Here is a 143,516-nt window from a genome sequence, read left to right on the forward strand (position 1 = left end):
TGTGTTCTCTGGGATCTTGGTGTATGAGAGAGGGAGAGAGAGAGAGAGAGAGAGAGAGAGAGAGAGAGGATGTAGCCTGTACGTGAGAAAGATTGCCACTACACTTCTGGTTCCCTGGGAGACTGGCATGGTCAGCAGCCCCCTCCCCCCTCCTCCCTCATCCTCCCCTCATCCTCTTGCCGTTTCTCCCCTTGTTTGTGAAGGAGGCGTGTGAGCAAGGAAGAGGCAGGGCACGTTAGCTGAAGCTGGGGGAGTGGAACTCAGACAGCAGGCAAAGCATACAAGCAGACACACACATTCACACACATTCACACACACACACACACACACACACATGCTCAGTCAGCGTAAGTGACACAAGTGCTGGCTCCGTTCAGCACTGAGTTGACTGACTCACAGCTATCCATTAGCCAGCATGCCGCAGAGAAAGAGGAGTTTCACTTTTGGAGCCTATGGAGGGTAAGAATGAAAATCCTAATAATTTGTAGAACTAAACCTCCTCATAAAAGACTGTTCACATATCTATGATAGGGAGTACGTGTGTTTGTTTATCTGTGTCTGTCTCCTCGTTTGATGACTGTGCAGATTTTGTGTCTGTATTTGTGTCTGCATGTTTGTGTCATCTGCACTGGAATGCTATATTCATTAAGATCTTATTCTGCATTTTTGTTGCTTTTCATTATGCTGTGAATGATACGTGATAATGCTGCTGTTGCTGCGTAATGATGAATCATTAAGGGTTATATTTTGTAATTCTGAGGTACCAAGAAGTAGAAGCTTAAACAAGATTACAGGGAGGTATTAGTGGGTTACTAACATGGGACACTAGAAACATTTACATCTATGTTTTTCTCATATGTATACGAAAAACACACAAAAATGCCATTTCATGGTTTGTTTAGGTGTGTGTTTGTGTGAGTGCATGTGTGTGTAGGCTATGCATTGATGTGCATTCTGATTTTAAATGCTCCCCTTGTGATAGAAAATCATTATTTGAACAAAAAAAAAGTACTGTGTCAGTGTGTGGGCACTCTTGTCCCCAGTATATTTACTTTATAGATTGACAGGAGACGTACAGTCAACAGAGTTTTTAATGGTCAAAAGGTGAACAGGTGCTTTAATGCATCTGCATGCCTTTCTGCCTTTACTGTAGGATGCTGTTTTCCCTGTTTTTTCACAACTTTTAGGGAGTTTTTCCTTTTTCGAATGAAGAGTTTTAGAGTAGACGATGTTGTATTGCTGTACCATTACTTCAAAACTAGTAATGACAGCTAGGTTGAACTTTGCCGCAGTATTTACATAGTGCCCACATTTGGAATTGCAGGTCAGACAAATAAATCATTTTGGCTTCAAACTAAACATCAATTGTAATACGAACAGCGGTAAAACTATGAAAAACTAAATATTTCTGTTAACTAACATGCTCACAATGACAAGCAAACACAGTAGTCACTGAAGTTATTACTCAATCTGAGGAGACCATAAATATCTGTATCAAATTTCATGGTGTAGCAAGAGGTGTAGCAAGAGGCAAAGTCAGATGGGAACAATTCATGTTTACAAAATTTGCTGTTGAACCATGCACTGTAGATGTTGAGATATTTCACTGGTTCCGGGCCATTAAGATATCTGCATCACATTTCATGGCAATCTATCCAATAGTTGCTGCAATATTTTACCATTCCTAGAACCACACAGCTATTGTTGCTAAAAGTTAACATCTCACACAATCAAAAACCAAGATTTTCATAACTTAACTATTAGGTCCAATGCATATTTAGATATTATTTTCTACCAATGTGTGTTGGATGCTGATCACATGGAATCAGAAAGACTCCAATATGGTAGAAAGTGCATACAGAAGCAAGAGAACTTCATTAACTCTTTAATTCATAGGTCTGCAATTACCTGATAATTTCATTGAAAGTTTCCTGCAAAGAATATGTAACGTGGTACTAATTACAGGGGTTTAATTGCTACACTTATTCATACATTTCAATGAATTGCTCCTCGAGAGTCTTTAAATACAAATATATACTTAAAATGTTGATTAATGTAGCTTTTCATTAAAGGAACTTCTTATTTTCTATGCACCAAAAATAGTAATTTTGATTAAAGCCAAAACTTTGGAGCATTTCTATTAATGTGTAACAAATGGGCCGCCATGTTTATATCAATCATCCATCCATCGCTTATTTATCCATTTAGTGGAGCCATTGAACAGCTGAGAGTTGAAGACTTTTGGGGGGAAGCGGACCAGCTCTATATACAACTTCTGTTTTCTATTTAGCAGCACCCTTGAATGCCATTGCACATTTCGATAGGTCACTCTAATTGCTCACATCAGCGGGTGATCTCTAATACACTCTGCCCCCCGCATCCCATTGGCATTCACTGAAGGGAACGCAGCCCCTCTGTTCTCTGCAGACTGGTCTTTGACGCAGCATGCTCTATAATTTTGACATCAAATATTAGTGGAGTGTTAGGTTTTTGTTTTACATTCGATAGATGTGGCCCTTCCTTTTTCTTATAAAACTTTTGCTTTTACTGGATACTATAATTTGGTAGCAGAATTGTTCCCATGTTTAGTTTGAGGTCCACCATGATGTTGCAACTCGTAGCTTTCATATCCTCTTATTATCAAGTCTCCAAGCATTCCTTCTATTGTTAAGTTTTATATTTCTTTCTGATCTTAGGAGCCTGTTGTGTGTCACATGAGACTGCAACTACTACAGTACATGTGCTGTATCTCCGTTTATCTGTTGTCTACTCATAAACTCTTATGAAATAAACATAGAGCTATAACCGTGGTCCTAAATTAACTGTACACTCTCCCAGTTGGTTCTGGGACATGGCCTTCGGGCAACATGAACAATGATGCTGTATGTTGTAATGTCTGGACGAAAGAGTGGGAGAATGCATGTCTATCCTGTTCAAAAACAACCAAGAAGAAAGGGCCATATTGTTTGGAAATCTGAGTAAGACTGAATTGTAGTTTGTATTCTCTAGTCAGCTGATCTGAAAATGTCATTTCAATGAGTCTTAGTGGAAAAGGTGTTTCGTAGTGTTAAACGGAGTACCTGGTTTATAATAACATGTCAACATGGTTAAGCTCTCTCAACTTCATGAAGAATCACCAGTAATTTATTTTCACATTGGTTGTGTAGTTCCTGGCTCCAAATAAAAGGCATATGAGCTGTGATTTTTTAAGATTTACAGACTGTGTACTTTGATGAAAACCTTTGTTTATTTTTACACCTAGTGCTGTTTGGAAAAAGAAAGGTTTCTGTCTCAGTTCAATTTTTGATGAGCTAGTGTCAGAGACTTATTGTACTGAATATTGTATCACAGACAACAAGAAGACAACACAGAGAGGGTCTTTTTGTTTGACAGAAGCAAATGTTTGCATGACAAAAGATGATTAGCTTGCAAGACAGCCTTACTTGTGAACAGGAAGCCATTCAAGTACCTTTCCAAGGGCAGTGGCAAAACAAACAGGAGATGTAGGGCAACTAGAGGGCTCTTCATTGCCTACTCAGTCAGTCCACCTTGCATATTTACTTTGACATTCACATTCATATTCACAAGCCATCCGCGGAGGAGAATGGGGAGGGGTAGGCATCGGGTGAGCTGCAGTAACTATCTAATGCTCACCAGGTTATTTATTTTTGCTCTGATAAGAATTTAAAGATGAGGGACTTTTTGTTATGGCTTTGTTGTTTCTCTGTGCCCCCATTAGACCAGATGGGCCTGTTTCAAACAGGTGTACTGCAGGACTTGAAACAATAACAATAATAAATAACTGAATGCAAAACAACACCAAAAATAGAGCAATAGATGTTTATCGGTATACACCTACAGAGCCATGGTGGAAGAAGTTCCCAGGTCCTTTACTCATGATTAAAAGCACCAATGCAACAATGCAAACATATTATATTACAAGTAAAAGTCCTGCAGTCAAAATCATCAAAAAATTATACATAATTCAAGCATACAAAGGCGACGCGCATCTCCCACGGGCTATGTGGACGCTCTGATGTGTTAAGATGGGCACCGAAATAAATACAAGAGGTTCTACAATGCACACACACACCGCTGTTGCTTCCTGTGTGTCATGGGGCTTAAGGTGAACATCTTAAAAACCAGGAGTTTTATATTTGGTTCCAGCTGTGCTGTAAGGACAGATCAGGACCTGTGCATCTCTTTGCAATGGGTAGCTCTGGAGCAGCAAGTGTCCAACTTGTTGGGAGTCACATTAGGTGGGAATACGTTGATGGTCAAATCACATTATTAATGAATGACATTTCCATCACCAGACGATGCGAATACTTTTTTAACAGAGATAACAACTGAACAAGTTACACACTCTTTAGTCTTATCCCACCTCAGTTACTGCCCAGCAATCTGGTCTAGTGCTTCAAAACAAGAGCTTAATGAGCTCCATCCAGCCCTCTCAAAACAGAGCTGCCCGCCTTGCTCTTCACTGCTCAATGAGGGACAGTGTGGAAGGGATGCATGACAGGCTGTCATCGATGAGAGGGGAAGACAGACTAGCTTACAGCCTGGTCGAGTATATAAGAAATACTTATATTCACAATGAATATGGCATTATTATGACACCAGACATGCCTTCACAGGACACTTTATGTTTTTTTTAATCTAAAACCAATGCTTTTAAAGAAAACTGTAGGCCGATGTCAAAGTGGAACAAACTACCAACACATTTAACCCAGATTATCAGAAGGTTGTATTTGTAGGTTCATTATATTTTGTGTTGCTAACTTAGGTAATGCTTCACTGTGCACTAGTAGTATTTTATACATTAGCTAACTGACTCTATTATTTGCTCTAATCATTTTCTGAGAACTATTTATTTTCTCTTATTCATATTTCATTTTGTTTTGATGATATTGCGGTAATGTGTCCATAATAGTGTTTGAATGTCTTCCTGGAAGAATAGTTGTTACCATGGTAATAACTCATGATAAAAAGTTTACTATAAATCTAGTGAAATCTCGCTTGTAACTGTAGCTGTTATATATCATGTAGAAGAATAAACAGTACAATATTTCCCTCTCCAACATAGAACAGTAGCAGTATAGAGTTTAATTGAAACCTCACAATTTTACATAATCACAGTACTTGGGTGTGAATATTCTTAGTTATTCTCCAGAGTCCTTACAGTGCGTATTTTCAACCTGTTGCTCTAATGTATCTAATCAGTCCACCTGTGATATTTCTTCCATCCCTCCATTTTTATACTAACCATCCATCCATCCATCTTCTTGCCGCTTATTTTATTTTATACTAACCATTTCCCAAAAATATTTATATCTTCACATTATCCGCCAGATCACAAGCAAGCAGGTCACAATGAGTCACTAAACTCACAATGTGAACAGTTCCTGAAGATACATTACAGACAAAGCCCTCCACAGGGTGGCTGGTGAAAATCTTTTAATGTGATGCAGCTGAACAATGCAGCAGATCATCTGTTGGATGAAAGTAATAACAGGAACCAAGAAATGAAACTCCAAAGACTTCAAATACTCACCAAACTTTCACAATGAGAAGCTACATCTGATATCTGAACAAGTATTTTGAAAGCGGCGCCTCCATGGCCATGTTCAGTTTACCGTGATGTTCACATGAGGGTCATATCTTAAAATCAAATGAGATAGTCACACCACACCACATGCTGCTAAACAGTGTGTGATAACATTACAGCTCAAAATGACAAAGATCTGTAGACATATAAACAAAGGGGAAAAAATGAAATTATTAACTGATTGAATGAAACTATGTTAGTTATGCGCTGTCATGAGACAAAAAGACAAAAAACATGTCATGTGTCTCTTTTTTTAATCGATGTAATTGACATTGAAGTGCCTACTAACACTCAGCATAACTGTGGTACCAGTGTGTGTGTGTGTGTGTGTGTGTGTGTGTGTGTGTGTGTGTGTGTGTGTGTGTGTGTGTGTGTGTGTGTGTGTGTTTCACATACACTGTGTGCTACTGTACTGTAGCTAAATGAGAACATTCAGCCACTTCACGCCCACATCTCAGTCAATGGGCTCATTCAGTCTGTGCCGGGGAGAGATACAGTATACAGTCTAGATTTGGTCACTTTCTGTATTGTTTGTCAATGTGTGTCTCTTTGTGTATCTATTTTTGACTGTTTCTATTCTCACACGGTCTGAATGACGAACTGCAGAGTCAAAAGCAAGAAAATGTACGTGTGTAGGTGTTATTGTGAGAAAGGCCTAATTCAGGACAAACTGAATAGGCTCACATGTTTTCAATCTAGATATCCAACCTTCCTAGAGTTTGCTGAACACTTACTGTGAACATGTCACAACTACACAACATATCCTAACTAAAAACTTAATATCCAAAAGCATTTGCATGGTTGAGCTTTAGCGCTTTAGTCTAAATTTAGCTTTCTCACTCAGGCTGTTTGTCCACAAGATGAACTTTGGGAACTTAACTGTGGCTTTGATGTTATAGTCTATTTTTACTTACAACTATAGCTGAGTATGTGCAAATCAAGGCTATATTCATAATGAAAATGTATTGTACACGTTGATTAAGAGTGTCTTGTATCTGGACCTCACATTGTAGCAAGTTTGGAACACAGGTAGCCTATGTGACCTTTTCACTCCTGTTCTGGGTCTGGAGTATTAAGCTTTAATCCTTACATACTGCTCAGGGTCTAATTTCACCAATTTTTTTTTAATTGAAGAGAAAGAAGAAAAAAAAGTTTCTTTAAGCCAGAAATTTGGCGACTTATCTTCATGTGACCCAGAATATACAAAAATGGAAATATTTTACAACTTTCTAAAAATGTTATAGTGTAGCTCACAAAATTACACACACAATTATGTATAGAGACTAATTATGAAGGGATATTGAGAAAAGCCTGAATATGAACAGTATGTAAGGGTTAAAGTGAACTTTTGACATCAGGTTTTCACCAGCGTGTTCTGAACTTCTGCTGGGTGAGCTGGAAGAAGTTATGTTACTGATTTATTGTCACTGTAGGGAAGAGGAATAATTGTCTTTACATTACTTCAGTGTTTTATGGATGACAAATTATCCAGCGCAAAAGCAAACATTTGAAAAGTGAAATACTTAAAGGCTATTGAATGACTTGTCTGAGTGATCGCCAGACCTCTTAAAATGATTTGGTTAGACATGTGTTTGTCTCCATGAGGATTATCCTAAATATTGAGTTCTTCTTATATTACAGATATAGAATTAGCCCGCAAGAACATGTTGCCGCAGCAGATTGGTTGCTGAACAACAAACTTGTTTGCTTTAAGCTGGATTTCCTCCGAGTTGACTCTTCAGGCTTGTCTGGTGACCTACTTGCCATAAGCAGTGTTGCTTTGCTGACTTGATATAACGCAGGCCTCAGCTAATTTATGAGGTAAAAAATGTTCAAAAGTTTAGCAGGAAAGAAGAAAATTAAGAGCTGCACTTACAGTCAGATTAAGTTGAATGAACCAATTGTCAAGTGTCACGGCTGCTGACACCATGTTGGTGCACGGTTTCTGAGACCTGCCTTGAGCCCGCTTATCCCTCGCTGATGTTTGTTTCCATGGGAACCAGCTTGTGGTTTATACCAGGATGAGAGCGTGGAGGAAGCATGAAAAACAATTTGCCAGCATTTGGCTAGCACCTGCTGAGCCTGAGCTGTAATTCCTCTCTGTGCCATGTTGGGTTCCTAAATGCATTGCTTCACCTAGTCTTTTTTTGTTTGTTTTTAAAATAAAAACGAAGCAGTGAGACTTGAATGTGCAAATATGACTCATAGCCCACAAATGCATTAGCACAGGCAAATATTTTATAGCCTATTTGTCCACTCCAACCATTGTTGTCTCGGAGAGGGACAGAATAGTCTTTGTCCTCCTATTAGGCTAAAGAGTTTCGCGTCTTGCTTCGTCAGCTCTTCCGCTTCTTCGTTATCTGCCGACCTACTCAGTCCAGGTTTGCTTTGCTTTTCTTATGAAATGTATCTCTCATGGATGAGTTATGTTCTTCTTTGATGGGGAAATTGCTATCTGATTGATTCTTAATTGAATTTTCTTAATTCTTTTGATTCATTATATTTTCCGTAAAGAGGAAACAAACATCTTGATCTGATCTCTTTTTTAATATCTTCTTACATAAATTCTTTAATAAATCATCATTCTGCACTTCAAGCAAATCCCCAACTGACACACTTCTTCACAAGATGTTCTGATAAATTGGGGAATGTAAAGTGACTGACAGGAATGAAGACAAGCAGCTTTTCCTCCAGCTTCTTCTTTAGCTTATGGCATGGTGTCAGACAAGTAAAATATTTGTATGTAGGCACATGTTTTTAGCAGCTTAACACAAGGAGAGAACATGTTCATTTCTTAATATAAACAAGCGTTTGACAGATTTATCCCTCCTCTGTCCCAGTATGTTGATGAGAGACCTCAGCGCTTGGGTGTCATGTTCTGTTTTGTAGCTAAGGGAATTTTATTGCAAATTTCCTGTATTGCTTTTGGTATTTCAGTTTGGAGCCTTTATCCAATAATCTGGACACACCCTGGTTGATTTCATTTTATGGGAACTCCATGAAACCTGAGTATGGGTGAGCAACACAGGATGAGGTTTAGAAAATGTTATTCTTAGTGATGCAGCACATATGAAAACAGCTTTCCACTCATCACACTCCGCTTCACAACAGCACAGCCGACAGCCCATAAGTATTTGGGCGCCCTCCCAAGGACCAGTATGCATTCCACTTAAGATGGATCACTGATTTATCAGCACACACGTGTCTGTGAGGCTCTGTGAAATCAACACTGATGATAGATTTGAGCTAGAACAGCACCATAAAAAAACATGTCATAGTAGTGTAGTGTCATAACATGTCACATGAAGACCTGGCATTGAAAATGAGTGATCTCACTGGGATGATTCAGACAACCTACTGTAATAACATGAGTTTGTTGATTCTTGACTCCACAGTACAGTGAGCAAACAAACTTCTCAGGGCCTGTTTCCTCTCACTAACACAGTTTTCTCAGAAATAGGAAGCTTCAAGCTTTCATTTATCTTTTGAGTTTTTCTCACAACAAAAGAAGAAGTGCAAACTTTTGACTGTTGGTCCTAACGTTACCCCTTTGGCCATTTCTCATCAATGAAACTTACATATCTTTATGAATGAAAACAGCAGTTCCTTCCTCCTATAGCCTGACTCATGAGCACGTTTGTCTTTTATACCCATGTTTCTGATTCAGATAGAGTTACTTCTCTTTCCAGAATCATTAGTTAGATCCTTTGGGTTTTGCTGTGTCATGCAAACTAATCCGGTCCAGGAAAAGATGAGAAGAGGTCTGAACTCTGGTGGCTCTACTGAGAGACACGTAGTGGGTAGCAATTAGAGACCCAGCTGTAGCTTTAAGGATGAAGCCGATCATACAGTCATAGGGGACAGAGTCAACAAAAAGAGGAGAAACCCAACATTAAATCAACCTTACAGCTTGGGGACATTTGATTAGTGTATTTCCTTTTCTGTTGTTGGATTGTGTATCATCCTGAGAATTTCTGAGGGGTCGATAAACGGCACCGAAGGCAACTGCGGGAGACCTGACAAACATACTAAACATTCCATTTTCCCTCTGTCACCACCACCAGCTATCACAAGAGACAGGCCTGCAGTCATGAGTCATTCACTGTGCCATAGTGCACAATGTTATCAGTAAAAGGCATCCTCCTGGTTGCCAGTATTCTCACATAAAGTGCTGCATCCCAAGAGAAGGTGTGTTTATGATTGTGATATATTCTGATTAGAAGCAGAGCCAGATGCAGTCTATGAAAAAAAAGGTTTATGAGGATAGATATCATGATATATTGAGTTTCCGTTGATGAGTAAAGTGTGAGCCAAGTTTTTCACCTGTGAGGCTGCTGTTTCTTCTTTACACACAGTGCCATCTATTGGCAGAGAGCGGACTTTCATCTGACTTCTCATCTGAGGAGTACTAAGCGCTGTATCCGCTTGTTATTGTTTCCAGTTATTACTGCTCAAATCTGCTTATCCACAGAGACTTAAGGACAGATGATAGTTTATTCTTTACTGGCAGTGAGTAATGAGCCTCGTAGTGTGGATTCAAACCAGGACAAGATTCATTTTGTCTCAGGAAACACTAGGGTAGTAATCATCCTTTCATCTTTGGGACTGCTACTTCAACAGATGGCAGGAGTTATTTCAGGGTAACCCTGCCCACGACATATCCAACCTCTTTCAGTTCAGTGGAGTTTTTTAAAGTGGAAAAGACTGTCCTCTATTCATCTGCACTTTTCCCCACACTTAAATTAGTCAGCTTAAATTTGCAAGATATTATTACTGAGAGTAAGATTCAGTCATATGGCACCTGATGCTCATGTATTACAATTTTTCAGGAATTTCTTGTATTATATGAATATTTATAATATTATATTGTATTTTTTTTGTAATCTTAGGATTTAGCTGATGTTGTATCCCCTGCTTTCATAAACTTTGAAGCAGATTTTTGACAATTTTCTCTTAGATGTAGTTGTTTCTGACAGATATGAACAATATCCTAAGACAATCGGAGTATTATAAAATCACTGTTAACTTCTAGGTAAAAAATATTCAGTTAGTGCTATTTTTAATTACTATACTGTTGTGTACTTTTTTTCAGAGTGGATAAGACTTTCTCCAAGGCAAGAAGCATTTGGTGAGTTGCTCTGCTTTTATTTCTCTTTTTGTCATTAAAACAAGTAAATGATGACATTACATCATTTTAAGGGAAATGACAATGAATAATCTGATAAATTGGTCATTTTATCAGTTTTTCCATCACATTATGTAAAGCTTGTAACTCTCTAGAGTGCTGTTCAATGCCACTGAGTCAGGCTGGCCTTGTAGGTTTTAAATGTGTGAATCAGTCCACTGAGTAGAGCATAAGTAAGATGAATGAAGCAGTAAAAGGTAGAGCAGATGGGCTGCAGTGGAGAAACAGATACCCGGTCTGGTCTTATTGCCTGCCTCTCTGCAGTGCTGGCAAGGTTGGAGTGCTGCTGTGTGTGTGGCATGTGTAGGCAGGCAGGGAGATGAGCATACACACCTCCTGCCACTGCGGATAGACCACTCCATTTCCGAAATCCTTAGGTGTGGTGGCACGCATGTTTGACCCTCAACACCCTCAGTCTGACTGCAGCAGGTTAAACTGTGCCTCGCCGCAGTATCATCACTCCTTCCCTCTGGAATACAAATACAGGAGGATCTCTCTTACCAGCTAGGCCTGCATTACTCAGCCTATTTGCAGAGACTGCAGTGTGGCCATTCGGTTAGCACTGCATGAGACTCACAGAGGGACTGCACCACACGGCACAGAAGAGGAGGAGAGGAACTGGAGCAAAATAAAAATGAAGAGGAGAATCAATTAACAAGACAAGACACAAAAGACTTGTGGACGTGAAGAGGAGGAAGAAGGAAAAAGGAAGTGAGTGGATGAGATGACGTGACAGGAAGAAAAAGAAGAGAACAGTAAAATGACAGTAAAAGCTCTTTCCACAACAACAAAGAAACATTAAGCAGACTTGGTCCTGTCAACCATATTCGTTTGGCAGAGTTATGGAGGAATTCAACAAACTCTGCTTGTTACATTTGGAGGATCCTTCCCACTGTGTTAATAGGACTTGAATTATTATACATAACCATCAGTGTTCATGCCCAGCAGGACACATCAATTTCTGCACAACAAAACCTGTCGATGAAGTAACAGTGAAACTGGCATCAGATATGCCACAAACAGCTGCTTTTAGGGAAGATATTCACTTTTACCCTGTTAATGCTGTGTTAAGCCTAAGGACAAAGGTTAGATAAAAGATAGGAAAAAACCTTGAACAAACTGGGGGAGCCAAAGTCAAAATCTTCCTCCAGGTAATGTATGTTACACAGGATGTGACTGGAAATTAGAGCAGTGAGCTGAATCCTCTGGCAGAAAAACTTTAATAGCATAACCCTGCAAAATGCCATGCTCACCTTTTCGAATTGGAAGGCCAAGGAAATTCTGGTGAGTTTCTTTTTAACCTGCCTGGAGATTGTTTTGATAATAACTGCATGACTGAATACCCAATCAACTGGTAAATAAGACTTCATTTTACCTGAGTGATGCATGTGTTCCTCTAAAGCGTTTGTGTCATGCCAGCCTTCAAAAAACTAATCAGTGAAATTGACGTGTGTCTTTATGAAGGCAGTAACATACTAATAATCACCTGGGTAACAGGTGATTGATTGATATTCTCCCTTATCATATAGAGGTAATATGTTCCCAGAACAATGTGTTTGTACTCAGTAAGTGATGATGCCTAATCTGTTATGTATTTAATGTCAGGAAATGTTTGGTTTTGATCCATTCGACTCTTTTAGTTGATTAAACGTTAAATGACCATCTTCCATCTGGTCATTGTGGGTCATACACAATAAACAGATGATCCTCAAGCCCCGTCTCTAGTCTCTCCGGGGGAGGCCTGTAATTGGTTGTAATCCTGTCTTGCTAAGCTCCCCTGATGGGAGGAAATGGGAGAGGAGGGTTAGTGTGGATAATGGCTATACTGAGATGTTGTATAAGAGCCTTTCTCTTTCTCTCTTACACACACACACACACACACACACACACACACACACACATACACACACACTTATACATACATACATCCAGACACAAAGTGCACTCTGCCTCTCTGTCCCTTGAGCATGATGGATTATTGGAGCAGGCGGTCCATTGTATAACTCCCTACCCATTCTTTAAAACAACTTGGCTACTGATCCCACTGTCTTATCCGTGCCTCAGCTCACCTGACCTTCGTGCAGGACAGATCTGCACTTTTTATCTATCCATGGGGGTTACCTTTGCTAGCAAGGAAGATTTCAAGCTTGACGTTAAAGACCTTGACATCGGTTGCAGATTCTGTATTTTAAATGCAGTAAAAAACAAAAATTCTGATAACCTTTTCTCTAAGACATTAGACATTTATCGCTTTCTAAATATGCAGTGTATCCTCGAGCTGTGATTACTACTGTGTTGGCCTTGTGTGTTGTGTTTGCTGCACCACTGGGAACACAGGACTTTTAAATTTGGTTATGTTGCTTTAATTAATTTTCTTTACTTGTATACACTTATGAAATGGCCCCGCACACATCTTCCACACTTGCACATCACACTACTGATTATACTGACATCTGCAACCCATATTATAAATATTTAGCCCATGTGGTTTAAGCCAATTAATGATATTTTGTTACTCCTGTAACATTGTGTCTCTCCAAAGAGCTGAGTCATAACACACCAAAGACTTAAATCTGAGCAGCATAGTACAGTAATCTTATGGTTGAGTAGGTTAATGTTGCCCTGACCTCTGCCCTCTAGTGGTAAAAAGTTGAGATAGTATAGTGCATAGTGCAAATTGATTCTGCAAAAGCAACATTTATTAATACAAATAATCATAACACTACTAATAATAACAGTGTCCCCAAGTTGGATAAGATGGCATTGTCAGAGTTTCTAGAAATGTTTCCTCAAGTGTTAGATTTAACACAATCAAATCAAATATCTATTGTTTTGCTCTCAGTGGGAAATGGCATCCCAAAAAACTGATTATTTTAACACTGCCAAATGACCTTGCTATTTATTCCACATTGTGTGATGTGATTCCTCATTCTATTTTTATGATGCTTTATAAATTCTGGGTCTTTTTTATTGTTCTTGTCCTCTTTCCGCCCATAAACACCTAAGAGGTGTCACAGCAAACACTCCTCTGTTTGTGTTCACTGATTTCCCATGAGATGTCACTCTGCATCATCCTCCGTCTGTCTTCCTTGCACATGCGCTCACCGCAGCGCTGGTGCACTGCGAAGCCAGGCCGGGTGTCAGTTTGCTTGTGCACGCTCATCTGTGTATGTCAAGCTGAGTTGTATGGAACGGCGGACATAGTGGGAGAGCGAACTGTCAAGCCCGATCAGACTAGACTGTCTTTCTGTGAGTCTCCTGCTGTCTGACCAAATATAGCACCAAAGTGACAAGCTCGCCTCTGGTTCTACCCGACTCCATAATCCAAATCCTAGCATGTCATCCACCACCCGGCACCAGCACAAGATGTCTTAAGAAAAAAAAACCACACACACACATAAAGCTCAGATGACAACAAGCTGTTGAAGGTTAAAACGGGCACCAGGAAACTTAGACAGGACATTTCCCTTTCACTTTATTTGATCCTTGGGGGCTTTTCAGTGGCAAACTTGTTCAACTTTTTAAGCGTTTAGGTCTTTTCAGTTCAACTGTGGTGTCTCCTGTTTTTGAAGACAATGATTCAGGTGTTGGAGTCTTTCTATCATGTGTTTGTAGATGGGTTTATCCTGAGTGTATGAGGAGGTGGTATTATCCTTCGTGCTGCCTGTTTATTGACACTTCTCATGCAGAGGATGCTGTAGTAAGCCAGCGGGAATAATAGGCTCAGTCCAGGACTTTGTATTTCCCTGCTTTCCTCTTGTTTTTTCTCACTCACAGGGGAGAAAATTCATGCAAGATCAAAATATTTGCACAAATCAGCTGAGATCTTTTTGCTGTGGTTGTTCTTGTTTTGATTGCTACATCAATCTGAATGAGGTATCATACAACTGAATACAGTAGTAGCTCTTATATCAAACACAAAAGAGCACAAAATGATACCACGGTGACCTGCTGTTGAAAAGGCACATCTGCATGACAGTGATTTCCCCCGAGGGGGTGTTTCCAAGGAAATCTGGACAGTGACATGGTGAGAGATAAGCAAGCTGTAAATCAGTACCTATTGGTAGAATGGACATGCTTTATTCAAAAACACCTGCTGTACCTGGCCTTAATGCATACTGAATGTGACCAGCTGTTGGGGGAGGTGTGGGCTCAAGACAATCCATCAAGGTGTCTCCTCACACATCAGATCCCACCAAGATTTTTATTATTTATCATTTCTAGCATGTAGCAATAAATCATACAGCCATTTTGTTCAACTATTTTTCTATTCTTGCTATGAATACAGTAGTGCAGCATTAAAAATGTGTTTCTGTTCTACTTTCTTGATAAGAACCAAACAGGATTTCGATATCTGACTGTTTGTATAAAAGGTCTTTCAGAAGTACAGTTCCCAGGGGAACAAACTAATTCTCAGACTTATTGAATTTGGTCCAATATTTGCTTTAGTCAGATTGCTGCAGATATAACTCTTACAGTTATAGGACAAGTGGACCTCTGGAGATTGTGCATTTTCCAAAACAGAGTTGGGGAAAGTCACAAGGTATGTCTTTGTTACTTCCTTCTTTTATGTAAAGCTGACTCTGAAGCTGAATATCATGTCAAATTAGATTATAAATTACACATATTTATATTGCTGGACTCCCACCACAATTAAACCTTTTCATCGTATCTGTAAAGATTGCCTCTGAGGTTCAAAGTGCAGCCAAATACACAGAAGACACAAGTAACAGAAGCAAGCTTTGCTCAGAGAAATGGTTTCACACAAGGGACAATCATGCTCCCATTTGTTTGAGTGCTTGTCTGAGTGCTTCAGGTCAGGGTGAGGGGGTTGGGAAGGATGGCCTTGAAAACAGGGCAATTCCAGGGTCTATTTGTGTGGTAATTCATAGCACGTGTCCCTTATACCCCTGGCTGTTGGAGGACTGATGGTGGGCAAAGCAGCAGGTGTTGCTATTTCATGATGAATTTGGAAAAATCTACAAGGGTGGCCGGCTCCTAATATCAGAGCACTTCAGTGTCATCATCGTAATATATGATGACACAGGGGAAACAAGATCACTGGGCAGAACAGCTGAATGTGTTGTTGTCTGAATACAACTGATTTTGGTGATATCCTGAGTTTTCCTGATTGACTTGTGCCACCAATCTGACATTATTTTGGCTTTTAGTGAGCTGGTTCAATACAACCATTAGATGGATTGTCATGAAATCATTTTTCCCTGCAGGATGAACTAATGACCTCAGTCATCTACTGACTTTTAATCCTCAATAACTGCAAAATAATGACATTACAGCCTCAGCTGTACTTTGTTTTTAGAGCTAATAACCAAATATTAGCATGCTCACCTGCTAAATTAACATGATGACCATCCCACCTGCTAAACAGGATGAGGTTAGTATTTACCTCAAAGCACCACCATGCCTAAACGCAACATTACAGAGCTGCTAAGATGGCTGCAGACTCAGTAAATTATGGCTACTATGCTGGTTATCACAGCCCTGAATCATTGACTCTCAGGCCTGGTAGTGGCTTTGTGCACTAAGCCCGGTAAAGATCAGGGCAGGAAAAGCAAATGAAACATGAACATGCCGACCGTTCATATCTGTTTTAAGGTACTGCGACCCATTACCCAGTTCAGAACCAGGCATTTAAAATAATTCAGCATGATTATTGAACCAGTCACAATCACTGTCACAGTGGGGCTCAGGTGTACCGCAGAGAAATCATGGTGGGGATGTAAAGTTTTTTCAAAATTTGGGATGCAGTCGGCACTCCTACTTTGCCTTGCAAACAAACCAGGGCCTTGATTAAACACAGCTGATTTGTTTAGAGTGACTGGAGGTGAGTTTTAGCAAATCTAAAACCAGCATGAGAACCTGCAGACCTCCTACATCCACAATTTTGCTGCAGGAAGAGTAAGATTGACTTGTGTCTTTCTTCATAGATTATAACACAAGGTAGTTTCTCTCAAGATATTTTTAGTACTCTATCCATAAATGTGAATACAGAGAAAACAAAGAGAAAGGCACAGTTGTGATATTTGGGAAAAACTTCTGTATTTGTAAGAAGTGACAGAGGAAATACCTCAGATAACCTTGGATTAAAATAATATTTCTACAATTATGACTTCTTTCTTGTGGCAAAATTTGCTGCAGTAATGCCTTTGTGTTCCGTCATTAGATAGATCATGATTTCAATGCTGCTTTGTAGCCGACTTTTGCGGCTCAGTGCTGTTTTCACTCACCCACCCCCATCCCGTTCTCCCCCTTGAGGTCGACCAACACTAATTAAATCTCAACCTGTGGGAGACACTCAGTGGTTATGCATAAATAACCATTCATTCATATTTCAGAGCAGCAGCCACACTGCCTGCTATTGACGTCTGACGTGTTGCTGGTGTATAATGTGTCTGTGACGAGGAGACCTAAACCTTTAACTGTCTTTGTAGGTCACTGGCTGGTCACATACACGGCCTGCTACACACACATTATACAGATTACATAGCTTGTCTTTTGTCAAGCATAGCAATATGAGTTTGAATCAAATGTATTAATGAACCTTTACAAACATACAGACATAGTTGCTGATTCTTGATTGGGCTCTGCCTTTTTGGGGGGGGGGGGGGGATTATAGGATCACGCAAGCTTCAGCCATTATTTGAGCTGGTGTCTCAAAGGATATTGTTATCCAACTCACTTGACTTGGCTGAGAAATTGCTAAAAAGAAGAGAGTGGGGAAAAACTGAAAGTGAGAGAGGCTGACAGAGGGTGGGAGGAGATTTCAGGACACAATTCCCTGAGGATCAGGGAAGGGGGCAGGAGAGGGGAGTGACCACAGGCCATTTCACCAGGCTAATGGGATGGGAATCCCTGGCAGTGGGGCCAGTCGGAAGGGATTTAGTGTGTGATTCTGCAGAGGACCTTGGAGCTGGGTGGATACTATCAATTTAAACCCGAATATCTTCCTCTGTATCAGATAAAAATAAATCTCTGTGTGGCTCAGGATTTTCTTTTTTGTTGTGCGATTATTATTTCGCCATACAAGAGTACTGAGTTCTCAGTGAGGCCCCATGCTGTCATTCTAAATGCATTCTGCTTTGATTTGATAGACACCAGCTGCAATGATCCGTGTTAAAACGCCACTCGGTGCTAATCAGATTTTAAGCATGACATTTAAGCAAAATCTGCTTGCTTTTTTTTATCTGGTAATGTGTTTTTATCTATAAGCACCACTGACAAAGTCCTCACAGACAACGTTTTCAATTTTTAACCGAAAACCTCATTTCTGGATGCTGAAGTTTTCCAAAAATAAAAAATAATATATCAAATCTGCTCAGGTGTTTATGAAAGAGAAATAGAGATTATTATCCCACAACAGCAGGACATCTCAACAAATTATTGCTAATCTGGACATTGTTCAAATTTTGCTCAATGATATAATACAGTTTTTTTTTTACTGGTAAGCTTTGGACAGTGAGAGGATTATTTCTTTTGTTTATTACAATACACAGCTGTTAAGTATGAGGACTGCGCTGTAATCCCTTGTTATCTCTTCATGTGTGACACTTTCAGCACAAATAAAACAATATTCACACACACATTCATGGATACTCACCTATACTTTGCTCTTGGGGTCCTTACTTGGTCATTGAGAAGTTTTCTCAAGAAAGGAAAGATGACTTTAGAGTTTCATTACATTAGCGTATATTTACCGGGAACTTAGCAGGAAAAGGCACTGTTGCTGACATTAGTCACAGGTCTGCTGGGAACTACGGAGGGCAGCTTAGTGGAGGAAACACACATGTTCAGTGGGGATTGAATGAGACTCATTACAGTAATTAAAAACCTTTCCACACATGCCATCTCATCCTGCACAATGAGCATTAAGGAGGCTGCAATGCCTGCTCACGTTTGGGAGCTTCATGTTGGACATAATCACCTTGTAGCTAAGTCATATCATTATGAACATGAATGTGTATGTGGGTGTTTTTTTCACATGTGGCTGATGTGGTTGCCACAGCAACAGCCCTAGCTGGCTTAGGAGGCACTGTGGGTACCCCTTTACCCTAATAGGGGGAAGGGGGAGGCTACTTCACCCTTCACATCATTAGTACCCCACACTGGGCAGCTCCAACCAAAATAGCAGTGCTGCCAGATCCAAGGCTTTAATTTCAAATAAATTAAGAAACCTAAAGTAAGATTTATGTTCACAAACATCTTTATTATTATAACAATAAAAAGTGGTTCACATCAATAGTCTATGTCATGCAAGTTAATATCAGTCTTGAAACCTTAATAAAATCGTTTAGCTGGTGCATGAAACCCTCAGCATATGTTGTATTAAACTTTATTAACGTGGGTCAACAGATTTTCTTGCCAGGTTGCTAAGGAGCCCCTCTTGGCTCAAGATGATGCAAACCGCACATGCCTGACTATTTGTTTACATGAGGTGTTTTTGAGCCGGAGACATGCAGGCGTATCATTTCTCACAGGCTACATTCTTTTTAGGAAATATAAAAGACTGAAATGAAAGTCAGACCAATTTAAGCACAAAATCTTTATTTTAAAAACAAGTCTCTGAGGGCTTTCCGGTGGATAAAGAAGGTGATGGTGGTTAGAGTTGTAACAGATCATGCGAGTGCGCCGGGGAGCAGACAAAGAGGGTGGAGATGGAGGAAGTGACAACTGAAGTGTGTGTGTGTGTGAGTGAGTGGGAGGAGAGAGAGAGAGAGAGAAAGAGAGAGAGAGAGAGAGAGAGGGAGGAGAATCAGCGGCAGAGAGGATGCTCAGTCTATCGGGAGTGTGCGACAGTCTTTAAGGGGTGAGAGTGAGTTGTGGCCAGCAGGTGAACAACTGATGTAAATCAGCAAGTGAGCTGAGTGGAGCTGGAGAGAGAGAAGAGTCAACAGAGAGAGAGAGAGAGAGAGAGAGAGAGAGAGAGAGAGAGAGAGAGAGAGAGAGAGCTGTGTGTGTGTTTGTAGAGAGAGAGAGAGAGGGAGAGAGGGAGGGAGAGGGAGTGAGAGTGAGACGCTTAACTGGAGGAGAAGCATAGACAGTGAGTCATCTGCCCGGGTGCTGGTCGCTGTCCGGACTTCCCAGGCAGCGCCCAGCTTACAGCTGCCACCGTGTGAGTAAGTTTGCTGCTCCGCTCTGCGCAGGACATCAGGTCGTCCAGATGACATGCTGTGACTCCTTCACACGGCTGATTTCTCCGGTGCACCGCACCAGCTGGGCTTTGTTATGTAATTTGTTGTGGTGTTGGGATGAAGCGTGGCTTAGTGCTGCAAACTGATCTGTAGGAGGACTTACGTAGTAACGCTACACAGAGTGGGGCAGGTGTGTGTGAACGGCTTTGTAATGCGTGCGGACTAACATGCTTGATTTGTATGGTTTCTAATACAATGGACGGAGCGTTTTGTCTGTAACTTGTACCCTTATATTTTCATTTATACTTATGCTAGTGTAAACTATAAATGGATTGTCTAGTCACAAATGAATGACCAGTATAGGCTACTTGCACATATTTAGACTTTAGACAGATAGGTGCAAAGTTGTGGTCAACAAAATAGATGTGTGTATATATAGGCTAGTATACTTTCACAGCATCTGTTACAAATGAAACCAAATGTGTGAAGAAATGTGTGTGTGTGTGTGTGTGTGTGTGTGTGTGTGTGTGTGTGTGTGTGTGTGTGTGTGTGTGTGTGTGCCCTGTATCCATCTATTGTGCATCAATTCTAATTAAGAGTTCAGGACAGCTGATGCCATAACATATCCTGCTCTCTTATGGGAGAGCTGCTGGAGCTGCTCAGCTCACCTCGTTCATGTTTATTGAGCTCAGTCTAGCTAAGAAAAAAAGCTCCTGCTCAGTTTTGTTCTCATATTCATTTGAATGATTCAGGACTTTCCTTGATTATGGATTCACTCGTTGTGTAATAGCAGGAGATGCTGTATGTTAATGATTCATATTGTCTTTTCTTCACATACTTTTGATTCTCACTATGCTTTGTGAATGTGAAAATAGATTTCTAGCTTGGTCACTGTTCCTCTTGAGGAGCTGCTCTTCTTATCTACATCCTCAGCGCCAGATCCACAGAGCTCCATAGATTCTGTAATTTAACTAAATACTGTCAGCTCACCCTGCTGCAGTATCTACTTGAAAAATGATAACTTTTGAGTTGTCCATTTTATCATATGAGGTATTGAATGCATTGAATATGTCTCTGCATGTGGAGCTGTTAGAGTAGACATCACCTTGTAGATACAAATAAATGATATACTGCATATTTCATTGTGGCTACTGTAGCCTTTTTTAATAATCACAGACACCAACATACATTTTACACCCTGCTGCCTCACAGCCTCGTGACCATTTTCAAGTCCACTTTCAAACCGATCGACCACTTTGTGTGTTTGAAATAGATTGAATTAATCAAACAAATTGAAAGCCTGCTGTGCAAACCAACCAGTTGTCCGTGTCAATAGGGCACCATATTCAGCAGGGGTATTGATCAGTGTTCCTGTGGGAATTAAGCCGTCATGGTAGAGATATTGAGTTTAAGGGATGCGTGACAGTAGTATTGCTCACTTTTGCATTAGCATTGTGTTACTCTCCTGGGTTAGAGAAGAGAGATGCTCTATTTGACTCAATGTGAAACTATGAGTATTGTGTCCCTCGATCCCTGAAGTGTTTGAGAATAGCAGCTTATGCACTAAAAGAAGTGAAGGAACTGCACAGGGGAATGTGATTTGATATCTTTGGAGAATGATGGTTGTTTTTAGTTGTAACAGTAAACAAAATCATGCATGAACTTATTACAAAATGTCAGACACATTTTGTTTGCTCCATCTTAAGGGGAATCCTGCATCTAGACTTAACATTAATAAATGTAGGGATGAGGAAAACAGGTTAGAGAAAACAGATTGTTCTCAGTGAGAGAAAATGGGATCACTACAGTTCTTGAATTGATTCATAGAGGCCTTAATCTAAGATGCAATTCATATTCTCTTCTTTTTACATTGTGATAAGAGGTCTTGAAATGTTACATTTATAACACATGTCAGATTTAATGAAAACATTCTGCCTTTGCAACATGAATATTAGAAATGTAACCATTTAAAGAAACTTACTGCATGCTTCACGTTAGAGACACATAAACAACAAAGGCTGGATCTAAGTGAATCATTTTAATAACAAGGAAACCTCCCTCTATGTGCTTTAAGCCAGTGCACTGGCCACCAGACCCCCAGACCACCAATCCATAGAAAAACTTTCTGTTGTTAAATAAGACCAAAACATTTCCCGAGGCAACGTTACCTTTTATTGTCCTCTTTTTCGATCTCAGACTGAGTGACCTTTTCTGACGTTTCTGAAGTGTTCTCTTACATTTGTCTTGACTCTAGGAAACAAGATGGGAGTGACCCCCGAATTTCTTCCACACTAGAGCCCCAGCTGTTCCAGCCTACGCTCCCATACAGCACCTCGCCATTCCACAAGGTAGGAGGAGAATGGGAGGCTCACACTTTGACCCCTTGACCTTATCTGATAGACCTCTGTGTGACCTTCCCTTCTGTGATCTTTGTTAGGTGTCTCATCTCTCTACACCTGCTTCCATCTGAACGCATTTACTCGGTGCTCTGTCTATATTTAATCTCCCATGACAGAATTTGTTACTTTGAGTTTCTTGTCTCTTTTTGTTTAACTTGTGTAATTAGAGTGCACAGAACTTGGTGTCATTATGTTGGTGCCGATTCAATTATGAGACATCTATTTTCAGTGGGAAATTGTCAGTTCGTCAAACCAAACCAAGCCTAACAAGTCTGATTTCATAGTCTGATTTCAAAGCGGATAAAACACAGCCTGTCTGAGCAATTGTTATTTTCAAATCAAAAGTTGAACTTCTTTTCTTTTTTATAGAGTTGTTTTATGCTGTACTAAGTTACAAGCCAATTTTACTTCAGCATTAGTTAAAAGTGGTCAACAATGTTTGCAGACTTTGAATTTTTGGTAAGCTAAAATGATTTCAGCTCTCCCAAAAGCCTTTGTGACCGAAAAAAACAGCTGCTCTTCCAATATGTGTGTCGTTTACTGCATGACCAGAGAGAATGAGTTAAATATTTGACCGTAGACTTACACTGATGACAAAGAGGTGATACATCAGGAAAGAAGCTCTGTAACTTTTTCTCGGAATAACAGGGTCTGTGTACTAAATCAATTCTTAATGATCTTACAAGACTTTCAACATTTATGAATTCACTTGAAGCTTCATCTATTATTCTTTGTTTGAGAGAAAACACAATGAAGAAAGACTGCTGTACAGAATATAAATTGCTGAGAGTGAAAATGATTTAGGAGGAAATCATTTCAATACATCTATTTAAACAGTCACAGTACCTTTCAGATTCATCCCATGATTGCTGTCAGATTCCTCATGCCTACCTCTTGGCACGTCTTTTCATTATAAATGAGTGATTGATGTTAAAAAACCTGCCAGGGATATTTTGGGAACTTAGAAACTGAACCTAGCTGAGCTCTGCGGTGATTAAAAGTGGATACAATCAAGCTCATGTCGCATTGGTTTCATAAGGTCCCTCACACTTTGGATGGGGCTTACACTTGCAGCAATCTGACTTGATCTGAGAAGAGCGGAGGGAAGGGGAAGAGAAAGGGATTAAAGGAGATTTTGGATTGGGTTGTTAAACAGTCATTCCTGATCCCTGCTGCACACACCATCTGTAGGTGCCTGAGACTCACTGCTTACAAGTAGTCAGACATAGAAAAGGGATTTTTAGAGAAGTTTTGTGTCTCCACAGATTTGCAAGCCAAACACAAAGGCACGGTTGAAGGTATATTTCATGCATTATGGGATTGTCATCGAACAGAAGAAGATACTTACATCCTTCACTCAGCACTTAAAATGGTCATATTTAAACTGTAACACCCTTTTATGCAACTTCCTTTCATTTGTAAAGGCACATATTATGAAGAGTAAATTTAGGGACAGCATGGTAATGTGATGTACTGTATCACTTTAATCAGAGTCCTGTGAAAACCAGGTCAATCTGCAATTAACCCCACCAGGTCTTATGGTCACTGCTTAATTCATACTGCATGGTTTGCTGCATAGTTCCTCATTACAAACTAATTAAAAACAAAGCATCTATATCTATGTCTAAGATGCTATAGTCCTACACTTAACCAAATGGGTTTAATAACACACTCAAAGCAACCACTTCACAGTCATGGATAGCCATGAAATGGTACAAGGCTTGTAGACAGTGTAGTTTTGCCTTACTAATAGATTTTAGTGGAATTCTTAATGTCAATATGTTTTTTTCAACTTGTTTGCTATCAGACCATAATCTCCAGCAGATGAACTACAACTTGCTTTTCTCAGAATTATTACCAATGAGGCTGAATTCCTTTAATACTCAAAAAAATCGGGATGACAGTTGAGACCCTAAAACAACCTTAAATTAGCTGGAACCAAAATGCAGAACCAAGAACCAGGCATACATCAAAGAAAAAGACAAAATAAGTCCCTGGATCCAGCTGATATTCTTCAGTCTTGTGGAGCTAGCCCAAGTTTTAATGAGCTCTGCGAGGATGGCAGAGTTGCACCTGACAAGCTTGGAGGAGAGAGGAAGTCTTGTGCATTTAATGTGCTTCTTGTCATAATGACAATCCTATTAGCTCTCATAATGAAAGGTCCCAGCTCTAACACCTGCACTGTATGCTAGCCTGACTCCCTGAAGATCCCACACTTCCTCTGCTCTGGTCTGCAAAGTGTTTTTTCTGCTAAAATTAGATTTTTTTTCCCTTAAAAGGTTTCTGTTCATTTCTGTTTCCATTGCGGTTTGCATGTTTATCTAGACTCCTTTTTTTAGTATGTCTCTTATATTCTATCCATCTCCTTATTTCTCATTCCATTTCTCATCCTGTATTTTGGGACTGCCCATGCAGCATTATGAGCAGGAGACTGTTGAAGGACTTTTTTATGAGAGTATAAAAGTTAGCCTCCACCTGTCATCCAAAGTAAAGATAGAGTGTTGGTGATAAAGACAGAAGTTGATGATAGATGGTTTGGATTTTTTTTCTGCAGTGCTACAGAGAGAGTGACAAAGAAGGATCAGCAGATGACTACACACCTGTAGCTTGAGTCAGATGATTACTACTGCATTTGAATGCAACCTGAGATGTAGTCTTGCCGATAATCTTCTATGCTTAGAGCACACACACTGAGACACCTACAGATCTCCAACTTTGTCTGATGCAACACTTTGTCACTCGTGGTCACAGTTAACAGGGCTGCAGCTTTACTTCAGGTGTCACAGTAGGACACAGTCATCTTTGTCTGCCATTTGACAAAAGTCACAGCAGGTGCAAAGTGAGTTTAATCCAAACCTGTTGAAGTCAGAAAAGTTGAAACCTCTTGTGAAGCTGCTGGACACCAGTTTTGAGGAAAGTTAAACATGTCACTTCAATGGTGGCAAAGGCACACTGGTATAAATGTCAGTGGCTTTACTTAAGGAACATACTGAATACACAGCATCACTGGTTGGCAAACTACAGTGAATTTGGCAGCAATGTCAACAGAGATTTTGACACCTGCCGATCCAAATCAAGATTAGAGTTGTTATTCTGAAACGTGGCAGTTTACATTGCTCATTTATTGAATTGATAAGCTCAATAAAATTTAAGATGCTCTATTATCAGGTGTTTAGTTTGGTGTAATGAAATGTAACAGTATAACATATGGTCAGACCTACCCATGCATTGTACACATGTCATGACATACAGATTTATGGCTATTGTGGTTTTTGTTTAAGTCTAAAGATAATGTGTAGCTCAACACTGCAGCTGTTCTGGTTCTAATCTCTGGTTAATGTTGTAGAAGCAGGGGTTATTTACTTTCAGGGTTTGTTGCAGACTATTGTTTGCACATGGTGGAGGACTTTACTCATACTAGCACCGACAGCTAAAACACAATTGCTCTGTACACAAACTGTTTGACAATGTCAGGCTGTACCTGCTGAGTCTACCAACCTTCACTTGACTTCTTCAGTGTGACGCTTCCATGGACTAATTTAGCCTTTTCTGCAAAAGTTGGGAGAGTCGTCATGGTCAACTGAACTACTGAATAACAAACTGGGTTTTGCATGTGAAAATTTGAAGGACAATACTCTAGCAGCTGTGGCTGGACTCTTACGAATTCAGTCAGTGCAACAAGGAGAAGCCTGTTAGTCACAAATAACGTTACTATGTTATTAGTGTGACAAACCGCAAGAGAGAGGCAAGAGAGCATGCCCTACAATCAGGTAAAAGGTTGATGAAGATAAATATTTGTCTGAACTTTGGCAATGTGTCTCGTCATAGGACAGAACATTTAAGCTTTACCGACTTTACATCTTTACACCTGCTGTACAGCCCTGAGTAATGACATAGCAGTTTTCCTGAATTCAAATGTTCAGTATTTGAGAAAACTTGTTAAAGTATTCCTTGATCACATGTTTCTGAAGTTTGCTACATTAAAAGTCACATTACTTTGTTTTGGGGCAGCAGAGACCCCAGCTGTAATTCTCTAACACCATTTCTGTCGTTGGAGTTTAACTACAGTTGTTTTTAAGAGGTTAGTTGACATATGTTACTCTTCAGGATAACATACTGTACATTTCTCTGTAAGTCAATGACTTTTTGGCAAAAAAAGAAATATATATTTATTTATGCATAGACCATATAACACATGAAACATGAATAATTTCTTTATTTGTTGTACTAACAACACACTATAGACATTTCTGTGTTTTTTAATCCTGTGCAAGCCCGTTTGGTAGCAAAGAGGAAGTGTTACCTCCCCAATACTTCCATGACGTTTCCATGAGATCACAAGATAAGAGAGCAAATATTCAAAAAGGAAGTAAAACAGTAATATCAACAAAACTCAAGAGTTAAATATCTGTGTTTTCCGGTTACTGGATGGAGTGTGAAGGTTCCTCTCTATACCATAAATCAGGGTTGAACTGTAGCAATCGGACTCAGTGCTGTAGAAATAAATTAACCTCAACATCAATGAACTCAAAACATTTTCATCTCACTCTCCTCTCTCCAGACCACAGATTTATTTGAAATGATTGAAAAGATGCAGGTAAGATGATACATTTTATTTTTGTCTCAGCTTTTCTAAGCTCTACTCACCAAGCAACTAACCAGTCGGTGTGTCTCTTCCTAATCCTGCAGCTGTTTGGCCCTCTCCTCGGCTACAATACTTATCTTTCTGTACATGAGAAGGATATTGAATTGGATGGTTTCAGAGGAGAGTTGTCAGAGCGTTATATGTGCCTCTCAGCGTCTCTGTTAACATTCTGGTTGTAACACTGACTGACAGCACTGTGAGCTTATTATCTCACCTCAAAAACTGTCTCCTGGTTTCTGAAGGCTTCAGAGGGATGTTTGTTTTAATCATGCAATCCGACACACATCACGAGCTAAGAAGTTCATGATAAACTTAGACAAATTATATGTTATATGTTTTTTTTGCATATGTGCTAGCAATTAGTGCATAAGTAATCAAGTACACAGTGGTTCTTTTTTTTTTTTTCACTGTAGTTCAGAAATATTAAACGCTCATTATAACTTTCAATGGCCATAATATGTTTTATGTCAGGCAGTATTTGTTGGCATAACTGAATATTTTGAAAGGAAATATACCTCTTTAGTTGGAGGTGTATTTTTTTTCCCCAGTCGGACAGTATATTGATAGGATGTATCATCTTCCTCAACGCCAGGTGCCATCACCAAGCCCTGATTTAGTATCACTGCATCTGTTTCTCTCTTGCTCACTCTCTTTCACACGCACACACTCACATATTCACACAGAGCTCAGTTCCAAAGGGTATTTCAGTGTAGGACTGTCACTTAGCTCTGCATCTTTTTAATCCCTGAGGTCTTATTACCATACTTCTTCTGTGTGATAACAGACTTTTCAGTCACTCCCCAATGCCTGCTCTTTAGCATACTTTAATTGTCTCTTGGCATCCGCTCTCTGACTACGTAATGTGTCTCCTTTTGTACTTTTCCATCTGTCCCTCTTTGACTTTGCTATGTTGCCTGCTCCGTACCTCCTGGGGAAACTGTGTCATTATGTAATGAGGTTGATAAATTTCTCTGAGTTTGGGTGTTCATTTAGAACACAATTATTACACTGCTATATGTCGCCTTTTTGTATTTCCTAATCAATAACAAGTGTTTGAATTTAGGTATTTGTACTGACTCAGGTTTTTTGAAAGTAAAACCATCTGCTGTGTTGATAACTGAGCAAATGCCTTCTCTCTCTCTCTCTCTCTCTCCCTCTCTCTCTCTCTCTCTCTCTCTCTCTCTCCCCCTGGTTTTCTTATCTCACACTCTCCTCTCGTAGGGCAACAGGATGGATGAACAGAGATGCACCTTTCCTCCCCCACTCAAGGTATGACTCTCCATGTGGAGATCCAGTATTATTCACGTGATGTGGTCATTCTCTCATGACTGCTCCACCATATCTTGCTCTGCCAGATAGGCTGTTTGCTTCAGCACACAGGAGCACAGTATTATTCATAACGCAGTAAAATGCTCTCATGTCATGACATTGTTTTTACACCAGCAGGGTTAGTTAGGATTCAATCATATACCCTCTGATTGTGTGCTCTGCAGACTGAAAGACTGAATTCTAACAAAGAATGATGACAATATTAGTAATGCAACATCTCAAAAGACTTTTATGTACGATGCATCGACAACTTATTCTTGTGTAATTGAAAAAGTGTCATTGCATAACAGTTATGTAATTACTCTGAAACAGTAACCCTTGGGATTATAGAGTTGGACTGTGTGGTTATTTTTATTCTTTGATGAGGAAAGAAAGCATTTTTTTCTCTCCTTTTTTTCCAGACTGAGGAGGACTATATTCCCTACCCAAGTGTCCATGAGGTATTATGATGTCTATATTTGCTGCAGTAGCACTTTTCATTATTAGTGCTTGTGAATTGCTAAGAAATAAGTTTAATTTCATTATTGTCCATGTGGGACACAGCAGATTTCCATGTGTTTATTTCTGTACCTTATTCTCTGTTATACTTCCAAAATAACGTATTTTAAATTTCCATTCTGTACATTTTGGAACAGGTGTTAGGGAGAAAAAGCCCCTTTCCTCTCATCCTCCTGCCACAGTTTGGAGGCTACTGGATTGAGGGAACCAATCATGAGCTGAGTGACACAGTGGACGCAGAGCAGCTGCAGCCTTTGTCCCCAAGCACACGCACCAAGCTGGAATGTAACACAACAGCTACACTCTTCCGAAAACACTTCCTGGGCAAGGTGAGCCACTTTGAGCACCACAGAAAGAGATCACGTTTGCATTTTTTCTATATTAAATCGAAAAAAATGTAATGAATAAACTAAAAACTATATATATTTGTGACAGCAAGCTCTAAAATGACCTTTCAATAAAAAAAAAAACAAAAACAAAAAGATGACATAAGCAAGACACAAAATATAAAAAGACCAGACGCCTGACAATAAGAGAGGAAAACAAAAAGAGACAAGTGCGGGTTCATCCAAGTACAATACATATTTATTTCTTAAAACATAATAATTAGGTCTATTAAACAAGTTTGGACACATATATTTCATTATCATAATGAACTGTTTCTTCCATCTCCTGTCATGTTCAACAATGATGGAAATTCCCACTTAACTTAAATGTTCAGTGTATGATTTGAATTTTCACTATTACTTCTAGTCGTGAATGCATAAACATGATTTGTGTCACCATAATTAGTTATAAGTTTCAAAGAAGGAATTTAAATATCAAAAATAAAATGTATTATATATACACAGTACATGTATCATGCTTACACTGAATTTCTATGTTTCAGTGTTAATGTTCAGTTTTTCTCAGAACGTTTTGGACATTGGGCAAAACCAAAAACTATAATTAAATAAAGCGTGGTTTCCACCATATCCTGTTTATCATTAGGATGTCACTGATAAATGATGTCTAGCTTGTTGAATTAGTGTGATCAAGTTAGTATTTCTCATGCCTACTTTCTCCAGAAACTGGGTGCAGTAGTTGTATGTGTTGATCTCCTCCCAATCCTGATTTAGTTAAGCTTATTCTTCCCATCTTATCTTAGATTGTGCATCTTCATCTTTATCTCAGCTAAAATCTAATACATTGTATGCTTTCAATTTGATTTTCAGCCATAATTAGTTAGTTAGTTAGTTAGTTAGTTCATACATTACCCACGTACATTTTCTTATGTCAGTTTTAAGTCAGTTCTACAAATTCTTAAAAGTGATATGACCAAAGTAATATTCATGAATTCCCCCTTGTAACAGCTTCCTTCCTCCTCAAATGAGCCTCGTTACTCTCATAGAATATTTCACAATCATTTTCACGTCTTGCTCATTATAGTTATGAAATGAATAAGCAATGAGTGAATCCCTGAGGAGTAAACACGCTAACAGCGACCCACCTCTCTGTCTGACACTTAGGACTTAGGGGGCACTCAGGTTGGAAAGATCGTGACTAGAGAGCATGCACATGTGTGTGTGTGTGTGTCTGCGTATGGCAAATACTAATGGTTGCATCCTTGCACTGTGCCCTCAGGAACACTTTAATTACTATTCAGTAGACAGTGCCCTTGGACATCTGGTGTTCTCTTTAAAGTACGATGTGATTGGTGACCAGGAACATCTCCGACTAATGCTCAGGTAACTCTCATTATGCATACATGATTCAGTACAATGTGGCTTAATTTACAGAGAAAATGTAATCTTTAAATCTATGTTGTGCAGATCGGCATCTGAATGCGTAAGATTAAGCAAAACACAACCTCTTTCATGATCAACAGGAAATAAATGCAGAATAATCCACTTTTTTGTTCCTGAAATACCCAGTATAGACTGAATAAACACATCCTCTGGGCACTGGTGTTATCGTAAGAGTCATAAAGCTGGAGAGAGTGTCAACAGCTCTGTCATTTCCACAGTGGAGTAACAGATGGACTATTTAGGCCAACGAGTGGGTGGGGATGGATGGAGGGAGGGAGGGAGAGAAGGCAAAGAGAGGCGAGGGTGGGGAAGTTTGATAATGGTCCGTACCACATCATCTCTTTCCCATCTGAGAACTGTTCTATCACATTATATGGTTTTAAGACCACACTGATTGTTTTATGACTTTGCCAGGACCAAACTGAAAACCTACCATGATGTAATCCCCATCTCCTGTCTGACAGAGTTTCCCAATGTGATCCAAATGGCCAAGGTGAGAGGGATTGTTTTGAATGATGATGCACAACTGAACGTGTGTAAAATGTGCAATATACAATGTACATATGCAAAAGATTTGTCTGTTGTGACAGTGTCAAATATCATTCTGACCATTTCTTCCTCTTTTTTTTTAATCCAAGCTTGTCTGTGAAGAGGTCAACGTGGATCGCTTCTTTCCTGTCCTTTATCCAAAAGTAAGATTTACTTTTGTTTGTACAGCTGCAGCTCCTGTATACTCTATGTCTTTGTCAGTCTTTAGTATCTCTTCTCATATCTGTCATTTTTACAGGCTTCAAGACTTATTGTCACCTTTGATGAACAAGTGATAAGCAACAATTTCAAGTTTGGGGTCATTTATCAAAAATTTGGACAGGTGAGTTATAAAGTCTCAATGTACTTTAAAAATACACTGTATTCAGCCCTAGAACAATGAGCATGCACTATACATTGTAATTTCTGGTTTCCTCAAGGAAGCCGACTATGCTGAGTCCTCCTCAGTCTTAATTATGGCTTTCAATACAGCCCAGTCAGTGTGGCTGTCTTCAATGCTCCCTTTCATTTTCTGCTGCAATCACAGCGCTTTTGTTCACTTTGTGGGGGGGCAGAAGAGCTATTGAATGCTTAGCTGAGGGCACTTGTACCTTCAAATGGAGACCTCCGTGTGTAGAGATCTGCACCGTTGATCTCTTAAAGCCTGCAGAAGTTTGAATACATTATTAAGTACATTGTAAATGAGCCAAGGGTCTTCTCACAAAGACAGTGAGGGTCCTCTGCTCATCCCTCAGGTCATTTTCTATCCAGGAGAGGTGCTAAGTGGAGAAAGGCTGAGGTTGAGTATTGCAAAAGGGAAACAAAATGGAAATGCTCAACAAGCAATGGGAGCTTCTTCTATGTGTTTGTGGCCAGGCAAGCTTTTGTGTTCGCATCACTACTTCTGTTGCTGACAACAGATAATCAGCTGTTCATCTCAGCTGATCATTATTACACAAGCATTCAAGTAACCTAGCTCTACTGTTAAACCTACTGCTATAATCGATGGAGGTCACCTGCTTATTTTCAAATGCAAATGCAGTGTGTTTGGACAAGAGCGCCAAACACTCATTTGATACACTTATCCATCCTGCTTCCAGTTATTGACCCTACAGATCTTTTGCAGTAAATATCCATTGTGTCACTACTCACACTCAAGTATGCAAATCTTACAGACTTCAGAGGAAGAGCTATTTGGAAACAGTGAAGAGAGTCCTGCCTTTGTAGATTTCCTGGAGTTTCTAGGAGAGAAAATTGAGCTGCACAACTTTAAAGGGTAAGGACCTAACTGTGATATTCAAAAATATGATTCTTACCACAATTCACATTTTATCATGCTCAATACTGTAATGACGGTACTGCAATGACGGTACTGCAGTTATGGCAGAGAATATCCTGTTAGACATGGTTCTGTGTGCTTGCAGTTTTCGTGGAGGGTTAGATGTGACTCACGGGCAGACTGGCACAGAGTCTGTGTACTGCAACTACCGCAACAAAGAGGTCATGTTCCATGTGTCCACAAAGCTGCCTTACACAGAGGGGGACACCCAGCAGGTACTGTAATACAATACCAGACTAACACACATTTCATAATTCAGTACAAGCAGTCAGACTGGTTCCCCATGGGTATCATAGTACCATATTTTGTATATTCCATTTTATTTTGCCACGCACCCGAAGCATATATTTGCAGAGAAAAAAACAACAACCCACTTGTAGTAAACATGAATCACTCTAAATATGTTTTAGTGTCTGCATATGTGAGCAGCACTCCTCCCTCACATTGATTTAAAGCAGAGATGCAGCACTGCATTGCTCACACAAGCGAGTCCACCCCCTACTCTGTCTCACATACTCACACAAACACTGATTAATTAGCAGAAGATAGCACACCATTTGCTATTGTGGTTTGCACAAACGCAGATGAGGCAAGGTTTATATGTTCAGTCTTCCCGGTAGTAGTGGGTGTTGTTGGCTCTGGCTCTTTGGAGACAAGCAGTGCTTGTTCAGGCTGTCATCGGGGGAAACAGCACTCCCTGCTGGTGTTTCAAAAACTTGCATGCTTCAGCTGTGAGACCGGAAATGGGAAACATGAAGAGAAAGAATTAGATTCATATTATTTATCTTTTCTATAGTCTACATACTGAACAAATCATTAATGGTATTTACTATGTCCTAGAAAATACATAGATATGGCTTTTCAAAACCTGCAGATAACCAAATTACATTTATACATATCATCCAACACTTGGCATCGGCATTCTTTCATCCTGCAATAACTGTCTGTAGAGTATCAAATTTAGTTGCTTTGTGGCTCTTGTGTTGCAGTTGCAGAGAAAGAGGCACATAGGGAACGATATTGTGGCCATCGTATTCCAAGAAGAAAATACTCCCTTTGTACCGGACATGATCGCCTCCAACTTTCTCCACGCCTACATTGTGGTCCAAGTGATCAACCCCTGCTCTGATAACATTCTATATAAGGTGACCTGTTCCCCTCACTATGGGCTGACTTTGCTTCCTGGTATAAACTGTGATTATTAAACTTCATCTCACTGTTAATTCTTCAGGTGTCAGTGACAGCACGGGATGACGTACCTTTCTTTGGCCCGGCCCTCCCAAACCCTCCTGTCTTTAGAAAAGTAAGAGAAAGGAAAACTTGTCAACCTGACCATTGGCATATGATTATATTTTAGTGTCCAACATGATGTCTCTCCACTCCTCTTTTTCCAGGGCCCTGAATTCCATGATTTTCTTTTCACTAAGCTCATCAATGCAGAGTACGCCTGCTACAAAGCTGAGAAATTTGCCAAATTAGAGGTGAGTTTTTAAAAGATGTTTAATACATTTCTTATTATTAATGCTTTCTGACCAGAACACTATCATTTGTCTTCCTTTTATATCAGTTCCCTTTTTGTGTATGTGTGTGTTTGTGTTTAAGGAACGAACACGGTCAGCCTTGTTAGAGACGCTGTATGAGGAGCTCCATATGAACAGCCAAGCCATGATGGGTGTTGGTGGAGAAGATGACAAGCTGGAAAATGGGAGTGGAGGAGGAGGGGGCTTCTTTGAGTCCTTCAAGGTAACTGGAGCGGCAGCAGCAGAGGCTGGAGCTTCAAACTAACAGCTTCACTTCCTACAAAATTCTGCTTCAGTGGAAAAAAATAGGCAAGATAATACGTGTTAAAACTTGTATGCAACAAATTCCTTTGTAAAGACATTTTACTTATGCTAGCTCTAAGACAGGAACACTATTATTTACATAGACGGCACAGCAATTTCAGTTCAAGCTCAGACTTTTGGAAATTGCACTTAATTGCTTTCTTACTGAGAGTTAGATGTGAAGATTGATACCCTTTTTACAAACAGAACTGTCATTATAAGATTATAAATATCAGAGTTATGGGAGAGAATTTCAGGATTGTTTTTGTCTAAATGCGAGCTGCCGGCTGTAAAGGCCTTCAATATTTCTCAATTTCTATTATTCTGAATGAAAAAAAGCTCTGCTGCTTTGTCCTGCTAGAACACCCAACTCTTTGCTTCCCAGCATTTCTTCCACACGCTTCCTAGCTGTTTTTTGCTGCTGTGCTCTCCGCATGCTTCAGTGTTAAGTCTCTGTTCACTTAGTGTGTATGTGATTCGGTCATCTTCATATGTCATATCAAAGGGAACTGATAGATTTCTTCCACCATCAGATATGTCTGCTTCTCCACTCTGTTGCCTGCAAAGAGGTCCGCTGGGCTTTAAACTTCTCCTGGCTGTGTTTAAACTCTGGTCAAACATCTGCAAGCCACTTGGCCCTTCTACTTTCCCTTCTCTTTTACTACCTACCTAAACATAATGACTCATCTGAACCCCCCTCCAGGCCCTAAAGCTTAGCAGTGTTCTCTGTCGCTTCCTTGTCTGTCAGGATTAGCATCAGGCCAGTGCTCTCTGCCTGTAGTGGTCAGAGTTCAGGGACAGCCCCGAGGCTCCTCTTGGCCTGTAGCGCCGCACAGCGATGCTGAGGGGTCACAGAGGTCAGGACCATCTGAATGTATCTCCTCCTCCTCGTCTCTCTCTGTAGCGGGTGATCCGCAGCAGGAGCCAGTCTATGGATGCCATGGGTCTTACTTTCAAGAAGCCGCACACAGTCTCCACTAGCCTCAGCGGCAGCTTTAACCACAACCCAGCAGAGAGCCCCAAATTCCCAGGGATAGTAAGTACAGCCTCCTGGCCTTCAGGGAGGACAATTTCGCTCCCTCTGCCTCCCCTAGCAATTCTACTAGAGTTCATGCCTCTTCTCTCACTTGCCTGCTGCACTAACTGAAGGGCTTCACACTTGGTCAACTGGAGCATTTATGCCTGGGTCTGAAACTTGGCTCTCACATTGCAACGGTTGCACATTGTCTGCCACCACATGATGGAGTGACTTGACACTCACAGACTTGAATACTTGCAGGACACATGGTGAATTTCTCCCTTGGGTTAAAGCTGCTTCTATAGTACTTACTGTTCTTTCCTTGTATTCTCGTTAACAAAATGCCTCATGCATCTGCATTGTTCACAAATACTCACTTGAATTCTAATGAATGTAGGTTAAGTCCTGCGTGTGTGACTGTGTGTGTGTGTGTGTGTGTGCATGCAAGCTAATGCTTGTGGATTTTTGTTTGGTCATCACACAACATTTTTGATTGTGATTATGAATATTTCTATCATCAGGTGAAAACCTTGTATCTCCAAATGTCAATATTATGAAGATTACACAGTAATTGGTTCTGAAAACACTACATTTTCTTCCTTCAGTTGAAAGTAAAACATTTAACTCCTCAAATTTGTAGTTACAAGGTCCTCACTTAACAGTAATAATGCATATGACTGCTTGTCTGACGTATATTTGGAGTGTTCTTTTTAAATTCTGTGATTTGTATGGAAGTAAAATCATTGTCTTGCATATATTTGAAACAGACATCCTAAATACATTAATCTTGTATCTCTCGATCACAGGTTGCCTTCTAGAGTAACTAACCACGATTAAACATAACAAACTATATTAATGAATATAACTCTATATAACTCCATGTTTAACCTAATGTTTAACTTGCTCTATGTCATCCCCTGCTGTTTTAAAAAAAATCTCTTTATCATCTTCTCTCTCACAGGCCTATAGCTCACATAACTGGCTCATCATTTCTCCCTCCCATTCAGCTGCCTGTGTTGCACCCATGGAGCCAAAATGTCCCTGTCTCTATTCTCCAATTAACATGTGCTTTGTATTTTGTTTGAACAACATGACTGACTGCATGGAATCTCATATATATTTGTATATATACGTATCTCATGTTCTCTCTTCCCCGTTTACCCTTCTCTCTCCCCTTTGTCAACTGTCATCATCACATCTCTCTCTGTCTTTCTCTCTCTCCCTCTTTCTGTTTGGCTCAGTCATTGCTTGTCCCAGGCAAAAGTCCCAGTAAATATGGACGTCGAGGCAGTGCCATAGGAATAGGAACAGTAGAAGAGGTTCATGTCTAATTCTAACTACTCTCTAACTACTCACTTTCTCTTCTTTGCCTCCTTTTTTGTCTGCATGGCTTCACTGCATCATGGCAAAACACTTTTCTCTATACATTTCAGCACTCCAATGTGTATTTAACGTAGTAAGCAATGTTAAAATCCTAGTTGAAGGTGCCCCCATGACTCCCCACTGGCTATTATTGTAGATTTTTTTTTTATTCCCACTGTCCTATCTGCTTTATTGCAGTGTGTGTTTGGCTTCTGTAGTCTTTTCTGACTACTCTGTATTTTAATTCCAGTATGCTTAATTCTCTGTTTGTTTAAAAATAATGAATATTAATGATTTAATGTCCCCCTTACAGAGAAATTATGAAAAAAGAATCCTCCTGCTCTTTGAAGCTAGACTGTATGAAAAGGCTTTTTCAAGTTCTTATTTTGAGAGCTTTACAAGGGAGATTGAATGAACAAAGCAGTCACTGAGAAAGCATATTTAGTGGTTGGCCCTGTAGCCTTTAAATCCATCTTTCATCTCCCGCCTTAGTGTGCTCTGCTCTGGCTGAAAGACTGGCACTGGGGCTTGACATTAAGCCCCTAAGTGCATATTTTAACTTTTTTTTTCATCATAGTAACAACTCGAAGGAAGCACTTACTCCTCAGCCTGATAATTCAGGATGACATGTTTTTGAAAAGCGTTTTTCCAAATTAATAAAATAAGAGGAATTTGAATGATTAGGTCAAAACAACCTTTAACTCCCTTCAGTAATAAATAAACAGCTCTTGAGATTACCTTAACATTACTCAAGGATCTTGACACTGTTTTGCCTCTCTCCCTTCAGTCTTTGATAATCCCGGGGAAAAGCCCGACCAGGAAAAAGTCTGGTCCTTTCAGCTCCAGGCGAAGCAGTGCCATCGGTATTGAAAACATTCAAGAAGTCCAGGAGAAGAGGTAGGGCACAAGGGTTATTGCACAAGACTGCTGTATTTATTTTTGTGTGTACCCATATACTTTTTGTTTGTTCTATCTCTTATATTTTGTATAGCTAAAGCCTTGTAACTAAAGTTCATAATTTACAGCCCCTGTTAGAAATACCAGTTGCTTTAGTTTATGTTACCCCTGATTTACTGATGTTTTCTGCCATATTTCTTGTGTAATAGCAGAGAAAACTCTCCAAGCACTCAGAAAACCCCTGACAGCGGTCACGTCTCTCAAGACCCCAAATCTGACAACTCGTCCAATCAGAGCTCTCCTGAGGTTCTCACAACCACCAAGAACAGGTGTGTATAATAGACAGTTTACAGCCCTATCACATGAATATTGATCATTTCATACTTGGTGTTGCCATACCTGTGTTTGTGTAAGCCGGGTTATCCTCTGCTGCCACAGCAGCATGTTGATGACTTTGCTCTATGCATAAGTTAAAATCAGGTGTGGCTGTGCTGGAAAGTGGTTAACCCAGGGTGTAGTTCTTGTCTCGGTGGCAGGGCCCCATCCATCCCAGAGGGTCACGACCTCTCCCGCTCCTCCTCCAACGCTAGCAGCTTCGCCAGTGTGGTGGAGGAGAATGAAACAGAGGCCACAGAGGACTATGATACAGGCATGGTGAGCGACACATTGAGTATGTGAGAAAAGTGCATTTAAGACATTTCTTTTTCTTTTAGGCTTAATATGCATGTGTGTTATTGTTGTGTCTCTCTCCTCCTGTGCACTCCCCAGGAGAGTCTGTCGTCTGCCGGAACGCCACACAAGCGAGACTCCTTCACCTACAGCACTTGGCTCGAGGACAGCATTAGCAGCACCAGTGCCACCAGTCGCAGTAGCTCCCCAGGTGAGAGAGGTGGGGTGCTAGTTGTATGTGAAGCAAGTTGTAACAAATAATGAGGTTACCTTTCATGAGTCAATATCTTAGCTGATGCTAGATTTAATGTTGTGATGAAGAAATGTAAAGGCTACATACAGCATACAGTATATGACTTACTAAACACACACGATCCTGCAGGACCTGGTAAACCTGAACGAGGGAAGGGGACAGACATCCGTATCAAACTGGAACGACCACACGATCATCAGTCCTCATCGGTAAGTCAACCCCATCTTGGACTAAACTGCCAGCTAGCAGTAATTCTTGATGTACAGGGCACACTGGCATTGAAACGTTTTATACCCTCCTGTAAAACTGAGCACCAAATAGGTTCTTAACTGGAGCTGTAGTGTGTGACCTCGGCTTTACTGCTCTTCGTCGCTTCATTGCTTCTCCTGTGCTGTTGCTGATCCTGTGCTCTGTTTGTTATTTTATTGCTGTTTGTGCATTTCTGTGTGCAGAACTGTTAGCTCCACCCACCTGGTTGTATCCTGGATCTCCATCTTCAGGTTAGACTTCCCTCAGTAATCTCTCAATCCATGGATTTAAGCTATGGACAGATGCAGCAGATTTCCTGTGCATACATTGAAATGGAACCAAATGCTGCTTGTATACTGAGGAATAAGCCAAACCAAGACATATAGATATTTTGGCAGCGTACAAAACTGCAAAATACACATTTAAATGTTTTAATAAAATAATATATTCTAACACTTTCATCTGTGTAGCAGGTTTTAACCAGACGTCTCTCTCATTCCCAAAGCATTCCCATAAGTCACAGTCCTTCTGGGAGATGAGACAAGTGCGGGCGTTCGCCACGACCAATGAGGAGGAGGAAGACGACGAGCAAGAGGAGAAAAAGCAGGGAGAGTCTGGTCAGTCTGCTGCTCAGTGAAAGCCAGAGTGCAAAGTATGCAGAGACCTGGAGGACACTGGAGAGGAAGACGCACAAAGAGAGTCCAGCTTTTGCACAGTGTTGTTTCCTTCCACTCTTTTCTTTGCCTGTTCACACATCTGTTGCCTAGTTGCTGTTGGTTTTTTTTTTCTTTCACCTGACCTTTGTTTTAAAAGCACACATTTTAACTACAAATTGAATCTTTTTATTAATAAAATATATTACTTTGGTTTAGTTTGTGTTGTTGAAGCCTGGGTGTGCTGGCTAAACAGGGTAAAGACAGTGCCATTGATCTCTTTGTGAGAGGGATTTTTGCTGTAGTATAGAGAAGATAATTGCCTGGATGGTTTTACCAAATCAACAAAGGTTTTGGCTCTATAAGGATCTCTAATACACAATACCAAATAATAGTTTTCTAACAGAATGTCCAATCTAATATATATAGAATATAGCATTGTTCTGTTTAATGTGATTATTTTCTGGGTAACATCCAAATAGAAGTAGTGAAGCTGCAGCAAATTATTTTCTTTGACAGTGGCTGCACTATTTCCTCTACTGTCCAAAATTTACATAATAGCAGATTTCAAAGCTGACACTACAGATTACCATGAAGATAGCAATGTATAAATAAATCAAATGAAATGGCCTTAAAATTTAAACATGCAATTTCTTTGTCCTTCAGATCATTTTACACCACTTCTTTTCCTCACATGTTCTGCATTCAATTATACGACGGGAATATTAGATCAGTTGTAAAACAGTGTTGGTCAGAATCATTTTAAAATTATTTTTAAGCACCCCTGTTTCTGAAGAAGCTATGGTGCAATGCAGTCATGCTACAGTACTGTCTATATAGTCTACTAATGTATGGATATATCCACCAATGACTGATTTAACTGCTAATTCTGTCTTGTCTGTTGATGCAAAGACCAATCTCTATGTTCTTATGAGTTGATTTTTCTTTCTAATATATATGTCTTTATTTATTGATTCGGTTCCAGTTGGAGTGGCATTTATGGCGTGCATCTGATATACTGTACCTCTATGATGACTACATTCAGCATCTTGTCATATGCTTGGACTGTACATGTTGCTTTGGAGTAAATTATAATGTTGTCATCTGTAAAGCTCTGTCTTTTTCAGGGGTTGAATCTCTTTCAGTGCAGTAAATTTGCAATGCAATTATGATAAAACAGTGAATATTTATTTGCTTTTAAGATGAGAAAATTACTCCAAATACAACTACTGATTTTGTAAATAGATATATTTAGTTGGAGTACATAGTGTATAATATATATAGGCCATTGATATAAAATGTGATCGACCAACACCTTGAAGAACTGCCAAGTTAACAGTTTATTGATGTTTTATTATCTACTACCCTTACCTTTTATTATTTTGAGAGAGTTTTGTAGAATGAAATTATTTTAAAAGCTATTCAGACTGTTCTGTAAAAGGGAAAATCATATACAGTTCATCCTGCTGATCATTTCAGTTGCCTTATCATCACACACGGATGGTAGATAGTGAAGGAGATAGTTGACAGCCAGCAGGATTTACAATGAAATGAATGTTTTGTTGTTGTTGTTTTTATTGTAAATAAATGCCCTGAGAACTTTACAGTGTATTGTACATCACATCTTGTTTTTTTGCAGACAAATGCAATATTCTAAGTGTCACATGGTGAGCATCCCTGCTGTGAGATGCCTTCATACAGTATATGTTCCATTTCCCACAGTCGTAATGAAAGCTAAGAGAGAAAGCCCCATGAATAAATGATTTGATGTGGCTGCCCACAAGTATGTTAAACTAGAGCAATCTAAAAGTGGAGGCTTCCCTGGTTATACAACTATGCCACATGGATGAAAGAAACATGTTCTGTTCAAATGAGTCAAAAGGAAATAAAACTGAACCATGACTGAAATGGGCTCTTCAGATGTATCCACACACAGAACAATTATGTGCTGACAGTAACATTTTCACAACACTTCACAAATAGGTTTAGAAATATGCTATTTTACTTTGGAAAGAATAACACAGATGGCATGTAATAATAAATCAAACTCAATTTAGTCAATGTTCTGCTCTATTCTGAATACTTTTGTGGCTATCCTGTTTCATAAGCTAGTAAGTGCCTGAATGTATGTGCAAAAATATTCATACTGTAAGTAATGTTTAAAAGAAGGTCAGCCCTGTAAGTATAGTGAAGGTCAGTCCTCATGCATAAACAGCAGTGGCACTAAAACCCCTGGGTCATGCTGGGATTTTGTTAGGCTACCAGTGGATGTTTCAAATACAGTCAAAAACAGCACATCACATGCATGTTAAAATATTTGCTGGTAATACTAAAACCAGCAGAAAACCATAATTTTGGTCAAATATAAATAATGTCTTTTTAAAAGACTTCTGCTATGAGCCCTTTTCTTGTTTACAGCTGGAATTATTTATCCTGGTGCACTGTGTTAGTGTAAACTGTATATTAAATCACAGCTGTCATCTCCAAATTTAATATTTTATATTATTTTGCATAAATGCACAGTGTGTGTGTGTGTGCATCCTATATATGTTCACAGTCAGAGTTCCACAGTAAAAAAAAGAAAAGAAAAAATATAGTAATATATTTATATATAATATAAAATAAAATAACTGCCCTATCCAGCTCAATTGTTACAAAATGACATGTTCATGTTGCCCTTTGACAGTCAGAATAAAAATATCAGATGTCAAATATTAAGATATTTGACATCTGACATTCTTGTGTTCTTTCAAGGATTTACTCCACATATTAAATATTCCCTGAACTCTATTCAGGCAAACTGGCAGATTGAGGGCTCAAATCTCTGTTGAATTAATGATGGTCCATAATAAGGACAGAGTTGGTTCATTTACTCACACATCATTGCTAGTAAGAATATTAGTGCCCTCCAGTGGAGCCATTAATGCCCTCCCCTTACATGGATCATCATAATCAAAAACTAGATATAACTAAGTTTTTTTTTAAATTTATTAATAGGTTTAACATGACAGCATAAAATATTTTGTAACAGCGCTGCACACATCTGGACAAAACACAGAACTGTATTATTCTTCAATTGGGCTGTTGGAGGAAATGTGGAGAGGTCATGGCTGATCATGCCCATATATTTTGGTCCTGAAGAAGGGAAGTGGCAAAGATCATTTAGAAGGTTCTGTGTTTCAATATCTGTACATCATTCATAACCCTTTATCTTGGAAATATCCCGGAAAGACTGTGGGAAAATGACTATCTTATCTTCTAAAGGTCTTACTTAGCAAGCTAAAAGGCCATCACAAATAACATATATAAATACTGGCTCCAGAAAAACTGCCCCTACTATAGTTATTTTTGTTAATACTGTATTCACATGTTTTAGAACAAATCACTTATTCCATATGACTCCAAAAAGATTAGGGAGAAAAATGGTAGCAAAAATAACGTCCTTATTTAACCAAACTGGTCATCTTGGTTTCTGTATTTAAAATGTGAATAATGTTTATTAATAAAAAGTTTTAAAAAACAAACAAAAAGAACTGTGCTATTCTTAATGTATAGAATTTTTTTTTAATAATCGTCATCATCAACAAAAAAATATCAATCAATCAATAAGGAAATCAAGTGGTTCTTAAGCTCATTCTCAGGTCTATTTATTTGTTCCGGCGGAACCTTTGTTCGCTCTGAGGGACATGACGTACGTGTGTGTTACACCAACCGGAAGCGGTGTTCTCTTCGTGGAGTCACATTGAAGACTAAAATCCCGGTTACTTTAACATCAGGTAACGTTAATCTTCACGTAAAATAAGTGAAATGATTGTAGTCAGATAGTTGATGGTATTAACATTAATGGCAGGCGTCTTTTTAAATGAAAATATCACGTTTTTTGTCGTCCTCGGCCGAGCTTCACTGCTAGTTAGCATTAGCAACAACCTCATAACCGGGGGTCAACCTGCAGCCAGACATATATGACAGGTTTTATTCATTTATCGTGTTTATTGGCTCAGTAATGTCAGTACATTAAAGTTTTGGGTTACAGTTACTGTCCAATTTAGGCTGAACTCAATAGAGCTGCAACTTACCTCATGATGAGTGTCATTATCGATTCATTTGATGATTATTTTCTAGCTTTTTTAAAAATAAAATGTTAGAATATAGTGAAATATTTTAATAGTTATGACTTCTCACAGCCCATGGTTACGTCTTCATATGTCTTGTTTTGTCCAATAAAGTTTGTTGTAGTTTATTACACTTATACATAATTATACAACACATTACTATATATTATATATTTATATATCTTATCAAACACAACAAAACTAATAATGCTCACAGTTTAGACTGTGGAACCAGCAATTATTTGCTTTTGTACTCTGGCAATCAATCTACTGTGACTATTTAATTGTAGGAGACTCAATATTTGTTTGTCAAAATATAATTTTAAGGTAAATATTGTGCTGCAGATATAACCTTGCCTTCACGTCATATTCTACACACTAAAGAAAACCTCTTTGTTTCGTACAGATCTCCACAAAAATCACACCATAATCATTTTTATTATGTTTTTCAATGAAAATGTGAATACGGATGTAAACATTCTCATACGCTCTAACATCACAAATCATGTTACAATTGCAATATGAGTCAAAATAATCACAATTAGATTTCAAAATTATTCAGCCCTACTGTCTACTTAAAAATGACTACAACTATTATAAGTATTATAATAATAGTTATCATTTTCTGCTGAAGGACTAATCGATTACTCAAATAGTTGTTGCAGCTCTTAAATGCTAACCTAATTCAGAGGTTGGACACGCTGACTTGCTGTATGGCTGCAACTGACAACCATTTTTACCATTGTATTTTTATGACAAGTTCCTAGAGTTCAAGATGATGCTACCAGTAGCTTATTTTATTACAAAACAGAAAAAAGGAGCAAATTCTCACATATGAGAAGCTGAAGCACCTAATTTGAAAACTCCACGAAAATGCTTCAAATAACAATACTTTGCTCTCTCCCACAGGACCGGTGACCAGTCAGCCCACTCCTGATGCCTTTATCTGGATGATATCTAACAATGTTTACTTCAAAGGTCGTCCCTCGGCTCAGTCTATTACGTAGAGCAACTTGTAAGTATGAACAAAATGTATGTCATCTCATCTAAATGTTTTCCAGTGTACGTAATCTCATTCAAGATGGCCTGATCAACTTTTTCTTGATGTCTAGGTGCACTTCAACCTCACGGAGAAACCTTGAATGGATGTTTGCAACCAGTCATTCCAGCTTCCTGCTCTTCAATAAAACACAAACTCTATTCGACAGCAGCGGACAACAGATCTCCACCTCGATGGATCCAACTAGAGCCAGAGTTGGAAGACGCTCTCGTGCCGCGTAAACTGTCTGTAAGTCCTCTGGAGAGCTGGCTCTCTCTGCGCTATTCGCTTCCACCCCTGCTGGAGGCTCCTCAGCCCCAGGAGGAAGTGGATCTTCTTAACGAGAAGGTGCTGCCACCCATTTCTGTCCCCGTATTTGAGGATGGCGAGAATTCGGTAACGCCTCTTAGCTGTAAGAATGTTCTGGAGATCCGGCGAAGGAAGATGAACCGGCACAAATACAAGAAGCTGCAAAAACGGACTAAATTCCTGAGGAAGAGAGTGCTGGAGGGCAGGGGTAAGAAGAAGCAGGTAAGAGTTTTTGAGGTCACTTAACACACACAAGACAGATGATTTATTAATGTTGTTTTGAGGGAGTGTACTGTATGTCATGTATAATAATTAATAGTACTGTTTATATAATTCATTATGATATACAGTATATTCTCACCTACACCAGTCTTTACAAATGTGTGTTCGTCCTGTGCAGAAGCGATTTGAGAAGGACCTGCAGAGGATTTGGAGACGAGCCGGCCTGAAGAAAGCTCCAGAAGGATGGAATACACCTAAAATCTTCGTTAAACATTATGGAGGCAGAAAGGACTGAGAAACACTTGACTGTGTGTGTGTGTGTGTGTCACATCTTTTCACACTGGACGGCTCTGCACACCACTCATGACTCACTGCAGTTAAAGCCCAACAGTACACTTTGCAGCCTAAAGCTTAATTAAAGCATGTTGCAATTATGACATATTCCCTTTGTGTGTACAATTATTTTTAACAACGTGTACATAATCTAATAAAGATCTGTCTCTGTCGAGCCCGAGGCATGGTGTGTTGTAATTTTCTGGAGGTCATATTTTAGGGTGATAAGGACACGATATGTTGTTGCTCCTGATATTTGTCCTGTTCATACTGTGGATGGCAGTATTGTGCTGAATCTGAAGAAAATTACATTCAGCCACAAATCCCCACTGTCACTTAGTCTAGTTATTTTTATGGCATAACTAAAACAGAAATAAGACCCCCCACCCCAAAAAACCTAATTATCAGTTGAATGTGTGGTTAAAATCAAAGTGGCTCGTTTAATAAAACCTCTTTTAGCAGACTAGAAGTAAAATAAAATAACATTGACTGACCCAGAAACCAGCGTTAGGAGATCAGGGAAGGGGGAAATGAGGAACGACCTACTTTCATGGGTGTAACTATTCCCAGGGGCTCTTTTTAAAATTGTTTACAAATGTTTTACATAAATCACTGCTGTTTTCACATGTATTATTGAAGAATTGGACTTAATGGAGGGGGGAAAAAAGCATTTGTCAACTTATAAGGAAAGAAAATATAAGCCTGTTTTAAAATCTGTATTTAGAAGTATAACTGATGGGATGATAACGCAGTTGCAAGTTCATCTTTCATTTAGTAATGTCAAGTTTTAGTGTATTATAAATCTGCTTCAGAGGGACAGAAAGCTGCAATTTAGTGTTTTTATTTTGGTTGTGGGTAAGGATATCCTTTTTCCATTTGGAGGAATTTGCCTTTGGTGCATATTTTCTTTTTTTTTCATGCTTAATTACAATAATCAGTTCAAGGTAAACACTCGTTATCTCGATTGGCAGGTGACCTCACTGTAAACAAGCCTTAAAGGAAACTAAAATCCGATTTCAGCATCCAAACTGGAGGAGCAGCTGCTTCCATTTGCTTCGCCTTTATCTGCACGGTCTTCACATTTAAACGAGGACCCTCTCTCTCATGTAGCAGAATGTTTTGATTGACAGAAAATACTGAGATTATATTTTGGTAGTAGCTGAAAACAACCTTTTTACTTTTGGAGGAATGCTCGTTTTTCATATTTGTAGGCTATATTGGTAAAGAACAGTTTTTAGAGATATATATATATATGCGACAAACTAAAGTTGAAGCTGTTCTGGATTTTCTCGGGCCGGCGGAGGCGGAGCGTGTTGTGGATCCAGCTGTGCGGCTGCAGCTGGAGCTCGGTGTCTGGTGTTTTTAACAATTGACGCGCACATCTCCTCTGTCAGACTTTACTCACCTCGGCGGCCACCACTGTGAAAAAGATGCATCTCGGTGTGACTTTACTTCCAAGTAAGTTCCTCAGTTGTGTTGCTTTTTTATAAAAAGGAGAAAAACAAACCTGGCGAAACAACTTCTTTGTCCCATATAATTGGAACCAGGTTAGAGTTACCTCTCAGGGACAAAAGCCGAAGGTTCCCTTGTCTGAAAACAAGTCTATTATAACGCTGAAAGTCTTCTCAATATGAGTTATAATGTTGACTCAACTTGCACCTGGCATTATTCATTTTTTAACCGATTTTAGTTAAGTGACTTTTTTTTTTAACCCATGACTTTTGTTCATTATGTGTTTGCATATATTATGGCTTTATTTTCTTATTCTAACATCAATCCGTAATCCTAATGAAGTTAAACACATACTCAACAACAACTCATACATCTGCTCATTGTTCTTTGTTGTTTATGCATGTAGGCTATTAACTTATCAATTAGGCTATAAAGCTTTTACTGATGGTACGTTACTTTTTTCTTTTTTTTTGTTTTTTTGTTCAAGTTCAAAGCCCTTATTTTCAGTCATTTTGTGTATTGTTCCTTTATCTCAGTCTTTTAATTTTATTTTCTGTAACTTTGGGCTCTGCATTGTTTATGTCTCTTTCTATCTTTATCTGCCTATCTGTAAACAATGCGGGTCAATGGAGCAAGCTGAACTTGAAAGCGAAACGGATCATTGGATACACTGCATGGCTTTGTCTTACCTCGGCCTGTTGATGTTGTGTGTATGTGGGATTTTTTTTTTATGGCCTGAGCCCAATGTGTTTCTAGTTAACTGCGGTCTGAAGTATAGAGGAGTCAGCACAATTCAGCAACCAGTCATTTTATGTGTCAGTAATGAGTGTTTCACCATGAGTGGGCTGCCTGGAGTCCGGACGACGTGGAGGAGGGGGATTACCACTCCATCTATGTTTATGATGGGTCCTGTCTTAATTAACGGGCACATATACAACAAACATTTCAATTGCTGTTTTAGAAAAAGCCTTTAAACATAAATTCATGCAATGCAGGAAAATTACAAGGTAGAAATGAGGTAACATGTTTGTTTTCTGTGCAGACCAATCACTTGAGTTTTCCTCAACAGAAAGGTATTCTGGTTAAAAAAAAAGAAAAAAAAAAGAGAAAAGACTGAAGAGATTGAAATGACGCTCCCAGTGACCTTTTCTTGGGTTCATTTTTTCCCAAGTATGCCTTGAACAGCAGTCAGGTGCCTCGATGAAAATTGCTTGCTGTAATCATCCCTCCTGTTCATACAGACCATTACACAATCCCCTCAAACTGCACTCACAGAGTAAATGAAAATCCATAGTCCTCATTCTGAGCTAAAATATATTCAATAGTTTATCTGAAGATAAAATGAGGGCCCAACTGTCTGAGTTTTAAATCAAATAAAGTGAATATCTTCAATAGTTAGTCTATTTTAGTAATAAGCCCCCTCTTTGTGATGGGCAGTTGTTTTACTGTTGCAGTGGAAGAATTTCACAAAAAGAGGAAATTTGGCACTAAAATGACTTTGTAAGATAATGACTTGATTTGACTAACTTGGATGGCTGGAGCCTCATATTAGACTATAATAAACTTTTAAATACATTCTTGCACAGAGGGAGGGAAGGCTGTGGATTTTGCCTGCCATCACTTTTCATTTAAAGTGTATTATAAAGAGTTCTCTTAAAGGCCAGTAACAGCAGGAATAATTATAGTGAGACATGTTGGCCCCGTCAGGTATACATAACACATGACTAAGAAGGCGTGGTAGGTACTCCTGATTCTGCACATCTGTACTTCCAGTGGAAAATTAAAATAATTTCACATAATTTCAAATATAAAAATATTCTCAATGCTACAGTATAATAAACATCAAATACTTATGAATCTATAGAAAACAAAGCACACAAAAAAAATCCTTTTCAGCATCTCACAAAGCAGCAATGTACTTTCAATCATTAAGAGTATGAATTTGCAATGAAGCTTCAAAAGTACTTTGTCTCTATGCACGGATGACTAAATATACCTGAGAAGTCTTGGCTGCATTTTAATGCACACAGGAAGAGTCAACAGGCCCTTCTGAATGTGTCTTTGTATATTTAGCTGAATCTGCAGCTGGACAGATTTATTTGATTTATTCTCAACCTGTGAAGGGGCTGTGAGTAAACTTCGCACACCCACAACATCCATGAATCACAGAAATTATGCTGAGTAAATACATGCTTTAAGTTTGACTAGTACATACTGTTCAGCATCAGCCTTTTTTTATTTCACCTCTGGGGTGACGCTCTACTAAGTGATACAAATGACAACAGTGATCGTGGAGGTCATTTGGTAAATGTCTGTTATTATCCCCAGTAATTCAATAGCACATTGTTAAGTCCTAAAGACTTGTTAAACCAGCCCTGTGATTCACCAGCCTGTGTGTGTCTGGAGGAGAGATGAGAGCAAATTACAGGGGCTGGGACACTTTGTTTTACCTTCTGCAGGAAAGTTTATACCCCTCAATAGAGAACCCACCAAAGTTTTCCAGCATGAGGTCTCCTCTCCGATGGCACTGTGTGTGCTGAAATTAATTGGCTCAGCTTGAAGTATGAAACCACTGCATGTGAAACCGCTGGATTAGAAGCACAGCAGCAGCAGCAGCCGTCTACTGAAGTATTGTTTGGATATGATGAAATCAAATCTCTTTTCTCATGTTGGTCGTCTGTGTTCACATGACGTGCAGCCATGATGAGTAAAACACCTGGATGGAGAAGGCCAATAAAAATGTAACTCCTAAAAGGCAGCCAGTTTTGTTATGTTAACAGTTAGTTTAAAAAGTTATTTGCTATATCAACCAATGTTGCTCAAGACAAAGAAAAGACAGAGCATAAGTTCACCGTAGACAGCACATCACCTCCACAAGTTAACCAAACATTGTGAGACCATCAGTGCAGATAAGGAAAATGGACTGAGCTGCAACAAACAATTGTAGTCATTATTGAGTGAACCTGTTAATTATTTGATTTATTTAATTAATTGTTTAGTCTTTAACATTTTTAAAAATAATGAAAAAAATTCTGAGAGCCCATGATCTTTAAACACAGTCCAGTACAATAATAATTTAAAAAAAAACTGCAAATTGTCACATTGTAGAAGCTAGAAGCAGAGGATGATTAGCATTTTTCTCTTATTAGAAGTAGAGTAATAACATGCACATCACCTACTTGCAAGGCTGTTAGAAAGCAGAATCAGTGACATCCGAGTAGAATTGAAACATTGTCTGGATTAAATTTTGTGGCTTGGAGTTAGTGTGCAGACATTACCATCTTTCGTTTTTTGGCTGATTAAACAATTTAAGTGATTCATCAATAATCAAAATTGTTCCAGATACATTTCCTGTGAATCAGCTAGTTGATGATTGGTTTCAGCCATAGACTGCTGGACTAGTTTGTTTTTTACAGCAGATGTCACTGATTATTTGCCAGTTTAATCTGGTGTAAAGTTTTATTGGAAAAGATCCAGTAAATTGTCAGTTTAAAAATATTTCATCATTGTTTTTTTTCTCCAGTGCTTAGTTATTTCATTCTTTTTCTTTCCTAACTTTATTTTCTTATGTGGAAAAAAACATTCTCAGCTCCAATATGAGGTTAGAAACAAATAAATAGAGATATTAGAGATGCAGAGAATTTAAACAGAAAAATGAAGGGGAAAAAATGGGTAAGAGAGAAGAGTAGGAGCTATGGATGTGGGAAGAGTATTGCTTTTTCACATCTGCAACATCTGTGCCTTTAAGTTTAGTTTCTTTTAATATGTAGGACTGAATGTCTAGATACTTAATAACTATCATCACACTGAAGGCTCTGGACCTCTATATAGTTCCCAGTTCATCCCTTCAGGATCACGGCCTTACAACAAGCCAGCAGCAGCTAGGATGAATAGAGCCTCTGTATGCTTTGGCTGCATGCATCTCTGCTGGCCCTTTAGTAAACACACGACAAAATAGCACTGTGGGAAAAAATGCATTAGAAAATAGCAAATGCACAGTAGGAAAATGTCTCCAGAGTGAGAGAAAACATTAACGAAATCAGAATATTGTTGACATCTGGTGTATTTTTCTCCAGTTGTTTTCCCGTGTGGAAGGTTTCTGTTTTCAAAACCTGACATATTGCCATGCCTTTGTTTCTTCAATCTTCTTCTCGGTTTCCTAAAACAGTCCTCTTACTGAACTCACATCTGCTCCAAGTCCGAAATCTTTCACTACTGGGTCATTTCAGGTCAAACACTCAAACCGCTGCAACCATTTCCTGTGTCTGAAATATTTCTCGAGACTTAATTAATGTTCATCTCATCTGTTTAAGACTATATTAAGACAGAGCTTTGGTAAGATACAACTAATCATTCTTTTTGTCTCTTTCAGTTCTTGCTGTGCTCGTCCTGCCAGGAGGTAAGACATTTTTATATTTCTATGCGCTGCCTAATAGAGTGATAAATGTATTGTAACCCTAACCCATATTTGATGTCTTCATCTGGCATTGATTATCTGAGCCTGTGTGTGTATTTATTTTATCAGCATGGGCTCAGAGTGGAAGCAGCAGACTTGGTGTGGTGGTGGAAGCCAAGAACATCACCCTCCCTGCAGGGTCTGAGGCTGTATTGCCCTGCCACAGCCCCCGCATGGTGTGGACCCGGGACAGACTGAAGGACCGTCAGAGGGTGGTGCACTGGGATTTGGTCCGCAGCAGCCCAGAGTATTCTGTGGAGCGTGTACTGGACATGTCCCCTGGTGCCCGACAGAGGGTCTACAATTCCTTCAACAAGGAGCGTATCGCCCTCCCAGACACTGCTTTTAATGATGGCAACTTCTCCCTCATCATCGACAGTGAGACTTTCTTATTTTTTTAAAAGCACAATGCAGACTGCACTCCGTCATTTAGAATTGAATCATAAGTTGTTTGTATATTTTTTTTCCCCCCAGATGTGGTCTCAACTGATAAAGGTGTTTACACGTGTAATCTACACCATCATTACTGCCAGATTCACCAGTCCATTCAAATCCAGCTCAATGTCACCAAGTCACGTGAGTCTTCCTAATAATGCAGCTGTTATTTCAAGAGTTATGAGACATGTAACACCTTAAATAGCAATTCATTTTACATTTATGTGTTTCTAGCTCGGAAAGAGAAACGTTTCTGGGATGGAGAGAAGACTGTGATAGTGGTCCTCTTGGGCAGCTCGGTGGTATTGCCTTGTGTGAACCGGCGCCCCCTGTGGAGAGAGGGCCTCCAGGAGGACCAGCAGCAAGTGGCTCACTGGGACTTCCAACCCCCTGGAGTTCGTCCTGATAGGGCCGACCGCTTGGTGGACCTCTATGCCTCCGGAGAGCGCCGGGATTACGGACCACTCTTTGGGCACAAGATGAGCGTGGCAGAGGATGCTTTTACATTAGGGGACTTCTCATTGTCCATTTCTAACTTGAAGCCAGTTGATAGAGGCCTGTACTCCTGCCACCTGCACCATCACTACTGCGGTCTTCACGAGAGACGCATCTTTAGGCTGACTGTGGGACCTGCGCTTCCAGTCGCTCCCACCGAAGCACCCAAAACTTTCCAGCTTGATGAGCCAGCGCCAAGTAAGCCACTCTCTATTCAAAACAAGAGAAACGTCATTTGCACTTTGTTTTTCCAGACACTAGTAATGGTTAATGTTTTTTCCCATATGGTTTCCTGACTGGATTGCGCAGAGTTAGAACACAGCTCTTAGGTTTTTTGTTATATTTATAGGCATAGTTGGTCAGTTAAATCAGTTCCTCTTCTTGCCAATTTTCTCCTCAGATTTCTCTGTTTTCGTGTCTGAGCTGAAAAGGGAGGGAGGAGGTACAAAGAATGTAGAAGCTGGTTGAGTAAGAAAGAAAGAAAGAAAGATCTTTCTGGTAGTCCTTGACTGTGAGTTCAGCTTTGCAAAGTTTTGCGAGTTTTTTAGCATCAACTATTTGCAGTTCTGGCTTGAGAAGCTGTCTACAGTAAATGGTTTTAAATTGGCTCCTACGGAAGTGGGCTCAATTTTCCCTCGGGAATTTTTTTTCATTTACAGCTTCTTCATTTACAGCTGGAGACATTTTAACTGTGCTGAGCACAGAAGCAGGCTCCAACCGCCAGTAATTGAGGGAGGAGAAGGTCATATCTTATGTTTTTTCCCTTTTGAACCCATTTTTCAAAAGTTCCTTCCACACGTCTAGACGAGTTACACCGTATCTCGACTTTTGTTTATCCTTAATTTCTCCCAGTTTCTGCTCTGTTTCTCTGCTGATGTGTATCGGCCTCTGGTAGAGGCGTGTTTACCAGCAGTTAGAGGAAGTCTGATACATCTGTTCAACATCTGGGCCAGCTGTGACATGAAAGAGCAAAGTAAGGGAAGGGAATGAAGGTATGTGTTAGAATATAGATCCCCCCCACTACCCACCACCCCTCGGCTCATATAATAACTCTGTAAAGCGTGTTGTGAAGAAATGCACACGTGGATAGATGCCATCCTGGCAGTCCTTTGAGTAAACCTCCACAAGGAATTCAGTTCGTCTTTAAGCCCAGCTGATCTTGTCTGTGAGATTAAACCCAAGTTGTTTGTTCACGCAGGTGCCAGCAATCATCTGAAATTACAAATGTCGTGAGAGCTTTTCACTTTAATGCTGTAATTATTTATGGATGGAATGAAAAGAACATTATTTCTTTATAATGATGAAAGGGGCATTTTGTGAGCTGTCAGCAACTCAGTAGAAATCTCTATCTTTGAAAATGAAGATACTTTCTTCCAGTTCATTGACTTGCAAATGATGAATTTCCCAGAGGCAGGGGGGGAAACGCACAATGGATGACCTCTGTGCAGCGTATGTGAAATAGCCGTTAACATGTACACACTTGTCAGATCTGTCTAGAAAATGGAAATGGGGCACTGCTGTGGCTCTGGTTTCAACAATTGAACTCAAGAGACAATGACCTTGGACCTGTCTTTGCAATTTAATGTATATTAGGTAAATTAACCAATGACAGGTGATAATTACCAACTAGTCTCCAGCTTAGGAGGCGGGTGATTAAGTCAGAATAAGCTTTTTTAAAGTTTTTGATTGGATTGTCAGATTCAGTACATTGCTTGTCCTCCTCATTAGTCCCTCAGTAGTCTACAGTTTTACTAGTGTCTAACTTAGCTGCTTTAATAAGAGGCCACACAGTGATGGTATATTTAAGATAGATATTTAAGAGGGAAATATTTGGTCTATTTCATCATGATCATTTCCTGTTATTGCTTCTGTAATCAGACTGCTTGTGAAATTAGAGAGAAATCTGAAAGACTGTAATAACGACTATATTTACCCTTCAACAGATGTGTCATACTATTTATAATAAAAGGGGATCAGTTTGTAGTTGTTATGGTGTTGCGTCTTCCAACCCAGCATTTATTTTCTGTGCTTGTCTTTTTTAATAATCATGATCGACTTTCTAAAAAGTGCACGCTGTGAACAGGGAGCTGCCTGCAGTGTTGTTGGATATGTATGTACTGTAGGCTTGTCTGTCAGACTCTAAAGTTCATTGATAGCTCTGCTAAAGTTGTCACTGATTTATTTTCCATGCATACAGAAACTAGAGTTCTGTGTTTGTGTGCAGATGTAGAAAAAATGGAAAACTAATACGGACACGCAGACAAACCACATAACAGTATTCGTCTCTCTCTCCTCACACTTCTCCTCCTCTTTTATGGTCGGCCTGTATTTTTCTGTGGAGGAAAAAAAATAACAGCTGCATGACATCAGGTCTGGAAGTCATTACCAGCCGAACAGCGTTTTGACATTTAACTCCTGCTCTCCCTTCATCTTTCTCTGGCTTTTGAAGGCAAATGAAAAAGAAGATGCCTCAAGGCGAATGAAAGTTTTTAGTTTAAAAGCATTTCAATTTGATTCTTGTCTATTTCCATTACATTTATCCACTCTAATAATCCATAGGTCACATAAATCCTCTACAATACTTCCCATTGTTACTTTACTGTGTGTACAAGTACCTCAAGCCATATACCATTAGTATTATAACAGTATTTATCCTATTCTATGTCTATGTATGAGAGAATGGAGTTGTTTATTCATCCTTCTTCCCATATTCTGCCTTCAGGGACTGAAGAGGTGGAGAGTCCACGAGTGGTGAATGTCATCCTCCCTGAGCATCGAGGTTATTTCGTGCAGCATCTGGGCTACTTCCTGGCAACCTTCTTACTGCTGGCACTCATCGTTGTCGCTGTCATCGTGCTGACTCGACGACGCAAAAAGAGAGGTATTGTGTGTGTGTGTGTGTGTGTGTGCATGTGCATGTCTTTCTATCTTTGCGAGATCCAATTTCACTTGAAAACCAGCGCCGTGAGGACATTCCTGTGTTGTGAGGACATTTTGCCCGTCCTCACATTGTCAAGGGGCAATGTGAGGGTTCAAATTTGGTTTTAAGGTTTAGGTTAGAATTGGATTTAGGTACAGTTTAGGCATTTAGTTGAGATGGTTAAGGTTAGGGTAAGGAGCTTGGGCATAAAATCAATTAGTGTCCTCATAAGGATATAAGGACAAACGTCTGTGTGTGTGTGTGTGTGTGTGTGTGTGTTTATTCCATACTCTCTCCTTGTTCTTGGCTTGTATCTGATAACTTGATTTTATCCTATAATAATAAAATTTGTTATGATTGCTAGTGTAGGACACACTGTAAAGGTCACTTTTTATATTTCATATTTTCCAGGGCTGGACTATGACGTGCACAGATATGATCGGTAAGGCATAAGAACTATACAGCAAATAATAAAAAAACTTTGTATAATAAACATTTTTAAAAGCATTTTGATAGTTACAAGAAAAACATGACTTATTTCGATTACAGGAGAACCATGATGGGTGAAGCTGAAATATCATTAGACTGTGCAGAGCTGAAGGCCTGTAACCAAGAACCTCTGAATTCAGGTACAGTAAATCTCATCATATTGGCTGCTTTAATAAGATAGCATCACTTTTTTCCTTTCACATAACATATATGTGTCTACTATGATCCACAGACTACAAAAACAACTTACTGAAAGAGAGGGATATGACCAAAGACTGCAATACGAGTGAGCAGACATTCTGAAGTTAAACAATTGTATTTCATTTAATATGCATATAAAATATTTTGATATGATGTCCCTCTGCCACCTTCTCATTTAGGCTACGATGGAAAGCCGTGGAAGTGAGTGAGATGATTCTGAAATGCTGCTGGCAGGTCCAGAGCAAACACCAGAAGAGAGAAGGAGGTTGGAGAGAAGTGGAGAAATAACAGGAAACCCAGGAGAGGACAGGAGGAATGCTCCCTCTGCTGTAATTTTAGCACACTAAGCTTTTTCACTAAAAGGCATCAACATTTTTTACGTGTTATTTTTTTTTAATATAACTTGCAATTTTACAGCTGTTATAACAATATGATCCTTACTCGTTGCATTCAATGATGGATTTATGATGAATATTAGGCATTTTTTCGTCACATTTTTTTATTATGTTTTTTACTTAAATGCATGATGTTTATTCAAGTATGTTGTATTTGTACTGTGCATGCTTACAGAGCTAAAAAGCCCACAGCTCTTTTTTTTTATAGTTGTTGAAATGTCATAATTTTCTTTCTTTTTTTTTTGCACAAATTCTGCTGTACTGTAATTTGTAAAAGGCAATGCATCATGTTTCAACAGCTAATTTACTGTATGTAGATAGTGTTGGGAAACAATTGCCACATATTTCTAGCTATAGGTAGTAATTCATTTTAAACTTATCATGGTACTTTCAAAGTGACTACAAATTACCTTTTTTCTGGATTTAACATATTTCAGAAATACAGTCTCCTGTCTGACTTAAATTCTTCTCCGAATGATCATTTTATATACACTGGCCTCTTGGAAAAGTTTTGGTTCATTAATAATGTATTAGGTGAAAGATAATGAAATTGAAGGACTGTGGACTAAAGGCTCAGTCTATCAACTCTCAGGAAAAAAGAAAATCTTTTAACCATTTATATGGATTTTAATGAGCTGTGTAGTACTTGTTTGCATCAAGCATGTACCATGTACCCTGGTTTAATAAAACACTGAATTTTGATTACTGAATCTGCTGGTGATACAGGTACAAATCTGCTATAAACTGTGTGGCTGCAGCTCTACGAGGTTTACTGCAGGAAAGAAATGTGTCTACAATGTCAGTAATGTTAAATCACAACTGTAATCCTAAACCCAATTTTTTAAAGTCTTGCTCTCTGTCTTGCTCTCTCATCCATTTGCACACAGTCAAATATTGCTCTCTTCTAATAAAACATTAAAAAAAATCCCAACATTGGCCACAGACTCTTCAAATGTGATCTAGTTGATAGAAGCTGCTCCACAGGCGTTAACTCTCACAGTGGGTGTTGGAACAAACTGGGATGTGAAGATATAATGTTTCAGTCACCTCTGAAGTCTCGAGGAATATGGATACAAGAAAGCGAATATTTGAGGTAAATGATTATTTTAAAATGTAGAGTGATAGAGATTCATGATTTATTTTACAGACAGTAACACAAGTGTTTTTTCAATCTAATAAAGGAATTGTGTTTTGTTAAATAACTGGAGTAGATATTTTATGACCATGCATACTGTCATGCCTGATGTGCTCAGTTAAATCTAGTCATGACAAAGCAGTTACAATAATATGTCAAATTATTATTATTATTATTACTATTAGCAGTAATATCATCATCATCATTATTAGTATTATTATTATTATTATCATTGTTATTATTACATTGTTGTTGTTGTGATGGTACGGTGAGTATCACTGATTGTGTTTGTATTCACTGAATCACAAACAGAAAATCTCAATCGGTTAATTAATTACACTGAAAGTCCTGTACACTTACTCTAGAGTGTATCAATACAACATACTGATATAATCAATCTAAAAAAGAGAATTAAGTAGACTGCCAATGTATAGATCAGAGAGATAAAGCAGTGCTAGTAGGAGATCATTAACATATCAGTTCCACAATTAAACCAGCTTTTCATGCTGGGAATAAACAGTAGGACAGCAACATCTGTTAATGTATTATACAATTAAAGTCACATGTTATAATAATGTAAATATGAGAAATAGCAGTTAAATGAACCCTTGTTACAGACATGCTGTATTAAATATAATAATTAACTCATCATTTCTACAGTTAGTTCATCTCATATGTTTTCCCTCTCAAGTCTCTCACAGTGCAGCTTATGCATATTTGTATTTTATATTTTAGATACGTTTAAGGATTTTCATTTCATTTTTAAAATCTATATATTCTTAGGATTATTCCAACAAATAGGACATTTATTGGTTGTCACATAATTCAGGTTACATAAATAATATTTTATAACATAACCCATTATAATTATATAGCCTATTATATAAAGTTCCATCGTATTGTATGTGAGTGGGTTTATATTGAATTACGCTTGACAGAAATAATCACTGTGTATTACTTTATCCGTGTAGTAATGTTTAAAAGAAAAGGTTGGGAAAAAAGCATTCATTATTCAGACTTCATCCAGCCTCTTTGTTCATGTTGTGACTGTGCAGTTCAGTGTACAGTATGACTGTTGTATAAGCTGGGCATGGAGGCCTGCGCACAACCCAGATACACCACTAGATGGCAGCACTATCTAACCAATTAGCCTGTGTAAAATATAGCAATATTCCCAACTCCATATCGCAAGGATGTGGACTGTCCCTTCCTGTTTTAGTGCCGAGAGCCACCGTACCGACTCACACTGGAGCAGGAACACGGGCAGTCATAACGCGATTATGTCTGGATTTTCGCAGTGTTTGTCCAACACACGGAGTTGTATTTTCCATCGTGGGCTATACAGGTTGATTTATTAGTGGACGCTGTTATGTTATACTATGGGTAGCTGGTAACATAGCAGGCCTGTTTATTGCGCTGCCAACCCTTGTTCCTTTCCTGTCAATGATTGTCCTCCCCTCACTCTCATGGCGGAGACTAAAATAATATATCACATAGACGAGGAGGAGACTCCTTATCTGGTCAAGCTGTCCGTTTCTCCAGAGAAAGTCACCTTAGCGGATTTTAAAAATGTCCTCAACAATCGACCGGTCAACAGCTACAAATTCTTCTTCAAATCGATGGACCAGGATTTTGGGTAAGTGCCCGCCGTCGGTGATTATTATTATTAGCCTGTTTGGTCTAGGCTGACTCGCTATTTATTGTTGCAGTCTGCTTATTACAGGCCGTGATAGGCAACATCAAACGATGCTGGCTGCAACATTGATACATGTGTGCAAACTAAGTGCCATGTCTGTTTCCATGCTCCTGGCACCTGCTCATTATTACAGGCTATCCTGTGCGCAGTGGAGGAGACACATGAGTGTTTGAAGTGATAGCAGATCTGTGCACTGTCCTATTGACGCAGCCCTGCATGTATTACACACAGCCTACTGCCCACATTTATGTATATTCATTATAATATGTTAACCATGTGGAGTGTAAATGTCAGGGCAATGTTGACAAAGCGTCCACATGTTCAAGTTCTCAGGTTTCATATTGTTTGGTTTGGGCTTTAATATTTTAGCAGCATGTGTTTTTTTCAGTACCTTTTTTAAATATATGTATTTTATTTTTACCCATTAATAGTAGACCTTTCTATACAGACACACATTCAAATACACACAATGGACTGCAGGTGAATCCTAAGGGACTATGGCAACCACAAGTCATTGATTGTGATTATCAAGTGTGCAATCATGAAACCACCTTTTACACTTATTTTGCCCCCAGAGGAGTAAATCTGCTAAACAGCCCTGAAAATACACTTTTATACAGAATTAGTTTCTGTGATATTACAACAATGCTGAACTTGAAGTTTTCAAACAGACTAATTATAAATGTAAATTTGGTAATTATGTTTACCGTGTCATTTCATCGCACAGTCCACTGGCCATTTGGTCATCTATGTAGACATTGTCATTTATTATCATGAGAGAGAGAAATAAAAGTTTAAACTTATAGGCATATTTTTACTGCTATTATGGGATTGTAGTATTTTCACACCTCACTATATGTCATGTGAAAGAAGTGTTTCACTGATAATAGAAATGTGAACTAATTTATCAGAAAGTGTCTTTAATGTGACAAATCTACTCATTTCTATGGTGGATTTTACCTCAGAAAGTCACAGGAACTACGGTACCTCCTCTATCTACTGGATGCTGGACGTTATGAATTATAGAAATATTTCCTCCTTCTTTCTCTCCTACTTTTTTCTGTCTCTGTTCCTCTCTTTGTAACCCCTTCCTGATTTTCAGTAGTTGCACCAAGTTAACATAGCGTTGTAGATATATACAGGCTCTTGCGATGGTGCCTTTACTTTACCTCAGCTCTTGGTCACACAGATCTACTTGTATCACGCCTCTGCTGAGGATGACATATTTGTGTCAGCGCCTTTTTCTCATTCCACAGTGAGTAGTCATACATGAGCCCACACACACTAATATCTAGCACTGTAAACGCAAACATGATTGGAGGAAATGCAGAGGCAGGCAGTGTCAATAGAGCCAAACGTCATACATTTCCACTGCAGCCTGACCTTGTGAGGGAAACTGGCTCTTCCTGGTGGCAGGCAAGGCTTGGTGCGCTGCTTTGTCCCCAGCCCCGGCTTCCTGCCTCTCTTGCACTGCAAGCCGGGCTGCTCACTGGGCCTCAGGTGATCGACAAGCAGATAATGGAAACAAACAAAACATGTTTGCTCACTCCATATGGAGACGTAGCTCCATGTTGCTGAACACGCCGCTACAGTAGGCTGACCGGCCCCTGCATGTGCATCAACAAAGCATGTTAAATTGGGCTGTGAATTTGACATTGTTGAACGAGTGTGTTTTCACATACACTGATGATAAAAGGCGTTCCATGAGCTTTCCAGCCTTTGAGTTAAGGTTGAATATTCAGTCTCTGTGAGAGCCGTATGGTACTGGCACAGTATGGAAGCAAAGCCAGTCAAAGACACAGAGGATAACAGTGCTTTGTGGTAGCCATGCTGGCTGTACTGCATAGGCACAGACAGTATGGCTGCTGGAGAATTAGCAAGGGAGGAATAAGGCTGCTGAGCAGAGAGGGAAAACATCAAATCCCTTGCAGTTATAGACAGTGTTTGAAATGTAAATGAGCAGTCAGTGCAAGGTCCTCTGTAGTAGACCCCCTGCTGTGCTAGAAAAACCAGCCATTTTCTTATGGGATTGCTGGACTACATTTGTGCTGGCTATATCAGCTCTCTAAGCAATGGCCACACAAATTCGATAAATGGTTCGCCCGTCAAACACCTCGGCGAACTCCCTTTACACATTTCATTTCAGCTCCCTTTGGACTCGTATGTAACCGTGGGCTGAGGCATTTCCGTTCACACAACAAGGCACAGCAAATTAAAAGATCGTTCTTTGTGCACTTTTTTTTCATACATTCATTTATTCATCAATATTCATAAGACAGGAAGATAATTGAAGCTGGGTTGTTTTGAAGCAACCCACTTGGCTTTTTCAGAGACTTCAAGGTGGTGATATGGCGTTTTGTCATCGCCAGTGGTGGTGAGTGGGTTTGAGACCTCACTATAATGCAAGTCACAGAGGCACTCTGGAGCTGAGGAAGCAGCCAAGCTGAAGGTCTGAAAGAAACAGTCTTGTTTGTGCTTCAGAAAATAGGGGGCTGCTAGGGGGATCTTTCTTCTACTGAGGAAGTGATGCTAAGCCCCTGTAGTTAGAGGACAAAAATCTGCAGCTTTTTGCACAAATACACCCCTGCCTTACCTCACATTTTTTCTTTTTTGGCTGCTTGACGATTGTGGCAGATTTGAAGGTTATATTGCACTTGGGTGTCATGGTTTAAACAACAGTAGTCTCACTGTGATAGTGACTGTACGGCATTTGTCAGATAGTGACATGAATGGAAAACATCTGAACATTGTTATGATTGTGCTGTGAAAATCACATGATTACTGTAGTAAATGTGCCAACAGCAGCAGGACGCATGCTGTTCCTAAGTGTTTTCTAGATTGTTAAAGTTTAAATAACTGAGTCAGACTCTGTGTCACATTGAAGTCTTGTATTTGACTACAAATATTTTGCTTCCCTGTTTATAGTATCATTAGCATCAGCCCACCAAAGTCCTTGGACTGTTAGCCGTTCTTGGCTGGCTTCTCCTGCCCCTGCTTTCTGGTTTAGGCTGTGACTACCCAGCCCTCCTCTGTCTCTCAGAGCATAAACAAACACATCTGATCTTCCCCAGCTACACAAATACCCCAAGCCGTAGAATATTCAGTGATCACCAGGGTAAATCTTGTGTCATTATCCAGTGAAATCTGTTAAGACCTATTTAAGCTGTCAGCTCTAAGAAGTCAGATCTGTGACAGCAGCCCACACCAGACGCTTCTCTAAACAGGGCTTACAGTTTGTATGTGTGTGTTTGTGTGTGTGTGTGTGTGTGTGTGTGTATGTCTGTGCTTGTTAAAAGTTCAGGAGTGGAACTAACACTGCTCCCTTATATCAGATGGAAGCTAAAAAGAATGCAGGCCATGCTGATTTTACCGCATGTTAAGGACGTCATCTGTTATCATAAGAATTGTTTCTTGGTTCTTCTGGTTACAGTTCTTGGAACAGACAAAGGGATTTATTCTGCACGTCAGTCCTTTCAGAAACCATAAAAATACAGTTGCATCGGTGGAATGTGTGTGCGCAAGTGGAACAGCCAACATAACTCCTGTCAGACATTAGGAAGAAGCGTAGCAGATATTTTATTTGTACGGGCCACTCCCACATCCTCACAAGTCACCTTACAGCTGGTCGTGCAGCTTGAGAGAGAGGATGCAAACACTTCCTACCTAACAAGCAGCCGGCAGAGTCAGCCCTCGCCTCCCTCCCTTTTCCTCCCTGAGGTGGAACAGGCCACAGCAGCAGACTCTGTGGTCGTCAGTTCCAGCCACAAGGCTATGTTATCTCCGTCCACCACTCCCTGAAATACAGCTCCCACAGCAGCAGCGCTCACAAAAACACAACTAGCTTGGCTAATCATTTCAGTAGCAGGGAAGCTCTGGCAAACAACAACGGGGGAAAAAAAAAAAACTATAAAGTAGCTGTCAGAGACACCCCTGCCTAAAATCTTCTTAGGCTTTCCTGCTGCTCTCACGTCGCGCCTCTTCCTTTTCATGTTTGATGTTCAAAGCCAAGAAGCTAATGTGAGATCTCCGCACTTTCAGAAATGCTTGGTTGTACCAATTCTTGGAAAATTCGTAGCAAAAAAAACAAAAAACATATGTGAAGAGACATACAGGGAGTTATAATGGAAAGTGCTGAATATATCAGGGTGTTTTAGCTCCATGTGTGTATGTGTGTGTCAGTGTGTAAGCCAGCTCATCTCCTGCCCCTCGGCTAGCTCCGGGCTTGATCTACTTGACACAAGCCTAGCAGGTGTGGTGACTGGTTGCTGCTGAACTGTGTCCCAGCGGGTCAAAGGGTAACTGGAAGGTATTTTTGTAGGGAATTTACAACCAAAGACGAAACACTCTGAGGGAGCCTCACACACTAGATGGCTCTATTAATACACTCTCCTGTGTCTTGACACCTTGTTGTAACAGCTCTGAGGCTTTTCATACCCCAACATACACACAAAACACACCTATATACCCTGACTACCATTGATGATTGTGAGGGCCTTACCAGGTTGAGAGGCCCTAATCATACGGATGGACAAAATGTGAAAAGACTTGAGAGAGTGGCTTCGCTGCTGCTCGTCAAGCTTACCAATGCTAGCGAGAGTGCAAAGCTGAATGAAAGCCATGTGGAAAATGTGACTTACAAATCTTGAATGTGTCTCAGTATGTGAAGGCAGGAAAGTGTTTCTAGGCTGTGAAGCATTGTGTTGCTGAGCTGACTGTGTCCTTTAGCCTGACTGTATCTGTCTGTCTCTGTTCCCCAGGGTTGTCAAAGAAGAGATTTCCGATGACAACGCCAAGCTGCCCTGCTTCAACGGGAGAGTAGTGTCCTGGGTAAGTGAGATGTATAATGCTGTCCCTTCTCTCTCTCCGGCCTACATACCTGGCTGTAAAGCTCTAAGCAAAGATATGTGCAGTGCTCATGGATCATGCAAATGTAGCCATGTAACGCCCCCACAAAGCTTTTGAAACACTCTACTGCTTGATCTTACATTTCAGCTCTATTGTATAGGTGTGAGCATTTCCATTTGATTTTAAACTTGGTACAGAATACAATTAGATGTGGCTGTGTTTGACTACTAAAACAGAATATCATACCATCTGTGCAATCTATCTATTGACTTCTGTAGCATAGTGTTTTGTAATTATGGAGGATAAACAGTGTTGTTAGCCCAGGTTTCCCTTTGGGGATATTATAGTATGTCAAATTAAATCAGCCTGTCATGTTACAGGAAGATTTACATCTTAATCATTGCTGTATAATATGTGACAGAAGACACAGGTTAAAGCTCTGGCTTTAAATATTGATGGAAAACTGACAGCAAGGATAAATGGCAGTCTGCACATTTAATCCACTTAGTGGCTTTTTGTCTGCTTTATTTATAGTCCAGTTTATAAATGTTACACTTTATTGATCCCAGTGATGAGAATCATTATTTTGCTCGCTTCCCTCCACAGTGAGGTCAGAAGTCAGAATGAGCCACGCAGTAGTGACTGTAGAGTTGTTAGGGACTGTCTTGCTCAATAACATTTATGCAGTGTCGATATTATCTAGCAACAGGGCTTGAAGACTCTACTTGTGTATAGATGTGGCCTCAGTACGCTCGGCACGCTGCTGCTCAACAAACACTTTACTCAAACTGATTTTGCATTCAATTTTGCACGAATGTATAATAATGTTCATACATTTATATAAGGAGGCTGTAATGTAATTAGCAGAAATATACTGTTATACTAGGTGTATTTAAGCTATAATATAATAATAATAATATATAATTCTTGTTAATTAAAAGTATTTGTATCATGGTATTACTTGGTATTGGGAGAGCAGTAGATTGGCTGAGGAGTGACTTCATGAATCCAGGTATCACAGGTGCTCTTTGGATCCAAGGACATGTCGTGTGAGCAAAAAAGATGTTAGACTTTTCTTTGTGATCAGTGAGTCATAACCAAAAAATACCAAGGCACACTGCTTTGGTACTGAAGCGGGCTCAGCACCTAGCCTACGCATTTCACCTCACAGTCTTCTTCAGGGCATGTAAAAACAAGTGACAGCTCACAGATATACTAAGACTCCTGGTAATTACTTGGTATTGGATTGGAAAATTTGTGAGGTTACCACCCCTAATTAACATTTCTTTATTTACAGTGATAAATCTTGACATCTTTATACCTAGCTGCTTAAAAACCTGTTGTGTGAGGGATACTATGGCAAGCTTGCAAGCTGCAGCATAGGCTTGAAAACAAATTAAACAGTTAGCACTGTTGATAATTGTGTAATGTAATGTTATTAAAAAAATATGCAATAAAAATGGGAGTGAGAATCTTGTGGCATCCTTGAAGGCCCAGTATGGAGGACAGTAAGTAGGGAGGCAGTACTGATCATATTAAGTGGATCGGTATCCATCAGAAGTGACGAATCAACATTAAATGCAATTTCTTCATCAATCATCATAAAATTCAGTGTTTCCACTCTCAGTTATATTCATTAAATCATGGCGAGCTGTCCACAGATCTACAGCAATCCCTGCCCTCATATTACCTTATATATAATCCAGTAAGCTCTGAATATAATACAGTATTTAAATTAAGGGAAAAAAGTGCTGGTATTGGATTGGTCGCTCGTATGGGAGAAAAAAAAAAAGATGAGTCCCTAAAAGTATGGAGGATTTTTTTCCTTAATAATAATGTAAAATATAGAAAAAAAGTAAAGCAGCTTTCCATAAAACTGGAGAACCAAAGACCAGAGAAGTCAGCTTATTGCTAATGTGTTTCAAACAGAAAGCTAGACAACAGACAGGCACAGGAGATGATGGAGAGAGCAGAAATACTTTCAGTCTGTGAAACGGAGCAAAAAGAAAAAAAAAAAATCCTGCGGTGTTCTTTTAGGAATCTAGTAGCAACATAGTGACACCTGTGAATCCCAATGCTTGTATTAGAATAACGCAATACAATTGTTCGTCTGTCCACGGCCGCCTGGTTTAACTTTCATTATTCTAGCTCGGATGAAAGGAGAGTAGCTGTATCTATGGGTCATTGTACATCATCCTTTGTACTGACACTCAACTGTGTAAAAGCAGTGTGGTCTTTTAAGTTTATGTGTCGCTCCCTGTGTTTCTCAAGTTGTTTATGCATAGCCACCAGTCATCTCTGGGCCTCTTTGCTGCATCTCATTTCATACCCTTTTCCTTATGCGCTCTTGTACACAAGATGTGTCTGCGGTGCCAACATCAGTGTATGTGTTTGTCTTTGAGTGCTGCAGAGTCTGCTGAGGTTGTTTTTGATCTCCTCTCTCCACACTATGGGGTGTATATCATTTGACACAATATTTATTATTGTTTGTGTTTCCCTCCGATCTGATATCTGGTTTATCTAAATCTTTCCTTTACTCCAACCTCTCTCACAGTTGGTCCTAGCAGAAAGTGCTCACTCTGATGGAGGATCTCAGTGCACAGAAAGCCACCCGGAGCTACCCCCTCCTCTCGAGAGAACAGGGGGTATTGGAGACTCACGGCCCCCATCCTTCCAGTAAGTAGGCTGATTATTTCATGTCATATATGCGCAATTACACACACAGGCCTGTTTGGCAGACGTATTCAAGCACACAGTCCTGTGCACTGTGTGACCTTTTTATTTCCCAGCATGCCATATGTGCTAATCAGAATGTGGATTGCTCATCAGAGATATTCATCATCGTAGCCTTGCATAGGAGATGTAAGTGGTATACGACTGTGTGAATGTGGTGTGAGGTATGTGCTAAAGCTTAAGTGCAGGAACATGCATGAGTGTGAGTACTTTTCCCACTTGTGTGTATGTTCCCTGCCGCCCACCCAACCACAGAGTATAGCGTTAGTCCACTCATCTATGTAGAAACGATGTGTATGCTGCCAGTGCTGCTGATTCTTGAAATAGCCTTCACAGCATAAACATCTTCAGGCAAATACTGGCACTCAGTGAGGCGCATTGTATTCATTCACTCAGAGCATTCATCCATACTCGGTTAATAAAGGCATATGCGACCCGAAAACACATCGGTGCCTAAAAGCTCAGAAATAGAGATTTTCTCAACAGCCTGATGACAAATACCTGAGCCCAGACTTTGACTTCAAACTTCAGATATAAGACTATGGCTATACTTGCTGAGAAGTAAGTCCCAAGCTAAATATAGCTCGAAGGGCTGGGGGCTGAGGGGGCAAGGGTTGTTGCCATTACAGCGCCGCAGCAATATGGCTGAGGCTCTATATTGAGAACATGCAGTATCTGTCATGAGTCTGAGGGTATCTCTTTATCCAGTGTTTGACATCTCAGCTCGCTTTTGCCCTCTATGGGCTGCTCCCTGCTGTTTGGCTGTCAGCTGTTCTGATGATTTTATTGTTCCCAGCCTGCTTTCACTAGGACTACTGCCACCTTGTGGTGAAAAACGACAGTGTACCGACCCCACGTCATTTCCCCCCACCCCCTCGTTCACTCTCCCTTTTTCTTTCCCTCTTTGAGTCAGACAGGCAAGCCTTTCTCTCAGAGAAACAGCGTAGTGAATTCCCTATAGCGAACCTCCTCTCTTTCTGAAATGAATCCAGTCTTCCACCCTTTACCGCTCTCTGTAAATAGCTAGAATATTATTACCACTTCATTCACTCTTTGTGCTTTATTCATGCATTTCATGTGTTTGTCGGCATGAATGGGTCTATTTGATGAGCTCACAGAATAGGTGTTTTGGGCTGAGAATGGACACAACTGATGTGCTGCTGCCTGGTAATCCGGATTAACGGACATTAAAAGCACCCATCTCCATTTCCCAAGAGGGAGGGAGTCGCGATTGGCAGCAAAGGGGGTGGGGGAATTGAAAGGGGCTTGCATTTGTTCACAGCTGCAGCCTAGCGCCTTGGATAATCTCCCCCCGGATCAACTGGCCTGCCGCCTGGCAGCCACCGACAGCCTGACCGACAGACAGACAGACACCGCTACATCAATCATTACACAGCTTTCCAATCACTTCTAAAAGAAATGTATCCAAACTATGCATCTACAGTGATATTTGCATATGTGCACTGACCTGTGCTGGTGAAGCTCAGCCCAGGTGCGCCCATTAGTGCTCTGTAGCAGAAGCATGTAAGCATGCCTCATTGAGCACTTCATCCTGCTGAGTGAACACAGCAGACACAGCGTCCTGTCTGCTCTTGTGTTTTTAATTTGCATTGATCGTCCACACATTGCCACTGAAGTGTGTGAGAATATTGTTGTTGTTTTTTCGAGAACATGGTAGGATGATGTTTGTGTACTTGTTTGTGTTGTGTGTCTATTTTGTTCTGTTTATACACACTGAGTGTAATACTTTGTACATAAGCGTGTGCATGAATGCATGAGTGCGCCTGCATGCGAGTACAATTATTTATGCAGGTGTAAGGTACATGTTGCATACATACCTAAGTGTGTGTGACAGACTGACAGGATTGAGTAGAGTTCTCACCAGACTCAAGTTTCGTAGGTGCCCAGTGGCGGTGTAAGTCCCTTAACCCTGATGCCTGAGGCCACAGCGTCTCCAGCCCCCCTGACAGAATAACAATCTGCCCTCTAGAACCCCCAGACCTCAAGTACACAGGCCTGCTTATTGCTTAGCCCACACCTGATCTACCACTTCTCGCTTTTTTATGCGATCTGTCATTCTCTCCTCTCTGTCTCTCTCCCAATCATGCTTCAGGCACCATCTGGGTTTTCAAAAGGTCTCATTAATGCCAGTATTGTCCAGAATGGCTCCCTCTCAGGGTATCTGGTCATTAATGACACTTAGTGAAAAACACATCACATACCGCAGAACAATGAAACTGCTATTTTGGCCAGAGGGATTGAATTTGAAACAGTGTCATAATATGAGTTGCATATTCCCCTCAGGCTAAATGGCAGGCAAACAAATGTTATAACACAAAAAATATTGTAGCTGGGATTATATCCGTGAGAGTTGGTCACAGGCTGGATGGAGAATTAATTTCTGTATGAGAGAGAGAGAGCGAGGGAGAGAGAGAGAGAGTATGTGTGTGTGTTTTGTACATCATTATGAAGCTGACTGAAGTTTCCCCATGTGTGTTGCAGTGCCAACGCAGTGAGCAGTCGTGATGGCCTGGACACCGAGACGGGTACAGAGTCCCTCCTGAGCCACCGCAGAGAGCGAGAGAGAGAGCGCGCACGGAGGAGAGCTCGAGAAACAGAGCGTGAGTACTATCAGCGGGGAACAGATGGATCCTAAAAATGCAATTATCTTGTCTTTTCGAAGTTATTACATTTCAGTGCCTCTTACTCAACACTTAACTTTCTTACTCTGCTCAAGTCAGTCAAAAAAAAGAAAAAGAAAAGGTGGACAGGCAGAGGACATGAATGAATAAAAGGCTCACAGGGATCACATGGTGCATGTTGAACTCGAGCTATGTGAGAGAGACCAAGAAACACATAGATATCCAACTTCTCGGAAGAGTGAAGAAAGTCAAAAGTGAATAAGTTCACTTCATGTCGAGGACCCATAATGGAATTCGCTGTCTTGCCCAATAATTGTCCTTCTTCTGTTTCCTTTGTGGGCCTCAGGTTTATGGTCAGAGGCTGTTTTTTCGCTTGGTAGTCAGACTCCAATCTTGCAGGATGATTATACCCTGTCAGAGGAGACTTGTGTTTTATGAAATATCAAGGAAAATCTGTTGCTGCTATTGTTGACATATTAATGTAGACATCCATGTTCTACCTGGAAAAGCAATTGTTGGGATCTTGATTTTAAAAGCCCCAGAGAATCTCATATCAAGTGCAAAAACATCTGCTTTATTGTTCAGCTCACTGAGGTGTTTTGGCACTTGACTGCAGTAAATTCAATGAAGATCACTTTGGAAGGAGCAGGGCGTCTTCCTCTCTCTTTTACAGTCTCTGTGTTTTTAATATGAAAGCTTTGCCAGTCAACATCACATGTCTACACTGTTCACAGAAAACAGGGTATACTGGTGCTGCAGGAGAAGGTGTGTTTTGTTATTAGCATAATCATACTGGAGATGTTTTGAGATATCCACTCCGCTCTATTCCTGTTCTTGTGACACAGACGTTTTGGCTAAATTAGTTTATTTTTTTAATGACAGGAAGTAATAAGCCATCAGCTTCTAATGCCTTCAGTCTGCTGTTGTTTTCATGTGTGCAGCAAAGCCCGCAGTCTCTCTCATTCTCTGTCTCCATTTCTCTGTGTCCTGTCTTCACAGCAGACCTGCCACTTTGCATCCTGAGCTCGAGGCTCATTAACCAAATACTCATTAATTTATGTGCTGCAATTAGTACCACAGAGCACAGCATCGGTTTATGGTTTTGGAAGATTTTTAACTGTCTTTTCATGCTGGAAACAAATTTTGACTTTATCTTAGAATAACTGTATAATCGTATCTATTAATTTCATCATGACTGGACTCTCGGGCATCTTGTGACAGAGCTCTTAACTTGGCTCAAGACATATTGTTGGCGCTCGCCGCATCAGATTCATTGCTGCTAACTTCCAGCTGCACGTCTGTTGTTTTGTGTATGATTCGGAAATACCTCACGACTAATGAACTTTGCGTCTGTCCTCCATCCTTCTCTGTATTTACTGACCTCAACAAAAATGAAAGACTTATTGCAGACGATGGAAAATACAGAATTAGATCAGGCCATGTATTCCTTCTCCCTTCTCCCTTCTCCCTCTCTCTCTCGCATACACACACACACACATGCAGTCTCTTTTTCTCAGTTTCCTCACCTCACGTCTCCTCGTCTACTAGTTTGTTAGCTCTAATTAAGTGAAACCATCAGGGGAATTGGGTGTGTCCCTCGTGGTCTACAAGTAGTTTCGTGGCTCATAAATTTTGTAGGAAAGACCCAGTAAAAATTAAATCAATTTGGCTGTGTTGGCCCAGTGGTCTCTGTCACAGTCACATAGTCCCGACGTAAAGACATTTAAAGATGGAACCAGTATCCCTGGCTCTTACCTCACTGCCTGCAGCATCAGCAGCAGGAATTTCCCTGTCACCTTATACACATGCTTCCAGTGATTCAGCCTCAGTGTGAATGCTAGCTGCTTTACAGTGATCGGTTAAAGTGCTCAGACCTGGTAAACGTATCCCCTCTTATTTTCAGTCTGTGTGCCCTAGCGTTTGAGAATGAATGGATGAATAATGCAGCAACATTTTAGGAGGGTGAACAGGTGTGGGACCCTGAGGGCAGCTGGAGTTATGGGATATGATCTGTTCCAAGGCCACCAGGTGTTCTGCATCTTAACCTGTTGTAAGACAAAACTCTAATATTCAGTTATTACATTGTAGCTGAAACCATTTAATACCCTACATTGCATTTAGCATTATGTTGTTCAGCACTGCCGGGATTTCAAGGTTGAGGTCAAAGAAGACACGGCTAAGCCAAACCACTTATGCTTGTATTAAAGTATTAGCACAGAGGACAAAAACAGCTGGTAAACTCTCATCTGAAATGAAATGAAAGGTATCATAAATTCTTTTTTTTTTTTTTTTTTGGGTGATGTGTCGCCGCTGAAAGCATTTGGGCTTTTAATAACCTGATGGTGTTTCACCTGAGGTAGAGCCGGGAGAGGACGGCACATCATTTCAAATCTCATATTATGTCTGTTTTGGAGAATGCCATCACCTGATTGGTCAGAGACAGATTAGCAGTCATTCTATAGCTGCGTGCCATGAGAGGAAGGGAGGAGGCAACACTTTTCTCTGACTCTCAGTTCAGTTTTCCTATGCATCGGTTGGAGGCACACTGTCGGCTGCGGTGAGAGGGATTTGTTGTATTACTGTACATCCGTTGATTTGACATTTGAGTTACGATAGATGATACTTGTGGTTAGATTTTTTTTGTGGTTCCTGTAATGCAGGTCATTTCTCGGGTCATTCTGATGTCATTTTGGGAAAGCTAAGTACGTATTCTTGTTCTGCAGTGCGGACATAGATATATTGTACCTTTTGTGAGCTTTTATAGGGTGATAACCACCAGTGGAGAAATGAGACTATTATTAGATTGTGCATTGTCAATGTTTATATGGATCATAGTTAATACAAATGAAACATAACCACTTTATCATGTAAAATGTCACAACCTTTAAAAAGGGTCACAATTACATTATGTCAGTGGTTTCACTACTATGTAATCCAAACATCACTGAAGTGGCTGTTGAGTCATGGTAGCCACTTTTTGTTTTTTTAGTGTCCATTCTTTATAGAGTATCTTTATGCTTATTCCCTATTTTTGTCACTGCCTCTATTGTAGATAAGCTGTGAAGCCTGTCATCGACCAGCTGGTGGGTACCGTCTGGGGCTCAGGCTGGCTTTTAAAGAGCGACTAACACAGACAGAGCAGAGCACAAAGTCACAGATTTCAGTCTGGCTTGGTGAACCTGCACGCTTTTTTGTTTTTTTTCTGTCACAACAATCATCGGAGCGTAGGAGGAGGAAGTATTTGTTTGAATCCTGACAGTGGCTGTCCCTCTGCTGATTGAGTGTGTATGTGCAGCAGCTCAGCTCTCATAGAAGCAGCTTTTGGGGCGGAGCAATGGGAACTACTACATTGCTGGAATGTTTTGCTTGCTCTCGGCGAATACGCTCCCTGCCACGCCCACTACGCCATATGAGACCTTTCCAACCAATCCGCTGTTACCCTGAGACAGCTCCACCTCGCTGGCAATGTACGTATTGGAGATGGGCAGAGTAGTTGTGCCCTGCTGGGAATTTTGAGAGTTGTCTTATCTTTCTGGTAGGAAGTAAATGTATGTAGATGGGTTTACAGTAAGACACTGTAGTGAAAATAAATCTAAAGTAGCTGTAGATTTATTTTTCCTCAGCAATTTGTAACTTTTAAAGTAAATAATAGTTGGTGATTTATTTGTTATTCTCTCTCACAGTCCTGTTTTTCAGTTTTTTTCAATCCTGTCAAAATCTTCCTGAGGTATCAAACTTTAAAACCCCTCTGTTGTTTCTGTCACTGTGGCTCAGATAACTAAGGTCTTTTTACAATCCTGCCACTCTCAGTAACTCTGACTTTCCACCCCTCCTGGTTGCTCCCTCTCATTCTCATCTGACCCCACACTGAGCAACGTAACCTCCCGTCTGACTCACTGCTGCTCTGCTCTTTTCTCTCTGCAGTCCCTCGCATCAACGGCCACTCCAAATCAGAGCGCACTGCAAGGGACTCGGCCATGGGTTACGACAGCGCCTCAGTAATGAGCAGCGAGCTGGAGTCCAGCTCGTTTGTTGACAGTGAGGAAGATGAAGATGCTAGCAGGTAACATCCTACCTCACATCAAAACATATCTCTGCTACATCCAAACACTTAAATCAGAAGCTTTTGTTTATTTCTGAAGCAACAGTTTCTATTTATAAGAAACACTGAAGATCATAATGTTAATTTATTACTTTTTTTGAGACTCTATTCTTGAGGAACTTGAGGACTTTTTTTCTTGATACATGATATATTTTTGAATAACTTCTGACACAGGAGTATATGTACTGTATGTAAGAGTTTTGACAGTAGACTTATTGTAAAAGATATTTTTTGCACACCCTGCACTCTTTTCTTATTCTAATCATATATTTCTCATTGAACTTCCTTTCCATGTCATTATTTTCCCCTTTGCCACGGTGCTTCAGGCTCAGTAGCTCCACAGAACAAAGTTCTTCTTCACAGCTGATGCGCAGACACAAGCGCCGCCGCCGGAGGCACAAAGTGGCTAAAATAGATCGGGTGAGCATCTCTAAGACACTTCACGTCATGTGCTGGGATTGAAATTGACACTGAATGTGAGAAACAGATGAGAGGGCTAATTGATATAGACCCTTATGTCACTATTTCTAATGTGCTTCACTCATTGTGTTGTCTTCCTGCCTCTCCAGTCTTCATCCTTCAGCAGTATCACAGACTCCACAATGAGCCTCAACATCATCACCGTTACACTTAATATGGGTAGGACTGATACTTCTATAACTATCATTTATTTTTAGATTTTTAATATACCTGTGTGACTATGAACTGTGCTCATGCTCATTCTATGCTTTCTCCCTGACAGAGAAGTACAACTTTTTGGGTATCAGTATTGTTGGTCAGAGTAATGACCGGGGAGACGGCGGCATCTACATCGGCTCTATCATGAAGGGAGGAGCTGTGGCTGCTGATGGCAGAATAGAACCTGGGGACATGCTCCTCCAGGTACACTCACATACCTTTCCAGTTACATTATGAATTCATGTCATCAGTGGGGCAGCAATTCAAAGTTTTTCTAATTTTTAAGTTTTCTATTAATTTACAGGGTTTTTTATTATTTTTTGCATTAATTGTTTGATTTATAAAAGTTCAGAAAATACAGAAAAATGTCCTTTGCATGTTGCCATGGTGATATCAGGAATCTGTTTGTTTTGTTCAACCTCAACTCCAAATTGAAAGATTAGCGCTGCAACTAATGATGTTTTTTTTCTTTGATTAATCTGTTAATTTCTTTTAATTAGTTGTTTGGTCTATAAAATGTCAGACAATTGTGAATCACCATTTCAAAAAGCCCAAGATGCAAACTCAAATGTCTTGTTTTTTCCCAGCCAACAATCTGCAAACCAGATATATTTAGTCTAGTATCATAAAGAACTTACATTTTCATATTTAAGAAGAACTGAATTTCATCATTATTCCTTTAAAAATGACTCAAAAGGTGCTGATTTTCTGTCAATCCTCTTATTCATTAATTGACTAAATAATTTAAGACAATAAAAAGATGAAAATCCTCAATTTTGAGAAGCTGCAATTTGGGAATATTTGGAACTTTTTGCTTGAAAATAAAGTAAGAGATGATCAATTATCAAAGTAATTATTCTGTGGATGAACTAATAATTAGTTAACTGACAAATTGTTTCAGTGCTACATTTTGTAGTGAATATTAGTGTTTCTGTGCTACAGTTACAACACTCACACGACTCATGGCGCTGTGGTCTGTACACTTTGAAAGCTCATCACATAAAGAGATCTGTGTATGTCAGTGTGAGGTTTTGTGACGTGACAGTTTTCCATTCACTTGTGCTGCGACACCCTTTTGTAAAAGTTGTGACTCTGCCGCTCCTTTTCCTTCCTGTTATTGCCTCTTTGATCTCTGTGAGGCACCGCTCTAGGCTACACCCACTACAAAACACATGATAGCTGATTACAATTTGTCGTTGCTCCAACATCTGCAATATTGGTTTTGTTTTCACTGTGTATTCCCAAGCAGATCAGGTTTTTCAGGAATTTTAATTACCTCATGTGTACACAGTGCATACACACATTTGAGCTCTCTGTAGAAGTTCAAAACAATATTTTAGTCATTAAAATGCATGTTTATGTTATGTCATTTGATATAATGACTTAATTGTATATTTTCTTGTCTGTCGTCCAGGTGAATGACGTAAACTTTGAGAACATGAGCAATGATGATGCTGTCAGGATCCTAAGAGAGATTGTTTCCAAAACTGGGTAAGAGAGCATCTGCTGAGTATTATGTGTTTCATTTCTCTGTTTGAAAATGATCACACTGAGAGATTAATCGCACATTTCAGACTAACACATAAATCAGATAAGGTGCTTTACAGTTACTCGAAGGACATAATGAAACATATTAGAACTGTAAAATACAAGCATACCCCTAATGTTTAGCGATTGTTGCCAAAATATCATGTTTGTTACAAGATCTAGTGACTTTCTGCACTGGCAATATACCCTAGACAGTAATACATAACCAGATAACATTGTTGATTATCTTGTGGCATGTTTTAATGACTTGTAGTGACTTGTATTAATTACTTTCAGCTGAAAAACACTGACTGAGTGGATGATACAGTAGAAAAAGTAGGATCAGTAAATGTTAGTTACCAATCTCACACATCTGACAGCTGTGTAATATAAAGTAATGTGATTAGTAATGTGTAGTAGACAGTAATCTGTTCACTCCTGTTGGTTGTATTGTTTTGCTCAATGAATGTTTTCTCTTCCACTTCGTTGGTCTTGTAAAATGTTGTATTGTCTGTTTATTTCTTCTCCAGTCCTATTAGTCTTACTGTTGCCAAATGTTGGGACCCGTCTCCACGAAGCTACTTCACTATTCCTCGTGGTAAGACAAACACTACAAGTTTATTGTTCCATTTGGAGCAGTGTCACTGTCTAGGCTTGAACTATACAATAGTTAAACTGTCATTTATTAAAGTTGTCTTAATGTTCATTTGTTCAGCTGAGCCGGTGAGACCCATCGACCCTGCAGCATGGATTTCACACACTACCGCTCTGACAGGACCTTACCCACACTATGGTAAATACAACCAACCACCACCTTCATCACACACTATGAAACATGGTAATTAAACTGTTGTTATTATGGCAAACTTACTAAATTTAAAGTTCTGCTTGTCGGTATCTTCTCATAAACTCTTCTCTCATCGCAGAGTTTGATGACTTGCCTCTATCTACAAGTAAAACGGACATGGCAACCATTGTCAAGGTGATGCAGTTGCCTGACTCTGGCCTAGAAATACGTGACAGGATGTGGTTGAAGATCACCATAGCCAATGCTGTCATTGGTGAGAAAAGCAAAGCAGTGTGGGCACACACACACACACTCACACACACACACACACACACACAACTAAAACCAAAACTATCTTTGATGTTAATTAACAGTTGGAGTTTTTACTGTAATTTACTGTAAGTAATGCATGCAGGTGGGGACTCTACTCAGATTTGAATTGTATGGATACTGCTCTTAACACACACACACACACACACACACACGTGCTGTAAATATGGATTAAAGTCCCACTTCCTCTTTAAAAAACACACCACAAAGACTCATAAAGAGTTTTATTTTCCACTTCATAAAGGGGACAAAGTTTGCTCTTGTATGAATAAAATATGTAAAGAATATGTAAAGTGGTAATTTACTACTACTGAATACAAGAAACAGCATCAGTCCATTTTTTTCAATCCACTGCAACTCATTTAAGCAACATTTTACTGTTTGTTTTTTCTAACCACAAACTACAGATCTGGTGACTAAAACGTATCACACATTTTTGCATTAAATCTAACAGTTTTATTCAAAATTCAAAGCTCTTGCCACATTGTGCTGCTTGCCTAACTGTAACTACTGTGGCCACTCTAGTTGTTGTGCATATCTATAGTGTTTGTCTCATCTGTTCAACATATTAAAGCAGGAGTCTACATGTCTATGTCTGTCTGTGTGTGTGTGTGTGTGTGTGTGTGTGTGTGTGTGTTTGTTGCTGTGTCAGGTGCTGACGTGGTGGACTGGCTTTACTCCAGAGTAGATGGATTTAAGGACCGGCGGGATGCAAGGAAGTACGCAAGCAGTATGCTGAAACATGGCTACCTGAGACACACCGTTAATAAGATAACCTTCTCTGAACAGTGCTACTACACCTTTGGGGACCTCTGCCAAAGTACAGCCACTTCTTTTAGTGTGACAATATTGCAACTCTATGCATATCAGTTATTTGTAAATAGAGCGATTGTTCTAAATTTTTCCCTCTCTGTTTTCCTTTTTCTCTCCAATAAGACATGGCATCGCTCAATTTAAATGAGGGATCCAGCGGTGGAGGCTCTGAGCAGGACACTCTGGCACCGCTTCCTCCCACCAGCAACCCCTGGCCCTTGGGCGGGCAGCCATTCCCCTACCCTCCCTTTCCCTCCGCACCCCCCAGCTTCCCGCCAGGATACTCAGACCCTTGCCACAGTTTCCACAGTGGGAGTGCGGGCAGCCAGCACAGCGAGGGTGAGCAATGACAAGGAGGGGCAAGATGGGGCCTTTGACTTTTCCATAAGGCTTTTATTAATTCATATGATAATTTGACTCAATATGCAACATGACATTATTCCTAATCTAAGTACCCCTGGCATACGATGTCAGTATTAACAAAGTGTTTGACTCATGCTAATGTTAGCTTTTCTGGCTCTCTGGGCAGGAAGTTGACATTTGGATTGCATTTTTCATAACGTGTATTCTAAAACGCGTCCTGTATTGTCAAGGTCAATCATGAGCATCTTGAGTCATGCAGCGGACAGCTCTGCAGTACTGGGTGTGTACACAAAAAAATCCGACCAACCATGTGATTACCAATCTCAAGCTTGAAATAATCAACACCGAGTCCATCGCTCTCCATCAGTTCTCAAATGATCCTTTGTTTTTCATTTTGAATCAAAACCGTGATAGTGCTTTGTGTTTCTGCTGCTGCATGGTTTTTGATATCTGCATTGAGGGAGAGTGGAAAACTGGGGGGTTTTTCATACACATGTGGGTGGCCGTGATAGTGTTGTAGTGCGCATTTTAAAGCAGGCAGATAATGGTAAGTTACGTGTTACCATCTCTCAGTTTAATTTTCATTGTTTTTAGTGATTCATCCAAACATCGTCATATCTTCAGCCAGTTGTCATGCTTTCAGTTGGTTTATCTGCAACCTTGAAAAATTTGGAAGGACAGATGACAAAGAATAGTCTTGTGATGCATTTTTTAAAAATTAATTAAATTTATAGTTTGTTTCTTCTGGCACTTCCAAAAAAAGCATTTGTGGGTAATTATGTGTCTGCCTGCGTGTTTGAATCAGTGCATGTGTGCATTTTTGAGGGGCCGTTTTACCCAAAAGAAAGGACTAACAGCAGAGGGTGTAACAGTAGCTATGGGCTAACAGGCCAGATATAGTACATTAGGTAGCTGGAAAGGGGTTGGGTTGGGAGGTGTGTGTAATTCTGTTGTTCCCTCTGTTTCTGCTGGGCAACGGTAGACTGAAGGAGGAGGTAGTCCCAGGACACTGGGGGAACCGGTAAGCCTGCTAACCCCCTCTCCTCCTCTGTTCCTCTCTTCTCTCTATCTTACCATTCTTCCTCTTCACTCTTATTCTTTTCCTCCTCTATCTCCACCTATCATCGCTTTATTTATTTATTTTTCTCCACCTGTCCCAATGCGTCTCCCCTCATCCATGTGTATCCTGTGTGTGACTATCCTGACAGCCCATTCTCCCTCTCTGCACCTCTGGGCATGCATTCGTACTGTGCTGGGAGGTGCATGATGCAGGATAATCACTCTGAGGCTTGTGCTATCATTCTCACCGATAGGGGGCGCTCATGCACCACTTTACCCAGTACTGTTGGACTCATGTGGAAGTGGAGGCCTGAAATGTTTCATGCGGAAACAGTGTGGTACACCTCTATCAGTATGACTCTACCATTGTGTGTTACAAGCATTGAGAAGTGACACTTTTTGAACTGAATTGACATCCTGAATATAAAAACTTGGTTAAATAAAAAATCTGTTGTGTTTTTCAGCATTATCCACAAAGTGCTGTGTAGTAGTGTCTTTCTGATGCAGGTGTATCATGTTAACAATTATACTTTGTGAATGTTTCAGTGTTTGTATGAAGCCCGTGGTATTAGTTGGTGGAACTTGGGGAAATTTTGAAATTTTTAGATAATCATGTTTGCCCTTGACTGTTGACTCTTGCTAGATTGCTTAAGAAAATTATATCTAGTCACACCTTAAACAAAGTGTGGAGCATTATTAAATAGCATTAATACATTTTACATTATACTGCGCAAGAGAAAATCTGTCATGTGACGTACTGTGTCTGTTGCATTTCAACAAGGCTTCATTAAGCCTGTATAATATATTTTGTTTAATGTGTGACCATCTGCCTCCATGTTAATCGATAGCGAAACCAGCTGGTCTAAATCAGTGGCAGCTGATGGGTTGGAGCTGCTGATGGCGTATTTCTGCTTAAGTGTGTTTAGACTGCTGTCATGGCCAGGCTAAAATTTTGGGGTTTTTCCACCGTCTCAACAGGAAGCCGAAGCAGTGGATCAAACCCCAGCGCAGGCAAAGGCAGACGCTCCTCCCCACAGGAGAAGGGTCACAGGTCAACATGCAGCGAATCAGAGCCTGGCGTCCGTGGAGGGAGGCGCGGTGATAGGTCCGCCAGCCAAATGAGCCATCACAGCCATGCCGTCTCCAGTCACAGTCACGCACGATCAAGTCTAAGTCACAGTCAGTCACACAGGAGCCACTCTGTGTCACAGAACAGCCATCCCTCCTTCACCTACAGCCACGCACCCTTCACCCAGCCAGGACCAGGCTCCTGTGCCCACAGCGAGCGAAGTCATGCCTCCTCCTACGGTCCCCCAGGCTTGCCTCCCCCATATTGTCTGGCCCGCCTGGCCCCTAAGACCTCAGTCAGCAGCAGCACGCCACCTGGAGCCCCTCCTGGGAGAGAGTTAGCAGCCATTCCTCCTGAGCTGACCGCCAGCCGCCAGTCCTTCCAGCATGCTATGGGCAATCCTTGTGAGTTCTTTGTTGACATCATGTGACAGGACAGTGCCTTTAAAACTCATCGAGCACAAAACTATTTTCCCCGAACCCACTCAGCCCCTTCTCTCTTTCCTCTCAGTCTTTTGCCCCTGAACACCTCTAAATTCAGAATGTAAACACTGACTGGTGCACTACCTACCCCACTACTATATGTCTATCCCTCTGATGTCTAAGCAAAGGAATATGGGCAGCAAGAGCACAACAGGAGGGAGTCATCACTCCACGCAAGCACTGGTCCACTGTGGCTGAAAACCCTCTTTTGTATTGACGTGACGTGTACAGTTTGTGAAACGTGAGTGGTATTCAATGTGGTGATTCTTTAAAGCTGCCACGCAGACATTCACGGGAATGTGTAACTAGGATATTTTCTGTTCTGCAAGACCTTTAATCTGGCTGGGCCTGGATCTCAATCCCCCAGACCCAGACCAACATTACATCTCGCACTTAAGAACATTTCTCTTGGCCTATAACATGGACTGGATATCCTGACTCATGTCTGTGCATACTGATAAAACTCAGCACGTTACACCAAACGTCTGGCCCTGTTTCCTTCATGCTGTGGCATTGCCACTGACTTATTTAGCTTACCTGCCAACTAGTAAAACGCTAACCTTAAACAGTTCACAATTGGTGGATTTCTTCATCTTCATAAGGGAGGCCCTGTAGCCAGCCATTAGTTTAACTAGGCTGCATATTGCATGACTGTCTCAACTGCTTTAAAGAAAAGAAATTTTATTAATAAATATTGTTTAAAGTATTACCATTATTGGGGGGAGGGGTCGCCTCTTGCCAATGTTCTAAAGGAAGAATCCATACACTGGATGATTTTTGTGATGTTATTTATGTGATCATGTTGCATTGACGGTGTCATACTTTGTCTACCACAGCTGACTGACTGACAATCAGACATCACCCTTTGTGAATCAGTGGCCAGTTTCCACTGTCTTAGCTGTGCTTTGTCGAATGTATCATTATTCCTGTCAGTGATTGAACCCTGACATCCATAACACTTTGGTTTAAACCCATTTAAGCAAACAAACCATTTTGCAAACCGGATTGCAAACAGTGGACACCCACCACAGCTGTGAAAGCAAACTCAAAGGTTGACATTAGTTAAACCTGCTTTGTCTCGTTCGTAGCGAGTGTGAGCTTCGATAAAGGTCCGTGCGATAAAAGCCAAAGCCTCACACTGTGTGGTGGATATTTCTTTAATGTGGGAGATGTTTATGATGTTGGTCTTTTCATGATTATCATCAGACACTTCTCATTTTTTGACTACAAAGTGACTTCAAGGGGAATCCTAATCTTCAGATTCTGATGCCCTTGCAAAACAATGGCAAACCCCTGTTGTATCTACCTAGAATATAGCTACAGGAGGGAAATAACACACACACACACACACACACATACACACTAGTTTTATGAGCACTTTTCCATTTTGTCTCTCCCTCCCTTTAGTATGAAACACTGTTTGCAATCAAAGCTCTCTTTAATTTTGTTTCTTTACAAAAGAAGAATAAATTGTACATAGAAATTTATTATATATATGAATAAAAATATATATGTTCAATTTTTTGTCCGCATTTTTTCATGATTATTACCTGTAAGATTTACCCTTGCAGTCTTACACTAGTGATTAAAATATCTCTCATCAAACAAGCTCACTAGATGGAGACAATTTAACCTACTTAACATACATAGGTGCAGGCAAACATTTTAAGCAAGCAGAAGCATTTAAAGTGTTTAATTGACATGGTCATGGTCAACTAGGTGATTGTTTCCATGACTAGATGGTGGTCGGCCACATTCTCAATTTGTAGATGACAACATTTAATATAGATAAACTGTAAGTGGTACAACATCACCACAACACCAAATATGTCAGCCACACTTCATTTGATGTAAGAGTTAACACCCCTGAGTGGAACTTCCAAACACCAGTGCTGTTACGTGTACTTTCCCAGTGGGCTGACGTGACTCTCAAGAGGCTACACACATACTAAAACCAAAGAGTCTAGACCCTCCTGTCGATGTTACTTGACCCACTAACCACATTTGTGATGTCACTTCCCCCTCATACGAAGTCTCGCTATAAGATGTTTGTCAGGAAGGAAGTTAAGTCAGAGCGCTCTGATCACTCCCTCGCATACGGGGGCAGATTAAAAGCTACCCTAGTGAAGAAGCAGCCCCTAGAAGACTGTAGATGTCTGAATAATAGTCTTATAACAGATCATCTGTAACAGCTGCTGACATAGTTGCTGTTTGACTGTCACTGAAGCTGATATCAGCCTACATGCAAATACACACACACACACACGCGCACACACACACACACACTCATTTACCAGCACAATGAAAATATCCTACTCTACTACTTACCGAACAACTCAAAAGTATTTCCCAAGTCAGTATGTTAATTGAGCTATTGGGTTTTACTGCGCCTTTAGGGGAAGGTGCAAGTGTATATATGTGGGTGTTTCTTGGCCAAGAGATGAGTGGGTGGATGAGGTGCTGACTTGTGACATCACCACTGTCTCATGTAACATGCGTATGGTCTTAATGTAGGCGAACCCCAGTAGGATGAAAAAGATGCAGTAGAATGTCAAAGGTCAAAGGCGAAATCTCATAAATGTCATTAAATAACTGAAACATTTCAAACATGACGCAGCAGACAGTGTTGTGGTTCTGATATGTGTTATTGTGTTAGTCAGTCCCATGAGATGATACTCCATCCTCTGATGACCTTAGAGATGGACCTCATCATGTAGTCACACACCTTCTCATCAGCATTACTCAACAAATTTCCCTATTTTTCCACAACTCAAGGCACTTACTGTAAGGGAACAGTTCCCTTTTCACAAGAAATACATAACAGATCTTGTTTTGTGGATAAATACTTGATACTTGATTCATCTAAAGCATCCAAATAAATAAGTAGCTACACTTTCATTTTAGTACAATATGATCTGTGTGCTTCACTTTTGGTTTCAGTTTCCCTATCCTTGGGGCTTATTTTTCAAGTGGGAATTAAAGTATTAATCACCAGATGTATATAACTGAGAAAAGCTAATGAGTACTACGAACAGGGGAAAATTCTAAACTTTTTAGTGCCCTTTAAAAAACACGTGACTCTTTTTGAGTAGACTCATTCATCTGTGAGTCACCACATTAATCATCAAATTCACATTGCGATCTTATGAGAGTCACGAACTTAAGACACTTCCTCATTTTTGAATTTATTATCTAATATCGTTTGCATTGTCTTTCCAAAGAGGGGAGGGAGAGGTCAGAATGTAAATACAAACAAACCAACAAATCATTTTCAAAGTTTTCAATTTGGTTTTTATGGCTTGATGTCAAGTTGGAAAGTACCCAGTCTTTTGGGGGCTACTTTACGGTTTGCTTTTCCAAACAATTAACAATAGCAATAGTTTATCAAAGATCTGTAAGATAATACATGTAATTGTTTATTTTAAAAAGCTACAATAATGATACTTAGCTTTTAAACGTATTTATGGCATGTTAACTTGCCCTGACAGACCTTAAAGTTGTGGCTTTTTTTTGGCTATAGAATAAAACAAAAACAGGAAACCACACTGTTATTAATTTCTAAATCTGGACAAGTTGGAACAAGTCTAATTTTGAACAACAACAACCCTATGTTGTAATTTCAGGCTTTTAGTAAGAACTTGGTCAAAGGAAGTAGTTTGATATCCAAAGCTTTTTTTAGGAGAAGTATTATGTGTCATTGACATTTACTGTCAAACACTCATCATCCTCACTACATGCTGCAATGCTAAAAAGAAGAACTTATTTGAGTGGTCGTAATTTAAATGAAAAGAGTGGAACTAATGTTACATAGCATCAACTAACCATATAAGCATCCGCAACCAGGAAGTATTTTCATTCACTGCTGTCAGTATTTATTTACTGTGGTAGAAGAAAAGAGCAGAATGTTGCAGTCTTATCTTAAAAATGCTTTTAATACCGTTTACACAACTCGAATGTCTTGATAACTTAATACTGATTGTTCTGGTCTTGCTGTATATAATTATTATCTCACTGAAGGAAATTATTCATATTTGTTTAAGATTATTTAAATGAAATGCAAACATGCTACAATAAGCCATTTGACATTTTTAAAATGTTGTACTTTCCAGTCAGGGAGACGGTTGCACACTTGCATGTTTATTACTTTCAATCATGGCAATGGTGTAACGCCCCGCCCCCTGCTGAAAAAAAAACAACCTCATGAATAGTACAGCTGGCTGTAGTGAGTTAGTAGTTAGTGCTCTGAGCCAGCAGCACACAGATATTTCTTCACATAACACCAGTTGTTTTTCAACCTTATAACATTACTACCTGAAGACTTTAGATGAATTTTGAGGACTGTCTTATAATTTAGACTAAAGCTACAGTACAGGTTTAGAGAAACAAGAAATTGAGTAGCTTTTTTTTCTTTTTTTTTTAAATACCTGGGATTTGTCTTGGATTGGATTAACTGGCGTCTTTCCTCAAGTTGTTTGCTGTGTCATTCCACCACAAGGCTGGAGAGCTGATAACAGCATGGCTATGATCCTGTGGACATTGGTACTCTCTCTGTTCATTCAGGGCTGTTTGAGCAGTGTGGGACAGCCTGAAAGTGGCTGCAGGAAATGGAGACTTGATGGGGTGAATGTTTGCTGTGATGAGTGTCAGCCAGGTAAGTAATAAAGGAGACAGTGATCATAAAATTTCCTGATGAATTTGAATGGATAAAATTGATTAAATGTGCTGTTATTCTCTGCTCATTTTCAGAATAAACTCAATTGTTATACAATTATGTTAACATTACTTTTTTTCAAATCAGTTAAGTTAAAGTTAAAGTTGAGTTAAAGAGTTTAAGTTACCCATGTAGTATCTAACAGTAGTGAAAAACTCTTTTGATTTGGACTTCCTTCTCTCTGTGGATTCAAAAAAAAAAAAGTATTCCAACCTTGAGCAGTTCCTCTGTGCGGTTACATGTAACCAAATATAGTTTCAGTGGTTTTACAGCTAATACCACAACAAAGAAAAAAAGAGTGGATGCTACAACTGATAAATGAAATTTGGAGCTCTGATAAATTCCCAAAGCAATAATGTTTTGATAATGACTGCTTGAGCTGTTTTTATGAATAACCTGTTATTAACCTGACCTGTTATTGTAAGAGCTAATATAATGTTACAGAGCTTAAAGTATAGTTATTGATGACTGTTCTTTATGTGTTTATAGGAAACCGCTTGGTCATAGAATGTGGTCCAGACCCGAAAGATCTTTGTACTCCTTGTGAGTCTGAAACTTACACAAACTACCCTAATGGGAAGAGATGTTGGAGGTGTACACAGTGTGAGGGTTAGTAGATCCTACTGGCTATGAAACTGTATGAGACTATCCCTTGAAAGATAATGAAATCTGATAATGGATAATGAAAGTTAGAAGATTTTACAACTCTTTTTCCATTACGTATGTGTAGGTCAAGTCCTGGTGAAAAAGTGCACAGCCACATCTGACACAGTGTGTGGTTGTGAAGAGGGACAAATCTGTGGTGATGAGAAGTGTTCCTTCTGTGCTAAAGAGTGTGCCAAAGGCCATGAACCAGATAAACGTAAGTAAAACAAAAAATGACTATGGCACACACACACACCCACACACACTAGATTTACAATTCATACTGATTTTGAAATCAATCGTGTCTTACAGGTTCTTGCAGACCGTGTCCTGATGGAACCTTCAATGACCAAATTCACCAGAAGTGTAAACCCTGGAGTACCAAGTGAGATACACCATGATTTGATTTCCGCTATTGTTGTTGACAAATTTAATGACAGAACAGAAAAATCATTGCAATTCTTCTGTCACTGTTTTATTTTTTTCAAAGGTGTCCTAATCCAGATGAAGTCATTGTGGCCGCTGGGAATAAAATCTCTGACATCAAGTGTAACACCACTGTTCCAATACAGCCTGGTAAGAGCTGATATAGCTCCTTTAGTGTAGTTGTTCTTTATAATGTGTCTTTATTTGAAGTCATTCATAATGTCTTCCTGTTTCATATCAGATCGTACGAACAAGGATAAGGACAAGGACGAGTGGTCAGTGGCCTTATTTGTGGTCCCCAGCGTTTTTCTAATGACCTTTATTATCATCATCATAATCTTCATTGTGACTGTGAAAACCCGCTCCAAAACAGATGAGGAGGAGAAGAAAACAAAAAAGGAAACCATAAAAACACCAATAATCAGAACCCCCACAGGTAATTACTACTATACATGTCAGCTGTTAGGGCCCAGAGATGATTCTGTCCATGTTACATGTATGATGGTGTTTATAGGTTGTTGATCAAGTCAATTACAACTATAGTAAGGAAATATTTGACTTTTTTGTCTTTCTCTTCTTTAGATGACCCTGAGACATTAATAGCCATAGAGTGCAGTTTCCACGAAGCCCAGCAAGAACAAGGCAGCAGCTCAGAGTCGTTGGCCTCCAAGGACTCCTCAGACCAGCTCATTGTATGAATGGAATGAGACCAGACTTCAATTACATGGGAAATGCCTTTCAAGGTTTTGTTTATTTCAGGGGAAAAACACAGGCTATTGTGAATAAGATCCTTCTTTGTGCTACTGAGCCACTTGTTTGTGATTTGGAAGATGTCTTGGTGGTGGAATTTGCTTGGATTTAAAAGGAAGAAACATTGTGTCCATCCAGCTACTTTTAATCTACCCGGGTTACAGTCTTAAGTTTAAAAAGTCAGGTCAGATGTTAGCCATGGCTCAATAAGGATATAGGATACAATTAGATCTTTTTGACACAAAGGAGGATGGGAAATTCTGAGGGGAAAAAACAAAGTGGACTTTGAATACCATCCTATTCATCATGCAAATTTGGGCAGACAGCATTTGTGGCGGTGTGTTTTCCCTTTCAGTTCAGCTTGAGAGTAGTCCTTCCAGAAATCCTAAAATAGGCAGGTGGCCGGCAGCTTTTAAGTTTTACTACAGAATTTTGTATGAATGATATTTGCATGTCTGTATGGGAAAGCTGCAGCGTGTTGCTCTGTGTGAACGTACAGTGGAAGTGGGTGTGAGCAGGGTGTTGAAACGTTACGCAGGTTTTTAGTCACGTCTGATGCTGAGCCCACATCTGCCTCCTTACGTAGACGTTTTGGTTTACTCAGGCACTGGTGCTTAACAACCTACTGTTCACCTATGACTTTATACATTTGCGGTCTCACTTATGTTGCAGAGCAGTGCCAGATTACATCAGTGTTTCTCTTTTTTTTGTAAATAGATTTTGGTTCATTATTTAAACATGTTTGATAGTATAATAAACTGTGAAACCCCCAAGGAAACTAAAATGCTATCCCTTCTTCCCTACTTTACATTACCTGGAATTAGGGACTATTACTTCATTTTTTATGCTTCATTTGCCTCAAAAAGTCCAGTGTGGGACTTTCCCTTTTTGTTAATAGGTAATCCTACAACACTTTAAAGCAACAGGTAGTCAAGATCTACTTTGGTCAGATGTTTTATGAGAGGCTGACATATTAAGGGTTAAGAGCACTTTTGGCACAAGCTGAGACTTGTCTGTTGAGCAAGAACATGACAATTGGAGTCCTTACTGTTATGAAATGTGAGATAAAGTGATTAGTCATGCACTTTGTACATACATCTTTGACATTCCTAGTAAGTGTGTCAAAGTGAATTCCTTAGGACAACTACATATTTGGCAAATATAATTGGCACGCAAGATTTCAAATGTTGCTCAAGGGTTAGGCAGGAAAGCCCCTTGTCAGTTCTGTAAGAAGTACATCTTTGAAATTACTATTAATGTGTCACATGGGAAATCCTTTATACAGCTACATAATTGGCAAAAATAATGGACATCCAAAATATCACAATGAGGGTCTGGGTCATGTGGAAACCCCCTCAGTCAGTCCTGAACTTCTTGTTCTTTTTCTTCAAGCATAATGGAGTGGGCAGCTACATCAGACCAAGTGGAATTTTTTTTTAAAAACATATTTCTTTTCTAAACTGTAGCAGGCGTGCACTTTCTACTGAAATGGAACCTTTAACAAGTGTGCTGTGTGGGCTTAGGGGTGAAAATGTTAGCCCACATTTATAGTAATGTATCAGTGATATATATGAGTCACAGTTCAGGCGAAGTGACATCTGATTGAAGAGCAAAAGGTTCACAGTTGTTGACAGGAGAAGAGTTACTACGTACAATGACATTTTAAGCACTTCTGTCGCACTTTATTCACCTGTGAACTGTTACCTGAATGTAATGTTATGTACTTCTGGTTTGTTTGGTATGTGAAGTTGTGCCTTCTGCCTTTTTACATTATTTAACATTCAATGCACTGTAGTGCACTGTAAAGTATACTGTCTTTTTCACTGTACTTTTGACATTTAAAAAAAGAAGCCAATTAAAAATGTTTTATTTTTATTTGTAGCACTTTTTTACAGAACAGTTGCATTCATAGTGATCCACCTAAAAAGTGGCATATTACATTTGTAAAAAACAAAAACAAAACAACCGCAACAAAAGGAGGGTTTTAAACCTGGAAGTAAAATAAACATACATAAAAACAGAAACCACTGAATGGTTACATGCCTGTAAAAATCTAATGAAACCCCTGTAGTTAGAGCAAAGGTTCTGTATTATTAATGTTATCTGGTTTTCATAATTGGCTCTGGACTGATGAAAACCTAGCTAGCAAAATATACAAGAACAGAGTTGAATAGTGTGTAACAAAATAATCAAAACTTAAAAGGTCCACTTACTAGTCTTCACTCAGCGAAAGGAGATGAATCAGATGCCATCATGTGACTTAACTAGACATGACTTGTTCCAAAATGTACTTTGGTGTTGCGTGTGAATGACCTTTAGTTGCGGTTCAAAGCTAGTAAGTGGACCTTTGTTTCATATAATGTATTGTCACCAAGTTGATTATATATTAATTAAGATATAATGACTGTTGTAATTAGTTTAGCAACAAATGTGATGTTCATTTCCTGGTAGTTTAAATAAGTTAATTTGATTGTCATTGTACCATTGTAAACATGACTGTAGTCCCACCAAACTTTGAAACAAAGTTGGCAGACACTGAGGATGCAACTTGACTGAAATACGTCACTCGGGTTCAAGGTTTATCACAAGCGCTTGTGAAATCTCATTGTTTCAATAAGGGTTCGTGACAACTGTGGATGACAAGTCAAGTAGCCTACATAAAAAAAAAACACCTAACACTCTTGCCAAAATGATTTTCATGAGTGCAGCTTTCCCAGCTTCATAAAAGTCTGTCTACAAGAAAACACATGACTAGAATTGATCTCCCTCAACCTCAGCAGTGTATGAGTACAATTCAGAGTACATACCAAAAAAAAGCAACATAATGTTATTCCGCATTTAGACAATGCTGTACTGATACTATGGAGTACTGATACTATGACAGTGTCTAATGGTTATCTTGGTTATGTTCTTTTAGTGTTTTTTGTTGTAGATCAAGTTTTTAAGCAGAATTTGTAAAGAAAAACTCCAGGTGTGCAGAAATTCTGGCAGGTTTTTAAACAAATAACATGACATTTTGGATGCTGACAGTAAACTTAACTAAATACAGACAGATAAATGTTACAAATATAATAAAAAAAGGTATACCGCTTAAATTAAACACTCATCAACACTGAAGAATTCAAACAATACTTCAATAAACCGCAGAATTCCCTTTGAAAATAATAAAGGCATCAGTCCAAAGTGTTGTCATTATTTACCTGATGGACAAGTACTCTAAAATGCAACTTCTCTAAATGTTTTCTCTTGTTCCACTGGTCTAAAGTGCTAGTAGAGGCGACTGGTAGAAAGACGTTAATTCTTGTCATTTTCAACCTATAAGTACTAAGTTATGAGGACTGTAGCTGAACTGATATTTAGTGTTATAAAATGTGTATGTCTGCACTCCAGCAGGACACAGTGTTGAAGATTATTGTTGCTTGCAATTTTCCTTCTTTTCTTTGGGTTTGGTGCGTCCCACTTTGTCCGTTTGGCGCTTTGTGGGCGGTATGAAAGTAGGCTCTTCGAAGAAGTCATGTAACCCAGAATGCGACATGGGAAGTGACTGACAGGTTAGACCTTTATTGGAGGAAAAGGAAGTGAGTGTCCAGCCATTGTTCTAATAGTTTCATTGTAAGTACCATTTGTCCTGTTTGCAGTACCTGTTTGTTCCACTTGAAGGTTTTCTGTGCCCTGCCTCCTGGCCTGGAAGGTCGGGTCCAGCTCCTCTGCAATGTTCCTGATCTGCTGGGATTGTCTGTAAACACAGCAGTTGTAGGTCAGCATACATACAGTAGACACACAACACTCTTTAGTTTCACACATTTTTATGTAGAGATAATTACAGTATTGTGGAGGTGGGGCTGGGTGGCTGATTCTCCGGGGAACAGTCCTCAGTGGGGGAAGGAAGGCCCTCTGAGTCAAGTCGCTCTCGTTGGACCTAAGGCAGTGGACAAAAGAGTTCAATTCATTTCTTCAGCTCAGTTTAAAAATGTAACTTTTGAAAACATCAAATCTAACAAAGACTACAGTATGACATCTCCTAGGTTTGCAGTGTGAAATATTAAAGCACAATTTAAAAGATAGAAGTTTTCAATAAGTTTTCAATATTGAAGTTTTGTTTACCTGTCTCTCTCTTGCCACTCTTCTGTCATGATGATTGATCATCGCTCTGTGCTCGCGCCATGAGGCTGGCCCTTCCAACTCACGAGATCTTCGTTTTGACTTGATTTCTTGCTTCTGCATAAAACGTGCAATTTCCTAGAGAAAAACAAAAACAAAAACAACATCAAAGTATCATTCCACAGGTGGATGTTGGAAACATTAGATACATGGGTGCTGACGACATGTCAAATCATCATCGTACCTCATCCTGCGCCACTTGTGCTACTCTGAAGTCTCCATTGGGGTAAGAGCTACGTGGAGAGGGCTGAGAGTTCTGCAACAAGGCGACAGTAAATGAAAAAAATGAATAAAACAAGAAACTGATCTTCTATCCTTCCGCCTTGACTCCTCAATCACAGTGTGGCATGACTTGGGTCCCTTACCCTCCTCAACACCTTTTCCTCCTCCTCCTGCAGCTTGCGGGCCAGTTCTTCATCCTCTAAGACCTGCTGTAGCTCTCCCAGGTGCAGGCTTGCCTCGCCCGGCTGGGGTTGAGGTGACACCCCTATGGATGAAATTTGAAGTGACCGAAAGTTAATGACACATTATAGAATCATTGTCATCATAGTAACTGAAGTCACTATGGTGACAAAGCACACAGATGGTAAAGCAAATGTGAGATGTGAGAATCAGTGATGATTCATAAATGCAGGGGAATCTGAATCACAAAGAAGCCAATGAAATTTGAGTCACACCGAAAGATGACAGGATACAGCAAGTAAAGTTATGTTGCTAGGTTTTGAAATTAATCCCATTTTATTTTTTCTCTGGCTACATCAAGATTAAAAGATTGATGATGAGGGTGAAGATAAGAATCAGAGCACACACTGAAGATTATTTCTGGACTACTGTAATTGTAGAAATCAAACAGGAAAATATCCCACTTCAGTTAGAGACCCCAAATTACCACTAAAGACAAAATTTCTCCAGATTTGACGATGATTGAAGGAAGATGAGAGGAGCAGATGCACACAGAGATAGGGAGTACAGCTTTGGAAGCTTTCCCTCTGCAGATTAGAGTTGGCTGCAGTTCTGGGTGTTACAGTACCTGCTGCCATGTGCTTTGACCTATCCCTGGTTGAAGCCCCGCTGCTGCTGAGGCTTTGGCTACGCTGTGAGGCTCTGCGATGGGGCCGTTCTACTCTCCTCGCCACCTCCTGCTCCTCCTCTGAGCTTAACCTTTCCTCTATGGTCCTGTGCCAATGCCTGCGTTCGCTAGTTGTCCTCTTGACCCTGCAATCATTTGCATTCCTCTCCCCCTCGTCACCATTAGTGTGCCGGTGCTCCTTCCACCTTCTACTGCCTCCCCTCTCCCTGTTAATCAAATATGAGTCTCTACTACTAATCTCATGAACCGCTCCCTCATGCTCCGTATCGTCTCGGTGCCTGTCTCGGTCTACTCTGTGATCTCTCACACAGTTCTCTCGGTATGACAATCTCCTCCTCTCCCTGATATCTCCATGGAAACTGTGCCTGGTGGTGGCAGCTCTCTGGAAGACTCTCTGATGTGGTTGGGAGTCGCCACAGGAGACCTCACTCCCATGAAGCACTTGGCTGTCTCTGCTTTGAGGTCTTATTTGCAGTGGTGCCTCATTGCCACCAAACCTCACAGGCACACCTCTCTCTCTGAGGACCTGGCCTAGCATCTCCCAGACTCGGCTGCTTTCATCCTGGTGCCCGTTAGACCTCCTGGTGTCATCCTGAAAGCGAACATGTTTGTCCGGGTTGTCCTTGTAGGTCCAGGTACTACTCCTGACAGGTAGCCTGACAGATTCACTGCGACTACATCGCCTTTCTCTACCCTCTACTAACCTAAAGTCTCTATCGTGATCGCTGCTCCTGCGCCAACCCTCATTCTCCCCTCTATGGTTCCTTTCCTGCTTCCGATCCCTAGGCCTCCTCTTCTCTAGGTGATCAATTTCATAATAGTCCTCATCCCTCTCTCCTATTTCCTCCTCCCTGCCTTGATGCTCATCTGTGAACCTGCTATTAGTGCTAAGACTTCTGTAGTTTCTCTCTCGCGGCTGATGTAAAGATGCTCTTCGTCGGGGAGGTGCCGTATTGTGTCTTTCATTCAGTCTCTGAGACCTGTGAGAGAGCTGTTCAGAGAAAAATGTGTCCGAGTCCTCTGAATCCTCACTAAAAGACTCAGTTAATTCACTCCTGATTTGCCTAATGGAATATGTGTGTCCTTCATTTGACCATGATCTTGTGTTTTTCTGAGCTGCAACCCCTCTGGGGCAGACAGCCTGAGGCCCGGTTAAGTGTGAATGGTTGTGAGAGGTGGAACATTGCCACCTGGTGGTGGTAGATGAGTACTGCTCCTCTCCTTGGTCAAGGCTGCTGCATGTGTTCTGGTTTGGGGATGGCGGAGCAGGATTGCTAGCGCTGCCTTTAATAATGCCAAACATGCAAACACAAAAGCAGGGAGGGTGGGTGAGGCTGTTAACAGGTACTTTTAGACAAGTGCAGTTAATAATGAGGTAACACATAGCATTAAAACAGTTGCTTAAGAAGAATGAGTATATAAATGTTATATTTATACAAATGTTTTAAATAAAACTAAGGCATTCCAATACATTTATATATTGAAATACAGATGTACTGTCAAGCGTAAAAGACAATAAAAAAGATAACGTTACATACATGCAAATGATTTACAAAACAACACAATTTAAAGATAATAAAAAAGTGAGATAGTTATGTAGGGCATGCTTTGTTCATACTTTATGTGTGGAGAATGACTAAAGTACAACAATAGTAAGCAGTAGCAGCAGAGCAAAGCATGGTCAGCTGAGGAAGCCCTACTTCTTGTTATATATTTGATAATGTCTGCATACATTTTGAAAAAAACGTCACATCCCTAAGAATGTAAACATTTTCCTTTAAAATGATTTCAGAGATTGTTAGGGTTGTGGACTAATGTCACAACTTAAGCATACAGCCAATAAAAAACTAAACAGAATGACAAAACTCAAACTGTACCTTCACTATGGGTCTCCTGGCCTCTGCTCCTCCTTCTGGTCCTCTGTTCTTCTTCTTCCTGCATTTGTTTAGCAATTTCCTGTAGAGAGATAGGCATACTGATTGCTTGTTTGTATTATAACCCATAATGTTTAATCAATATGAATTAAGGCTAAATGAAGGTTACAGAGAGATGGAGCTGTTCTGTCAAATAAGCAATTCAACTGGCACATTTTTAGCTCACATGTTTTGGCTTTGAGAAGAATGTACCACTGAATGACCTCGTTACAACACATCAGTCCTAACCTGTATCTTCTGACAATAATTAGGTCATATAATTTGGTTCATTAGGCTAATTTGCCCTTATTTCAAAAACCAACCATGAAACTAATTTGATTATCCCAGCAAAGTCAATAATGGACTGTCCTGATACCCTCATACCATGTCATTACAAAATGTCAAAACCAGCTCCACCCACTGTGAGTTGCCAGTTCTACCACTGGTACACAACCATAAATTAGCAAGACTGCAGGAATTTCTGTCAAAGGCATAATGTATCCTGTGTCTTTTTCAACCAGCAGGTGGCAGCATAACATAGTACATACAAAAACAAAAGCAACGTAACAACTTTACCTCTGACTCTGTGACACACAAGAAATATAATCTTTAGGAAATTTTTCATTAATGGCTGAGAGAATTTATCAATAATGAGGATGGTTTTCCTTTTCCGTTACTAATTAGCTGTACAACTTACAAAAACTAAGAAAGTCATACTGCTGTGTCTGTTAAATTATATTACAACCTCAGCTCCCTTCAAGTTTACATACATTATTAGTGTTCCAGTAACAACAACATTGTAACATAAACCAAAATCTGGAATATCTACAGAAGACACTCTACCAAATGCAGAACCATTGTGGGTGGCTTAGTGCCACTGTGCGGTGATCCAACATCTTAATAGTGTCTATTAAACACAAAGCAGGCTCTTGTTGGCCAAACGAACTGGTCCAGGCGGGGCTGTGACTGACTCAGTGGAAATTAGGAAACTAAATGAGAGACAAGCTAACTTTTCATCTCCTTCAGCCTGCACTCTGGTCCAGAAAAACTCCAACAGAAGCAGGTCAACAGGACTGTTTCACTTGAAATAACACCTTGTCACTGGGGAATGTTAGCTCTTACCAAAGCTACTATACTTGTCTATTCTCTGAAGGAAAGCCTCCGCATAATGTCTCTGTGTTACTTTTCTTGGAAAGGCCAGAGCTAATAATATTCCCTACAAATCAGCATATTCTACCAGTGAATTCTATCAAATACCCCTCTGTAGACTTCATCTGCAACATAAATCATAACTAAAAGCTAATGCAGCTGCTTTTGCTTTGCAATCAGAGCGTGCGTGTCAGACACTTTGCCAGCATCAGCAGACAATTAGCAGCTTGCCACGGCAGGTTAGGCATGGAGTGCCACAGGGATCTGGCATTTAAAACTGCACAGCTTGACGCCTTCTGTTCCTTAATTAAAGGCACTATCTACAGGGAGGCATATATTTAATCAACACCTCTGATCAGTCAGTCATTAAGGTAGGTAGACTAACAGGAGTGGTAATAGCTCATCATGTGATCCTAACATCAACACTCATAAAAAAGAAATTATTACATCCACAGAGCAGAAGACGTTCACACACCATGTGCTGCATTAAGCTGGCATGACTTTTAACCCAGTCAGTAAACAAAGCTTTAACATTTAACTCTAAGTATGGACACCTGAGTCCAAACTCAACCCCTTTAATAATGATGAATGAACCCCTCAGCCTATGACCAACCCCTATGACCTCACATCCTCCAAAACAAGGAACTTTTATAATCCCGTTCAAGGCAGCCATCTCTAAAAAGGAAACTGCAGGGTAAAGGAAAATATTATGCTCCAGCAGCCTTGTGACGCAGCCAGCTCCACTGGACCAGCTGGAGAGTTTCGTGGCAGAGTTGGCTGTTTTTCCCCCCTCACTGCTCTTCTGCTTACACAGCTCAACTCTTCATTTCTATTGGTGGGCTGTTTTTTTGTAAAGCCACTGCTGTTCAGAAATGCACATGTGCGTTGTAAAAATGCAGAGACATAAAAACAAAGTTTTTTTAGGGGCTTCTGAGTGCACACTGGAACAACAAGGGAGAGGTGATTGATGGGTACTATCTGGTTGCCCTGTTGTGTTTGGGTTACACGATTAATTGTTTTTTGCATTTTTACATTTTGGAGAAAGATAGTGCTCCACCACAAATTAGAAGTCAGGAATATGGACAACATAAACGTAACCACAACTATCAGAGTAATCTGTTTTTTATTATACTTGTATTCAAAATCAGATGGTAAAAAAAACATTAAAAACAGACTGTCCACATTCATGCTAGCAGCTCTGTGAGGCTATAATTAAGCAAAGTGAAGCTCTGAGCTGAATGCTTACAATGACAATACATTCTGATGTTTAACAGGCAATGTACCATGTTGAGCCATCATGTGGATGGCTAGCTGACAGGTTGTGTCTCTGCTTAACTGCTGACTTGGCTCATATGGGCCTCTTATGGCACAGAGGATAAATCACAGGCCCAAAGCAGCACTTGCTGCTGCAACTGCTGAAACTGCCATTCATTATGGACTCTGTTAGTCCTCAGGGAGAGTAAAGTGAACCATATGATATTCCCTGACCTTCTGGTAACAGGCAGATAATTAAATGAAATACAAGTATGTCCCGTGTGCCACACAAGTCTATGAGTTCCTTTGCTGAATCTGCTTTTCAAGTTGACAGTTTATGCTGGTGCTAGTTTGAATTGTGCTTACTTCCACGGTTGTCCCTTTAGATTACATTATGTTTGTTATTGTGTCCACTCAGTATTGTAGTTTGAGATACAAAATATAATTAATCTATCTTTAAAAGGAGCTATTCTATGTGGACACCATGTGAAAAATAACCTGCACACTCCAATAACCCCATTCCTCATTAAGATAGTCTACTATGTCTGTTTGAGCAGTTTGAGATGTTTACATGGACATTTATTATCGCAGAAGAATCCAAGCTGACCACAGCCATTCTGAAGGAAATTAACAATTGTCTTTTAAAATCTTTCAGGCCAACATGGGGTGAGTATTTGATACTCAAAGGGTGAGGTCTTAATTTGCTTTTGTCCAAGTTTCTGTTTTATCACTGCAATGTGCCAAAGCTGAACTTATTCATACAGCGTTTCTCTCTGCTCTGGTTACTGCTAGCAACTTGACACCCACAGAAAAGGATTTGTTCCTGTCTCAGGAGCAAATCCCTCAAAATATTTCGCTTTACAAACGTTGCTGTCACATTGGTCTCTTCTTATTAGCTGGGACAGCATTCAGTTTCAAGCTAAGCTTGACACTGTGACGTTTGTAATTTAAAAATGACAGAATGTGTGATTCAAAGGAGCACTGATTTTCAACCTTGTTTTCAGATATCGGTCATTCGGTGAATATGTCTTCATCTTCCACAATATTTTCTATTTTTTTTGTATTGTCATAACCAGCTGTATCTTAGAACCACAAAGATTCATTTTTGATGGATTGTCAATTTATATAGTCCACCAATTATATCATATGATGGACTGCATGGTCACTCACTGCATAGTGTGAGTTTACCTCCCACAGTCTTAAAAATGCAAGCCAGGTGAGCTGAGTACATGTTTTTCTCTCTAATGAGTTGGCCTAGACTCAAGCCCCTCTATCAGCGTGTCTGATGATTGGGATGGATCATGATTTACCTGTTTAATGTGGCGTGCATTGATTTTAATAGGATATAGTAAACACAGCTATTATGGGAGATGTTAGCCATTTCACCTGTCTCTTCTCATTTATAAAAGTAGCTCTTGTTTGATTGCAGGGCACTTTAAAAGATGATCCAATATTTTTTGCATTTAAAGTAGTAAATGCAGAAATTTGGAGTAATACAATGTGTGTTTTGGGCAAAGAGAAATGAGAAATTAGTAAAACTCACTCATTGAATTTCTAATCGGGTTGAGAGGAGTAGTGTAAACCTTTGAATATCCTTTCAATGGGGAAATATTATTTTATATTAAATCATAACAAATCATAACCATATAAATGCTACATCTGATTGTTTCTCTCTGGCTGGACTAAATATATTCTTATTCGTTTTCCCCACGTGGTGGCACGAGCTTAGGCTATTTGTCAGTAAATAAAGTTCTCAAGACCCAAGTCAAGTTTCTGTGTCCTGCTTGCCTCCTTCTGATTAAAGTTAGCGACAATGGGTTAGCCTAACCTGACCAGTTGACTTAAGGTGGAGTTATTGTCATTGTGGTGATGGTCACACAGCTGTTTGCACATGTAAACACCAGAACATATCAGATCACATCCTCTATTGATCTGAAATCTTCAACTAGAATGATTTCAATCAGAATGAAAAGAAGTTTCCATGAAACTGCGGATTGTTTCCAAGGAAGGTATCTTTTCATTTCAAGAGCTTCTTAAGTAAGGAATACTATGAGAAATGAATGCAGACGCTGATGGGTGCAAATTTGTAATTTGAAAAGATTTATCATATAAAAAAGTGTTTGGTGAATTATTAACTTGTGGGTGTGGATTCAAATCAGAAATGACCCTTGCACTCTTTATACTGGATTTGTCTGAGCATGTCAAGATGACTGGAGTATGTATTCACTGCGGGATAGAATCCTAATTCCTTTCTCAATATAAATGTTGTAAAAGTTTGAACCAGATGACACCAGCGAATAATGAATGTCCACATTGACCGTGAAAATGTCTTTAAAAAAACGTTGATAGATCTTTGAAGCTTTGACTGGAGGGATGTAATTAGATGGGGATATAATTAGATGGGGGTATAACTGTTTGTGCTCACCTCATCATCCTGCTCCCTCCTCTGGGCTTCTTCAGCACACCGCTGGATCTCCTCCTGAATCACACGGGCAAACTCAAAGTCCTGCTCCTCCCTACAGGACAGGTAGAGGAGAAAACAGCTGCTGAAACTTTTTCTTAACTCAACAGTCAACACAATATACAACAGAAATTCAACACACTGCAACAGTTCATACATCTGCATTATAAATGACTGTATCTATGATTTCAGACTCTAAAACCCAACAACTACATATCAGCAGAGGGTGTGTGCTTAGATCAGGGAGGACAAGCAGTGATGTCTGAGCATGGTCACCTACAGTTGTCTGGACACCTGTCTGAGGAGGGCACTTTTCTGGGCCTGCTCCTCCTCCTCTTCATCCTGCAGCTTCTTGGCTACGCGGATGTCATTCTGCACTAGCTGGTTCTTCTGGATGTTGGTGGTATAGTATTGCTCAACTGTGAATGTAAATCAGAGAAAAACAGAGAGGGTAAGACTGTTTAATAAGCACAATGAAGGACACGTGTCATCTAGGTTTGTAAAATATTTAACACAATTATTAATCGCAATGAATAATGTGTTGTTTATATGAAACATGGTTTGTGAGCTCACTTTTGAGGAATCCTAGATACAGAAATCAAATTATATGTCACACTATGCAAAGACAAACCAAAACAGTGACTATTTTGACATGAGCTTGACAGAAAAAGTTCATAAATATCCACCTTTGGTTTCCCAGTCTTCCTTGAGTTACTAAACTACATCTGGCAGTCATAAAACTGGATTATATTGAAGTATAATTTATTATAAATATATAATTTCCATTCAAATATAAAGAGCATTCCTCAGCTGAATTATTCATCAAGATAACTAAATATGAAAGCTCACAACACAGAAAGTGGTGATTCACTAAGCCAGACAGGAGAGCAGCCCACAATATGACAAAATGACTCTACATGTCAGTGGTATGCAGCTGTGCAGCTGTCACATGGTAGCTTGACATTGGACTTACTCTCCTGCTCCTGCAGGTGGTGTGCCAACGCTCCATCCTCCAGCACAGCAAAACACTGGCACACTGAAACAACAGAGGACAGCAACACTTCAGTATCACACAAAAGGTTACAAAGTGTTGTGTTTAAAACTGAACAGAGGGGGAATTTAACTGTTTTATGAAGTGAGCAGCTATCCCAGCTTTATGATAACTAAAACAGAACAATAACGGTGTTTAAAAGGCCCTCTGTGCTCCAGACAGAACAAGAGCTGAACTTGTTGAAGCGCTTCAACAGAGACAATATAGGGGAGCTTTTGGTTCAACTCTTTGTCTAAAGGGAAACAATACAGTATGAGTGCTGTGTGTTATCATGTCTGTTTATACAATACAGACAAAGACAGAGGAGTATCCCTTAAAACTTCAGACAAAAACAACTATACACTGCTCTGGCATGAATTTGCTGTAAAATATATAAAAGGCTCTCATAAAATCCCTATCATTACAGGGTATTAATGCTCCAGAGAAGCTCCCAAGTGTCCATAATTATTACTGTCCTCCCAAAGTCACTGAGTTCAGTAGCTGTAAAACAAGACCACCTCATTCTAACAAAAGCAATAATGTGACAGCTCTGAAAAGGTGTGTTTGCGTTTCATAATAACAGCATTACAAAAGACAATATCATTAAAGCTGTTGAAAGGATCTAAAGCGATAGAAGCCGGTTTTCCTTTTACCAAAGTGCTCACTATGACTATCAAATCAGGATGCAAAGTTTAGAAACTAACCCTTGTAATAATTTATGCAGGGCTGCCAGTGCAGCTGGTACAAATGTTCAAGTTCAAGTTCATCTTTATTGCCATGTGTCTGGATGAAATACTTGTGCTCTGGCTCTCTGTGCTTTAACACATGGAAGGAGCGAGAGCAAAACATGACACACACACAACACAACAGGGTGGCTGGTGTCCTTAAAGATGTTTTGGGCTTTCCTTTTGCAGTGAGTGGTGTAAATGTTATTAAGTTGTGGTGTTTCCCTGCCAATGATTGTTGCTGCTGTCTATTTAACAGTCTGCAGCTCTGAGCAGTCAGGTTGCCAAACCACACAGTGTTACAGCCTGTCAGGACACTCAACAGTACAGCACTAACAGTTTACAAGAGTTTTGGTGCTCACGCCAAACCTCTTAAGATGCTTCAGAAAGTCTGCTGTGCTTTGTTGAGGATGCAATTGGTGTTACAAGACCACGTGAGGGTGTCTGGGATGTGTATGCCAAGAAATTTAAAACCATTAACAACTTCAACACATGGCACATTGATAGTAATGTGAGTGTATGTAGAGTGAACTCTCTAAGTCTGTCATAAATCCTAAGGCCTTAACTAAGACCTCTCTGTGTCAGGTTATCCTTATCTTTGTGGCAAACCTGGCCTTCCATATTTTATGGTCCTATAGTCTGGCCACCTGCTGCTGGATATGTTAATAAATGATATCGGTTTCATGTCATTAATTCTGAGCGTTGTCCTTTATTGCCAGAAATCTGACAAAGCTGGGAACTGGATGAAAACACAAGAATAAAATATGCAAAATAAGTCTTCAGATATGACAAGTTAAATAAGTCAAGAGGTGTGACAGTTAGCTGCTCTGTTGTGACTTAAATAAAGTTTAAAAATCCAGTCATATGGTTGTGATATATGGATACATTGTGGCATTACTGTTTGATCTGCACACTACTCTCGGCTGTTTCAGAGTTTGTAGACTTTTATTTTCATATATAAACATGTTAAGTGTTTACAGAAGTTGTTATTGAGCCACAATAGCCAAGCTATGCGCTGCAGCATATGCATGTTCTAAGTCTGTCAAACAAACTCAAAGTTATTCAAGAGAAAATAAACGCAGACAGCAGCACTGTTGTCCATCTGTTTCCTCAAACTTGCACACACAGGGCTCTATGTGACCACACTTCGCCACCTCACTTTTTTTCCAATCAGGAAACATAGAAAAGCTGTCTTTTCCTACTATGGTGCTGTCACATGCCAGGAAGGGGACAGGAGACAGAGTTTAAGAAGAGCTTTCAGCTCAGTGCAGAGAGAAATGTCTCCAGCCTGAGCCAGAGGCACGGCCAATTAAAAACACCTGTCCCACCACTAATCCCTCTGCTGAGCTTATCAGAGCAGGCTGGGTCACGTCTGTGGATACAACAGCTACACTTAAATCCCAGCACTTGACACTTAAGATACTCAAGTATTCCGTTTATGAGCCAAGTTGATGCACATAAATTCCATATGTTGATTATAATAACTTGTCTAAGCTCTTAACCCAGCTATAAGTAACCCAATACATTTTATACTGCTATAACACCGTAAACTATTTTTGTATTATCTGGCCTGTTGTAGTTGTAACTACTTTATTTGACAGCATATTGTTAAAATTGCAGAAAATCAGTGAATCACATATGGGACTGTTGAATTTTTTGAAGGGCAAATATGTAAACCATGCTGTCACTGTATGCACTGCATGGGGCATGTCAAAGCTGAGCCAGTCACTCTCAGTATGTTTAATTGAAGCTTCAATGGTGTTTTAAAATATCCTTTTGTTAGAAGGAGAAGAATTCAAAAGTAAAGAAAAGAGAAAAAAAGAAGCCAAGTAAACATCCCAGAAGTTTACTTACCAGCTGAAGTTGTGCTGGATGGTGTTGTTGATGTTGAGAACAAATTGGAGGCCTCGAGACTCATTGTAAGAGAGACATATTGCGCCTACAGTCTACAGCTGTGACCATCTTTAGAAGTACAAACACATTACATATCAAGAATTTGATCCATCTCAGGCTTTAAGAATGCTTTTCTGTGTTTGTCTTCAAAACAATTTTGGACATTTTCTCCTCCCAGACACAAACATACTGACATAACATTCCCTGATCTCTATCTTGCAACTTTTTGAAAACATTTGTTCTCAACTAAAAGTGAGTCATTCTTTTCTTTCATTATTGCTTTGCCGTACCTGAACTACTAGAGCCTGCAATGTTAAATTTCAACATTTACAGAACTGGCTCTTGAATTGATACAAACAGTCAAACTGAGGATGTCTCCCCTTTGTCTTGTTCTGTAAATAGGGAAGTGAGAAAACAGGCCTCAGAAACACTGCTGTGATCTAATCTAGTCAAAAAGTCCCTAAATCCTCAAAATTGAAAAAAAAAAAAAGTTTGGGGTATGTTTCAGTCTATAGAGGCTCAACAGTCAAAGTTCATGGAAATCACCCTGACAATACTAAGCCACCAAAAGAGTCTGTTTACACCATAAATGACCCCGTAAGCCTACACCCGAGAGTTAACCCATACCAAGACGGACATGCATTACCACTTACACCTGTCGTGGAGCTTAAGAGTCTATCTGCTAAATGGATCTCCAACCTGCCCTTATGCGTCGTGTCTGTCAATGAGGAGGGATTAAGTCGGTGCCTTGGTTTTAATCCGACAGGACAAATTGACAGTTTAAAACACAAGTTTACTCTTAAAGTCCAACTCTAGAATAAAGCAAACAGAACGACGAAGGAACGAGGCAAAGATGGAGGGAGATGACAGTCTGTGGGTGTGTGTCTGCATTGCTGGTTAACTTGTTTTTCCTCACTCATTATCCTATAGGGGAGGGACAAGAGGACTGTGTTATTATGACTGCTAAACTGGTTTTGAGGGACAGGATGTGAGGCATTCAGGGCCAACAGTAAAAACACATGCTCAGTCAGTGCGAGTCTGGGCCCGGTGTGTTTTCATAATCTTAAGAGACTCTTGCTTTAAGCTTCTTAATAAGGACACTGAAAGGACCCTGTCAGGCCTGTGTCTGCTTTCTAAGAGGATAGTAAATCAAAAGATCCAGCAGACGACAGAAATTGGCTGTGACATTTGAACGCGAGGAGCTAAAATCCAAATAGGGAATGAGATTGTCTAAGACGAGTGGAAAGGCCAAGAAACAAGTAGATAAGATTTCAAAATATTAGCAGCAGCCAAGCACAGACTGTTTATATGCCTGTGTGTATGTGTGTGTGTGTGTGTGTGTGTGGACTGTGACTAGAGTGATACTGTGAGAGAAGGGTAAAACTATGACCTTTATGACCTCAAAACCTAATTATTTCCTACTTTTAATACCTCTTGTCTCGTACAAAAATTCCTTGTTACTAGAGGTCTAAAAAGAATTGGCTTTTTTCCCCCTTTTTTGCTGATGTAACAAAATAGTTATCTCCTAGATGGATGTGTATGCACTTTGTCTTCTAGTAGAACAGCTGAAAAACTCCCACCGACATGAGAGAAGTGACAGCCAATCATCTAAAAACAGAATTAGGCAGATTGTCTCAGGCATCCAGCTCAAGGTAGCAACAGATCAAACACTGACAGAGATATTTCTCTTTTATCTTCCCAGCCACTTGGATAGCTGCAGTGGCAAGTGCCTGCCAAACAAAGAAAGTGGAAAGGAGAAAATGACAAGGGTTCTATTTTCAGCCAAAATCCCCCATCGACCGCCCACACGCTCTCTCTCTCTCTCTCTCCTCCTCCCTGGCCTGTTCTGTGTTCTCCTGCTCAGTGCTTTTTTTTTTTTTGCACAAATTTTCACCATAAAAAGTGTCTGTCCATCCTACAGCTCTCTCTCTCTGTTGTGTTGTGTTATAAACTAGCACTGGGCTAGCCGGTTCATGAACTGGACCAGGTTGTCATGGAGAACAAAGAGAGGTGTGGGGTAATGGGACTCTGGGTCAGTTGGTGAGAGTGAAACTAGGAACAAGGGGGGCAGGCGGCGGGGGAATTCCTCTGGGAGCTGCATTCCCTCGGCACATCAGGCTATATCAGGAGCAGCCAGAGGAGGGACAAAACAGGAACTGATAAGGGGGGCAGTGAAAACAAAGGGAGCTGACTTGGCCAAGATTCTCGGATGGGGAGGAAAGTGAAGGAGAAGTGGGACGCGGGGAATAACGGCTCTTAGGGAAATTGAAACATAAACATTCACAATGGGACGTTAAATGAGCGACCTCAGTGCCGCGGAGGGTGACAACGGCACAGTTTGACAAATTTGTCCTGTTAAAGTAGATGATGAGCGGAAAAATGAACACGATCTGATTTACATCCTGCTGCAGTCTCAATTAGCAGTTTATAGCTGCTATTACCGGCTTTGTTTGTGCACCGGCCTCTGCTCAAAAATGCAAAGCCACACAGTGTGCCCTTTGTGTATGGAAACAAGAGTGGTAGACTGCGGAATTATCTCCCTTGATAAAAGACATGCAGACCTCTTTCCATCCCATTCATTAGTGCGGACATGTCAAACACTGAGTCAACGGTCTGCAACCACCTGGGAATGTTTTCATACTTACATACAAGCAATCAAAATGAACGTAGAGCTGCATTAGCATAAAAATTAGACAATACTGTAAGTGTATATTCTTAATAAGTGGAGTTTTTTACACCACAAGTTTGCTGATAGCTTTCCTAGAACTCTCATTACAACTTATCTTAATGTCTGCATATGCTGGGCAGTCAATTCATAATTGAGGTCTTATAGTCCAGAGACCAAACATCCATCATAGTTGCACTGTTGGAGCTTATAAGATAAATTGACTTTGAAATTAAATTTAAACTGAACTGTTTTTTGATTAAGGTTTTATAGATGTATAACTCTACATAACTACGGCTGTGCCACAAGTCAGAGCATTTCAGTATAAAGAAACAAGCCTTCATCTCTTGATTGAGAACACTTGCTTTCCCCCAAATCAGGAACAGTCATCTCATTCCTCACTCCTATCTGCACCCAACACATGCGCACCTCCTTAAAATCTTTCTGTACAGTCTGATAGGACCTGTGGATATCTGCTCCATATAGTCAAAACATTTTGCAAGCCACTTCCTATCTGTGCAGGACATGGCCTACTGATAGCACAGGAATCAAGCACAGAGACACACAAGGTCAGGAGAAAAGAAGCCATTACTCTTTACACATACACACACACACACACAATAACAAGGAAAGAAGAAAAAAAAACCCACGGGAAGTTTTTCTAATGTCTCATTCTCTTATGCATGCACACAGAAAGTAAAGTCTGTTTTAAACATCCGCTGTGCTGAAGTATTCATACATTAAACACTTAATCCCTAATGGCTCCATCCATGTCTGAAGTTTTGTAGCTGACCATGACCTCTGACCCTTCCCTATGGGGGGGTCTGAACAAAAACAACTTTTCCCCAAGACAGACCATAAAGCATGGCACATTCTGCACATCCTTTTGTTTTCACTATACTCTGTGGGATGCTGCATGGTTTTCTTTTCTTTTTCCTACAGATGTATAAAGAGTTGAGTCAGTGTAGAGTTAAATGCTTACCTTCCTGGACACGTGGAAGGTTGGACTGGTCAATCTCCAGCTCTGCCATCACTGTCCCTGTGCTGTCACTGCTTCATGGTGATACTGAAGACCTTGACACCAGACAGGGGTTGTTGGAAATTATTATGTAGCAGAGTTAATTGGGACCTAGAGGCTACATATAAAGCAGACAGAAACTAGGCTACATGAAGAGATAATTGATGCACATTAGTGTCTTATCTCAGTGATATTCATGCACAAAAGAGTTATCTAAAAAATAAAACTCACAAAGTTATTTGAAATCAACAGCAAACCTTGCTGATATCTAACTCGAGCAGTGCCGCAGTTAACACTAATCCGAGTCTATAATGTGAACAATATCTGCATTGCAGTAGGCCACCGCTGTTTGTCGAGCAAAGTAAATGTATCACCAGACAAACATTCAATCAGTCTGTGTACCAAAGAGCCATTGTTTTATAACCTACCTGTTCACCCACAGTGCGCTGCCCACACAGGCTCAGTTATCCAGTGTTGTGTATTCAACAAGTACCAAACATGACAGCGAGGTGTCAACTTTGGAGTCGTCCACTGCTGAGTCGCACTTTCCTTTCCCCTCCTCTCTCTCTCTCTCTCTCTCTCTCTCTCTCTCTCTCTCTCTCCCTCCTTTCCTCTTTAGCTTTTTCTATTTCCACAAACAACCCTAAACTGTTTGACGGTTTCTAACGCCTGTGAATTCAAAGCGAAACCGTCGGTTGTTGCTCATGAATGAAACAAAGCCCCCTTCGACCTGTGATGGGAAGCCAGGGCGGACAAACTTAGCCCACAGTCTGTCGCTCTCCGGCTGCTGCTTCACAGCTCCTGTTCGGCAGCAGTGGGGGCGGTGAGCGGCTGCTGCCTTCAGTGCTCCTTCAAACTCAGACATACCTCTGCCAAAGTTTAGTCACGATGCACGCCAGTTTAAAAAAAACAACATACAAAATCTTGCTGCTTTTTTACGACCTATTAAAATAAAACGTTCTTTCCTTTAACCATTTTTGGAATATGCACATATCAATATAGAGAGACGTGTAAACATTGTAAAAGATTAGCCAACTCAGGCTGAAAGGTTAAACTCTGGAAAACAGATTACCCAGTAGTATAATTCTTCTTACGGTGTCAGACTATATTATAATAGTAGTCTTTCACCATCAATTGATGACACCTTCATCACCTAATGTTCACATTTAGATTTAATATAGTCCGAGTTACGCACCCATTCTTGTGCCCTCACTGAATTGCAATATTTCCAACGGTTCCTGAAGGCAGCATTGGACCAGCCAAATGTTCTAGTCCCGTAAAGAGTGCAGCCTATGTGATATTTTTTTAAACTAGTAGTTGTTATAGCCTATATTTGATTATTTTAACTCAAGTAATTAAATACGAATAGAGAAAGAGACATGATACATGTTGTAGGCCAACTGCAAACTGCTTAACTTTTTCAAGAAGTAAAATAGGCTAACTTAAAAAAGATAATAACTGTAAGGCAAGGATGGAAACTAACAGTATCTGAACAACATTTCTAGCAATGTGCAGTAGCTGCAGCTGGATGGAGCCACTTTAAAAAAAACTATTTATTTATTCAGATGGACAGGAAACTGTCTTGCTTGTTTGTCTGATGTGCAGAAAATATTTGACTTCTAGTCTCACTTCTGAGCAGGATAATAAGCTGCGGTTTAAAACCTGTCTTGGAAATGTCACTGATTTTGAGACTTCATAGATTTTGTTAAGTCTACAGGTTTTGTGGCCGATTCGATTTCCACTCCGTCCATGTGAGATTCTTTGAAGACTGATAAGATAAGGAAGAAAAAAGGAGTCTGTCTCCAAAGATAACATTTCCCCCTTTACAACCACACTGAAGAGATTATATTGCATGCGGGTTTGAAGTGAAAAAGTGTACAGTTATTGAGTTTTTTTTTTTCTAAAAGTAATGTTGCCCTCTGCTGGTTGCTCTTATGTCAGACATGTATGCGCACAACCTGTTGTTGTTTGGTATGATTTGTACTAGCTTTGAGATGCATGACTGTCAGGATGTTAAAACTAACTGTGCGTCATTCTACTGCTAAAATATGTATAAAAGGTGCCTCACTAAAATATTTAAGTTTGTGAGAATATATACCTTTTTGTCAAGTACATTTCAGAAGAACATATTTTATTTATACTTCAGTACATTCATCTCACAGTCTGACAGTACAAAACAAATGGCACACCCACAGAATATAATACATTGCTGTGTTTTGAACCACCCAACAGGTGAGATCTACTGTAGTCAGACCAAGCTGCACTTTGAACAGACACATAAAAGACTAAAATGCTGCTTATGTGTTAATCCGGCAGCACTCTACACTCCAAAAGGGACAGATTGTCACATTTAGTGCAGGTTCCTTTGCTTATTTAGTGTATTTTCAATGTTAATATGTGTTCATATTCACAGCAGGACTTAATATGGAATGGAATTGTGATATTATGACTTACACTTATGGTAAAGATTGAGCTATTTTAGCTATTTTAAGTAGATATATTTCTGTTTACAGGAAAAATATTCAAGTATATGGAAATACTTTGAATGTTAAGTTTTTCCATGGGAATATTTGATAAATGCATTTTTTAAAATGAGGGTCAACCACAACATTTGGTAAGGTGCCGGACCTACAAACCCGACTGTCCATCACGGCTTGCCTAACTGACATATGTGTAATTTGCACCAACTGACCGAAATGGTGGAGATTAATCTGCTGTCATTTTCTCTGTAGGGTTGTTAATATGTCACTTTATTAAGTTTTCCATTTAGATACTCAATATGTGATGACTTTAGACAAATAATGCCAGTTCGAGAAAAGAAGAGGATCTCAGTGTAATGTTCTGTCAATTATGGATATTACATGTGTCTAATATATTTTTAAAAATAAAGCACTTCTGTGTTCATGGAAACAAAATAAAATAAATATAATAAATACATTTGCAAATTTTATACACATGAAACACATTTAAACTCAGCATTAATGGCATATTCTGCATTCAAATTATTTTTCAGGTTATGTCTAAGTGAAATAATATATAATAATGATAAAATGAGTCTAAATCTGAACTCAACCCTTCTTACAACACTGCACCATATGATCCACACCCAAAATCTGGTGCAATGTATTGTAAGTATTTTTTAATATTTCTCTTATGTGCATCGTGAGTTACACCCTCTATGTGAACAGTGCTATGAAAATTACATAAAAACAAACATCTTGCTGCGATGCCTGATGGTAACCAGGCGACGTACACATTAAAAGCCCTCTAGCGTTTTATATATGGTTCAGCCATACACCAGGTTTTGACCAAGTCTTGTTTCAATTCAAAAACATCCTCCTGAATTTATTTCCTGTTCATTCCACTGTTTTCTGTCTACCATGATAAAGGTTAGATGACACTGATCCACATTATGTTGTAAGGGTCTCAAGAAATTGTGGTACGTGTCCATGTTTGTCAGAAAACGCCAGCGCCTAAAAGAAATTCTTGATCCCTCATGAATTGTAAAGTGGACCTCATATATGACAGGATAAACCTCAAGTATGGGGGAGACAACTTGTAGTTTAGAGGTTGGAATAAGCTGGGATTGGCAGCGGGGACTTGACTAATACAGAATATAAATCTTAATAGCTTTTCATGATATACAGCAAGACCTAATGGAGTGTCTGGCCTTTTCGACCATAAAATTAAATGTCACTGTCGCTTTGAAGACCCTCATTATCATACAAGAGACTGAGCATTGACGTCACATTTCTAATAAATATACAAATAACATACAGAGGTGCAAAATATAACTTTGTAAATTGCTCTCTCCACCTGTCCCCCAGTCGCCTTGCCAATAGGATAGCTTTTCTGCCTCTGTCCATCTATACTGGGCTTGCTCATAAAGCTGAGTTTTATTGTATGACTAAGAAGAGGTGAAGGCACAAATATAATATCTTGCCAGGACAAGGCCTCTAAATAATGTGCATGAATCAATCTAATTCAGTGACCCATAGAAAATCCTCTGTTGTCCTAAATTGACTTAAAATGTCAGATGGCTTATAGGCTACAAGGCTTAGAACATTTTAACATTTCCACTGCACCTCCATCCACTTAATTATGTAGTTTCATTATGAATAGTCACTGTTTTGTGTGTACTTTCCATTGTCGACTTTTTCTGTGGGCTTTGAGTCAAAAGGATTCAAATGGCCCAAGAGTTTAACGAACTGGTAGCATAAAAGCATTAGTCATTTGGCAGCCCAGTTTCTCCACCTGCTCCCCTGTAAGATGTTGATGAGAGTGACATCTGAAACACCTGCTTCGATCCCATTTACAAAGTCAGTAAAAACAGTCAATCAAGTGGACGAGCTGATAAAACACGACTTTGCCCTTGAAGCACGGGCCACGCCACTTGTCTTTTTATTGAGCCCATAATTCACCTGTGACTGTTGATTTATCACCTTAGAAGGGATGGGACTCTGGATATTGCTGATGGCTGATGTGGCCAGCAAGTGAGTTGGCTGGGGTCTGTGTTTACGTGTGTGTGTGTGTGTGTCTGCTGTGTGGCATGCAGGAGGGGGGATAGGCTACAACTGGAAGTATATAACCCTGTTGGGACCAACAGAGCATGTACAAGTCTTCTTCCCTTTTGAGGACCTTCGTGCGAATCAGAAGCACTTCCAACAACAGCGTCCTATAGTGATGAAGTGTAACCATCTCCTGTCCTGGGCCTTCCTGCTTGTGGCCTCTGGGCCACTGCTGGCTCACCCCATCACAGAATCTGCTGAGATGCCTTATCCAGGACCTGGTAAGTGGAAATATTTCCATTTATTCGCAGTATTTCAATAATTTGACACCCTGATGAACAGTTTTGGTACTAAAACTTAACTTGTGAAGATTAATGGCAGACAAGTTATGTCCTGAGGCCTTGAAGTAATAACTTTAAAGTCTCAGTGTGATTTCTTTATCAAAGTTCACACATATGGATCATCAATGCTGGACTTTTATGTTTCTGTTCAGTTTTCTGTTGATATACTGTAGCTCAAAATACAAAGTCATTATTTATTACTGCAGAATATGTTGTGATAAAAATGTTCATCTTACTTACTATTCAGCATCAGCTACACAAATAATTTAAATGTATGAAAGAATGTCATGTCTGTAGAGACTAAATGTAGTTACCAATAGAGTCTTACCATCTGTGTGTGCTTGTTTGGTTCTCCTCAGTATCAGTGGAGGACCAAGGAGTCGGACCTCTGGACGATCTGGCTCTCACTGAGCAAACCTTCCCTTCTCAGGATGGTGCCGGTCTCAGATATTCTGCTCTGATATCTGGAGAGATTAACAGAGATGGTACGAAACACAAACACACCATCTGTTATTGCTACACACTTAATATATATTAAGTTCTCATACTCAATGCAGAAACACACACATATACAAACGCTAATTTTATTCAGGGACAATTGTCTGCACTCACTTGCTCTTTTGCGGCCACACTGTGGTATACATTTGAATTGTTACATGAATTCATACCAGTGTAACCATATTTTTCTATAGTTGGCTATTATACAGCACCACTGGGGAACCAGAGGGTTGGAAGTATTGATCAAGAGCAAGTAGTTAGTTGTTATTGAAGGTGTGAGTGATGCCCTTTACAATTTTCTTTAATACATCCAAAGTCCCTGAGAAGTCTATGGTTGTGCTACAAACCTACTTCAATAAGCTCTACTCTACCACTTATGAAAACATCACATGCACACAGACATGGCTATGCAACAATGCAACAAGTTTATATGAGGTATTTGAAATATCAGTATATTCTCCTTTGTTTATTCTCAGGTGTCAGAACTACAGGCCTGCTTCCCAGGGGAATGAAAAGAGAGGTGGGTTTTCTACAAATGTTACTTCTAAAGCAGTAAAAGAAAAGTAGGCTACATACTGTAAGTTTACAAGTGTTAACAACTTTTATCTTCTCTTTCAGGTCCTATTGGAGAAACAAAGTCTCCTAAATCCTTTCAGCCATATGCTGGGCATCCGTAAGCAGTTCAGAAAGAGAGCGGGGAATTCTGAGTGTTTCTGGAAGTACTGTGTCTAAAACTGTCAACAGGCGCCGCGTTGAACATAAGAGACAGGGCTTGCACTAAAACAAAATCCCTATCTTGCACTCACATAAGTACATGCAGACAAAATAAGAAACATCATGTGTGCATATACTGTATGTGCACATATGCATGCCCTGGTGCATGTACACACACATATACACACGCACTCACATACATAAGCGCTGTCAGTATTTGTTCACGAAAAGAACAATGCCATAGGTATGATTGAGAAATGTTGCTTGAGGAAATAAAGATTTATTAACATTACCTTTATGTTGTGTGAAACTATATTTATGTGCACACTTGATGTATGATGTAAGGCCGAATGTCTTTAAAAATGTAAAAGTCAAAGGTTGTACAGTATGTTGAAATTAAAACTATATGGAAAATACTGTCAATGCTAGATGTCTTTTTTGATTAAAAAAAAAGGTGTTGCTAAGGAACATACTGGCAGCAGAAGACCCCACTATCCCTTTCTTAAAAGTAATGGAGGGAACAAAAAGACGTAGCAAACTTTTTTATCGAGTTTTCTTCATTTTTTCCTTTTTTTATTATTTTACAGCAGAAAGAATATAAAGCATTCAGAAAACATCTTCCATATTTTAAGGGCAATTCAAAATGTTTTGCATGGCTTCAGCAGCTGAAATCTTTTTTTTTTAACATATCCATCGAGTCAGTGACGCTTGTACATGCACAATTACAAAAATAAAACTTACAAACAAGAGAAGGGAAGAAAAAGGAAGAAAGCAAAAACACATTAGGAGAACCAAGAGGAGATGAAACTTTTAAGGGGGGGGTAGGAGTTGGGAGTGGAGAAAACTTGGGTCACATAACAGGGAAAGACAGAGAGAAAGACAGCTATAGAGGAGAGGAAAATAGATCTAACACTAGTTCACATGCAAAGTGTCGAGGACCCGTAACTTTCTATCAAAGCAGGGCCTTTTTTTTTCTTCTCGGTTTGGAATTGATGAAAACGTGCAGTTCGGTAAAGGGTGCCATATAATTGCTGTCCATAAACTACTGAATGCTTGTCTTGCAATACTGGCATTTGCATAAGAGTAAGTCGACTACATGTGTCCAATCATTTTAAACTTCACTAGGTCTATAGGTCTCCACAAAATAGTTCTTTATTGCTCTGTGTCCACAAGTGGAATATGTTGTAAAACTGTTTCTGTTCTGTTGTCCTGATGTGCCTACCTTTCTCTTGTTTGGGTGCTTGGGGGAAAAAGAAGAGGAGGAAAGGCAGATTCCCAGGTCAATTCACAGAATGTCATAAAATTGATAACACTGTATACTAATGAGGAGTGCCTAACAGCTAACCAGTCATCCCATTCATAAATGGCAGTAAAAACAAGATTTGCATGTGAACTTTTCATGTAACTACACCATTAATCTTAAATACCCTCTACACTTTGTCACATAGATAAATTAAAGGCCTAAAGAACCGGCCAGAATTATACTATGATTTGACAGGCTTCTAAGACAGAACGTCAAATCATTTATCTTAATGAGCTCTATATAACAGGACTTTATTCCAGGGCTCCACTGGTGTCTGTAATATTCAAGGTTACTGAGAGGAATTAGATTATATATTATTTTCATTCATTTTAAAGACTTATGCATCCCAGTGGTGAAACTGTCTATTTCAGAAAGTACTGTTGAAAGGTTTTTCCTATTTCATTTTCAGCTTCTTCGGCTGTGAATCACATGTCCTGCTCTGTTTCCTCCTCCCCATTTTGGCACCCTGAGTAAAATACAGAAGGGAGGTGAACCAGTCCCTCAGCCTGGAGAAGAGCAATGCTGCCTTCACCGCTCAGTGTACAAGTGAAACTGACACCTTGACATGTCTGCATGTGTGCTGTGCGGTGTCTTGTGCGTGTGTTTGTATGTACCGTGTGTCGCTTAGTTAATACTTGCTATATATACTGTCACAATGATCTCCAACCTTGTCCATTTTCTCATAATTGAAGTTGGGAGCACACTGATCAAATCTAAATGAATCAAAAACAAAAGGAAAAGTCTAAAAGTTAAGAGCTTGCTCTAAAAACAATCCTGTCCCCATGCTTTGCCATGAAAACGTCAGTAGCTTCTTCTGAGTATTGATCATTGACTCAATTTGTAAGTTTCCCGTCCGCCCTCCAGTCACATGCCCTCTGTCTTTCTGAGTTCTGTGACACGTCAAACCAACGTTCATCGTTTTACAGAACAGTAAGTCTTTTAACAAGTCTATCTGACTACCGATTCTAGGAAAATAAGCATGCTTTAGGTGCAGTTCTGTCACCCAGTTAACTATTTTACCCATGCAAGCATAATAAATCCTTCTCCTTTTGCCACGACATTGCATTGGCTATGCATTCTAACCACAGACTAGAGGGTGAATGCAAGGCAACAAACCCCAGTAGTGGCATTTCTAAATGTGATTTTAACAAGCTGTCCCAGTACAAAACAGAAAATAAGGCAGAAAAGAAAAAAGAAAGCTTAGCATGTTGACAAGCTGGAGTGCTGTACTGATACTGGTGCGAACAGGGAATATCATATTGTAGCTTTGGTGATGTGTAAGGTGATGGTGATCATGTGTGTTCATGTAGATGATACAGCACTGTGTGTGGATGACCATGTTCTCTCACATTTTCTCAAACTCAGGTACATAGTATGTAATCTGACACTGGAGTTGTATGATCAGGATATGAATAGGCACTTTCTACATAAACACTCGGGAAATAAAGTTTACATACTGTATCAGGTGTGTGAAAAACAAATCATACAAACAAACAAATAATAAAAAAAAAACAACCAGTCAGTCAAGGAAATAAATCTGAGAAATACCTATTTAGCCTAATAATTATTCAACAAACATGACAACATTTCAATAAACAAAGGTTTTTCAGTGGCACTTGGCTGAATAATCAAATGTCATTTCTTGGATACAGAATACACTTTCTGGTAGTTCTGGTAAGAATATATTATAGGAATTAGGCAGCAACCAACAGGCACCTCTTATCCAGCAGCTCATGTGTATTTTTGCTCGGATTGTTCCTAAAGCCCAATAATCAAAACTGCTGTATATGTATATATTATCCAATATACAAGACACCTCATTAATATACATGGCACAAGTGCACTGTTTTACACATTAGTCACTACAGTCATTTTTGGCTCATTGACCCTGCATCGAGGTGAGTGACAACTTTTTAGCGTTGTCCTTCTGGATAGAATCATTTTAGCACCTTTGACTGTTGAAACAGTTCATTTTGCAAATATGTTTCCAGCTGCTATCAAAGAAATCCAGTCATGTACAGTATGCTACACATGTTTTTCAGCTTGACATTGTTTGTTACATGAAAGGTCTATTCAGACCCTGGCAGCCTTGATCAGGGATTGTTTTTAAAATCTTACTGTATTAGGAAAATCATATCTTCAGTTTACTCCAGGGGTCAGCCTAGGATTGATAACATTTTGATGCAGAGGTGATCTTTCTCAGTGACAGAGAGTTATAATATGGATTGTTTTGTGGGGACACCATGGGCAAGGCTGCCATTTACAATCTTTAAGATCAGACAAGATACCTCAGTAACACATCACATTCCATTTGCAATGACAACAAAAGTAAAACTCAAACTCTGCTATGGTGTATTCAGTGATGGTAAAAACACTTCATTTTCCTATATGCGAATGGTGGAGACATGAGAGACTTCAATGCTTTCTGCTTATATATGACTCGCTCTGCAAACTGTGTACCTTATTGTTCTTGTGATCCTCGACCAGTTGTGATCTCATGGTCTTCAGTGCTAGTGTGTATTTCACTGTATGATTATCTGTTCTGCAAAAATTAACTTAATTCTCTTCTTAAGCTATATAGCATTCACATACCTTGGCACCATTGGCAAAAGATTCTTGGTAGCCCAAAACAAATTAAAAAAAAAAAAAAGTAAACATAACCATACTTGTTTCATAATTTTGCAGACTCCTAACTCTAAATACAGTTTTTTTTTTTACTTTTTCACATTGCAATAATATCATGCTTTAGCAAAATGTTCTTCTCAAGAACAATCAAAATAAAATAAAATACTCTAATAGTGAAATAGTTTTAATTTTACAGAGCATAGCCACTACTGCTTTGTTGTTTTTTTCCCTTTTGACTCTGTTCATACTTTTCATGCACATAGCTCATTTTTATCCCAGGTATTTACACTATATACAAACAATACAACCATACTTCTTAGGCATTCAAACAAAACTATACAAATATTCTGTTTTTGTCTCGTACCTGTTTTTGACCCATTTTTAATGAATAAAATAATATATTTCTAAAATACAATCCCCTTTGGGTAAATGTTTTTTCCTACGTACTTTCAGCCTTCTTTATATACAGAAATCGCTCAATTGTCAAAAATATGGATTTGTCAAACCCCTATTTTGGGACAAGCTTAGGGACCCCTCAAAGAATCTCTAAGACGTCAAGGCAATGTATGTGATCTTCCCCTCAAAAGCCTTCACAGGCTCTGAAGTTCATTTAAAAAGAACAGTAATAACCTGCATGACCATAACCATTACAACACAAAATAGGCAAGTTCTTTTCTCTTGTTAGGTTCCAGAGGAGCAATCAACTGAACAAAGCAAAATGAAAAGAAACAAGACAATACTGGGATAACTTCAGTACTTAGATGGTGGAACTTAAGTGGGAGAAGATGGATATGTGAACCATTGAACTGGAAACAAAAAGAAAATCAGAGGATAGGCTGAAAGACTAGACCGTAAGCACACAAGCAAAGACTTTTCTTGCCAAGAAGTCATGCATTTTTTTCTTGGTAGGATTCAACAACATAGAATCTGAAGATACAGATCACCAATACATTAGACATGATGGAACAAATACATTGGACAGTATGGAACAAATTCAAGTAATAAAGTGACAATATATACGATAAAGCATAGGGTTTTTTAAGAAATGGCAAAACAGAAATATTTTATCCCCCATTTGCTTCTGCATGGTTAAACCCCCGACTACATTCATTTGTAGCTCCACCCGTGTGGGCAGACTGGTGGGGTAGAGCACAGTGGGACAGGAGGACTTGTTGAGCTAAGTTGAATATTATATCATCTACAGCAGTGGATTGAAGTGGCCATGTGGGTTACCAATATATTTGGTTAAAAAAAATCCGTCTTCAAATGAATTGATTGGTCACTTAAAAAATTATGAAATACAATTAGAGCCCAGAGTGTTTCTGCATGGTCTCCCTATCCTCTGAGATCTTCAGCAGCAGTCTTAATTTACGTCTCTTCAGGTCCTCACGTGTGACAGACCTCCTCAGACTCGTCCTGCGTTCACTCCCTTCACCGTCCAAAACCTCTTCATATCCAAAAAAGACAACGCAATCCATGAAAAGTGCAAAAAATGCCATGAAGCAAATGTTCTGCACCCCCCCACCCCAACCCTTTAAGTTTATAATCCCAAAGAAGTTGCCACTCCCCTCAGCCACCTAGAGAGAGAGAGATAGGCTGCAGCGCATCGTCCGCTCAGCAGAGAAAATCATTGGCTGCAGCCTGCCTTCCCTCAATGACATCCACACCTCTCAAGGGCCAGGAGATGGGCCAGGGGCATCCTGGCAGACTCCTCACCAATACCACCAGACACGAGAATACTTATTTTTTCATTAACTCCTAAGCCTAACTCCCCCCTCAGCCTACAGACCTGCTGCTATCTGCCCCTGCACCTGCCACTTTAACACCCCCCCCCTTCACCCAGCAAAACAGTGTCATAACAGTGTCTGTGTTTTATGTTATTGTTAGATTTTTATTTATTTGTTAGGTTTTTTATTGAACCCACCCAGCGTAACAGTGTCTATGTTATGTTAGATTTTTTTTTTACTGAATATAAATGTCTTTGCGTGTTTTGAAAGCTGAACCAAGGCAAATTCCTTGTATTTCTATACTTGGCAAATAAATGATCCTTGAATCCTTGAATCCTTGAATCCTCTCCAACCGAAATCAAGTCAGTGGAAAGAATAGATATGTGAAAAAATGCTGTTGTACATGTAATAGTAGTTGAATCTGTAACACTGCAGTAGTAGTAATAATTGCAGTGTTTGCATTGATGTTTTTTTTCCATTTCTCTTGTAAAATGTCTTGGGTAAAAACGAAAAAGAAAAGAGAAGTCAGGAGAGTGATGTCACATCGCGAGGGGACTCTTCTGAGAGGTCTCATGTTCCCTGGCCCTTTTCAATTCTTTCACCCTGAAACACAGAGAGAGACAAATGTCCATAAATACGACATCCGTGATTTGAGTTTCTAGTAAGATGCTTATAAAGACACACACACACAGGCCTAACAGCATCACACTGTTCAGCCACAACTATCAGAACAACATCAAGTCAGCCCAGATCATCAGGAACTACGGCTCGTCTGTGAAAGGAAATGTTGGTCAGGATTGAATTGAACAAAAGGCGATAATTATAACACAATTACAATATCATTACCATATTCATTTCTTCAATTTGAGATAAAGTGCACTTTGCACACACTGTGACTTTGGGGAAAATAAATACAAGAAATGGTGTTATGAATTGCATTTCATTTCAAGTGTTCCAAAACAATATGGTAATGATGTTATTATTGTAATGCAGTTATTCTAAATTGATGTTACTCATTTCAAAGTGACATTTGGCATGTGAGACACAATGTAGCACATGCTGCATTTTTTTACACAAATGCAGCATGTGACAGTGGTGCCTACCAGTATGATGTGACTACTCCTTTGATTTTTGAAAGTAAAGATTAGAAAAGCTCTCTCTCTGCACAATGTGTCTATTTAGTCAACGGCTAAAAGAATGAATCATTTACGTGAAGGTCACAGTAGAGCTCACTTTCACATATAAAAGACTAAATGACGTTTCTCCAGACAAACTGGTCAATTCTCAGCAACTCAGTGAAATTGAATGATTCATTTTTTTGCACTTCACAAAAGATTATCACCAAACTAGTGTAAGTCCGTGTGTCTCGAGTGTATGAGCAAAAAGCAGTCAGACTACTGTGTACAAAGTACTCTTTACCCTAAAAATTGATTTTAAAACATCAACCACCACGGTGTAATGGATTTACCCCACTCTGGTTATTCTTAGCAGAAGGTAAACACTGCAACATTTATGCATTGAAAAGAGGCACACTATGTAGATGCATGGTTGGATGCAATGTGTATGTGTGTGTGTGCTGCATGCTGAGCTGATGTACTCCCTGGAGGTATGAATCCATTAAAGCTCTGTGGTGTAGTCCCAATGGGTGGAGGATCCTATTGTTTGTTTTTTTCCACTGTGACCTATATGCTAACACAGCTTTCTAACCTATATCACTGTATAGCCGGCAAGTATGCCATCAGAGGTAGTTACAACAACAATCTTACCTGCCCTAAAAGCAGGTTAGGACAGTACACAGCAGATGTGGGAAAGAGTAACATATAATATGAAGGTCAACATGAGGAGATGTTTTGTGAAAGTATTCCAATGATGAGTATTCAAATGATCAAATATGCTTTATATGTCCTCCTGAGTTTTTTTTTTTGCATTCAAATGTATCTTGATTCGTTTGTTTAGATGAACCAGTGGCAGCATCACATTCAACAGTTTGACACAGGAAATTAGAGGAGTTAATTCCCCCCTCTTAAGTCTGTCGAGTGGCTAGAAACAGGACACACAGCCAGTCAGACAGACAGACAACTACTGGAGAAAACAGCAGGCCCATAGCATGCCTATAGGTTGAAGAGCAAGGCCCATAGTTGTCACCACTTGACATGCAGCAGAATAAAACATGATTGAGAAAAAAAGCCTCCGGTTCTCTCAAACTGGCTATCTGCATAACCACACAAAACTGAAATAAAACAAACAAAAAAAAACAATCATGAACAAAAAAGTAATTTCCAAGGAGAGAAAGACAGAGATAAAGAGAGTCAGAGAAGTGCCTGTTAAGTGTTGCAGTGATATTGTCATTCATAAGCATTTTGTTAGTTCGAGATAGGTTTTGCTCTAAATCTGAGCTTCTCAGTCCACCTGTGGCTCCAGTCGGCAGCCTTCATGCAAGCAGGCATCAAGCAACAGTGATGGAGAAGGAGGTAGGGTGGGTGGAGGGGTGGGAGAGAAAGAGCAAAAGAGAAAATGAGAGTGAGGGAAGAAGGGAGAGAATGCAAAGGCTGAGACCTCAGGAAGAGATAATTGTATTATTAAAGAGTAAGAAACAGAGAGGGAGATAAGAGGGAGAAAGAGGCATACAGAATAAACAGGGAAAGAGAGAGAGAGTGAGAGAGAAAGAGAGGCACGAACTGAGTTGCTGAGGCTGCACTCACCCGCTTGAACAGTCTATGGTCCATCAAGGGGCTTGGCATAAACAGCAAAACAATACCAGACAGCTATTAGCACACAGTAGGCACTGTGAAGGAGGGGGTGAGGACAGGTGGGGGCCAAATACAGTGAGGGGGAGGAGGGTGGAGCTTAGGTGTTAGAGACATTTTTAACCAACCAAATTTTTCCCAAGTCAAACACATAACACCCGGTAAAAAAAAAACAAAACAAAAACAGTTGAGAGAAGGACAAGATTGTGAAGCTAGTGGAAGGTTATACTGTGTCTTACTGATTAGCTCAATTGGATATTATTCACTTAGACCATGAAAGAACCCTTGTGATAAATCTGAATGTGCAGTTTTTTATCTAGCCTATGTTAAATTTTGTGTGTGTGTGTGTGTGTGTGTGTGTGAGTATGCTGGCATGTGTTTGAGTCAGTGTTGGGGTCTACCTGTGGCGGCAGCGACGTAGGAACCTCATGATCTTCCTGGCAGCCTGATCCTGCCTCTTTGTGAGCAGACTACCTCTATAAAACACCAGATACAGAAAAGTGTTAAACGTTTGTTTTTGGAGCAGCAGCTGAAAAGTGGCACACATCTCTCTGTTAATATGAATTTGAGACAGCTTTTAGCTTTTAGTGTAAGGGTGAAGGGCTCAATTCCAAAACAGTATATAATTATATTTAAACATACCAACAAGCTGAAGCTGACTATTCATCATCTGTCTGTAAATGTGTCTGTTAATGACTATGGACATAACTTATCCTTCAATGAGGATTTATACAATCACTTTTATAATAGATAGTATGACAAAGTAGAGTCTTCATTATCCTTGGCGAGTGTCTACCTCAATTTGTGCTGCACCAGGGCAGCGGCTGCCCCACGATGGTGGGGCTTCAGCCTGCCAAACTCCTTGTAGCTGCGGTAGTATTGCTGAATGAGCACGGCGGCCCTCCTGCTCTGCTGAAACTTCTTCTGTTCGTGGTAGCTGCGGAATTTACTCTGGATAAGGATGGCGGCCTGCGTCATCTTCTTATAAAGTGCATACTGCGAACAAGAATAAAACAGTATGTCATGCTTTACTGTGAGGGAACACCTTGGGTTCACTCTGTAGTAGAAGAACACAACCTGATGTCTGGCAATGAATTCAGCTACTGGTAATGAACAAGTTTTACCTTCAAGGCTATCCATGTTAGCTTGCAAACAGAAAAAGGGAAATATTGTGAATGATGCACTAACATGACCTAATATTCACTATACTTCATCTGAGTTTCAAAATGTTGAGGATCTTCATTACAGATGTATAAGAGCATTTAGATGAGTTAATTTATGTTGACATATCCCTCCTAAGATTTAGGAATGTAGACTACAGCACTTCCAGATGTGACCATATCAGGAAATTCATTCATTGCTTCGGTGCACCTACCTGTTTGTATTTCTTGTAACAACGTTGAATAACAGCAGCAGCTACTTCCTGTTGCTCTCGGAGCGGCCGCCCCTGTTGGAGAGTAGAGTGGGATAGGTCAGAGTTCAAAGTAGAACCTGCTTTTTGCCATAAAGGATATTAATGGCTCTGTCAAGTCTCCCAGAAGTCTCCTGGTGGCCCCCATGTGAATGCCACCCTGGCATGAGTGCCCCCCTGGTGGGCAGTAGGGAGGAGGAGGTGAACTGTTGAGTGAAAAAGAGCCAAAGGTCCAGCTCAGTACAGCTTGTAGATAGGCACAATAGATGACTGTAAAGGACAGCGAACAGTTTGTCATATGAAAACTCATTATAAGTAGCTGGGGGGTGGGTAGCGAGTTGAGGAATGGGATCGGGCAGGGGGGAAAGGACTGGTGTGTGGAGAGCTAGTTAAAAACAGGCAGTAGCAGGCTCCATACACCTTACTAAGAGAGAGAGAGAAAGAGAGAGAGAGAGAGAAACAAAGAGAGAAGAGGAGAACATAAGCTTAATCATGTCTAATTGGAGCAGGGATACAGGGGACAGTGCAGTCGTTTCTCTAAGCAAGGCCATGCTCTGCTCAAGCCACCTTCCCATGCTGAAACCACAGGGACATATTTTTTGTTCATGTTGTCGTGTGTATATTAGCGGAGGGACAGAGAATGAGACAGACAGAGATAGGAAAACTTGGAAAATATTAAGTTTGATTAGAAACAGGACATCACAACCCTGAACTTTACTGTAAAAATCAGAGCTCCTAAAACTAGGAGCTATAAACCAAATGAAAGTGAACCCTTCAGCATCTTTCCAAAAGCCAAAAACAAAACCATCTAATTACACGAGTCCTAACAGTACACACCCATCACTGCAGGCTGCAGTACACACAGCATATGACACCTGAGTGCCAGGCCTGTACCTTGTACTTGCGGAAGGCAGTTTGGACTAGGCGGGCGGCTTCATATAGCTCTCTCTGCTCTGGATCTGACAGAGTCAGCTGGGCCAGGTCTCGCTCCACCTTGCTGTTAGAGGCATTGATGAACTCACTCCAGTCAGCTGGGGATGGAAGCGTGGACCTCTCCAGGGGCCCCTCTCTTAGGGGAGACCCACCAGGACTGAGGCTGGGGTTGGACGATGGGGTCAGAGGTTCATTATACAGAGATCTGAGCAAAGAGGATGACAGAAATTTTCATTTAATTTTAGAGCTCTTTATTTGCACATGTTCAGTATATAGTATGGGAATCCAGCAGATAGTGGACATACAAGACTACAAAAACACTTTTTTCCTTGCAACTAATTTTTACTCTAACTAAAGTATTAACCTTTTGTATTGCATTAAAGCATAGAGAGCTGGATGAACACCTGGTTATGTAGCTGGGAGGACACACATACTGTATACATGCCTACACACTTGATACTGCATGGCAGTACGCACATCTGCTATTGCCTGCCCCATGATCCTCCTCACCGTAAGTGTATGATGCTTGGCAGCTGCTCCACATCTCCCAGGTAGTTGGCCAGCCAGTTCATGGTGTTGCTGACCCCTGACGTGTCTAATGGCACAGAGTCTGTGGCGGTGAAGTTCTCCCTCTTGATTCTTTCTGGCGTTGCTTCAATGATGTGCTCTGCTAGAGTCATCATGTTTACCTGTTTTGTTGAGACAAACAAAGATGAGTGAGGAAATGACTCACCATGTATGTACAGGCTGAAAGACTACATATTTCAGTGATTGTACATAGTCTGGGCATTCAGGTTTAATTGTTTGGCCCTGTGCCAAAAATGCTGGTTTTACTGCCAGTGGAGAGGGTAATAATGATGACAGTGACATTGTTTGAGGCTAAAATTCCTAATCCAGCACTTCATCTGTTGCAGGAGTAGTTAGACTGAGATGGATGGCTGAAAGAATCCCTTGGCTATGGAAGTGGATCAATAGAGAGAGTTTATTATGCAGTGATGGTCATCGACAGAGTGCCAGGTGCCTGGTGTATAACGCCTACCCAGTGCATAAGCTACACATAAAAGAGGTGTCATGTAGTTAAAATGTAGTGTAGTACTGTACATATACTGCATCCTCCCTTTGATAATATGCAGATCAGTTAGTATTCAAGTCTTCAAGTTTGTTCCCAAGTTCTTTATTTGCTGCAACGAGAAAAGTGCTGTATTGTGCTATGTAATGTCTGTGGTGTGCTGCTGTATGCAGGTATTTAAATCAACAGCAAAATATTTTTGGCCCCAGTGCATTTGAACTTTTCATATATGGCTAAACTGATGCCAAGTTCTCCACACTACACTGTCTGAATAAACATTTCTTCCATTCTCACCTGCAGGTCATCCATCTGTGTGAGACAGTCCTGGTTCTCCAGATCCTCCCGATAGGATAGCAGTTCTGCATCAGCCATTTCTCTGTCTGCCATCACCAGCATGCCTAACTGTTCCCGCTGACGTAACCGGTTGACCAATTTCTCCTTCCCCAGGCTGCTGCTTCCACTGACCCCCAACCCTTTCCTCCCTAAGCCACTGCTGGAGAAACTCTCTCTGGAGGTCCATCTGGTTGTCCCCGTGCTGCCTCCTGTAGACAGGCCCTTGTCTGAACTCAGGCCTTCTGAGGACAGGCTCTTGGGGCTAGAGGACAGCTTGTGGAGCTGCTGCTGCTCCAGGCTCAGAGGAACAGACATGGCCTTGTCAGGCCGCGTCTGAAACAGTTCTGGGTTGGGTTTATGTTTTTTAGCTAGTGGGAGGTCTCTTTGGCCCTCAGTGCTGTAGTAGTTGGAAGGCTCTGACCTGGGTCTTCTCAAGTCTGCAAAAAACATAACGTAACAATTAGCTGCATAATACACTACACTGCAGCAGAAAATGATGACTTTTCCAGTCAATAACTTATGTGAAGACATCAGCCTCACTACTTTTCGCAAAGAGAACTGTACTGGCCTGGATTGAGGCTGGTGGTGCTGGTTGTGGTTGTAGTGGTGGCAGGACCTCCTTTCTTGCAGCTGGATGCTACTACACTGTCGTTAGCCCAGCTGACCATCCAGCTGTCTGTGGTGGGGGCGTCGGGGGCTGGGGAGAAAGACATCCGAGTTGTGGGTGGTAGAGGGGCCGGTGGCTGCTGCTCTTCCCTCTGTAACTGCTCCAGACATTCAGCCAATTTGGTATGGCCACGAGAGCGGGCAATTGACAGAGGTAAGCGGCCCAGAGAATCTGGGATAGCTAGAGCACGTCTGTCCCATTTATACAGGACCACTGCTGCCTCCAGGTGACCCAGCGCACACGCCCACATCTAGAAAATAGATGGAGGAGAAAAAGCAGAATATAGAAACAGACAGTGGGTTAAAACATCAATCTGCACCAAATACATGTTTCTCCCACCACAGATCACATGAATTAAGTATCATTGCTCATACTGTTTTAAAGATGTTAACCTCAGCTCTCTTACCAGAGGCGTGCAGGAGAAGTGATCCACATTGAGAGGGTCTACTTCTAACTCCAAATCAATGCTGTCAGCATGCTTGGTCCTGGATGGAGGAGAGAACATTAGCATCTCACTGCCATTTAGTGTGGTGAACACTAATTAAAAATGAAAGCACTATTATATCTTGAGTATTTTGTCCTCACCGCCACTTGATGAGTGTCTGGATGAGGGTGGCGTAGCCCTGGCCAGCAGCCAGGTGAAGGAGTGTCATGCCTCTGAAGGTCTTGGAGTGGATTAAATGTTTGGACTTGGCCCAGCAAGCTCTGCTCATCATCTTCTCACAGACCACCACAACACGGCTCTCAAAGGAGCTGCTGGCTTGCGTCTGGGCAGATACACACTCCATACGGAAAAGAGCAAATCGTTATTGGTTGTTGTATATTTCTCTTTAACAACAGCAAAGAATCCCTAAGTTCTGTTACATGTAGTTTTGTAATAATTTTGTCAATCAATAAAGGAAAAACACAATGAGCTTGCTGTGTTTTGTCACATGCACACTGGATTTCTTAATGCACATATGAGTAGCATGATGTTTCTTTTTACCTGTGACTGGCTGTTGTTTCCTCCCCCTCCACCTCCTACGCCTCCTCCCCCTCCGCCTCCTCCTCCCCCTGTCCCCCCTGTTCCTCCCCCACCTCCGCCACTCCCTGCACTGCTCGGCTGCTGGTGGCTGGCCATCTCCGCCATCCTCCTCTCCATCTGCTCCAAGCGCTCCAGGATAGACATTCTGAACTGGTTATCTGGGCAAATAGTGAGACACAGAAGAAGAACACAAGTCAGCACACAAGTAGCATCCAGTGTGCAAAAAAAAATGTCTGTCTTTGCTGTTACCAGCACAAACAACCCTGTGTCCTGACAAGACAAATGATCACACAGTATGCACCACAAGCTGCGCCAAATATGTTGCTCTGAGCAGCAGTGGAGCTGTCGCAGTGACTTGAGGCTTAACATCATGAGGCACAACATAATCAACCTTTTAAGAACAAATGTCTCTTTCTGACACACTGAAATGTAAAAGTTAATTTCCTACTTTCCTACCTATAACACACAAAACCCTAATCATTATTAATCTCCCCAGAGTGTGAATGAAAACAATAGCATCAATCATTAACTTCATCAAACAATTGGCTTTACTAAAATAACCTTTAGAGTCCATCAATCATCTGCTAATGGCTCCCCATCACTAAACTTCTGCCGCACAACTCAAACACAACTACAGCAGACTAATACAGGTTGAATGATTGGCCAATGAGTGGGGGCATGTTAAATCTGTCCACCCTCTAACACAGGGCTTCAGCCACACTCTGGGGGGAGTGTGCAGCTGAAGGCCCTCTCCAGCTGATTAAGTATAGCCCATTATGGCCGAGGAGTCCAAGCCCACCCACGTTCCATGAGCCGGTATAGTAGGAGGACTAAGAAGTGACAGTACAAAATCAATCACAACTTGTACCTATCCAGAGTCCTTGAAAACCCAGCTTTTCCATACATCAAGATGGATGGAAGTATATTAGACTTCAGATTGTTTACATGCTGCTTAGGAGGCAACTACTGCCTTGTACGCTGCATTTTCAACCTTGCAACAAGAAAAGCTATTTTCTCTGTATGAAATATAGAACTTGCTGCATAATTCAAGACCACCGTGAGTATAGGACAAAAGAAGTGACTTCTAAAGACTTGTAAATGTATGTCAATCAATGACACAAACACACAGGGGTGCGACAGTAAAATCACTGGGTAGATTTTTAATTCGACTTGCTGCAATAAGTTTATGTAAGATTATGACACACGGCCCACTGGGACATTTAGGAATACCCCCCAAAACACCCACATACACAAAAACAAACAACAAATACTTGCGTATATGAGTGTGCACGCTCAAACACACACACACACACACACACACAAACACACACACACACACACACACACACACACACACACACACACACACACACACACACACACACAGACAAAGTATGCTGTGTACAGACAGTGGAATGGGATGGGCACAGAGAGCCCACTGCAGCAAGGAGTATAGACTGCATTAGCATTCCCCATTTAGCCACTATGAGGCCGTTTCTGTGGCAACCTGCTGCCGAGCGGTAACTAGGCGACAGGAACATGGCTGTGTGTGTGTATGGTCTGCCTGCGTGCTATTGGCTTATTGATGAAGGGGAGGAGAAGGACTCAGTACACCAGCAAAAAAATGGAGAGAGAAAGGCAAACAATGAAAAAATAGAGTCTATAAATCTTCTTTGCTGTGCTTTATGTGTACTTGGCCTACTCTGTTTTCACAATGTTGACGCCGTAGGTAGGGACCTAATGACTCTAAGTGGGGAGCCTTCACAGCATGACCTGGTGACATTTGCGCTTTACCATATCTTGACAGTCACGGCTCAGGGCTCTGTGGAGAGCTAATGTCACAGTCAGACCTCCTATAATCTACTGTAAAAGAGGTCAAGTAACTGCTATCATTGGACAGAAAAACATAATGTCAGTGGCTGGTAAAAATGACTGCTCTCAGTGACAACATGCTGCACTGTGAATAATGGACTTAGAGAAAAATATTGAGGTCTTTGCCTTCTATCCCTGTTTGTGCTGTAGACTGTCTAAGTGAGCCTGCTGTCAGATCAACAGATCACCCTCAAGCAGAAGAGATGCTTAGAGTGTTTGCAGTGTTTCTTCCTATGTGGGATCCATCTTCATCTATTCACATGGCGACTTGTGGAGACAGGTGAGGTGAAGAGTTGAAAGCCTGTTCTAGACTGAGTGCTTGTGTCTGGAGGGGAGTCAGGGAGGTGAGATAGGTCACAGCACTACAACCCGCCTTGGTACAAGACTATGCTCTCCCTCTTCCCATAGCTGACATGAGGGGAGTGACATAGACAGAGAGATGGAGAGAGAGAGAGAGAGAGAGAGAGGATAGTTAGCAGTAGGCTGACATGTCTTTGTTCAGACCGAGTGCTGCAGTGTGCTGCAGTGCAGATGATGTCATCTCCACCTGCTGCCTGCTGCTCCAAATGCGATGCACGTCCACTGCAGAGGGAGGATGGGGGTAGAGACGAGTGGGAGGAGAGGGGGAGGAGACATGGAAGGTGAGAAGCCAAACAGAAATTGCAACAACACGGTGACGTCGCTAACGCCCTCCCACTCTCCGGTTTACTCCCTTGTGACGGTGTGTGGCAGCAGACGTGGTCACTCTCACACATTTAGGGCAGACTGAGACGTGCTATTTAAAAAAGCAAAAATGAGGCAGCCTACCATTCATCATATTTACAGCACTTGAATGAATGGTGATTAGTAAACTGTAGCGTAAACTTCGTCTGACGCATGACACAAATATGCCTTCTAAAGTGATGCTTAATTTCTGCGGATGAGCTCGATTCCCTCGCTTGTGGAGATTTATTTTACATCTTCCCCATGCTTTAGGTGCTGTGTCCCCCTGCAGGATCTGGACCCTTGCTAACTTTCCCCATCAAATTGGGTATGAAAAATATAAAAGGAGGACTACTCTTCTATTTCCTGAGTAAAAATCTACACTGATTTTCATGTTGCATAATTTATTTCTATCTACCTTAACTCCTCTCGGATGTGTCATGTGGAGTGTTAAGTGTTTTCTAGTGAGAGCGATTACTATGAGAACAGCTAATAGAGTTAAGAGTAAAGGATTTTTTTTTTTTTTTTACAGTTCAGTCCATTACATAACTCTTCTAGTGTACTTCTCGAAATTACTGTGAATACAAAAAAAGTAAAAAAATAAAATAAAGTAACTTGACCCCTCTCCCATTACAAGTGAGAGGAAAACCTTTCACCTCTGGGATGAATGCCTGCAGAGGATGGGAAAATACTAGACTTCAGGTCTTTTAATGGAGCGTCAGTAGTGCCACGAATGTGATAAAACATTCATGTAATACTCAGTGGCAAGAGGTCTAAACTTTTTTTTACTGCATGACCACTAACCCAAATGAGTTGTCACTTGCCTCGAGACTGAGACTCATTAGAATGAATTACTTGTGTTGTCACTTTGGGACCCACCAGACACTAGCCCATGACTTGGTCCCATAATTTAGATTAAGAAAGATGGGCCCCGTGGTAAAAGTCACAACTCTAGAGTGGGAAGTCACTTCTGTGTAAGATCCATAGCAGAAGTACTGTAGCATACTTTCTGCATGATGAAACTAGTGCCTAATCTCTGCAGAGTCAGTAATGTTAGTTAGCGTGTGATGACTGTTATGTGGCACTGCTGTTGCTTCTCATTAGCTTTTCTCAAAGGGCACGAGTATCCTTGAGAGAAGCAGAGAGCGGAGGACCTATGAGATGTGCATTGGATTTCAATACACACAACGTCACAGCCCTGCCCCATGTGATCTGTGCCATCTCTGGGACATGGTAACAGCTCCTCATGACACAGGTTGATATACACACGGATAAGGGAAGGAAGGACAGAGCTGTTTATTGACACTCAGTTGTGCACAGTGGGAGTGAGAACAGGCTGAAGGGAGGAAAAAGGCAGCAGCAGGAGATATTACAGGTAAGGGCAGGACAAGGGTGAAGTGAGATGAGAGGACAGAAGGAACATGATGGAGAAGGGAAGAAAAAGAGAGGGGAGGAAATAGGCAGGAAAGAGAGGACTCGCCATGGCAGAAGTTGTCATGAGACAGGTTGGAGAATTTAGTGGTTGGGTCAGGTTAGTGGGCAGTGAAGGGCAGCTTGTCTGTTTCTACTTGGAAATGTCAAGGATGAGGGCAGGAGGAGAACTATTATTGGAGTCACATTATTTTGGAAATGTGGGCGCCTTGTGCACACACTCAGACACTTCTCATTTTCATTGAGTTCAAGTACAAGAAGCTTGTGCACAATATCAACACACACACACACACACACACACACAATTGCTAAGGGCAAGTCAGTTATAGCTACAAGTTGTTTTGCAGTGAGGGTACTGGACAAATAATATATACTTGAGGACAGAAATGTGTCAGAATAATTTAGGGTCCATTTATTTTTGATTTTACATAATTGGATAGGCCCAGTGTAGTACTAATGAAAAAGGCATAGTCAACTTTTATCATACATGACTGTCAGGCTTATTCATACGGTGACCCTTTGATAGAGTGTGGGAGGACATCTCCAACCATCACTTCTGAACCTCTGGTTGTGTTCATGTCAATCAGCTTTAGTGCTGGGTCTCATTATGTCTCTGCAGCCAGTCAACGTCTCACATGCAACCCAGTACAGAAGCTGGAGGCCAGCCTCCCTCTGGGTCTCTGTATGAGCTGAGTGACAGGGGCTGGTATTTGTGACCGTGCAGAGGAAGGGGCCAGGCCATCTGGCAGCAGCCCTCACAGCTGGAACACATGGCGGTCTGGTGATAAAAGCCTCACTTTACTTGGACATAGTGCAATAACTGTCTTTTCCTGTCGTCTATTTTTCTTTCTTTTTTTTAACTTCTATTTTATTCTCGTTAGTAGAGTGATAACAGAAGTTTAAGAGTTAAATTGTTCAGAGAATACAGTTGTATACGATATAGATATATTCCTTTTGTAGACTTTGTTATTATGGCATAAAATCTATCAATCTGTCCATCCGCTACTGTTTATCCTGTCTAGGATCACAGGGAGCGGGTGAGAGGTAGGGTACACACTGGACAAGTTGTCAATACATCACAAGGCTGACACATACAAACAGATAAACACATTCACATTCACACCCAAGGGTTATTTACTGTTTCCTGTTCACCTAACATGCAAGTCTTTGGATGTCAGAGGAAACTGGATCACCTGGAGGAAATCCCACAGACACAAGACAAAACATGCAAACTCCACACAGAAACAACAAATACAAGTAAAATGACCACTATAGATTCATGCATTAAAAGCTGTAAGGCAAGATGGTTGTTTTCCCTATGTCAGGTTATGAACCATGTGTTTGTATGCATGATAACTCAATCCAAAACCATTTTAATCAGAGGGGCAAATCTATCAAATGTTTTTTTTGAATGCTCTAGCTCACAACATTATGCAACCTGTAGTCATCGGCAGAAATACCTCACGCACACAAGACAATCAGACTCAACATTTTGATTTTATAAGACTAAAAACTACTGTAAAGTTAAGCCAAGTAGATGCCTGCATCACATACCAGTGATCAACAAATTACAACAACAACAGGTCAGAAAATGTGCTACATTAAAAGGCATTATATCCTGTTGGCCAATGCTGTCACCTCACTGTTGCCACACTGTCACAAATAATTCATTCTCATCCATACACATAAGTTTAACAACAGAATACAAAGGTCACATTGCTTGAATGATACTTTTCTGATCTGCCACAAAGGTGAAGCAGCTCTTAACCTACTGGCATTTGTCCAGCTATATAGGTCAATATGAGTGCAGTCTGAACGCTGAATAGATAAACTGTGTCACATTGAAGGTAAAATGCCAAGAGTGAACACCATGGGGATTTACTGTCATCTGCTATCATACTAATACAGTGATACACTATCTGCTTTATGGCGTGGATGGCAGGGAAGTTTGAGTTCATAGATTTCCAATCGGTATAGTAACAAATACATATCATTAGCTTTTTCTATTTGCATAAACAGCTATACACTGCTTGGCACATCAGCTACAGGCAGGAGTGCAAACGAGAGATGTGTGGAGAAATTATTTCAAAGATGAATCAATCTGATATAAACACAGTGGCCCACGGGACAGGATGTCTCCAAAGCTTTCCATTAATAGTAAGACAACACAGTTAGGCTACATGCATTCACAGATTTGTCAGCATGTTCTACCTATTTTTCTCTCACTCGATTTGAACATGGCACCTAAAATCATATTTCAGTCTTTTGTCACTGGAATCTGCTATTTACAGCATATTGTAGCAACAATTTCAATTTATAAATGAGGGCAGACAGGAGAGTCAGGAGAGATAGAGACTCAAAAATTGGCTACTAATAGAGCCATCTGATATTGAATATGGCATAATTTAGACTTGATTTGGGACTATTACCTCCTTAATTTCAATTTGAGTTTATGACAACTCAGACGGATAAATCTGCACAGCATGGGCAGGGACTGGCCTTACACAATCAAGAATTTGATAATGTGAGCATGTGAGTAGACTGCCTCGCAAATGCAAAGTAGACCTTACAACATAGCATGAAAGTAATATACAATTAACTAAGAATTCAGAAAAATACATTATCCCCTTGTTATTTAAAAGCAGGCTGGGGCCTGTTAGCACAGATTGGATTGCATAATACATATTTCAACCAATTAAACAATCTATAATAGATGTCAATAAAAAATTAGACTGTCTTGATTGAGGTCGTTCCAAATTATCTGGGAAACATGAACTGAGGGATATAAACAGCCAGAAATAATATTCTCTCCTTGAATGACTGTTTCCCTTTGAATGTCCCTATCTCTTTGAACCCTACGGTCTGGGGTGATCCATCACCTCCAGGTGTAAGCATTCCCACATCACGGCTGCTGTTTCTAGAACTACAACCATTGCTCTTGTTTATACTACCACAGACAAAACTACTACTGCTGCACTGACACTGTTGTCCATAAAATTACAAGAACTAGTTATGCTGTTATTTTTTTATATTACTAGTAATAGCAGTACGCTATAGCTGCTACCATAGATGCTTGACAGACAGAAGGATAGACTGATATAGATAGATAGATAGATAGATAGATGATTGCTACTCTTGCTGTTTCTGCAATAAACACATGACTACTACAAATACTACTATACTGCTAACAGTACAACAGTACTAGTACAACTGATGGTTTCGTGCAGTTATACTAAGACACATATTGTTCTTACTGCTGCCAACCATGCTTCCACTTTAATCCACTTTGGATTAAAGTGACCACCAAATAACGTTACTCACTCTATCTCTACTATAGGTGCATTTGCATTATGCAAAACACACAACAGCATAGTGGAAAATTACCCAGCATTTTTAAAAGATTTTCTTCAAGACTTTGCAATGGGTGGTCTACTGAATTGTATCTATTTACTGTGAAAATTCATTTAAGAGGCTGAAATATAGGCAAAGTAAGGGCTTGGATATAGTAAAACTGAAAACTTCACAGACAAGCAACAGGTAGGTAAATGTATATCTGCAATCCTCCCACGTTAAATAGTCTGGAAAGCGCTAAACCAAAGAAAAGTTTGAAGACTAAACGGGCTTAAAGTGAAGTCGCTGTTCACAGATCAGTGGTGCTGAAACGCTAAGTGACAGCACTCACTAATGTAGCAACGTGTAGTGTACATTTCGCCCCATTTTAATTGCTTAATTAGTCCATGCTATTGCTAAGGTCAGCCCGGGAGGAAATATGAACTATGAAACAACAGCATAGATTTTTTTTTCACCGAAGATTCACTGGCCCCGATAACCTGAGCAGCACTCAGGGATGCGTCAACCCTCTAATGCGCTAGAGCAACTACCATACTTTCAACAACACGTGAAACAGCACTTGCAGCTGTCAGTGTTAAGGACGCCAGACTGACTCAGTGACCATATAGTTCAACAGATCAAAAACTGTCAAGAAAGAGTCGGGAATCACTGTAATGAGCACCGCGGTTTGGCTAGAAGTGCGAAGACTTGGAAAACATGCGCGCGAGAGCTTTAAGTTAACTTCATTTGCTATAAAAACGCCAGCAAAACAAGTCGTATTATATATCCCTGAAGATGTTCAAAAAGACATCTCTCATAAGCTCTAGCAATAGTCGTGAGTCAGGAGTTGGCTACTATCAACGTCCTGTTCTCTGCACTGAGGCAGTCACATGAAACACTTGAAGAAAGCATGTGGCCAAAATAGACGATTCCCTTCAAAAACTCCGCTACAGCACAGTTGCACTACATTAAGGCACTTGGGTTACAACAATAACTTGCATGCTGGGTGCTCGAAGAAACGTGTAACTTCAACTTCTTCTGGCATGTACACGAGAAACACACAGAATATATAAAAGCAGCCCAAAGCACAACACAAACACAACACAGCACAGCACTACAGCCATAAGGTTGAACTTAACACTTCTAACCTTCTATTTTATTTTCCATTGGTAGAGTCCACCTCAAAGCCAAAAACACTGCCTCTTTTGTCTTTTAGGAAATGCAGGTGTCATTCACTGGCATATCCTGACCCCAAAGAAGTCCAACCATAGCTGCATTTCACTCAGATTGCAGTTTTGCCCCCACAGTCTGATGGTCAGGCTACTGCATGGTGTTACACGGAGAAAAAAAATTAAAAAATATATATCCTTGGTGTAGACTGAGTCTCAATCTCAACAGAGCACTCGTCAACAATAGAACAAAGTGAGGGAAGAGAGCGACGTGAGGAGAGAGAGAGAGAGGGAGAGAGAGGAAGACCGCTCACTACTCCTCTTCCTCTAATAGCCCCCTCCTCCTCTTCACTTGTTTCACCTCACACACATACACACTTTTCCTAGTGTTTCTAGTAGTCGCTGCTATCCCAGCCTGCAGTAAAATGACAAATACCGCTGCTAGGGGACGTTGTGCGCACGTGCCGCCGGTAAACAGACGCCCTAATTCCCGTTTGCCACCTCTTGCTCACTCCTAAATACTCGCTTCTCCCCTTTACTGTTGTTGTAGTTAATATGAAGTCTATTAAGATAACAATTATTATTCAGATTCAGGTTGGTGATCTGCGCTGCTCGGAGTCTATCCCACATTGGAGAAAGTCGGCACAACCGTTCAAAAGACGTCTCGGTTCGTCCTCTCGCAGCCTGGCTACCGTCTGAAACTAAATCTTGTTCTGTTTGCGGTAGTTTACCATGTTTACCCAAACACGCCCACTCCTCCGCTCCTGCATTGTGTGTACACGGTCTGCCGTTTGTCACGCCGGTGTAGTAGCTATAGGCTGCTCAGAGTCAGTACTATCAATACGCTCCCTTGAACCCTAACAGTAGGTATGCCGCTATGCGAGGCTGTAATTTGGCAGTTCCCAGCGAACCTCTTCCGGCTCGGGTCGTGGGATCTGAGCACAGGGACTTATTGGGGCGGACGATGAGAGTTCTGCAGCTCCGACAGCATTTCTGTCCTGCCCATGGCTCCGTACCTGCAGTGCTGCAGAGAAAAAGCGCCCCTTCCCCCACTCTGCATTATGACAAATCAAGGCAGGCAGGCAGCTGTGCCATTAGCACATCATAGCACAGTGAGTCTTCCTTGGGAGAACAAACTCACAAAGCCTATAGCACACCGCTGCGGACTAAGACATAATATTTCACGTATGGCACGTAATGTCAGCAGCATATAGTTAATTAGGTGACTGGCTGTGGGGGTTAAATAGCGTGAGTCTGTGCAGTCACGCTAGGTGACAGGGATTTTTTCCCTCTAGATGTGCAGTGCTTATTGCTTCTTCTGTTGTGATTCACCACCGTAGACATATCGATGTGATCACTACACATGCACCAATGAATACATTCTGCCCTACTTCGGAAAAAAGTTATATGGTCTAGATATCGCAGTCATAACACAGTGGGAATTGACTTTCGCTGGGTAAACAAAACCAAACAGATCCAAACATTTACTTTTCAAACCAATAAATAAACAAGTCTTCTACATTAACCCTCTTGGATTTGAAAGTACGCTCTGCGCCAGAGGTGCTCTCTACCGTGCAGAGGTGCTGAAACTGCTGGTCAGATAGGCTATTGCCATAAGCGTTCGACTTGTTTATTATAGTAACAACCCATTATGTGTGTGATTGGCACGCTTCAGTATGTTAACAGGGACATGCCTTTCCTTATGGTAAGACAGACCTTCTCCTCTCTATCTGTCACAACAAGGCACACACAGAAACTCACCTGGTGCCAAATCAACCTGGCAAGCTCATGGTGTGAATGACTTTCTATATTAACTGTTGTTGTCTAATCATTGTAGGCACAAACGATTTATCAATAGTTGGAGGGATAAATTAAGCTGAAATGAAGCCAAACTTCATAGGTGAAAATCCCAATGCAATCTGTGAGCTTTGTGGCTCACTGTACATGTGTTTGTCATCTTCAAGTAGGAGACCGCAGATTGCCATGAAACAAATTGTGAGAAATGGCAGACAAGGGGTTAATATAAGTAAGGTAATAGGGTGGGTTGTGTTTTCACTGAGACAGTCAGCTCCTCCTTAACTGGTTCTGTGAATGGGCCAGTGAGGCAGTAGGGTATGAATGGCGGAGGGATCCGCTGGTTCTCCCATGTATGGGAGCCGCCAGCTCTCGACTACTCACTCCCACTCCCTCAAGGGCCGTCTGCAATGCAGCTGTCCTGTGAGCCTGTGCTTCACCGTGCCCTACTTTATCCTGTCAATGCTGGAGCACTGCAGCAATGTTTCCCCTTGCAGCAGACGCACACACCTAAACATGCAATATGCTCATTACATTCTGGTAAACATGCCTACCTTAGGTCATCTGACTCACAGACTTAACTTGAATTTAAACTGAATGGAAATTTGCCAGCTCTGCATCATCTATTGTTATATATACAAGACCTCTACAATGCTGATCTGCAAATGCTTTTACTGTAAGGGGGTTGACAATTTTATTACTGTCTGCAAGTAATCATAAAAATAATGTCCAAATTTATCATTGCATTTGCACTGCTCTGGTAGCTTTCTTATTGGCTTTTTGTAAAATAGGCAATATGAGATGGTGAGCAACATTAGCAATATAACATCCTACTAATAACATTTAATTTTAAAGGTGAAAATGTACCAATCAAATCATTTTTGGTCTAAAAAAAAGCTATAACCAGATGGGGCTGGGTCATTGGTTAAAATTAACATCACAATATTAATAAGAACCTTTTCTGATATGAATATAAACATTAAAATCAGTGTACATTCATTTCAACATTGTATGGTATGGTATCGCATTGCATTGTATCATATTGTATCGTATGGTATCATATCATATATCATATTATATCACATCACATCACATAAAGGATGACAATAAATCATGCATATATCCTACACTCACACACTCTTTTCAAACAGCCAGGATTTTCCAGTATTATTTATCTTACTCAGTCAAGGACAAAAGCACCAGCTTTTCCATGTTTTAGGTTAAAAAACAAAATGAAACACAAGATTGTATACACAGCACAACTTATTATGTTTTTGTTATCATTCTAACTTTGTGCTCCTCTTGCTCTGAGTTACAAAATGTAACAACATTGATGCCAGCCACAATTTAATCCAAGATGAATATTTGTGCAACAGAAAGACATAACAATAGCAATGAACACAATGTCTGAAATATATTGCCCATTCCATCATTGTACAAAATATAGAAAATGTTGTTACTATAAAATGTGAAAAAGCACACAATTTATTATCTGTCAGTTTCCTCAATATTTAACTATATCCTGTAGACTTGGACTGGCACTGCAGGGAGAGCTAATACATATGACTGGGTAACTTGTGACACTTTAGCTCAAGCAAAGCAAGAGAGAGGATTTGTAATACATGATGATCCAGCAGATCATTAATCAGGATGAATAAAGCCAGAGGAGATTTGGAGATAGAAGAATTAGAAGTGAGACGAGCAAAGGCACATATATCAAGAATTATATAAAGAAGTGAGTGAGTTAAGAAGACAGAGGGGAAAAAGAGAGAGGACAGATAGGAAGAGTCAGGGCAAGGAAAAGACAACTAAAGCTTAAGTAAAAGATGTACCATCCAGCGAGAGCCAGTCGTGCTGTGATGATGGCAGTGAAGGAAGAGCGCGGGCCTTGTACTCAAATACCACAGAGCTGGAGATGATCTGGTTACTGACAGCCACCTGTAGCGTCACCAGACCTGTGTCATGAGCTGGGGAGGGGGACAATAATGAAAATTCAGAGATATATACGGTATATATATATACAGAGTATAAATTCAGAGAGAGCTATATACAGTAATTCAGAGATATACATACAGTATAGTATAAATTCACACACATATATATATATACAGTATACAGATATACATACAATGCCACTATTGTAAAGTCAGTCACTAAAACATATGTAAAAAAATATTGGGGCTTGAAAGGCACTATGACCCTTTTATAAAAATACAAATAATTACAGTGACTCACATGGAGCCACGTATAATCTTCTTTATTGTAATAATAATAATGATGATAATAAAGCTCAAATATGCTTTACAGGAAGAAGACAATTAAATAACAATAAAACTGTACAGAATTAATAATTAAATAAATAATTATATATATAATTAAATATTTAAACAAAAATATAAAATATATTTTTGATCATTTCAAAGATATGCAGGGGCTTCAGGTAAAACATAAAAAATAAAAATTATTATCATTGTTAGTGCTCACCAACCAGATTTGTATTGCAGTATTCCAGTATTTTAATATCTACAGTAAATGTTACAGACGTTAATTTGTAAAAGCAAATCTTTCAAAATGCATGTGTATAAACCCATAGTAAATACACACACACAAAACATTTTTATAATAAAAATATTTACAGCCTACATACAGATAAATGAAAGTTAAACACAAAACACCAGAGTGCAAAACATACCTTCACCTTCACTCCCCAACAAACTTTGACAAAAGAAATTGCCTTAAGAGCAGATATTGTAAAGAAAAAGACAGATGTTTGAAATGTTAGTAGTAAAGTTGATTATGCCAGCAGCACCTCTCTGATGGTTAATGAGCCAAGTTTACTGAAACCTCCCCCATCACTGTCCCCTCTCTTCTTTGATGTGTGTGAGTTCTCTCCTGTCTTACCTGGGCAGTAGCAGCGCAACACCCCTGGTTGGATCAGAGAGGCAGGGACTGAGATCTGGTCAAACAAGCAGCTGTAGTTTGAGCTAGCCTCTTGCCAGGGCCCAGTGATCAGCACCTTAACTCCACCCTGAAAAACAGGACCAATTAATAAAACAAACTCACAAAACACCTGCCAGGTCAGGTTTAGGAATCTCTGATTCAATTATTTGTTGTTATTCTGCCATCTAGAGTACAGAGCTAAGAATGACACCAAGAAAATGAAAACAAATTCCCTACTTGGACCTCGGCTGCCTCCATGTGGATAATCAATAGTATTACACTTCACCCATTTTTCAAAGCCACCCAACCAATACCAACATTGTGTGAAAACATTGTGCTGCCCTCCAGAGGTAGAAAGAGGATATTACTGCTGATAACATTATTGTAATACTGAAAAGACTTCACATTACATAGTTAGAAGATTATTATTGGATCTACTTTATTTTTTGTAACAGCATTCCTTTAAGCCCTGCCATTTTTTCTCTAATAATTTCAAGACATTATTGCAGCTGTAATAAAAATTTTCAAATATATATAATTCCCTGTTACTTATTTTTGCTGATCAGTTTGAGAAGTTTCACTCGACAGGTTGGTATTTTTTTAATTTTGGGGTGGCTGTGGCTCAGGAGGTAGAGCAGGTTTTTGGAAGTTTTTGCAGTATCCATGGGCAGATACTGAATCCCAAAATTGCTCCCGATGGTTGCACCAACACCCTGTGTGGTAGTGTAGCTTGCATGTGGTTTGTAGTCTCAAAGACTGTGTGCAGTCCATTCAACATTTGCAGTCCATTTACTGTGTGGAAACTTACTATTGACAGGGTGCAAACTACAAGGGAGCCAGGAGTAGATTGGCTCCTCTTAATAAGACATGAAACCAAGATTTATGAAATTATATCTAAAATATTGCCAATATGCTAATTTCGCTTTGCATTTATATTTTTCCTCTATCTTCATCATCATGGATCATGCATAAAATTAGGCTATTACTGGTCTATGATTCACATATGACAGTGAATAAACATTATTTCACTTTATTAAAGATACCGACATGCATAATATTCTTACTATCATCATTAAGGTGTGTTGGCACAATATCATAAATTTAATTCATTTTAGTTCAAAGATCAAAAGATCAATCCCCCCAGTTTGCACCCTGATTATTGGGATACAATTGCAAGGGCATAGGTATGGTAAAGAAAAAAAACGGAAACTGTGTGACTACTATCTGCTGAATTAAGTAGTTTAAGCAGAATTATGTAGTTGCAACCCTAACTCCTTTCCATATTAATGATAGTCGAACAAAGATGGTTGTGTAAATAGCTGTATTATCAATGCACTAAATCACATGAAGTTTAATTTACTGATATCTTACACTTTATCATAGGTAATGTTACTAAAATGAACACCACACACCATACTGTTTAATTCTTTTTAGAAGAATAGTATGGCTACACAGGTCCAAAAGCTGCACAGTCACAGGATAGGGACACCTGTATGTGACCCGAGAAGCAAAACCCAGGCAGAAAAAGTCTACAAGGTGCTTGTAAAGTTTATTGCTGAGAGTAATACAGTAATATTGTAATTGAAGGCGACCAATATGAATTAATCAACATTTTAATCTCAAATCAGACTATCTCTCATTTGGATTATGGTGTAAAGGGACTCAGTGAGTAAATCAAACTGAAACCTGTAAATATTGGGTGGAGGGGACAAATATATAATTATATATAGGGGACATAGCTCCCTATCCCCAGAGGAAATTAAGTCTGATTACAAATGACATGATTTCAATCTGAACACAGTTGTTTGTAAGCAAAGTACAAACTATTCACAGCTGCCTTTCAAGCCTACTAAGTATTTCATGATAAAATGTTTTTAAAAGACTGATTGACCCCAAGTATGCAGCAGTGTCACTTTTTCTGCAACTGCCTTTTTTTCTGTATTTATAAATGATTATACAAATTATTCTTTTTTGTTGTACTGGGAATTCCAAGTAAATGGTGTTGAAATTCCTGATTGAAGAAACTAAAACAAGACATTTTTTAAACTTTCTGAAAATAAACTGTTAATGCATCACAATTCTACATTATTTTCAGTTTATACATATTTTAGTTGAAGCAGATCAGTATGTTGTATCAGTATTTAGTGTCCACAAGCATACAAAAATGTGTTTATATTATCTAATCCAAGAAGACATGAAATATAAACATGGTAAATAACAAAAATGCCTAAAATAAACTGAAGTCATAAATCAAGATCTGCACATTATCAAAATCACTTTGTTGGAAGTCAAAATGATAAACATACTTGAACTGTCCACTTAATCTGTTGAAAATGTTTGGAAATCTCAAAAATATCTCAATAGATTAGTTATTTATTTACTTAATATTTTATCATTCAGCTTAGATTAAGTGATATGATTAGTGGGATATTTTTTAAAACCTGTTGTGTATCCTCTTGGTTGTAATTCAACTGACAATTATGCCAGCACATACAATGTTATTATAACCAATACAAATGTTATCAAAAGTTATAAACCAAAAACTATTTTCAAAACATTTTTTTTTCAAGAAGGAAGAGTCTCATTACTCACCTCAGGGTAAGACCACTCAGGAGAGTAGTCAGTGACCATGAAGAGCCGGCCTGTAGCCTGAAGCATCCCCAAAGCCCCCTGGGCTACAGCTGCAGAAACCACCTCTGCTACATTCATGTAGGACAAGGAGCCTGCCTCTCCTGTGTTCCCCCCTGTTCCAGCCCCTCCACTTAGAGACTGGGGGCTGCAGCAAGGTTGAAGGCAGAGCTCTGAGGGGTTGTAGCCAGAGGTCCTGGTACCTCCATCTTCCTGGCCTTGCTGGGGGGCTCCACCAGCCGTGTTCTGACTATCAGAGCTGTGGGATGTGACTAGCTGGTGAGCATATAGGGCCCCTCCTGCTGACATAGTGGTTCCACTACCATCCACTGAGATGAAGTCATTGATGAGGTCAGAAAACTGGTTTCCAAAAGAGATATCAAAGTGATCTAGACTAATCTCCATGCCTGTCCCCCCTGTCCCTCCATTACTGGTTGCTCCACCCATACCTTGATGGGTTCCGACAGCGTTGTAGAGTCCCTGGACCATGTTTGTGCCTTGGAGAAGAGGTTGCAGCTGCTGTTGCTGTTGGGTGCGGTTGCTGCCATCGCTGTTGCTGTTTCCATTATGAAGTGCTACCCCTTCTCCTGCAACACCATTACCTCCTCCTCCACCATCCGAGGCCTGCTGCAGATAGTGCTCTGCCGCCCCTCCTTCTCCGTTTCCTGTCCCACAGGCCTGAATGTGATCCCCCGATTTGAGTAGACTCTCTGCTCCATTCTCAGTGGCTCCAGCCGGAGCTGAACTCACACTGCCTGGTTGATCTAGACCCACCACCTCCTCATGCTCAGCACCCATTCCAGGAAAGCTCCCCTGGTACTGCAGCAGCTGCAGAGAGCCAGCCTGGCCGGGACCCTCTGTGGGTGAGCCTCCATTACAGTTGGCCCTATGCTGGGTTTGGTGGGCCTGGTGGTGGTGGTGGAGATGGCCGTTGCTGCCAGGGGAGTCTGTCTTCACCACCTGCAGCCCCATATAAGCTCCAGAGTCATGGGAGTTGTGCTCCATCATATGTGTTTTCTGGCCCATGCTGGGCCTCCCCTGCTGAGCCTGGCTAGACTGAGAGGCATCCTGAAGGAAGAAACTGGGTGAACGATTCTGGTGTTGCATGTGAGGACTGGACATGGCTTGACCATAGCTCACTGTGGTAGCGTTGGACGTGTAGTCCTGCTTGGCATCAATGGCACTGAAATCCATCTGCTCCAGGGTGGTGCTGGGACTCAGACCCCCACCAGAAGGAAGAAGGGAACCTGCTGGGGTCAGAGTGAGGTTACCCTGGCCTGAGCCAGCACCAGATGAAACAGACACCCCACTACCACAGTTTACCACTGCCCCCACCTGGTAGCCACTTT

The 143,516-nt window shown here is 40.2% G+C and overlaps 8 protein-coding genes across 17 annotated transcripts; 6 read left to right on the top strand and 2 right to left on the bottom strand.

The window, feature by feature from the left end:
• Window positions 1-362: 362 nt before the first annotated feature.
• LOC128356821 (rap1 GTPase-activating protein 1-like) lies at window positions 363-40,995 on the top strand. Of its 6 annotated transcripts, XM_053316968.1 has the most exons (26): window positions 363-459; window positions 10,701-10,736; window positions 22,197-22,290; window positions 26,903-26,938; window positions 28,208-28,255; window positions 28,717-28,755; window positions 28,951-29,142; window positions 30,437-30,540; window positions 31,015-31,093; window positions 31,239-31,292; window positions 31,388-31,471; window positions 32,304-32,404; window positions 32,553-32,682; window positions 33,457-33,612; window positions 33,699-33,770; window positions 33,862-33,948; window positions 34,070-34,210; window positions 35,195-35,326; window positions 36,550-36,627; window positions 37,458-37,567; window positions 37,777-37,896; window positions 38,086-38,221; window positions 38,336-38,447; window positions 38,619-38,698; window positions 38,942-38,989; window positions 39,244-40,995. In XM_053316968.1, exons 1-25 carry the CDS (start codon window positions 416-418, stop codon window positions 38,948-38,950), a joined length of 2,274 nt encoding a protein of 757 aa, XP_053172943.1. In that variant the 5' UTR covers window positions 363-415; the 3' UTR covers window positions 38,951-38,989; window positions 39,244-40,995. The 6 variants fall into 6 exon arrangements, with proteins under 6 accessions (XP_053172943.1, XP_053172948.1, XP_053172945.1 ...); XM_053316973.1 differs by lacking the exons at window positions 363-459; window positions 10,701-10,736 and adding an exon at window positions 19,800-19,927; XM_053316970.1 differs by lacking the exons at window positions 363-459; window positions 10,701-10,736 and adding an exon at window positions 19,813-19,923.
• Window positions 40,996-43,108: 2,113 nt separating this feature from the next.
• On the top strand, window positions 43,109-45,587 carry aurkaip1 (aurora kinase A interacting protein 1). The gene is made up of 4 exons (XM_053317676.1): window positions 43,109-43,167; window positions 44,413-44,518; window positions 44,616-45,073; window positions 45,252-45,587. The coding sequence occupies exons 2-4, from the start codon at window positions 44,467-44,469 to the stop codon at window positions 45,366-45,368; spliced, it is 627 nt and encodes a 208-aa protein (XP_053173651.1). The 5' UTR covers window positions 43,109-43,167; window positions 44,413-44,466; the 3' UTR covers window positions 45,369-45,587.
• A 1,166-nt stretch (window positions 45,588-46,753) lies between these two features.
• Window positions 46,754-57,229, top strand: LOC128357230 (matrix remodeling-associated protein 8-like). Its single transcript, XM_053317517.1, has 10 exons — window positions 46,754-46,864; window positions 51,231-51,257; window positions 51,384-51,692; window positions 51,789-51,890; window positions 51,984-52,442; window positions 54,967-55,125; window positions 55,576-55,606; window positions 55,714-55,793; window positions 55,886-55,939; window positions 56,034-57,229. Exons 1-10 carry the CDS (start codon window positions 46,837-46,839, stop codon window positions 56,057-56,059), a joined length of 1,275 nt encoding a protein of 424 aa, XP_053173492.1. The 5' UTR covers window positions 46,754-46,836; the 3' UTR covers window positions 56,060-57,229.
• Window positions 57,230-58,611: 1,382 nt separating this feature from the next.
• Window positions 58,612-82,009, top strand: LOC128357207 (segment polarity protein dishevelled homolog DVL-1-like). Of its 4 annotated transcripts, none has more exons than XM_053317477.1 (16): window positions 58,612-59,020; window positions 63,838-63,907; window positions 66,480-66,601; window positions 69,161-69,279; window positions 73,225-73,363; window positions 73,729-73,822; window positions 73,972-74,041; window positions 74,145-74,284; window positions 75,495-75,571; window positions 76,138-76,205; window positions 76,323-76,445; window positions 76,534-76,668; window positions 77,377-77,544; window positions 77,661-77,876; window positions 78,131-78,180; window positions 79,938-80,071. In XM_053317477.1, exons 1-15 carry the CDS (start codon window positions 58,851-58,853, stop codon window positions 78,139-78,141), a joined length of 1,722 nt encoding a protein of 573 aa, XP_053173452.1. In that variant the 5' UTR covers window positions 58,612-58,850; the 3' UTR covers window positions 78,142-78,180; window positions 79,938-80,071. The 4 variants fall into 4 exon arrangements, with proteins under 4 accessions (XP_053173452.1, XP_053173453.1, XP_053173450.1 ...); XM_053317478.1 differs by lacking the exon at window positions 79,938-80,071 and adding an exon at window positions 78,883-78,921; XM_053317475.1 differs by lacking the exon at window positions 78,131-78,180 and having other exon boundaries at window positions 79,938-82,009.
• Window positions 82,010-85,025: 3,016 nt separating this feature from the next.
• LOC128357651 (tumor necrosis factor receptor superfamily member 5-like) lies at window positions 85,026-87,098 on the top strand. The gene is made up of 7 exons (XM_053318020.1): window positions 85,026-85,161; window positions 85,711-85,830; window positions 85,952-86,083; window positions 86,179-86,251; window positions 86,357-86,442; window positions 86,534-86,728; window positions 86,875-87,098. Exons 1-7 carry the CDS (start codon window positions 85,026-85,028, stop codon window positions 86,988-86,990), a joined length of 858 nt encoding a protein of 285 aa, XP_053173995.1. The 3' UTR covers window positions 86,991-87,098.
• A 1,793-nt stretch (window positions 87,099-88,891) lies between these two features.
• Window positions 88,892-107,201, bottom strand: ccdc187 (coiled-coil domain containing 187). Its single transcript, XM_053318165.1, has 13 exons — window positions 106,829-107,201; window positions 106,366-106,457; window positions 100,044-100,106; window positions 99,351-99,489; window positions 99,035-99,125; window positions 94,171-94,249; window positions 92,234-93,577; window positions 91,569-91,690; window positions 91,388-91,459; window positions 91,147-91,281; window positions 90,867-90,961; window positions 90,684-90,778; window positions 88,892-90,600 (listed from the first exon to the last, which is right to left on the bottom strand). The coding sequence occupies exons 2-13, from the start codon at window positions 106,412-106,414 to the stop codon at window positions 90,452-90,454; spliced, it is 2,433 nt and encodes an 810-aa protein (XP_053174140.1). The 5' UTR covers window positions 106,415-106,457; window positions 106,829-107,201; the 3' UTR covers window positions 88,892-90,451.
• A 3,883-nt stretch (window positions 107,202-111,084) lies between these two features.
• LOC128357539 (urotensin-2-like) lies at window positions 111,085-112,480 on the top strand. Its single transcript, XM_053317903.1, has 4 exons — window positions 111,085-111,190; window positions 111,610-111,735; window positions 112,225-112,268; window positions 112,367-112,480. Exons 1-4 carry the CDS (start codon window positions 111,085-111,087, stop codon window positions 112,478-112,480), a joined length of 390 nt encoding a protein of 129 aa, XP_053173878.1.
• A 6,207-nt stretch (window positions 112,481-118,687) lies between these two features.
• On the bottom strand, window positions 118,688-126,445 carry camta1a (calmodulin binding transcription activator 1a). 2 transcript variants are annotated; one of them, XM_053317396.1, is made up of 14 exons: window positions 126,373-126,445; window positions 126,263-126,339; window positions 125,863-126,059; window positions 125,684-125,762; window positions 125,179-125,527; window positions 124,572-125,047; window positions 123,719-123,897; window positions 123,170-123,413; window positions 122,240-122,311; window positions 121,989-122,009; window positions 121,661-121,860; window positions 121,266-121,340; window positions 120,820-120,850; window positions 118,688-118,720 (listed from the first exon to the last, which is right to left on the bottom strand). In XM_053317396.1, exons 1-14 carry the CDS (start codon window positions 126,443-126,445, stop codon window positions 118,688-118,690), a joined length of 2,106 nt encoding a protein of 701 aa, XP_053173371.1. The 2 variants fall into 2 exon arrangements, with proteins under 2 accessions (XP_053173371.1, XP_053173372.1); XM_053317397.1 differs by lacking the exon at window positions 121,989-122,009 and having other exon boundaries at window positions 124,572-124,731; window positions 125,175-125,527.
• Window positions 126,446-143,516: the final 17,071 nt, after the last annotated feature.

Source organism: Scomber japonicus, chromosome 4, assembly GCF_027409825.1.
Source record: "Scomber japonicus isolate fScoJap1 chromosome 4, fScoJap1.pri, whole genome shotgun sequence".
Lineage (NCBI taxonomy): Eukaryota > Metazoa > Chordata > Actinopteri > Scombriformes > Scombridae > Scomber > Scomber japonicus.

Coding starts and splice junctions, on each gene's coding strand:
- LOC128357651 (XM_053318020.1), top strand. CDS start 85,026: ATGGCTATGATCCTGTGGACATTGGTACTCTCTCTGTTCATTCAGGGC. Junction 86,084..86,178: donor AGGCCATGAACCAGATAAAC/GTAAGTAAAACA, acceptor CGTGTCTTACAG/GTTCTTGCAGACCGTGTCCT. Junction 86,729..86,874: donor AATAATCAGAACCCCCACAG/GTAATTACTACT, acceptor TCTCTTCTTTAG/ATGACCCTGAGACATTAATA.
- aurkaip1 (XM_053317676.1), top strand. CDS start 44,467: ATGTTTACTTCAAAGGTCGTCCCTCGGCTCAGTCTATTACGTAGAGCA. Junction 44,519..44,615: donor TCTATTACGTAGAGCAACTT/GTAAGTATGAAC, acceptor CTTGATGTCTAG/GTGCACTTCAACCTCACGGA. Junction 45,074..45,251: donor GCAGGGGTAAGAAGAAGCAG/GTAAGAGTTTTT, acceptor CGTCCTGTGCAG/AAGCGATTTGAGAAGGACCT.
- ccdc187 (XM_053318165.1), bottom strand. CDS start 106,414: ATGGCAGAGCTGGAGATTGACCAGTCCAACCTTCCACGTGTCCAGGAA. Junction 91,282..91,387: donor CACAAGTGGCGCAGGATGAG/GTACGATGATGA, acceptor GTTTTTCTCTAG/GAAATTGCACGTTTTATGCA. Junction 90,962..91,146: donor GAGTGGCAAGAGAGAGACAG/GTAAACAAAACT, acceptor CCACTGCCTTAG/GTCCAACGAGAGCGACTTGA.
- camta1a (XM_053317396.1), bottom strand. CDS start 126,445: ATGTCTATCCTGGAGCGCTTGGAGCAGATGGAGAGGAGGATGGCGGAG. Junction 125,528..125,683: donor ACTTCTCCTGCACGCCTCTG/GTAAGAGAGCTG, acceptor TCTATTTTCTAG/ATGTGGGCGTGTGCGCTGGG. Junction 122,010..122,239: donor GTTACAAGAAATACAAACAG/GTAGGTGCACCG, acceptor TCTGTTTGCAAG/CTAACATGGATAGCCTTGAA.
- LOC128357207 (XM_053317475.1), top strand. CDS start 58,851: ATGGCGGAGACTAAAATAATATATCACATAGACGAGGAGGAGACTCCT. Junction 75,572..76,137: donor GAGATTGTTTCCAAAACTGG/GTAAGAGAGCAT, acceptor TTTCTTCTCCAG/TCCTATTAGTCTTACTGTTG. Junction 76,669..77,376: donor CATAGCCAATGCTGTCATTG/GTGAGAAAAGCA, acceptor TTGCTGTGTCAG/GTGCTGACGTGGTGGACTGG.
- LOC128357230 (XM_053317517.1), top strand. CDS start 46,837: ATGCATCTCGGTGTGACTTTACTTCCAA. Junction 55,126..55,575: donor TCGACGACGCAAAAAGAGAG/GTATTGTGTGTG, acceptor CATATTTTCCAG/GGCTGGACTATGACGTGCAC. Junction 55,794..55,885: donor CCAAGAACCTCTGAATTCAG/GTACAGTAAATC, acceptor TATGATCCACAG/ACTACAAAAACAACTTACTG.
- LOC128357539 (XM_053317903.1), top strand. CDS start 111,085: ATGAAGTGTAACCATCTCCTGTCCTGGGCCTTCCTGCTTGTGGCCTCT. Junction 111,191..111,609: donor GATGCCTTATCCAGGACCTG/GTAAGTGGAAAT, acceptor GGTTCTCCTCAG/TATCAGTGGAGGACCAAGGA. Junction 111,736..112,224: donor TGGAGAGATTAACAGAGATG/GTACGAAACACA, acceptor GTTTATTCTCAG/GTGTCAGAACTACAGGCCTG.
- LOC128356821 (XM_053316968.1), top strand. CDS start 416: ATGCCGCAGAGAAAGAGGAGTTTCACTTTTGGAGCCTATGGAGG. Junction 10,737..22,196: donor TCCAAGGCAAGAAGCATTTG/GTGAGTTGCTCT, acceptor TCTTGACTCTAG/GAAACAAGATGGGAGTGACC. Junction 31,094..31,238: donor ATGTGATCCAAATGGCCAAG/GTGAGAGGGATT, acceptor TTTTAATCCAAG/CTTGTCTGTGAAGAGGTCAA.